The 131,829-nt window shown below is 41.1% G+C and overlaps 1 protein-coding gene across 3 annotated transcripts; it reads left to right on the forward strand.

Moving 5' to 3' along the window:
• The first annotated feature begins 17,953 nt into the window (after nt 1-17,953).
• Nucleotides 17,954-118,942, forward strand: ZNF516 (zinc finger protein 516). Of its 3 annotated transcripts, XM_053993547.1 has the most exons (7): nt 17,954-18,009; nt 60,249-62,270; nt 102,799-104,268; nt 109,142-109,246; nt 110,154-110,221; nt 115,088-115,145; nt 116,710-118,942. In XM_053993547.1, exons 2-7 carry the CDS (start codon nt 60,374-60,376, stop codon nt 116,955-116,957), a joined length of 3,846 nt encoding a protein of 1,281 aa, XP_053849522.1. In that variant the 5' UTR covers nt 17,954-18,009; nt 60,249-60,373; the 3' UTR covers nt 116,958-118,942. The 3 variants fall into 3 exon arrangements, with proteins under 3 accessions (XP_053849522.1, XP_053849501.1, XP_053849512.1); XM_053993526.1 differs by lacking the exon at nt 115,088-115,145 and having other exon boundaries at nt 116,710-116,857; XM_053993537.1 differs by lacking the exons at nt 17,954-18,009; nt 115,088-115,145 and adding an exon at nt 30,159-30,234 and having other exon boundaries at nt 116,710-116,857.
• The last annotated feature ends 12,887 nt before the right edge of the window (nt 118,943-131,829 follow it).

Below are 131,829 nucleotides of genomic sequence, written 5' to 3' on the forward strand. Positions count from 1 at the left end.
CCTCCTCCCGCGTCAGAGTGCTCTGGTGTGAGTGCGGGAGATTGCTTTGGTTTATGACTGTGAGCAGAGGCTGTGGGCGCCGTGCCGGGTCCCGCACCTCCCCTGTCCAGCAGAACCCACCCCGGGGGACGCTGCCAGCCCCGGGAGGTGCCGCTCACCCGCACGGGGGTTGTGGTTGGTTTCGGCTGTGGCAATTTATTCTGCCCACAGATTTCCCACCTCAGAGGCCCCCTCCGGGGGTTTGTGTCATCATAAGATAGGGCTGACTGCGATTGAATCTGACCCCCTATTTACAGCAGTAAAGCTGCGGACAAACATAAATAACACATGCTTGCACCTCCTCTGCTGTGTTGTGATTCCAGAAATGCTGAAACTGGTGTCTGAGCACTTCGAACCCTGCTTTTAGAGAATCTGAAATGCATCCATTAAATTGCAGCTTTTGCTGAACCTGTCAAGAAGCGTTTCTGCCCCAAATGGAAACTGTCCAAAAAATTATGCATGGCCATTTTAAAGTTATGCAAGGTTAGAAAATACAAACAAACCAAGCCAAAACAAAAGAGGGGCAACTGAATGGCTGCAGGACAAAATTGTGAGCTAGGAGAGTCCATCCCCTTCAATTATGCCCACTTAGGCACGTGAAATCAGGGCAGTGGTGAGTTGCATGAGGATGAGGTGGGGGTCATCCCCTTAACCACAGAAATTTGGATTCTAGTTTTCTAAGTGTTTTGAATCCTGACATCATTTTAGGCTAATAGCTGGGGTTGAAATAAAATGCTTCATTGAACTAGGTAGGTGTGTGAAATGGTTCTTTCTTTATCTGCTGCTCTGGGGAAAAACAGGAGGACAGGCTGGGATCAGTGCTCATATTCTGCTGCCTGTGCTAGCAGACAGGTGTCCCAATATCAAGGGCCCATCCCTATTGCTCTCCAAACACGAGCCACAACAATTGTGTTGAGAACGAAGAGAAATATTAAGTGTCCTCTGATTAATAGGTGGTTTCTTTGAGCTTCATGCACTGATGAATTCTGGGGGTGCCTGGGAGACAGTTGTGCTTCCTAGCTTTGCTGAATCTGTTTTCTGGGATATTTCAAATGAATAAATCTCCAGAGCCATCAGCAGCTCTTCATTCCCTGGAGCCCTCTTTTCCCCACTTCCCCCACGATCTGGCCCTCTGACATACATTGCAGCTTCTGGTTTTTAGTGTTTTTCCCCTTCATTAGCTGAATTCTAAGCTCAGTTAATCTCTGCTTGCTGGATTAGTAAAAACTTTTTTGTCTTCTTGTGAGCTGCGCTTTTTCTGATCTCTGACTTTAAGTGCCCAACGAGCAAGTCCAAAAAGAAATATAAAGGTTTCCTGACTATGACTGTGAAATCAAATCAACCATGAGTGACAAATCGGTTTTATCGGTGAAACTTGTTAAATGCAATGACTAATTTTTAATTTAATTTTATTTTCATTTAAGTTCATTCATTTAAGCATTCTGAAAGGGTTTTGCAGAAAGTCTAAAAAAACCTCCCATCTCTCTATATAAAAACGTGTCTCCAGAGAAAATTCTCTCAAAATACAGAAAACAGCCATATAATTTAGAACCTGTGGGTTTGACTTCGACAAGGCATGACAACCATTTTGCAAGCTTGAAGGCGTTTTGGAACCATTGTAAACCAAAAACACGATATTGAAAATTAAGGCTCCAAGCCCAAGTACAAACTACCTCCCTGTGCCCCTGCTGCAGCACACACAACACCTTGTGTTGGGGAAACATCACTCCCTTTCTGTCCAGGGAAGACTGGAACACATAGCTGCAGCAAGGCATGAAAAAGCTGGAGTTTGACTGCAGCCTCTTACAGAAAGGAGATTCCTGGTTAGGAATTAGAATACTCTGGTTTGTCCTGGTGTAATTTGATTAACAACTTCTCAAGAAGGCTTCCAGCAACCTCCTTTTCCCTGTCCCCTGCCATTACTTCATCTTGGTCTTGGCCCTTACTGATTTGTCCTGCCTTACAGTGAAATGGGTGAGAGAGCTGGATCCCTGGGAAAAAAAAAAAAAAATTCTTGTATTTTCTTTTTGTTTGTCTATTTTATCTTTCCTGGGTGTTTTTTGTTTCCAGGGAATCAGGTCCACCATCCAGCCTCCTACACAACTGGGAAAATACTGCAGGATGGACACGGGAGGCAGAAGTTGCTGGCAGGGGTCAGAAATTGCATAAGGTAGATAAAGCATCCTCCAGCTCATTGAGATCTAGGTAACAACACATTTAGTCCATCTGGTGACCACAGCCTGCTATGGTTATTATACCTATATATTTACCTGAATGTCTGCAACCACTTATTTTCTGCTGAATTGTCCCTAACTCACACCAAAGCAATGTGAGTGCAGCCTGTCTGCAGAACACTGCTGCCTGACTGCTGTTTTGACTTGCTTTGCACAGCTGTAAATACAAGGTAGAAGGCAGCGAAAAATTATGAGCAGTGTAGTTGAGGACATTATAAACAATGCCTGTGAGCTTCATTTAAATTTAGCTTATGTTTCTCAAGAGTCATTAATGATAGATTGCTTTGCATTCTTAGAAATGGGGGGTGGGGGTGCAGGGGGATAATATCCATGTAAATTGACACTGTCATCAAAACAACAAAAGAAATCCCTGGAGGCCATTTAGATGCTGTTGAAACCAGATTTCCAAAATAACATTAATGTTATTCTTCCCTGTTAGAGTGTTAAAGCATGTATGCAAAGGTAACAGCAATAATAACAGAAGACATAAAAGTTGCATGCAAGTGATGTGCTGCGTGTTCTTCTTGCTCTTCTCCCCCTTCCTTTGCTTCTCAAGGTACTTATATATGTGTGCTGCTCTGATGTGACTCATTTCAAAGGAATAATTGCAGACAACAGACTTCACTCTGCTTTATTGGCAGCTTAAGGCATCCAAGCACTGCAAGGATTAAGTCTTATATCTTGAGGGACACCTTTCTGTTTCATGTGCTTGGGAAAGCTAGTGGCTATCAGAGATGTATGGGCAGGTGTGTGACTGCCTTAAATATGAAAGATTTTTTGGAATGACTCAGTGTTTATTTTATCTTTTTATGTTCTGCCTTTCACTTAAGTTACCCTGAGAACCTTTTTCCTCCCCAGGTACTCTTAGGTGCAAGGTTCTTTAGGTGTCACCTTAACCCAACATCTCCTCCCCGTGCTCCGCTCCTTGGACGCAGTGCTGCCTATCACTGCAGAACATAATGGACAAATGCTTCTTATTCTTATTATGCTTAAAATGCATTTTCCAATTACATGAGTATATAACATTTTCTAAACAAATAGTCTAATTTTGTATAGATAGGCAGCTTTTTAATAGGATGCCCCAATTGACAATTACCATACAATTCCTAAGGCCGAGAATCACAAACATGTCATTAATCTCCTAATGAAAATATCTGATCTCCTCCATGCTTCACTGTAGAAATCCCTGTCTTTTTTTCTTTTTTCTTTTTTACTAAATGCAGGTAGCTGATTGTTTTGGACTATTGGAATCAATTAAATCAAAGTCCATGGGGCTTTCTACAGCTGTACTTAATAGAGAAAGGCAGAGTTCTTCCTGCTGGTTAAATTGGTTGCTGCAATGCACAGCTATTTTTATTTTTGTGTGAAAGGGAGGTTTTGAAACCTCAAAAATAAATTATGGACTTGGCAGAAGAAAAATACTTGCTTATAAATCAGCACAAATGCAGTGTCCTGTATTTACTTTGTGGTATGTATCTAAATTTCTATTTTGATTCAGGGACTTACCCTGATAGATTAATCTATGTTTAGTGAGAGAAAAAATTCATGCTACCTGTTTCAACAGTGAATTTGCATTAAATAGGATGGGTAAGAGGAAAGCTGAATACCCCATTTGCACATTAAAAGCTGATCATTAATCCTATATTTTAACTCTACAACTGTCAGGAGCTATTATTTCCCAAAGAGCCTGACAGTTCAAGGGATAAACTGGAGTGGGTCCCATTATAAAGGTCTATGAATAGATGTCAGAATAGTTTGCGCATCAAACCCCAAAGGCTATTAGATGTGATACTTTAAGAATCAATTTGTAGCTAAATTAAAATGAAGGGATGTGAATCCTCGGACAGATTTTAATAAAGCAGAAAATTTAAGATATAGAGAGGCATTTAAAAAAAAATAGGCAGATGTAAAGAATTTTAAAAAAAATGTATTATAAGCATACAATAACCCCCAACATTAATTTCAGCCTAGTGCTTGAAAAACTGTGCCACAGCAATGAGATCAAACAAAGAGAGGTGCTGAAATGCTGCTTTCAAAATTATGTTTTCAAGTGACTCTAGAGTAGATCAATAAGAGAGCTCTGATAGCTTACGAGCTTCTGAGACAAGTCAACAAATGCAAGGCAAGAAAAGAGGACCAAAGAGCTGTCTTCGTACAAAAAAATTAGTTTCCAACAGGACATCCTGCTGAGTTTTATCTGAGTTCATTAGGCTTGAAGACTGAGAACTGCTAATTCCACATGAAAAGTTCCAGACATTTTCAAAACCAAATCAAATGTGATGCTGTACTTAAGCTTGTTAAGAAGTTGAAGTTAACACTAAAACCTGCTTAAATAGGCTCTCAGGAAATAACTCTGCACAAGCTCTACCGTACTCACCCTTTCAGAAAACCAAAAGAAATCATGTAAGCTCTGTGCAGTTCATGTGAAGCTTTTAAGCGCTACACTAGACTGGCCCTCCAAAAAACAAATGTTGGGAGAAGAACACAATCCCACAGTATGTTACTTTAGTTTTCTCCCAAGTGGTCTCAAATGAAGTCAGGTAATCAGGCCCAACACATACAATTACAAGGGCAGGAGTACAGAAAGACTGACAGCCTCACTGTACTGGGAACAACTTTGTCATTTATTTCTACAATTTCTTGCTCTTAGGTAGTTTATATCCTAAAGTCCTTGAAACAGGATGTGCCTTAAAAATTATATATCTTCTGTACTCTGAAAGTTAATTGTTGTTTATTATTCAAAGTAGGCTACTGAAATTAGATCTCATAAAAATGAAATGGTTCATTTCCATAGCTGAAAATGGAGCTCCTTGCATACTGAAGCTGGAAGAGGTGAAGACAAAGAGAAGTTTATTGTAGACAGTTCCCCCTGGTTGTTCTGTTAAAAGCCTGCTGAGACATGGATGGAAAGTCCAAAAAGCCCCTTACTCTGTACTTCACTGATATCAGAGATTTTAATATCCCAGGGAGGATAGCTGAAAGCTCTATGTTGTGGGTTGTCCACAATGTCTAGTAAATCATTGTCTCCGATAATTTCAGATAAGCTATTCCTGCCTTTTTTATATTGTTAAGTGCAATTAACTATTAACCCCTTGTCCACCATTATTTTATTATTTTGAACAGGAGGCAAGCTACTTCTAGACATGTGGATGTGTGAATGTATAAATTAAAGGAACTAGACTCTTTACTGTGTTCTTAAGTCATGTAGACAAACTAATGCAGAAAGTTCCAATAGTGAGGATTCCAATTCTCACTCTCACTTGACCCCTTATATGTGTGCTTTATGGTATCATCTTTAATTGCACAGCCACATAATAAATTTATTCAAATACTTTTCTCAAAAAGAAATAATTAAATTCCTCATGAGCTTTTCTGTGTTGACCAGTTCTGCAGTATTTGAACACTTCATGAACATAAATTAATTTATCTCCCTCTTGGCAGTTGCTGTTGGAACTCATCCCAGCATTACTGCTCTGAGTTTGTAGTATAGTGAAATTTTGGCTTTGCCCATGTAATCTACCCTAGAATAATATATTCGAGCATGCAACAGTGGGACACTGTAGTCTATAACTGAGGATGTGGCATATGTGGTTCACTAGGCGCTACCAGCTGTGAGAAACCTGAGCATCCTCAGTTAGAGCAGAATCTTAGAATTCAGCGACTCCAACTGAAGAGGTAGTGATGGAGCATGTGCAAACTGTGATTTTTTCGCAGACTTATAACACAGCCAAATGTGTAACAAGAATAGCAAAAGGCAAAGCCCTAGTATAGGGAGACTTCAGATTTTTCAGACTCTGGCTTCAAATTGTGAAGGTGCTAGAACAATTCCCAGAGAAAATCCAAACTGTTTATTGATAAGCAAAACAACCTGCTTTCTGTTTCAGAAACAGCTAAACAGTTTTGGCTGAAATTGTCATTAGCATTTGGGCCTAAATTAGATGCTGCACAAAATGACAGCAGAAATGGCTAAACTGGTAAAATTTAGCTGTCTGTGAAGACAGGCTTATGAAGGTAGAGTGTCAGGCAATTTTTCCTTTCCACAGTGCACCTACACAAATGTGTAATAATCTCATTACACATAATGCCGTGTGTTTGATATAAATGTGTGAGTGTATTTGCACGCAGTTGGAAATGTGCTTGTGCAAATATACACGGAGAGATCAAATGTTTTGCCATGTTCAAGATTAGCACCTATAGACAGTCACCATGTGTAATTTGGGATCAGTTATGCAAGCACACAAGCCTACTTCTCGTGAGCCACTCAGCAACAACACTACCTCCGACTGCAGTCAGAACAGGACAGTCAGGATCATAATCTTATTAAAGGAGAATAGATTCAGAAATCATGTCCTACTTTTGTTAAATGCAGCACTGCTAGGTTACATGGCTTGCACACGGTTTGAAATGCTTGTGTGTCTGGCTTGCAAAAATGATTTGATTCATTTGCGAAATTCTAAATTTTACCAGTAACAGAATTTTCTCCCTTAGGCCTATAAATCCAGGTATATATTAAAGAAGAAGGCTTGTGTTTATAATCTATAAGAAGTTCTTGTCGTCTTTATTGCAGAGAGCCAAGTGTAATCACCACAAGAGGAAACAATCCAGTTCAGCAGCAGCCTCAGCAGGAAAGCTGACTGCCAGGTGCATGAAGTGTAAGGATATCTGTGCTGGCTATGTACGCACCAAGGGTTTGATTTGCATTAAAACAGTGCTGAGTTGGAGTGAAAAGAATGGAAGAGAGGACAGGTAGGCACCTACCCCACCACTGCCTCTCTGTCTGCTAAAAAGGTTTGGGTTTCATGGCAGAAACACAAATACAGAGTGAAGATAAATAATTAAAGCCTGGCATAAAGGGCCAAAGTAATTTCTTGTTATCAGGAGAATTTTTTTTTTTTTGTGTGTGTGTGTGTATAACAGATGAAGCTCATTTTGAAAAATTTAAATGTGTGAAAGCATTCTAGCATTTCTTTCAGTATTGGCAGAACTTGTATTACCTTGGGGAAAAAAAAAAATAACCAACACCACTGAGCACATGGGCTTATCTGCAACCTAATACTGTTATTGTAAGGGTTTGTATAGCTCACTTCCTGCCTTTAGGCTTACACAACAGGATATTTAAATTACAAAGACTGAAGAAATGAGGCAAAATGTTCTTGATATTAAATTTTTTCTAGTTGTTCTAATGCTCCATTAAGTGAGTTGCAGAATTAATCAGTAAATACAAGGTCGTTCCTGGAAAAAAACTACAGGCAAACTAAAGGCAGCAAGGCAGGTTCAGGGTGAACCTCTACGCTGTGAAAAGCAGGTAACTTATGAGTATAATGGCAGCTACCACCCTTTACTACTGTTAACTGTCTGTCACTGTTTCCATTGTTAACTTGGTCTTCAGGGTTTAATATCTCACCTGTATCAAATTGTGTCAGGTCAAAACTTGGTTCATAGGTGTGTCTGAAAGGTACTTTAAAAAAAAAAAACAAAAAAACCTAAATTTTATCAACCAGAGCTGGGATGAGGACTATTTTTTAAAAAATTATATTATTTTATTGATATTGATATTTTTTTCCTGTTCACTTCCCAAATCTGAACACAAACAAACATTTAACTTTTCACTCCCTTGAATCATTTTGTTAATATTCAGTTTGTGTTGACAGAGATATTTTTATCTTGGAGGTCTTTATCTGAATGGGTTCTTCCTTCTTATGCTTTCCTGATCTACCACCTTGGAGCACTGCAAGAAAACCTCCACTGTGCAGCAGACACATTGGTTTTTTTCTCTGGTGCAGCCAACACGAAGAAGGTGCAAAACTGCTTTCGGCAGAGATTGCTGAATGGATATAACCCTTGCTATGTGAGGTACGAATGCCAAAACACAATTCCAAGCACAGGTACCAAGCATGACTGTGCCACGGTTTGCTCTGCCAGGGTCAGCAAAGGTCTCAGGGTATTTCATTACAGCAGTAGTGAGCACAGCTCTCTGAAAGTACTGACCCATTTTGCAGCTACAAGCAAATGAGGCTCAGAGAGAAGAAAACCTGGCATACGCAGTGAGGGGAGAGTCCTCCTCTAACCCAGTATATATGGCTGCAATGGGGATCAGATCCAGCAAGGTGCTTTGGGAACAGGGCACAGATGTGTTATTCCTGCATCCCTTGCTGTGGCAGCTTCAGAGATACCCAGGGAGAAGGGACCATGGCACACATCACCCTGCTGATGGGGAGGTGCAGATGCAGCCACAGGCAGCCAGTAATTGCCTGGGATTGTGAGCAGCCACATCAGCTCTGCTCAGTGGTGCAGTCCTTCCCCTCTCCTCACTTACCTGCCCTGCATGGGGTGAAGAGAGAACGAGTCCTACAAACGCGTGGTAAGGACTAAGTATCCACCCGTGAGCGGTTTGAGTGAAATTCAACTTGAATTAATAACTGGAGTTCTTAACCTGTTTTGCATTAGTGATGAAAAAAAGGCATTAGTACATGGATGAACGTAACTTATTCATGGGTTTATGGGCCCTAAGGTCAGGGAGTGAAGAACTCCACAATAGCTTTGATGGTTACATTCTTCCATTCAGATCTCTGATTAAGTTTAAGTGTAAAACTCATGGAATTTCCCATTAACTGTACATCTGAGGAAGCTGCTGAATGCACTTATGCAAGTCCAGATAAGAAATTTAAGTTATACAAACTAGTCACACATCTCCTTGCTTTTGATAAAGAAGAAGGACAGAAGGATTGTGCACTAAATAAATGACATTAGATGAAGTAATGTTTTTTTTGGACATTTTCCACTTCGCATTTGGAAGTCAGGAGCATCTGGAAAACCACATTTTTTTTTAAATATGGTGGGAAATGATTAAATAAGAATGTTCCTGTCAGTCTCTTGCATGCAAATCTTGCAGGGTCTGGAAATTACCAGTGAACTTTGGAGAGAATTTTACCCTTAATATGGACTAAACACATTTGGTAGTCAAGGAGAAAACACTTGGCTACCAACCAAACAAATGCTTCCTTTAAAAAATGTTCTAGTGAGCAAGTGAAAAATGAGGTCATTCATGCAAATATCCCAGTCACCAGCACCTTTTTAATAACCAGATTATGGATACTATGCCTGCCCTACAGCAGAATAGCATGAACTTAGTAGAAACCTCTTGAACATAATATTCCTTGCAGAAGCACTTGTGAATTAAGTAAGGAGTGTGCAGAGGCAATGTTAATGCTCTGGCAAATAGCTTTCTCCAAAAAAGCAAAGGTGGGAACACAGAAGGCTCCAGAAGCAGGTGTAGAGCCAGGCAGTGGGTAGCCAAAACTACTGGCTTTGGCCCAGGTCTCCCAGCAGAGCTCCTGGCTGTGACTTCTACAGCCACCCCTCTTTGGTTCCTGCAGCTTAGGGCAGCAGTTCATGTTCAGCTGTTCACACCAGCTTCCAGTTGCTGGCCTCTCACAGACTTGGCACTGGATCCACCATAACATTCATTGGGATCACAAGGCAGGAGGAGAGCACTTCCAGAGCTCTCTTCACAGCCCATTGACCCCTTCTTTCCCCTTATGCCTCATGGTGTCTCTCCTGTGGACTACAGATGTAGATGCTTGTGTTGTGTCAGTTCTACCTGGTGGAGCCTTCAGGGAGTTAAGCACTAAATGGTGAACCCAACTCTCTTAAATTCTGTAACACAAGTAAACAAACAAACCAACACACACATTAGCCTTAGTATCACCAAATGGAGTTTACAGCATACACTCACATGGATCCTTCTTCTCTAGAGAAAACATTGGCTTGGACATTACTAACAGCATCATTCTGCAAGCATTTTTGGCAGTGCTGTTACCACAGCTATTTTGCAGCCTATTATTTTTATTACCCCAACTTCCATCAAAATAAATAGGGACCTGGACTCCTTAGATGATAAAGGGATTTGGCATGAATTGTTCTTAGGGAATAATATCTTAGGGAAAAATATGTGGAGTATTACACTGCAACATTCTTCATAGCAATGAAAGTATGACTGGTGGTATATCTTGCATTGCAAGAACATTGTCATACTAGTGATGTGAAATGCAGATCTATTGCATTTGACTTTATAAAGCATAACCTTTTTATAAAGCCCTAGGAGCAAAAAGGATGTTTGCACCACTGATATTAATGGGATCCTTTGCAATAAAAACAGTTCTTGGGAATTTTTTGAACAGCAGAAGGAATCTAAGAGTTGCTGGCATATGTGATAACTGCTTTATTGAGTGAGTACATCTCTGCTTTTGTCAGAGAAGCAAATGAAAATGTAAATAGAAGGGAAAAAAAAAAACAGATAAGGTATTGCACCACAAGAACATTCAAAACAAAGAAGTATCTTCCAAATAGCCTGTTCTTTTCAGGAAGCTAGATAAGTGTTTTAGAATAAAAGTGCTGCTTATTCCTGAATGAGGCACCCACATAGGGAGCTGCTTTAATTTGGTTATTCTGCAAACAATTCCGATAGCAAAAGCTCTGCCAGCCGGCTTCCTTGGAGAGGAGGGGGGAGGAGGTCTTCACTACATTAGACGCCTTTTGTTGGTCTGATATGGCTATATTCCCCATCACACTGGTGTTCAGCAGGGTTTCCAGGATAAAACAGAAATCCAAATAGAAATCCAAATACCCCTTTCTGTCTACTTGAAAGTTTGTTCTGATTTGAACAGAATTTGTGTACTTACCAGACAATTGAATAGCGTAGTTTAACACTCAGCCTTTTCTGTGCTCGTTTTAAAACACAGAGGGGGGAAAGTAAGGGGGGATTATACTGTAGGAAACAGAGAAGCAAAAGTGCACTGCATATAACTAAAATATCTTCAAATCCTTGCTACAGAAGTTTCTCAAAACCTAGCCATCTCTAAGTAAGGTCTTTGTTGACATGAGTGCCTTGCTTGTTACTGAATGCTCCGGGTTTATTAGCTTTAGAGTTTAACGAGGGAAAAAAAGGCAAATGCCTCACAAAATCTGTAGTGGACCAACTTCCCTAACTCATGTCTGTCTTTCAAATCCTATGAAAGCAACAAATGAGACACCGCCCGCAACTTGTTGTTATAAGTCAGAATAATTTTATGCTGATAATTTTATGCAAATGATCCGGAGTGTTTGTTTCAGCCTCTTTGTCTCACTAGAACAAATTCTGTTGGCTGATTTGTGGATCCAAATGTGAAAAAAGGAATCATGAATTTTGTGTGATTTATGGGGAAATTAGAAAAGTAGCCAATCTGGCATAAAATTGTGCAGGGAAGAAAAATGGTCTATCAGCAATGAAAGAAATAGTGGAGAGTTTTTGGAAGAGTTCCTGTTCTCAAAATAATTTTCCCCAAAATTCTGCATATTTATTATGACTTATACTGTTGCAAACTACTGCAGCTTCAGATGTAATCACTGTACTTTTACTAATTTTTCATTTATGCCAGTTCAGAAATACAGGCTGGCACACACAGTTTCAGGAGTAGCAGACACACAGCAACATCTTAGCTACCCACCCCAATCTAGTATTTCCTGATTTTACTTTAGGATGTGAGCAGTAGTATGATAAAACTAGGCTAATGACACACATTTCTTATTTGAATGAGATCCAGAAGGTAGAAAAAAGGTTTGGGAGCTTCTGAATGCTGAGTTTTTGTCTGGCTCACTGAAAGGTTAGAAGGCTCTGGCAAACTTTTACTCCAGCCTGTGTGGATGAACCTCGGTGTAAGTTGCAGCATCTCTGCAGTGAGGCAATAAACTCTGGGATTTAAACTCTAAAGCATCTCTATTTCTCATCTGCAAGTTCCTGTGTGCTTTCAGCCAAGTAAATATCTGATGCTGGTTAACTTTTACTGTTCCTTCTGCTGCTCATCATTGCTGATCCACATCCGAGTGCTTATGGCGTATTATGTTACAGCCAACCAACTAACTTCCTCTCAAACATGTTACTTCTACTCTGTTGCTTGTGATATTGATGGCTGTTTTGACCTTTGCAGTTCTCTAATTACTGAAGCCTTAAAATAGTACACATCAGGTAAAATATTCTCTTTTTGAAGTTCCTTTTTCCTCGCATGCCTGAGCTGAAAGACCATATAAACTAAGATTATTCACCCACTTTAGACTACTGCACAGAATGTCAAGGGAAATTTTGTTAGCGAGGACAAGTGACTGTTTTGTTCCACTTTTACTTTTGAGGTATTTTTCACTCAGCAGAAGATAATACAATGATGTATTTGCCATGCTGTTCCATAAATCAATTAAATTCTTCTCCTTGCTAAACTCCAGAAATTAACATTTGTGAAACTATTTTTTTTTTCTGTAGTCCTTTATTTAAAGTTTGTGTAACAGCCCCAGACAACACATTGCTTAGAGCTGGTAAACAATTTCCCCAGTTTTACCAAGTGGCGCGTTCGCTGTACCATCACAGGTCATTTTTAGCTATTGTACGTCTTTGTCTGGTCCAGTCAGAAAAGCGCACAAGCACTCCAGTACTATCAGTTATGCTTGGAGGAACATAAGAAGGGCGAGGGGGAGGGGAGAGGAGACGACACAAACTCAGAAATACCCCGTTTTTCTGCTTTGGGAGAGCACAGCCCGCTAACAGCCAGGTCCAGCCTGCCAGAAAATCAGTGTACTGCAGTATTACTATCAGTAGACAGAATGGAAAAACTCAAGCCACAGAAATATACCCTCGCAATGATCTTTGTCTCAAAGGAAAAAAAAAATCTTAAAAGTCACATCCTTATTGAATTTGTCTTCCTTGAAATTAATTCTACTTTGTGGCCTAGTTCTTTTTTATTTCTGAACCTATTATGGGCCACATCTGTGGAAGTCTGATCAACTATTCTGAAACCAGCTGCTGCTGAGACTCTTTTAGTTAAACTGAAATTAAGAACAGGTTTGTGGGCTTCCTACCTGCTGCGAAGCCCTGATGTAGTTTATAAAATTACGTATGGGTGAGAAAATCTGACTGCCAGGGCTGAAAAAGTTGGTACATTTAGCATGAACCTAAAATACCCATGTACGCTGAAACTGTACTTATTTGCGATATTAACTTTTTCTGCTCTCTTCCTCAGTGTCATTGTAAAAGCAATATTGGATAATTTGGTTTAAAAAAAATGTCAGTTTGAGAGGATCAAAGCCCAAAAAATCAAAATCAGGCTATATCCTAGCAACTGTGTTGGCGGTAGGGGCAAATATGTAAGACATTAGAGTTAAAAATGTTGATTCTTCAAGAAAGGTCTCCAGACTATTTCTGCCATAAGGAAAAGCTCATTTCCATACATGATTGCCATACATTGCCATACATGAGATGATGGAAACAAACACCAGTCATCTTTTATCATTGATGCAATTACACTGATAGCAAGGGGACAACTTGTATGAGTAGAAGGTAAAGAGGTTATGACCACATCCTGACACCTGATACAATTTGTCAACAGATATAACCAGGTTGCTTATTGCTGTTACACATTAATAGACATGTCAGATCGTGAAATATGCGCACCTCTCCAAATGGAAAAATATTTTCAAATCCTTTCACTAGATTTATATCTGACTAAATTAACAGGGTGCAACAGCTTGACCACAATCCATGCAAACCCGGGGTACACTGTTGTGCAAAACTTTGGTGGGTGGGGGTGTGTTTTCATAGTACAAACTCTGGAAGCAGCCTGACACTGCATAGCTACTGAGGCACGGTTTGAGAGGAGAGAAAGATTGTTGTGGTGTGTGGGAATCCAGGGCATCCCTGTGGCTGCCCTGGCAGGTCTGGGATCCTGGCAGGGGGTCAGGAACCCCCCTGTACAGAGCCCCGAGAGACACTGTCTCTGATCTCTGTCCATGGAAAGAGTTTTCAATCTTACAGGATGAATTACAAGCTCTGAGTGTTTGATATAAGTAGTAATTAGTGTGGCACGGGTGCAAAAGTAGAATTTTAGGATTCTAGATAAGGGGTTCAAAGGGGGCAAGATGGAGGAAAATTGGGCGTGCCTTGTCCTTTTTCTTCTTCTTCATGCCCTCCATGTTTCACTGTGGTGTTGGCATTTTTCTATTGGTTTAGGCTGGGGACACACTGTTCAACATGGGTGATAGATATTGGCACATTATTGTCCATATAGCACAAATCCTGACAGTGGTGCACATCAGAAGTCAATGTATTTAATCCAAGTTTATAAGCTTGTTATTAATTGAAACCATTTTGTTTCAGAGTGGAATTTGTGCCACCCACAGAAACTCTGGAAGCACACCAGTGTTAGAATGGTCCATTTTCACTGGAATCAGAAATGTGAGTTTCTTTTTTAAAAGCATTACTGGGAATGCTTCTGTGTGGTGATCTGCAGACATAGATGGGTATTAGAGCTGCCTGTGCCTTCCAGTTTGTAACTTGTGCACGTGTGTTTTGTATTTCCAGATACACCAAGAAAAAGTCTGGTTTAGAATGTAAAGAGTAATACAAGATGATTTGTCATCAATTTGTGTGCTCCTTTTTCTGACCAATCACAGTTTGAGAGCAAAATCTCTATCTTACATTTAAATAGAATTTCAGACAGATTTGTAATAACTGAAAATATTAATTGGCACAAAACCTGAGTAACTCTGAGCAAGCACACAGAAAAAGAGACTGACTTCCCTAGATTACATTTCACAGACTGTATTTGTGTATGTGACATGTACACACACACATATGCACACACATATATATGAAATGTAATCCAAACTTGGCTTGTTTGCCTGTCTTGAAGTATTTATCTATGCTTTCAGCCTTGCTTTTACAGAGATGGCCTTTTTTCCTCAGTACTCTACCACAGTGTTTCTCGGGAACCTTTTCTTATCTAAACTTCCACCAATCACTCCTAAGGCTAAGTTATGCAGACAAGTCATCGCACAGAATTTCATCAAACTGCCATTTTCCCTAACTTTCGAGAAAGCCTGGTCCCAAACGCTGAACAAATAATTTATTAGACCATAGCAAAAGTAAATAAATGCTTTCCTGCTCCAAATATTTCATTAGCCAGAATTATTATACATGCAAGTCTATAAATAGTAAAACATGTATTGAGCCATTAATATCACTGACATTCTCATACAAAATACTGTAATTTAAAGAATTTGAAACTGGAGGACATCTGGAAGATTTCTGGCAAAGATAAAATGAGTAAACTGTCTGCAAACAAATTAGTCACCCATGGAAATGGTATGCTAGTAACGAATTGAAAATTAAGAACATAATCTCTACCTGAAATTTCTAATGACATTGATGATATTATGCAAATATATCCTGCATATCTTTTGAGTCTAAAAATTCTTACACTGTTTCAATTTTGCTTTTAAAACACAGAAGTGCTGGTCTCAGCAGAAGAAATGTGAGAAAATCTCCTATTTAAAATTACATGGATAGAGGAACTCTGCTGGTGACTTTCCGTGAAATTAATATACCACTTGATTGTTTTTAAGGTCTCTGCATCTTCTGAATTTTTAATTGCCTTTCCATTAAAGTGGAATACCCCTCGTGTACTAAGCTTGAGATTGGTTCTCCAGTCTTTTCACTCCTGTAGCCTCCTATTTTCTTACGGGAACAAGGAGTGTAAGACTGGGCCCTGTGGAAGTAAATATGGAAAATATTAAGTATTTTAAGCATTACTCTGTCAAGTAATAGAGCAAGCCCTGTGTTCTGTATTCTCATGTTTTACTGTCTAAGGAAAAGAATCTGTACAGACTCCGAGAGAAAAGGAGTAGGTCATAAAAATCACATTTTTAGTTAGAGGAGTTGAGAAGTCTCATGCACCTTTCATTGCTCTGACTTGTCAATTTTCACCATATGGAAATTGTTAGCTTAATACTGTAGTTCTAAATACTGCCCAGGAATGCTGATTTATAATGGATTTCTTATTCTTTGTGTAAAGAAATGCTAAAGTACTATATAAACTGTGATTAGAGAATCTACACGCTTGTGTGATAGGCGTGTGCCTGGGGTGGATTCTTCAGGCTCAGAGAGGTGACATCTGCCCTGGTCCATTCACAGGTAAATATGGCACCAGTGAACTCAGAATTCCCACAAAATTATGCATTTCTGGAGTAAGTGGGAACCAAATTTGGCCAGCAATTGAAAAAGTGTGCAGGAAAGATGCTGATGTATAAGGGACAAAATCCAGACATTCCAGATGCATTATTTACTATTGAGGCACTTAAAGACACCATATTAATGTAATGAAGCTGCTTTTGAAGAATAGGCAACGTGCATTTTTTAAAGTGCGTCCTCTCTATATTTTGACCAGCTGCTATGCACGTCTAGTTATTTTTTTTTTCCTGTAAATTAGAATTATATTTGATTGTCCCAAATACATCCCACTCAGCCATTCATGCTGAAAGCAGCAACAATTGTCAATGACCTTTAACACGCCTGCTATACAAATTAGTGCAGATCATTAATCACACATAGCTTACATTTTATGATTCGTGTATCCTTCATTACCAACTTTCCCCTCTCGCTCACTGCCCCCTACCCCCACCCCGTCCCTTTATTCCGAGGGTTCTTGTAATAAGCACTGGAAAGGGCAGGATTTAAAGCCTCCCCCCGCCCCAATTTTGTTTTCTTCTCATTGCCGGAGCAGTTCGCGTCCCAAGTGCAAGACGGAGGGAGGGCGGAGCGGGGCCGGTGCACCCAGGAAGGGCCGGGGATGGGGGGCGCGACTCCGGCGGGGAGCTCAGAGCCGGGGTGCCCGGGGGCGATGGGTTTCTGCCGGCCCGGGGCGTCAAGATAACACCGTCCCTCCGTCAAAAGAAGCGCTCCGTGTCAATTGTACGTCACTGCACATTATGAGACAAAGAAAGGAAAAAAAAAAAAAAAAAAAAAAGAAGGCTCCATCCACACCCTAGATGTCTAGTACCGAGCGTTAAATTAGGCTTCCCAGCCATAGACTAAACACACTCCCCTCGCCTGTGGCACACACAGATTTGGCGTGATTAAACCGGGCTTCGCAAACAGGCAGGAAAATAAGAATTGAACTTTTCAGCCATGGGGGGGGGGGGGGGGGGGGGGGGGGGGGCAGGAGGCATTTTTGGTTGCTTTTTTTTTTCTTCCTTTCTAAAGCCATATGGCAGATTGATTTGTTCGGAGGTCTTTCAACTTCCCCAGCGTGGCTGTTGAACAGTATTCCTCTTTGATCTTGATTGAGGACTTTAATGTTGTTGTTTCTGCGCATTTCAATAGATCCATAAATATTTTACCAGTGGAATTCGCCCAAAACAACAACAACAACAAAAAAGAATAAAAAGAAAAAAATAAAAGTTTCTCATAGAAATGCATCTGGGGCAACTCCAGCACGCACCTTTCGCAGCGGAGGAGGTACGTGGGAACCGGGCGGCGGTGGGCAGAAGCGCCACTCCGCGCCCGCACAACGCGGCGCCGCCTTCCTCCCCCCCGCTCTCCCGCAGCGCCGGGCGCGGCGGCACCCGCGCCCCAACTTTGCCCCGCGCAGACAATGGTCCCCGGCGTGTAGGTGCGGGCTCGGCACCGGCCGCAGCAGCGCGGCCGCCGGGGGACGCGCGGCGGCGGCGGCGGGGCGGGCGGGGCGCGGGCGCGGCGGGGGCGGTGCGCGGGCGCGGGGCGCGGCGGGGGCCGGCGGGGCCGCCCCCGCCCGCGCCAGTGGAGCCGCTCGGCGGATCATGTGCAGCGCGGCGCCGCTCGCATGCGGCGCGTGGTTTCACCTTCAGAGCGGCTCGGCGCGCCCTTCCCCGAACGCTGCCGCCGCCGGCCGCGCAGGAGGTGAGGGGCGGCGGGGCGGGGGAATGGCCCGGGGGGCGGGGGGGTCCTCGGGCTGTGCCCCTTGGGGGGGGAAAAAAAAAAAAAACCCCTCAACTTCGCGCCTCCCCCCGGGTACGGGGACTGTCCCCCCGGTCATCGGAGCAGCTCCAAAATGGTAACTTTGCGCTGTTCCGCGAGGAGGTCGGGTTTGCTGCAGTGGTGGTGCCGGGGGGTGGGGGAGCCCTGCGGGCTCCGGCAGCCTTTTGGCTTTGTACGCTCCGTCAGGGGCGTTGAGGGGAGGCGGACTGCGATATTAATCCATTAAGAGACAAAGAACAAATTGCCGCACTTTAAAGTAAAAAGCTTCGGCTGAAGAAGGTGGGTGATGGGTCGTCGAGCCCCGAGTAGCCACTTCAATTATTAACAGTGGTTTGTTTCCCCCCTTTCTCCCCCCACCCCCGCTGATATTGATCCAGCTTGTGCGTGAAATGCCCGATGTGGGGCTGTGTCCGTGTGTGTCCCCCCCCTTGTTTGCGAGTCGCTCTCGGTTCCGTGGCGAGTCGGTCGCTGCGTGATCCCCGTTAGAGAAGTACACAGTTTATCAAAGGAAGTTGGGGGTGGGCGGGCAGAGAAAACAATTATTCACATATAGACAGCGAGGAGGACTCGGAGGACAATGTCTCCGTAGCGATTATTTCCAGAAGAGGAAAAATAGCCCGTTTGATGCGGGTGGGGTGGGGGGAGGGAGGCAGGGAGTTTAATGTACATGTTAAAAAAAAATAGAGGGGGGGGGGGGTCGAGAGGAGGGAAGGAAGGGGAGAGAGATAGGGAGGGAGGGAGAGAAAAGAAGAATAGAAATAATGCAGTTCCAGACATTTTGTGCTATAAAAGCTTTCCTCCTCCTCGTCCCTCTCTCCCTCCCCCCATTACTATCTTCGGTGATCATTAGCATAGCGCCGAGTCGCGATCCTAATGCGAATTAAGCACTTGGGCAAGTTGAGGAAAGTTTGGATGGGTAAACTTTGCTATGAGGGAAAGAAGGTGGGGTGCTAAAACTGGCACTACGTGTGGGGAGGCGTGTGGAGCATGACAGCCGGCCGTTGTTTTTCCCCTCAAACCAGCTAACCTCTGCAATTAGCTGCTGGAGACAAACCCTGTGTTTTAAGCCGAAAAGTGTCGGTTTGGAGTCAGCACCATTTATTAGGAGCGTTAATAAGCTCCCATCAGCAGACAGGGATCTTCTGGGGAATGCACATTGTGTGTGCCCACAGCTTATCCTTTACATTACCCCTATATAGATACGGAGGCGCTCGGTTACTGGACGTGCAAATATAATTTTGCTCGGACTATTTTCGAAACATTAATTCTGTTCTTTATTTAATCCAGATGCAGGGTTCCCCTCCCCCCCCCCCCCCGCATTTGCTGCCTTATTGTTGGGTGTACATTTTCTGAAAAGGCGACTGGTGTAACCTGTGGAATTTGAAATGCAAATAAAAGCCTGTGGGAGTTGAGGCAGAACAAATCAGCATTTATAAAGTGAAAAAGATTTAATGTCTTTGAAACCACTGCGAGATTTATTTTTTTTTTCTAAAAATAAGAACTGAATCGTGACGTCAAGTCGTTTGGGCAAGATTTTAAAATTTCTTTTTTAATGTCTGAAACGCGGGTATGCGAAGTGCTTACAGGAAAAACAGATTACAAGATTAACATCTGTTAACATGATCGTTTATCTCCAGCCAAAAATAGGTCAGTCCTTTCTTAAGGAAACACGATTGCTGGGCGCATGATTAAATAATGAAATTAGGCTGATGAGTTCATAAATTAGACGCTGTGTCGACGTGCGTTAGGATCCGACCTGTGACAAAAATATGTAATTCGCGGTCCGCCGGAGAGCGGTGCGGGCTCAAAGTCCCTTTTTGGGGAGAGGCGCAACTCTCTCGCCGCCTCCTCCTCTTCCTCCTCCCCTCGCTCCCCATCGCTGGGCGCTCGTCGCTGCTCCCCCGCTCGCACCCAGCGTCTTCTCCGGCTGGGGAGCCGAAATCTCCCAGCGCTCAGAGAAGTTTCCTCGGCGGGGAGGGACGCGGGGGGTGCCGCGGTGAGGGGGGGGTGGGGGAATGGGGCCGGACGGACGCCGAGCCGAGCCCCCGCCCGCCGTCGGCCACGCCTTGCCGGGGCGGCCCTAGCCCGCGGGCCCGCCCCCCGCCGCCGCCCGGCCCGGCCCCGCTCGGCCCCGGGGTGTCGGGGCGCGGTGAGGTGGGACGGGGCGTCGTCGTGCTGCCGCCTTCCTGCTGCCCTGCCCTGCCCTGCCCTGCCCTGCCCTAAGCGCACCCCCGGCCCGGCCTCGTTTCTGCAGTCCCCTCGCCGTTCCCCCCGCAGCCCTGGGATCCGGCTTTTTTTCGGAAGTGGGTGCAAAAGTACCTTTGTGGAAAAGCTCGTCGGGCCTGGCGGGGCCATCGGTATTTTGATTTTTGTGGGGTTTATTTTGACATTTTTATTATTTTGAGGCGGATTCGCCGGTTTCTGGAGAGTCTCTCCCCAGAACTGGTGGCTGGGCGCCGTGCTCAGGGCCGGCTCCTCGGCGGCCGGGGAGAGGTCCCAGAAGCCCGCCCGGCGAAGGGCCGCTGCGCTTTGGCCCCATGCCACGGACTTTATTTCATGCTTGCTGCACTAAATGAGTTAACAGCCAAAGGGTTTTTCATTAACTCGACTTGGCAACCGTGTATTCGTTGGCTTCTCCCCCCACCAACCCCCCCCCCCCCAAAAAAAAAAAAAAAAGTGTAATTTTAAGCAAAAGCTGAGTGGCATAATATGGGTTGATTTCGATTTGGGAGGGGGAATCTTTTTCAAAATCTTCATCAGATTTCCCTTGTGCCTCCATCCCCGGGCATGGTGTGTGGGTGGGATGATAGCCGAGAGTTTTATTTTGTGAGATGTGCTGTGTGTCCTGATTTTCGACCATTGCTTTCCAGCGGTGTTTTAAGGCCTTGTGTGTCCTGGACCAAGCAGGAGGATGCTGACCCTGTGGCGGGGCAGTGACCTTAAGCTGCCCCCTGTCAGCCCTGCGAGGGATGTGTGGATGGGGCTGGCGGGAGTGTGTACGCGTACATGCTGGGGAGCTGGGTGCTGCATGCCGGGCAGGTGCATGCAGGGCCAGGAGGGTGCTGCGGCAGGTGGATAGGAGTGTGTGTGCACAGATGCAGGGCAGGGATGGGGTATGTTGCATTGCTGCATGGGAGCCAGATGTGTGTGCCTGTAGGTCCTACTGGGGATGTGTATGCATGGCAGAATGAAGCTCACATGGCTGCGGGGTGGGGGAATGCTTCATCACATGCTTCAGGTGTGTGTGTGTGTGTGCTCCTGCCCTCGTGTTTGTGGCTGTGTCCCGTGGGCAAGTGTGGGAAGTAGTGCATGTTGGGCTTCTCTAAGTGAGGCCTGCATGTGCTTACCCCCCAGGCTGGCTGCTGCCAGCGGGCCAAAAATAACAGCATTGTAAGAGATGTTGGCTGTTTTAGGGGGGAGCAGTGCTAGGGAGGGGTGTTGGTGATGAGAGCAAAAGTTTCATCTCGGTGGGGAGTATGTTGGTAGTTTTGTTCCAGTAGTTTGTCCGTGGCAGCTGGCTGGAGGAGTTGTCTGTCAGTGAATGTTGTTGCTTTGTTTCTCTGCCAAAGTGTCCTTCACTTCTGTCACAGCAAACCCGCCATCATCAGCCTGGTCATCTGCTACTCTGTGCACCCCAGCTTTGTCCCACCAGGGTGGATACAGTGGTCTTTGGAGCTTTCCCCTGTTGAAACGGGAAGCTGAAGATGCATAGGAGCACCTGTGGTGTAGTTAGTATCAAGGTGTGGATATTCCAGGAGACATCTTCAGTTTCACAAGAGCAGCTGCCGTAGCCATCTTGAGTGAACTCTGTATAATAAAGTCATTTGCGTGGGGCTCTGTGTTACTGGCACAAGCACACCTTTACGAGCTCCTGGTGTAAAGTGATTTTTAGCTATCTCTAGAAATTCTTGCCTGGGGTTTGTTTTCAAGTCTTTAGTTCCTATAAAACTGAGTGGTGGTGAAGTGACACGTAGTTAGTGATAAGTATTGTGGAGTCTGTGTGAACAATAGGGCATTATAGCCGTTCCTCTAAACTCTTAGATTAATATGCAAAGATAGTGCTTACAGAAAGGAGAGAAAAAATAAAGCATCGGTGAGAATGACATTGTCCTAAGGGATGATCTAAAACATGTTTAAAGAGAGGAGTTGTCTTTGTTAGCACAGCACCTATCTAAGCTTAGCACGACTTTCTAAACTCCTGTACCAGACAAACTATGTTTTAGTCCCTCCATGAATGTGAACGACTATTTCTCTGTGCATAATAGAAAAGAGTTTACACCACTAGGATGAAATCTACCTACTGTTACTTGCAGGTGTCCTCAATAACTCTATCTGCCTAGAATGGAGCAACATTTTGTAGATTAAAGTTTTCCTGTGGCAATGACTAATGTATTTACTTTAAAAAAATAGGTTCATTGTATGATTTTATAATTGGTCATAGTATCATGCTGTCACCAAGATTTAATAATAGCAATTATCAGTACAGATGCGTTCATTGAAGGGGTTGGAAACGATTGTGCCATTGTTCTGAATCTCTGCCTGTTGAATTGATTGTCATTTTAGCAAAGAAGGATGTTTCTGTCTTAACATCTTACAGATCACCTTCAGAAGCTGGGCTGTTGGCTTCAGTTGACTGAAAAAAGCATAACCTTTAAAATGCACCCTGCTGTGGGTGCTTACACCAGAGGGGGCAGCCTAGAAGAGTATCCTCATAGAAATGGTGAACTCACCAACTTCTGAGAACTTTGGGCAGTCTGTTTATTGGGATTTTTTTTGCTAAGGTCTTTGTGTGCTGGTGACTTCAACAGTTACCTTTAGTTACTTATAACTATTGTCTTATATAGTTATATATATATATATAATTATAATTACCAATAAGTATTACCTGTCTATAGTTACCTATATTTACAGTTATCTATAGTCACCTATCTATAGTTCTCTGTGATTAAGATCTGATGACTTCTGTGCTGAGGTCCCATCTAATGAAGGGTACCTATATTTAATAAGATCCAAAACCTGTCAGCTTTGAAAGGCCTAACTTCTGCAAAGGCTTCAGTTCGTGCCAAGAACTTCCAGGACTTCTCTGGGATTACATGCAGTATGCAGAATGATCCAGTGCATAAGCTTTCGAAGAGACCAGTGATGACATCTCTATATGTGCTTAAACTGGAAATCTGGGTTTGACTATGCTGTTTCTTGAAGTCATCAAAATAGAAAGCTGAAATGCAAAGTGATTGCATTTTGCAGGAAGCAACTTGTCCAAGCTTGCAAATTTCAAGAAAAGTGCCTGTTTAAGTTTTTGAGTTGCAAGTATGAATTTGTACATCCATACCTTTTAAGACTGAATGGGCATTGGATTTCTGCACAGAAAGGAGAAATGGACTTACTGCTGTTTTTTACAACCATGTGATGTTCTTTAGTTGGGTAAGAGCATGTACAACCATCCTAAAAATTGACTTGTTGCTTGTGAATCCACTGCTGACCCATAATGAACATCTTTCCACTCCCATTGACTATTGGGAGTTGCATGAGGGTGATTCTGGGTGTAACTACAGTTTATATGCGTATCTAAAATCCTTAATTATATTGGCAGTTAATCAACTAAAACTTATTTTGGTCATTTTTTTCCCTCTAGCAATAAGCTTAATCCTGATACCTAATCAGAGTGGTAAAAAAAAAAAAAAAACACAAAAAAACCCAGGAAAAAACAGTCACATTTATTTGATTAGATATCTACAAAATAAATATTTGAAACTTGGAGCAATGTTGCTTTTTCAAAGCAGACATCTCACATGCTGCAAATATTTATACACTTCAGTGCTAGGATAAAGCTGTTCTGACTCAGACACTGAAGGCAAAATTCTGTTTTTCAGTTACCCACTGTAACTGCACAGAAATTCTGTACAGTACTCAGGAGTTAGGACGATTTAACAGATAGCAGTATTTCTTGGTTGTCACTTCTATGTTAAAAGTAAGTGGGACTTCCTCGCCTTTTCCAGCAGGAATGATTCTAGTAAATATTATGTTAGTGAGCCCACATTAAAACTTGCAAGTGGATTATGGTCCAGGTAGTTAACGCTGCCACTTAGGCTTTCATTAGGATGATGACTTCATTACAAATGTTTACTTTCATTACCTAACTGTTAGTCAGCAAATGTTTAGTCTCTTGATCTGCTGAACCTGCTTTGCTATTTGAAGCCAGCGAGCTCTCTTTTTTTGGTGTGATGATTACTCAAAGCTGGTTGTTCATTTTTTGATGTTGTTTACATCTTGATTACTTGGAGAGGCCCATCAGCATTGTTACACACTTGGTGTTAGCAGTTTCTCCTTGCATTCCTGAAACTGCATTATGGCAACAGTGCTTGTGCAAAGGAACATGGAGCATTAAGCGTGTGTTCCGAGATTAAATTCGCGCGTGGATGGACAGAACTTGCATCTCTCAAGTTGCTACCAAACTATTTATTGCCTAGTAAGTTCTAGCAGGTCTCATAGCAATAGCACACATCTGCTGTACGATAAGTTGTTTATTTACCACTCTCAAGTTGTGAGCTAACACTGCTCATGGTGTCCATGGCAGGGACACTGCGACAGGGGCTGCTGAAGACTGGTCTATAAACTGTTTCAAGTCATGGAAGAACAGAGGTTCTTTCTGTGGATTCAAGACTGCCTGCATTCTGAGGACTACTTAAAATTCATTTTTGCTAACCTTTCATTTAAGCGAGTGCTTATGGAAAAGAATTAAATTTTTATCAGCAGGATATTGTGTTGCTTAACGCTTGTTCAACAAAATCCACATTTCATTATGGGCTGTTGCAGAAGCTGTAGGCCTGGCATTACTGTTGTACTGTTGTGGTAAACCCAAGGTAACTTTAGTAGGGTGGCACTGAATTTACAGCACTGGATGTGGGGATGAATTTAGCACACAGCACTTAGCACCTAATTAAAGCTTATAGTATTACATCCGTAATCAGGACACTCTTAGAATCTCTAAGAAATTAGTTTTTTCTTTGTCTACTCTTCTCCTTTTTCTTTCTTGCCATATTACTGTGTGGTGTTGGGAGCTTGTTTCTCCATGTTGGGGCTGTTGTATTTATGTCCCAAAGGAAATGCTTTCCAGCAGTGTACTTCAAATTGAAAAGTAGAAGAATTTTGTGGCTCCCTAAATCTTTAAGGCTGGTTTCTAAAATGATCTAGCTTTTAATCTTCTTTTCAAAGTAAAATAAAAACTACAAAGCGTATGTAATTACAATTTGTAGCTATTTTTAGACTCCTGACATGTTTCATTTATAGTATAATGATAAAAACAAATAGCACAGCGGCTAGACAGACAATTTTCAAACCAACAGCATCCACTTCAGCTACCCTGTGTGTATTTTATATGTGTTTCCTTTGGTTCTTTTTTTTTTTTTTTTTTTTTTTTTTTTTTTTTTTTGTTCTTGTTCTTTTTTGGCTGGGAGTGTACTGAAACTGTATGTCTCAGTACATGCTGGGGGGTGCAGAGAAAGCGAGAGCTGTGTCTGTCGGGCAGGTCCTGTTGTGAGTGTTTGCTGAAAACCGGATCATGTGTCAGTGAGTTTTAATGTACTGCACACACACACACAGACACACACACGCATGCTTTGCTTTTCCGGCAGGTATAATAAAGGAAGAACGGTGAGTTGGCTTGTCACTATTTTTACACTGCATAGAAATGCTTGTGTTGGCTTGTTATGGGGATAAAGCTGACTGAATAGTAATTTTTCCTTGTCTTTTTTAAAAAGATGGTGAGCAGGAAAGTGGTGTTAGTTTTCAGTAAAGAAAGAGGAAGAGAAGCTGGTGGAAATTGAGGTGTTCTAGTCACAATTGTAGCCTAATTTTAAAATGGTCACGTTTACTTATATAAAAATAGATTTGGGAATTAAATTAGCCATGTTCTTTGTTTTTAAAAGGGTAACGTGTGCGCACTCACCATATGGTAGCATTTAACCCTTATTGTATTAGCTGACAACAAGTCACATTTATTCTCTGATTTATTTCAGTGTTTCAGAATGTTCTTTTTCTGAAATCTAGTACAATAAAAGATGCATTTAGGATTGTGCAATGTAATTATCTGTAGCAGTTTTGCCTCACTGTTAAAATGATACCAGGTTCATGAGTAAGCAATATTTTTCCTTTAAGAAATAATTTCCTTAAGAAATAGTCATTCTCTGAATGTTGAAATGGTTTGCGGGAAGAGTTATGAACAATAGCCAGTGACACGGCGTGTTGTAAAGGATTGCAGGGCGAGGTGTTACAGTCTCTGCTGGCTGAAACTAGAGCTCCTCTTTTGATGGTTGAGTATGTGCTTGCAAAGTCTTTGTCTCCCCCCCTTCGTCCACCAGTCTTTACACAGAGGTTGCTTAGTTGCCTATTTTAATGGATGCATTCTGGCTTCCTTTGTGGTAGACTGTGAGGCACCTGCATTGGTGAGCTGGTAGCAGTATTGGCAGCCACAAGTATGATAAAACTATGAATCAGGCAACTTAAGGACTGACTTAAACTATGCATTTAGGGAAATAAGATACCTTATTTTCCCTTTGGATTTGGATTTCCCTGGGAGTTGTATTTTTAGGCTTTCTTTCCCCTCTGCCATCCTATCTATGCACGTCTTCAGGGATTCAGGAGCTGAGACAAAGTCCCAAAGTGTGCAGTAAATATGAGTTAGCCCCATACGGTGCATTGCGTGAGAACTTTCAAAAGTCGGTGGCACTCCTCACTGAGGTACCAGTTGCTCACCATCTGTCTCTTAAAGTAATTTCTTTTAACCTTGGGACTCGAAAATATTTCAACAAGGTTATTCATGTGTTTGTGTGAAGAGTCTGTAAGTGTACCGAAAAACTGCTAAGCTTCTAATTTCAATGTGGTGTTTGAATACTAATGTATACCAATTAGGAATAGCTGATGTTATAATTTATAGAAGTTGAAAGGAGCATTAAACACCACCCTTCCAACACTAAATATAGCTTTTCCTCCTGTGTGTAGCTGCTTACGTGAAACCAAGGGTCTGTCTTCCAGATTGTTGTACTAGCATGTTGATACATCCTTGGATAAACTACCAGGCTCGTGTATTATCACAGCAGTCCCTTTGCAACATCCTGTGTATAACTGTACCTTTAGCTGATTAACACAATGCTTTCTTGGTGCTGTTTTTGATGGCTCTGTGAATCCTTATTTTAAGACCTTTTCTAAAGAAATGTTTTCATCACTAAAGAGAAAAGCTGTATGAAATCTATAAATACGTACTTTAATTAGATTTGCTCTGTTTGTCTCTTTTTTTCTTTCCCTCCAGATAAATTTTACCTCAATAATGAATGCTGTGATCTTCAATGCATAATTATATTGACATTAATAATGATAGTTGGAGAATATTTTAATGCCAGTTAGAGAAAACATGACAATTTATGTTGATAACCTTGGTCCCATTAAATTAGAACAGATTTTAGTAGAGAGCTGTGACTATCAGTGGTATGATGAAATAACCCACTTCTTTTCATTGTGGCAAGCATATTGGAGAGTTCATCTTATCATGAGTGGTACATACCAGGTGTCAAGTGACATGCCAGACACACAGCTTTGCTTCTGAATGACTCTTTCCAATTAGAAAGTAATGGCTTTAACGGGATCAACCAAGTAATCGGAGTCTGTCAGTTCTCCCGTGCCAGGAGGTGTATATTTGCAAATGTTATTTATTTATTTATCTGCTTTTTAATGAGTTGCAAAATTGTTGGTAACCTTGAGTAAATTTGGGGGGTGGTGGAAATACTATGTTGAAATTGTGGGATTAATGGTTTAGCAGTTGGGATTAAAAATAGTCTCAGCAAATTACCCTGTTGATACTGAAGCCAGAATCTGTTAATGGGGTTACAAGCAGATTGGTTTATCAGTCATTTATTTTCTAGGTTGATTAGGGATTATAGGTTACCATCACAAAAGTAAGCAGTGCAAAAGGCGAGGATTGCTAATATTTTGATTCAGAGTTTCATGCACTTAGAAGGAGGGTGTCTGGAGCTCAAAAGTGGTTTCTAGATTGTGGGCAGCCTTTCCCCTCAGATTTTTATATTCTGAAGTAGATGTCTAAGGAGCCTGGGTATTGTAAAGGAGTAGTTTGGCTTGTTAAAAGTCTGCAAAATGATACAAAACAGTAATCTGTGAAATTCATGCGGGCCACTAACAAAATTTCAAATGCCTGCTGCTGAATTGCCTGCTGTTGTGTCTTCTGTTTCAGTGCAGAACGCAGGGCTCTTCTTACTCACAACAATGTTTATGACGTGCAGTCTGTGCAACAGACTGATGGCTTTTGTGTGTCCTGTTCTAACTTGCAAACAAACTGTGTGTACCTCTGCATAGCAAAATCCTTTAACTGCCACTTGTTTATTGCAGATCATACATAGGTCTCTGAGCTAGGGATAGAGTTGCAAACCAGGGCATCCCCTCTGGGGGATAAAAAGCTGGGCACCCTTTAGATCTTACTCTTACCTTCTGCTATGTAGTTCAGGAGATGCTGTGACTTTAATGCTCTTTGCTACCTTGTCCTGATGTACAGCTTGAGATAACATAGTGACATTTATTTGGCTTTTCAATACTTGCTAAGTCAAATGCAGTGAAATAGCAGGTGAACATTTCTGCAGCTTTTTAGCTAGATGTGGAGCTCTGCACAAGATTGGTGGAGAGACTTGTAATTGTTTTTGTGTCCTTGGCTCTGACACAAGATAAGGGAGAGAACAAGAAGTTCAAGAAGAGAAATGCTGACTTGGTTTGTTAGAGGAGTGGATGATACAAGCTTAAAAAGAATCCTCTGGGGACTGGCTGATCTGGCAGACCAGCAAAAGGGAAGGAAATGGGGACCTTGAGATGTAAGAGATCAAGCTAATTCCTTACCTAAAACTAGGTTTTCTTCTGTCCTTGCAGAAAGCTTGTCCAAGCTTCCTGCAGGTTCTAAGACTGAAATCCAAGGATCAAGACTTCTATCACCACACTGGAGAGGAAGACAGATAGTTACCTGCTTAATGTGGCTCTCCTGTGAGTTTTGTGCTCCTGGAGGATGGGAGAGAGAGCATAATAGACTTGAAGAAGGATGAGCAGCCCAAGAGCAGTGACAAGGTCAAGAAATTTGTCTGAATTTTGGCTTAAGTATTTTCTCCTGCAGTTCAGTTTGCACACTGGCGCAGGTTACTCTGGAATGTGTAGGGAGCCTAAAGCTGTTCTGTTGGCTCAGTGGGATAGGGAATGCTGCCCTCTGAGTTGGTACTTCCTCTGAACAGGAAAAAAACCTCATCACTTGGTACAGTCTGTCATCTGTGATCCCTATGGAAGAAGAACACTATCTCTTAAACTAAACTCTCTTCAACATGTAAGAAAAAGGACAAGATGATGAGAGTTGAGAGTCTGTCAGCTAAGAAGATGCTAGACATGAGACAGATTTTTGTTTTCTTAAACACACAGTTTATTCTGCTTTATTCATTGTATTTTACACTTTGAAGAAGATAACAGCATTTGAAGGGTTCAGTTTCTCATTCTAATATGCAAAATGAAGTTTTGAACTTGAATCTTATTTTAAAAAGAAAATACCTATGTAGGTATAGCAGTATGCGAATGTAGGAAAATAATTTTGCAGACGCATAATAAAAATGCTCTTCACACAGTCCTCCCTGCTTTCCTCCCATGCTGTTAAGGTCTAATGGATTTTGCCTAGCATAACTCAATTCTTGCGGAATCTTACAGCAGCTCTGTGAAGTTTATTGAAGACCAGGTAACCAGAATTACTCCTTGTGTAATTCCACCCACAAGTGAGGTAATTACACCTTGCGTTGGGCATTAGCGGAGCTATGCCAATATGAGCTGGTTCACTTGTAAAGATCTCTCAGCCGTTTCACGTCTGGCATCAGTGTCAATCTCTTTGCTCAGAAGTGATGAAGAGCTGGTGCAAGCAGCAGGCACAGCAAAAGCTGGAGGAGAAGAAAATAGGGTGTGTTGAGCTGAACACAGCCGTAAAGGAAAAAAGACTGTAACAAGATCATACAGAAATAAGAAGGAGGAAATACGTGTTTGGAGGAGCTGTGGGTGTCCAGGAAGACTGTTAAAGGTGGAGAACTACTTTCTCCTGTACCTAGGAACACTGAGTTTCTGAAGGTGGGTGTCTGTCTTTCATCAGAAATCACCATGGCAGGAATCTGTAGTTATCTGCGTTATGGTAGTAAAAGAATCATTGCCCTTTGGTGATGCTTTTCTTCATGAGTGGTGAGGCTGAGGTGGTGGCCGGAGCTTCCCATGTCATCATGCCCCTGTACAGTGTTGCTGGATGTCGCTGTCTGGGATGCGTTAATGGGGTCTGACTGAGATTTGATTTATTTCCCATGGCACTGGTCTGCTGGGTGGTCTCTGCCACCCTGCAGCAGCGCCAGAATGAGATGGAGTGTGTGCAGAGCTGTGTAAGAGCAGGATATGGGAGATGCCTGGTGTTCTGTGTAGGGCTTAGCTCGTGTAGCCTTGCTTCATCACAAGGAGCCCTGGGAGAAATTAGAGTGGTGGTGGTTTTAGAGAGGAGATGTTAAAGAGAAGAAGAGGAGGTTTGGCTGAGCACGTATGTTTGCATGTGTGTGAGGTAACTGAATTTTTCTTCTGTGTAGTTTCTTGAAGGGACTTAAGACTTGGTTCTACTGCACAGATCTCTGATTATTGTAGACTCCTTTCCTGTCTCTTGTCCCCCAGGTGTACTTCGCTCTGCAGTCCCTTTTTCCTGGCTGTTGCACACTTCTGAGCTTGAGCGGGTGTCAGCACTCAAAACTTCAAGGTGGCAGAGACTTGGGATGAGTGGGTGGATGTGGCATGCTGAGCATGAGAGTTTTTGGAGGAGGAATATGAAGTGGAGCAGGTTTGTGTTCAGAATGAAAACAGGAGTGATCCAGGTGTTGCAAGGGACCCGTGAGAAGGACTGAGCTATGCTGAGAAACCAGGCTGTTGGCACAGAAGGGTTGGGAGGATGTCAGGCACAATGCAAACAGCCACCTAAGACTGATTAATTTTTAGCACTGATAGCAAACTTCCTTAAATAAATTGCTGTTAATGAATAGAATTTGTTAGGACTAGCTGGGTTTGTGAAAGATGCATGTCAGCAAAAACAGCCATGCAGAGAAACCGCACTTGGGAAATCTGTTGTTCATCCTCTGTCTTTTCTGTGAATACTGTCATGAATCTGTCCTGAAAGCAAATTTTCTAGACGTGACTTTTACTGCTACAGCCTTAACTCTGATGACTTTTGCAAAGAATGTACTGCATATAATGTTTCTGCTCTCTTAAAAAAAAAAAAGTAGTAACTTTATGTTTTTAGCATTATAAAGGAGATAAAATAAGGACTTGCAACAGTTCCCTTTTCCAGGCTTCTGTAGCTGTGATTAATTCCTTATGGTAACAATCATCCTCTACATCAAACCACAATATGATGGTCAGGTAAAGGTGCGTGGGAACACAGCAGGCATCTGTTTCTATCTGACACAAAGTCAGCGGTTTAGGCTTATAGAAGATTATGATTTATCAAGAGGGTATAATTATAAGCTGTTGTCATATGGTGGCACCCAGTAGCAATGATGATCTGTTGCTGCTCCTCTGGGATGTGTACAAACACACAGTAAGAATAAGTTCCAGGACTTGATTGTATCTCCTCTGTGTACATGTGGTTGTATGGATCCATTTAAAGGGTCATTAAAGTTCTCCAAAGCTTATCTGCTGTCAAATTAAATGCTAATAAATGTCTGTTAATTATCACAGTCCTCTTCACAATAATAAGTTATTAGAATTGAATTTACTGTGCATTTTACTACAGTGGGAGGAAGCCAACTTTGGTGCTTGGTCCTCATCTGGCATTTGAATGTGTATGTAGAATGCAAGGCAAAAATTTGGCCACAGTCTTCCTGGTACTGAAGGCTGCCTGTGTGGTGATGGGGTAGAAATGTTCTCTGCTCTCCTCCAGACTCAGCTGGTTTCTGTGCAGAAACTGGTCCTGCTGCAGGCTTGCAGGAGAACTGCACCATGGGGCTCTAGTTCTGTATCACACCATGGGTGCCTAGAAATGTGGTCAATGTCAGCATCCCTGGGTCATTCCAGAAATTAACCTGTCAGCTACCTGAAAAATATTAGGATGGTTCATTAGCCCTCTCTCTTTGTGTCCATTACAGTGGGGTAGTAAGGAAAAGTCACATAAGAGATCTGTGACCAAGGAGGAAAAGATTTAGCATGCCATATATAGCATAGGTATAATCATGTGAGTACAGCTCTCTTCCCTGAAGAAGAGTATTGCGTATGGAATTCTCTTTCATTGCAAAGACACTTTCCTTTTGCAAGCAGCAGCAGCATCTTTCTGGTTTTGGTAATTCAGCCTATTAGTAAGAGCTGTATGGCATAGTAAATATGCAAGATACGAAGCTTACTTTTATGTATTTCCTGAGCAGTGCAACTGGAAGTGAAGTGGTGCCACATCCTCTGCACATGTAAATGGCATTGTAATTTCTTCTAGGCAGTGGTCAGAAAATGATACATATTCCATCACTTTAGGACATAGCATCAACTTGACCCCAGAGGCTAAACCTTGCTCAGTTACTGTGCATTTTAGTGGTGTTTCTCCAGTTACTTTGGTCATACTAGTTCAAATTTATATCAGCATACGTTAGACTACAGCTTGGTATTAGGTGTGCTGATTATGCGCTGTGGCATAGAAAGTGGAGCAGGATGACAGGGAACTGGGCTGGCAAAAGGAGATGTGCTTATGGCATCTGTTTTGTGTCTCTTGAATACTTTATTTCAGCCCTGTATTCCCTGAGTCATGTTAATCCTGGTATCGGTAGGTACCGCCTACACCCAGTTTATTTCTACCTTGAGGTCATGGCATAGGGTCATTATCTCACTTTCTGACTGTAAGCCATACTACCTTGTAGGTTGATGATGAATTCATGGCTTTTAGGGAGTCATGTCTGCTCCTGTGCATGTGTGCACACACACACACCCCACTACAAAATAGCAACTTCAAAGCCCTCGCTGGGTAATCTTCACTGACATCAGTGAGCACTTGTTACTCATCGGAGGAGCCTCGCTGACTTGAGAGGCACTTTCTTGTGAGTAGGAGTTTGCCAGTGTTAGCAATGGTGGCCCAGCCTGGCCCCAGAGGGTGATTCAGTTACCCTAAGTTTGGCATTGCCTGGGCATGGGCATATACACGCAAATGCACAAAGAAAAAAAAAAAAAAAAAAAAGGTGTTGGTGTTACATGTCCAGGATTTGAAGAAAAATAAATTGTTTAGTGTCTGTTGTTGACGGTGTTTAAAGTCAGGCGAACATAATACCTGCATCCCTGTAGATAACAAGTGCCTCCTTGGCTGCACATAATGATGTGGAACATTTTGTGTTCATGGCAGTGACACTGTGGGCTGGATTCTCCTCAACTCTTTGCCATCTCCACCCACTGACATGGAGAGTTCAGGGGTGTAGGCTGGGCCGATTTGGTTCTCTGTTTATATAGGACATAGACCTGCATGCTCTGAATGTATTTGTTTAAACAAGAGGTCAGCTGTTAACAGAAAATGGTACATGCCTTGCTGGTTAATGGGAAAATGAAGGCAGTATTGTCATGATGATGGCTTTAGAAACAGAGATTGTTTCAAGTATGACAGAGGACACCCAGCTAAGTATTGTTAAAAAAGGTGCTTGCTAGAATAATAGTAAGTGTATGATGAACTTAATGCCAAAGATAATGCAGTTCAGTAGAGTGACTTCAGAATCCTGTTGTCATTCAGTATTTCTGCTTGTTTTGTGTTGGTAAAGAGCTGATTTTTTTTTTTCCTTCTCCTACTTCCAATTTTGAAGAAGTAGGTTATCTGTAGTTGGCTATAGTTTTGAGGTTAAATATTAGCAAGCATTATATTATTAACCCTTGCAAGTCAGCATTTATTTTTTGTAGTATAAACATAGTATATGCCTATACATGTGGAAACAAAAGAGATTTATTTTAAAGCTTTAAAGGTGGATATGTGGTATTGGCAAGAAGCAGAGTGTACCCTAAGGCATTCTTATATTGCCAGTTGGGATTTAAGCTTTTATACTAGTAAATTTTATTGTCTAGGTTAAAAGCCAAATTCATTCAATTAAATTAATCTCTGATTCTTTTCCAGTGTGGCAGAGTTTAACCAAGGATGAGTGTAGCTGTTTTGTTAAACATTAAAAGATGCTGTTGATTTGATATTTTTTTAACTAATATTAGAGTGAGCTCAAAATGAAAAGAGGTTTTGAAGTTTTTGCATGGGGCTGCCATGCTGCCATTAATGAAATTGATCTTTATTTATTTACTTATTTAATCAACATGCTTGCCATGATTACAAAGCTTGTAATTTAACACTCCTCCTTGGTCTGGCAAACTGATCCCTGTAGGTGGATGCTGGTGGCCACTTGGAAGTCTATTGAACTGACTGCAAAGATTTGATCATGTGGGTCAGTCTGTACAATGTGGGGTTTAGTTTCAGAGACAATGATTCACTGTTGCCTAATTTTGGAACTCAAATAATTGCTTTGCTATCAGTGCTGCTTTTTGAAGTGTTCCTAACTAGGGTATAAAAGCAGGTAGTTTATGTTAAATGGCAGGAGAAACAGTTTGTCTACTGCATGAAACCACTGTGTTTATGTATCAGTGTAATGCGTGTAATCCATCCACAAGTTTATGCATTCAGTGTCCTCCTGGAAGTGTCAGAGATCCACAGTGCCCCTGAGCACCAGATTTAGCATTTGATGCTCAGATGTAGCTTTCAGATCTATAAAGTGTCTTCATCCTTACAGCTCCCCACTGGCTGTGTTTTTCAAGACATTGAAGAGCTTAGTACTCTTCCCAAGTCAGCTGTGATTTATGCTCAGTCGGAGAGGACTGAGGCAGCCCATTGAAGTTACCCTAAGGGAAGCTGTCATCATCAGGATGATTAAAAAGCCTCGTTGGGCATATGATGCAATATCAGTGTGCAGGATACCCTTGCTGCAGGTCGAGGGCTCCAGCCCCAGCTGATGCTTCTGCTCAGGTACCTGAAGGATGGCAGAGCCACAGGTGCAAACTCAGAAACAGAAGGAGCAGGCAGGAAGGGTTGTTCCTGTAGATTTTTCTCTAAGCAGTGAGGAGAATGTGAAAGAAGGTTTAGGAAGGCTAAAATACCAACTTACATAAATGGAAAATGGCTTAATAAATGCAGTGCTGACATAGTATAGGTAAGATCCTGTTGCCTAGTTGCTCCACGTGCCCTGTTGTGACAGCTGGGGTGGTTGAACAGGGTAGCACATATCCGCTCCCCTCTGCAAGTTTTCATGTTGCAACTCCTATATGGATGTCTTCTGGCCAAAAACTTCTCTCAGGCGTCACTTTAGGAAGCATGTTTTGACACTGCCTGCTTGCATATGTGCTTAGAGGGAGTAACTGCAGGTGTCAGTGCAAAGACAACTCTTCTCTTGTGTGTGGTTGAAAGGTTGCAAAGTGAAAAAGTCAGTGAGAATTACTTAATTTTCTTTGAAAAAAACCAAACCCTAACTCTTCCTCATTAAAATTGTATGAATCTAACAAAAATGTATATTAACATTTGATATATTTGGGAGGAGATGATTATTTTTGATATGAAACATTGAGTTTAGAACAATCCAGATCGATGACATGGTATTTCAAGTATAAAAGGTTTTGGGTAAACCAAGAAATTTTTTTTTTCTTAATTATTTTAACCACATCAGTATATGCACCTGGGGACAGAGATGACCCTTCATTGTTACTGTTTGTGGAGAGGTGACGTTAACAAGAGATACTGGCCTGAGTGGGTTCCTCAGCCTGCTGTACCCCTTACCCCTTCCTTCACAGGAAAGGTTTGATATGGAGTGGCTGATTCAATATTGAGAGGTGTGGTTCTTTGGGTTTCTCTTTGGATTTCATCCATGTGCCTTTTCTTTTTTTTTGTTTGTTTGTTTTGGTGGTTGTGACACTGACATAGGTGAAAACCAGGTCTGCTGAGAAACATCATTAAAACACTAGATGTTGTATGTAACTTTGTCAGGGTGAGGAGGAAGGGATTTGGTTGGGATGTAGCAATTGGCAAATGTCCTGAAGTGTGGTAAGACCAACTGGATGCAGTCACCGGGGTGCAGTCAGATTTGATTGTCCTGTACTTAGTTACTCTTCCTGTAGTTACTGACAGGTGAGGCATCCTGCAGTGTAGCAGGCATCTGCATGTTTGAGCTAGATCATACAGTACCTGATCTTACAGATGTAATAATCTGGACTGGTTGCACAGCAAAAAGAGTTTGCATCCTACTTCAGATTAATGAGATCTGTCTCTTAAAGCAGGGGGTTTAAGATGAAATTACTCTGTATTTATACAACAATCACTTGTTGTGGTGTGAGGTAGCTTATATAAACTTTTCTTTAGGATTGTTTTTGTTACTGTGCATGAAAAGTTGGTTTATTTTTCTTTTAAATAAAATTTGAAGGTAAGATCAAGCTATTTTTCCCCCCTGCACATAGGATGTAACCACTGCAGTGGTGCAAATTGCAACAAAGGTGTTGTTGCTTTATGTGGATCAAGCAATGTGGAAGTTCTGCCTTGTGCTGTGTGGGTCTCTTCTTCTTTCAAGACCAATGGGCTGGACTTCTTGAGCAGATGAATCCCATGAGAAAGAGCTCCTGTCTCTTGTGTCATGGTGTCTATCTTTGTGATAGTGGCTGTGCAGTGGAGGACAGAGCCCTGGTGGAGGGGTAGGGATGGAAGAGGTGGAGACAGGAGGGCAGGGATATAGCCTGGAGGTGTTGGCTCACCTCCATGAAATCGTTGAGACATTTTTGATCGAGTTGAGGAGTGCTTTGAAGTCCTCTAGTGGAAAGCCTGCCTCCTTGCCCCTGTCTTCGCTTTCAGGTGGGTAGGTTTTCTACCTACACTTCACCAGAAGTGTAGGTTTAGCTGTCTGTGCTTTACAAGAACAAAACGTTTCCTGTGGCAAACAGAAACTGCATGCAGAAACCCAGGTTTGATTTCTCAATTCTGAGTCTCTCTGTTCTTACAAAAGAATGGTTTTGCCGCATTTTTTTGTTCAACTTGTTAAGTTTTAAAGGAAAATATTCAAATTGTGCTTTTCAAGACCAGTTAAAATATTTAAGTCATCGTCTTGGCCAGCAGAGAAGACCTTGGGGAGCTGGGAGGTAGAAAGGCGGAGGAAACAAAAGTACCTGTTCAATTAGATGTGCCAGTGCAGATTAAGGAACGCGTAGCATTTTTCTGCCAAAACTCAAACAGCAGTTTCAGTTCAACTGTTGACTGACACAATCATTGTCCCTGTTGCAGCATCTGAGTAACTGTGAGGAAATACCTGAGTATCTCCTGGTTGCTGGTGGTGTCTTGGTGACCTCATGCAGTGATGTGTATTTTCTCCCACTGGTGCCTGAATGCACGTTGCTGCCAGGGGTTTCTTCCATCCACGGTGCACAGGAGTGAGCACTGGGCTTCGTCTCTGTGCTGCTGCCTATCCGTGATTGAAACTCTTGATGCCTCCTCTTGGTGCATGGAAGCACATTCCTGAATGTTGAATGGTGGCATCTTACTCTTCAGTTAGGAGTGAAGGCAGCCCTGTTGACCTTGGGCTTGAGAAAGTCGCTATCCTAGTGGGTTTTATGGGGTTTCCTTCTACTTGTTTGTTTTTCAGTAGTTGAAACTTGCTGTTGTTTGAATTTTGAGTGAAATTCTAATCGCTGAATAACTTTAGTTATTTGTATAAATAATGAGGGAATCAGTTAACAGCTTTGTGTTTCTTACTGTTCTGGTTATGCCTACTAGGAAACTTTAAGGAAATACATGAACCTGTCAAGGCTGCAAAAGCAAGAGAGTCTCGTTGTTGAAGAGAAGAGACTTGGATAGCTCATAAAATTGCAGCCTTTTGGTGCTGTGGAGAAGTAAATTGAAGTCATTATGACATTATGGCAGAGAGCGTCTGATCTGCCAAACTGTCAGCGTTTGATGGACGTGGTATCTACTGACACGACGTTGCACGAGTGCCAGCCAGTTTCTCTTTCTGTCAGCACAGTGTTGATACTGCCAAGTGCCTGTTACTCCCTCAAACTACTGCACGTGTAGAAAAAGCTGCTGATCAATACTATAAAGGAGCAGTTTATGTTTTTATGTTTGGTGATTATCAGATGTGTATTGATCTGTCTTTTGGTTATGGGTGTGTAATGTTAGGAAATCAGTGATTGAGACGGCTGAAGTATTGGTAACAGATAATTTCTCTAAATTACAACATCAACATTTGCAACACTTAATAACTTGCCAGATAAATACAGTTTCCTGACAGCTTTCCAGCATCAGTTTCATTTGGGAGCTGAGTCACTAATGCCCTAAAGTTTAGGAGGAAAAAAAAAAATCAATGAAAGTATCAGGAAGTGAGTTTTTTTTTTTAGTATGTTTGGTGTACTTTTGTTTGTTTGTTTGTTTAACATAGCACGAAGTGAGCGTCCCAAAGACATGATCTCACCACCCTGCTATGACTAGTGCCTCCAAAATGAGTCTGGAAGCAAGTTCTGAAAGTGGAGATGCAGCAGAAACAAAGGTGAAAGAGCAAATGCTGATGTTATGCAAGACAGCAGATGAGAAATGATTCAATAATGGTTACAAGCATTCATACAAGGGAAGGAAAACCCACCCAGATTCCCAGTTAACAATATTGATTCCATACTCAAAAAATGAACTGTAGTTTATTGCATCCAAGTTGTAGGAAATGTTCTCTGCGGATCCAGGGAGAGGTACGATGGGAGGGTTTTTTGCTATGTGCTTAGACAACAAAGTAATATGGGAAGGATTAAAGGACTTCTCAGGTGAAGTCATCCTCTATTTAATGCTTATGAGAAAGCAGTGGCATCTTGTAGTCTTGGCTGAATATATTTTGGAGGATTAAGGATATTTCTGCCATTGTTATGAGTGACTGTTGAAAATAAGATCAAAGCTCCACTCTTTTATTGGCGTTCTCTCATAGCAAGGGTGTGTGCTTTCTATTTTACTGTGTCATAATTTCTAGGGGTATGGTTTTGTTTGTGTTTTTTTTTTTTTTTTTTTTTTTTTCCCTTGTTTTTGTGTGTGTGATAGTTTGTCATCCCTAGTACAGTGCACAAATCAGTTATTCAGGTAAAAACTGTAAAATCTGGATGACCTAATTATAGATTTCTTAATTTGCACTCCTGTGGCCTGTTATTAAGTATTCCCTTACTCAGAAGAACTCAGTACTTGGAAATCCCATTGCAGTCAATGGGAAATGCAATAATAAGCACTTGGGAAAGCAAGCTTTCCTTGTCAAGCACTTAAACATAATGGTTTGTAGAGATACCTGAGACATGAAAATTCTTTACCTAAATTAGTAACCTAGTTAGTATCTCCAGAGCCAGTGAAGTGTTTGAAAAATGTTTGCACATCATTTGTGAAATTTCAGGTTTAATTTTAAATAATTCTGAATCTTGTAGGTATTTTTGATGGGAGTAGATGAGTAGAATTTGATTATATATTTTAAGTACCATTTCTTTTGGAAGAAATTTTCAAGTTTCACAGTGAAATCTCTGATTTTGTTTTTTGGTAAATGTACTGTGTCATGATTCTACTCACATTCAAAAGGTATGAGTGGTTTTGAAAATAATAGTAGCCTCACTGGACTTAAGCAGATTATTTATGTGTGTGAAGTTACTCAGTTGCATAAGTGTTTGCAGACTGGGGGATCTGTAAACTTTCAGTTAATGGCTTAACTTTTTCTTCCATTCTTAATACCTTTATTTTTAAGATGTCTGAAATTCCTGTATTTACAGCACAGCTCACTCTCTGCATTTGGTTTCAGAAAGGAAAAACATTTTAGGTCAACTTCTGATCATGTAGAAGGAAAAAAAAATTGATGTGGAAATAGAACGGATTTTGGCTTTATGCATGTTTCATCAGTGATACAATGGATTCATTCATAAACCTTTAGTAAGATGTATTTTGATATTTTTCCTTTCATTGTAAAACATAGGTGCAAGTTTTCCTGGAGAATTAACAACACAAAAGCCTTAATTTAGAGTTATAATTGCAAAATGATGACTTTACCATTTGGAGCAGTTTAATGGTTTTATGTGGAATGAGTAGATGGATGAGGCTTTCTCAAATGCAGGCCTTTTTAGGACACTGAATAATGTGCAACAGATAATTTTTTCTAGTAATATACAGTAAAGCATGGAAATGAGAAGACTGCATATTTTAGGAAAGTGTATTCATGAATGAGCAGTTCTAAATATGTCCTGAAATAGTTACATACAGTATGGACATGCTGTGAAGCTCAGGACATCCTAGATTTCCTCAGACAATATAAAATGCTTCTTGTTATTAAATTTTAAGCAGGATTCAGTGTGTCATTTTATGTAGTTGTTCTGGGCAATACCTGGAAGTTTAATGCTTTCAGACACCTTTTAGTTTGCTCTGCAGACGAATTGGGGCATTTTCAAAGTAGCAGTTAAAGTCTGCTGAAGTCCCATGCACTAAAGGGTAGACCAAAAAGTACTTCCCTCAAAAACACACACTATAACCTCCCTCCCTCTGTTTTTTCCCCATTTCCTTCTATATGCTAGAGACTTTTTTTCCTTTCTAGCATTCTTGAGTACTTATCATTAAGTTATCTGATTAATTCTTGCATAAAAAAGCCAGTGAGGAAACTTACAAAAAGCATAGCCGAAGTTTTCAAAGGAACCTCCATAACACCATTTCTAAGACTCTCCAGCTGGTTTGAAAATTTCAGTTTATACCTCTTCTGTTGTCTGCCTGTATTGTGCATCTGTGCACGTGCAAGTATAGAAAATGTACTGTATGGTAAAACTGGCTGAAATATCTGTTTCAAATTAAATGTAGTCATTGAGGAAAGATTGCTTTAGGCTCAGGTTATTTCACCAATATTCTACATTGAACTTCTATTCAAACCCAGTATTGCCTGTTCAGAGACTGTGGAGTTGGAGAGAGGCTTGAGTGAAAAGAAACTTCATCATGTGGTTGGGTGCCAGAATGAGCTGACCTCTCAAAGACATATGACCTTCAATTCACTATACCAAGATATTATCAGAGTAAAACATTACAGCTCAGGCTAACTAATGGAGAGGTTATGACATATGACTTTTGGCATAAGAGGGCTACTCAAAGCATGAGGTCAAGAAGGCACATTTTCAAACAAGGATGCTCTTGCCTACTTCTAAATCACTTTATGCCCTCTGAAGTTGGGATACTGGTCTCATCTCTTACTGCTTTTCTGAAGATGAAGGATGGGTCTGGTTTTAGAAAAAGTATTTTTTTTTCATCTGAATCACTGCTATAGTGGCTCAGATTTTAAGGAAATGTCCTCATGATTATGCATGCTCTGTTATTTTGATACCAAATATGAACTGTTTCTGTCAGAAAGGGGAATTTAGTATTATAAAAATGATTTTAAAAAATCCCAACCAACATTGTGGCAGTTAAGCTCGAAGTCAGCCATAGTAAAGCCACAGAGTGCTTGCAATGTCTCTGAAATGGCACTAAATTGTATAACAAAGAATGATGACATGGCAGCACTTGATTATCCTTAGAAGTTTCATACAAGAGGTTCCAATTAATGTTAGAAACCAACACTGTAGTATTAGGAAAGCTACACACTACTGTGGTCTGCAATTTACATATCATGTGCTTCACTGAAGATGAGCTTTATTAAATCAGCCACTGCTTGCAGATCTGCTTCAGCAAGACCACATGTGAGGCTTTAATTTTTTTTTTTCTTTCTCTCATTGATGAAACAAGCAGAAACAGACAGGCTTGCTGCATGTTGCTTCTCCATTCATGGAAAAGATGAATTCAGAACTATTAAGCCAGTTTCCTGTTTAAATTGCTGGATTTTTTTGTTGCCCAGAACTGGAATTCAAATTCAGCTATTTCTCTCTGACCTTGACACATGTTTCCTTTTCTTGGCCAGCTGGAAAAATGTTAGAATAAACTTCATGGCAAGACACGAAAAAAATAATTAAAACCTTACATGTAGTTTTTCAGCTATTGGTTGTGTTTCTTTAGAGAATTTATTCAAATAATTATAGATAAAAGTAAGTGTAACACTAGCAGAAAATCTGCCTGTGGATGTTGGAATTGAAGGCTGAAAAACTGTGATTTTTTGCACATTTTATGATTGATTATTGATGATTGTGGCAACTCTGGAAAGCCTTTATTGTGCTGAATGAATGTGACCAACTTTTGACTTCAGCCTTTGTTCTGTAAGGTACTTTAAATGAGGAGCACCTTTGGTGCTCAGCAGCTGCATTTCTTCCTTTAGTGCTTTCATCAGTGCAGAACAAGAACGATAATGTGGAGATAACTTAATTATAAAATGCGTAGATGTTGTTTCACTTACTTGGTCAATAGGCCAGAGACTTGGGAATATGAACCAGTGAAGCAATAAGCATTCTTCTAATAAGGATGCATTTACAAATGAAATAGCTTTTAAATTTGATGTTTCTGTTCTACGCTAAAGATATGTTGTGTTTTTATGCCTTGGAGTTTAGTATGTTCCTGTCAGGGGGTTATCAGAATAGTTTAAATATTTTGGGTTGCAGATCCCTTATAAGGAAATGCAATGTGATTCAAGAGGTATTGGTTCAGCTGTGCTTTTGGTTTATTTGATGTATACAGAAACATAGTTCTCCTCAGTTTTGTGAAAAATACCATTCTAATAATAACAGTACAAAATGTGGGTCTTTTCCCCAAGCCCCATACTGTGCAGTTAAACCTAAGCTGGGCTAGAAATTGCTCTTTTTTTGCAACACAAGCATGAGTTCCATATTGGCATAGCTCACCCTTGTAATTAGCTGCTGCTGCACAGGCGTGGTGGCCCCGGGTACAAACTATTGCAAGCACATCTCTGGATCTGCATGTGTTGTTTTCATTTACAATGTTAATGTAGATGACAAACATTATTAATACAGGGTAATTAAAGTCTGCATCTATAGCTTTCTGACATCTCTGCAGTTTGTTTTATTTCAGGCTGCAGAAAGCATTATGAACTCTGAAAAAGCTGTAAAGAGAGATTAATGGAAGTTGCTCAAAAGAATTTTAGATTTAAATGTGAAAGTCTGTAAAATTACTGCTCTTTCTCTTATTTATTTAATGATTTCTAAACTGCTTTGGTCAAGGGCTTATGTAGATTCTGGATTAGGAGAAATACTTTAAAATAAATGTTGGGATGAAGTTTGATAATAGATGAGTCCAACTCTTTTTAATGTTTTAAAGTTGTTCTTCAGTTAAGTTAGACCTTGTTGCACTGGTACACATCTGGTCATTTACTCTCTTTTGGCTGGATTTCCTTAACAGTTTGCCTTTATTAACAGCTACCAATTGACTCTTAGAAAATAATAAAAATTTTATTTGATGGTGTTTGTAATATGATGGCCATATTGTTGCTGGAAAATGAAATCAAATGCTTTTTAGCTGCAAAATTTCTACAGGTGAGCTTCACTGTTTCAAACAGAGAGACGACTGGTTTTGCAGTGAGAGCTGTGAAGTTTGGTGTGTGTGCAAATACACTGATAATGTCCTCTCTTCATAGTAGCATGTCCTTTATTCAAAAGATCTGTGTACTGAATGCCCTTTAAATCTTACTGACATCTTTTTTATTTGTCATTGTTTAAGATTTAAAAAATCCCTGTCATTAGTTACCAAAGTTTATTAACTTGATTTTTGTTCCTTCCCTTTGGCTGCAAGATAATTGCTGTGAGTTGGTCACTCAGGTTCATTTGATGGAGGCACAAGGAGGATGTCTCTGAAGCCTCTTGTAGGCAGCCATGGCAGTGTCTGGTTTGCAGTAAAGGAGGTGTCTGTGTTCCTGACAGCCTGTGAGGATGGAAGTAGTGACACACAAACAGAGCAGGTAGCAGAGTGGGAGATGTGTGTGTTTTGAGAGCTTGGTGGTTTTTTTGGGTTTTTTTTTTTCTTTTTTTCTTTTGTTCCAGGGAATCAGCACTATTTGCCTTCCCCGTTTGAAAGTTGTGTTGTCAGCTCTTTTGCATGCTGTTGACCTCTCGCATATGTTCATAAAAAGGCAGGGAAGGGAGTCCTCTTTACCTTGCCAAGGAGTATTCCTGCTGCTGTGCCAGAGATGGTGGCTGTGCTCTGGGTGGCTGCAGCGCCAGCTGTTTTGCAGCTTGCTGTGAAAGATAAGCCTTGCCCTGAAATTCTGTAGCCACTTAAAAGTGATTCCCCACCCTTTGACTGGAGGTGGCTGGGCTGTAAGATCTGAATGTGGGGAGGCCTTCGCCCTTTTCTCATACAGCAGCAGATGGCTTTGGATTTGTTACTAATAATCATGGGAACATAAGAGGGTCTGAACTGGGTCAGGCTGAAGATTCATGTGCTCTATCCCCTCTTTCCTCTGACAGTGCTTGGAGCATCAGAAGTCTCTTGGGGTACTCTCCCAGTTTGACCAGTTTGCAGTTCAGTGACTAAGCTGGAGGTTATAGCTGAGTATTTTTGGTTTCTTAGCCTGGATGGGCTTTTCTTTCTGGAGTTTGTCCATTTGCAAATATTAAGCCTTATATGAACTGATTAGATAGTGGTGAGGTGTGCTAGGCAAACTGGGAACTTAAATTTTGGGTGTCTTGGTTTCCAGCTGATGTGCACCTCGTAGGCTCAGGCAGGGTTTAAAAATAATTCCAGTGCAAAAAGGAGTAATTCTAAATGTATAAGGAAGGTAAATGTCAGCCTTGGCCTTCTAAACAAAAACTGAAAGGCTGGTGTCTTCCTTCTTGTATGGGTGTAAGTCTCCAGTGAGTGCTGAAGTCATTGCAGTAAGTCAGGAGGGACACTTGTCTGACTCGGGTTAGAATTTGACCCTCAGTTTGTAAGCAAAGCCTTGAGTGGGTGTAAACCTCTTGTATGCTGGCAGTTTTTCTGCAAGCCCTGAGATGAGAGAAACTTTTGATTAAATGAGCTGTACCCCACTGCCATAATGACTGAGTTCCCAAAGAGCAGTTGCCTTGAGAAGAGGTATCGTGTTGACCAGACAGGGCCTGTTGATGGCCAAACACCACTTCAGAGGGTGGAACAGCTTCTCTTGGTCCAGTCATCTAGGTAACAGCATGAGACAACCCTTTGCACCTTTGGTTTGTAATCTGAAGCACATGAAGGAATGTTGTTTTCACAAGTTACAAGTTGATAATACACTGGAGAATAAGTGATGAAACAGAGGCTATTCTGGACTTCATTTTCCAGCATTATTGCTGTGTCTCAGAGGGTTGGTCTGTTGACTTCTTTATGGGATACCTAACAATTTGGGCTGAAACAACCTCTTACTGGTTTTGGTGTTAGCAGATGCTGTAACTGCCTTTAGCTGTACCCAAGACAGACACAGTTTTTCAAATGACAAACTCAGTGAGACACAGTGGGGTTTGTCAACTCCTTCAGAGCTGTCTTGTCTTACAATGGTGTTGTCACCATCTATTCTGCTTATATTCAGGGTTATACTAAAAGCATTCTGGCAGAAGATCTTTCTTTGCCTAATTTTTTGATTACCTCTAAATCCCATGGAGTAAGTGGAGACTATGCATGCTCTGTGCATTTGACCATCCATCCACTGAGTGCAGATAGGATTGTTCTGGCCCCTGTATTAGATGTTTGTAGGTAAGCTATTGTAACTTTCTGAGGAGTATTTTATGATTGAAGCAGCAGAGCAAAAGAATACCACAATTGTTGCTTTAGTTGCGGTTTTCCCGCTTACAGTTTTGTCAGTGGAGAAGGTAGCCCAAAGCCCCTTTTTCTGCAGTCCAGTGGTTCCAAAAGAGAAGATGTAAGCCTGTAAGAACAGAAAGTTCCTTGACTTTGTGGTTATTGGAAGAAGCTTGAGATATGACTGAGTGTACTATAAAAGCTCAAAAGACAAATAGGAGAATTCGCAGACAAGTTTTGGTCAAAAACCTCACCTAAGCTGATGGATATACCATGATATTTGAGTGCTTGACCCATGAGATTTAGTGCTCTGAGTTGGCAGTACTATAACACCCATTTTTATTGTGCTTTCTCTGCAAGTTTTATCCATGCCTGGTTTTGGATATTGTATTTAACACCTTGATTTTAAATATTAGTTGAATGAATCATGCTTGAATTAATCAAGTTCAGGAGATACTTGAAAGCCTGTGAAAAAAGAAGTGTGTCAGAAGGAAGGACAATACTTTTAATTGTAAACCTTTATTTTTCGAGTTGTGATCTTGAAAGGAGTTGTCATGTTTGAATACAAACCTGATACAAGGGTTAAGGAAAAAATGTCTTTATTTTTACAAAATACTTGCTTATAGATAAGGTGGTGTACTTCTGACCCCATTCACAGTAGTAATAACGTGTGCTTTTTTCTTTCAAGATTGTGTTTTTTTACTGTTGGTCAAATTGAGGCTGGTTTTTTCTTACATATATGGCAAATTTTTACTTGTGAGAAAATCATCTCTTCAGATTATAAACAGTAGCTTTGGTAAATGTACCCATTACTTAAGGAAGTGAATACAGGTGGGCTTATCTGAAAAAAAATCTTATCTGTTAAAAAAATAAAATCCCAAATCCTCTAAAGTATTAGCAAATATTGTAGCTGACTCTTGTAAACCTGCCAAAATTGGATTACACCTGCCTAAAAATGTCCTTTTAGTCAGGCATTTTCTACAACTTACGCTTGCTATTTCTACTGAAATATAAACCTCCCTGGCATAGATTACTTAGTTTTTATTTGTGTGCTCTTTGTTTAGTGCTGCAAGTGGAGTAGCCATGGAGTACAGAAGATAATATATAGTTATAGAAATGGTTTGTTTTGGTAGTAAGAAGTGTCAGGTAAGTGTATTGTAGCAGTTATTTATATATAGAGCAAATATAATACTGTGCTGTTACATCATGACTATTTAAGACTGTCTGCAGTGTAGAAATATATTAAATAGGGAGTAAATTAGTAATAAATGGACAAGATGCAAAGAAGTGAAAGCGATGGTAAAGATGGATAACCTAAAATAGGAGAACGGTCTTTATGTATGTGGCCAAGACAAATGGCGTTTGTGTGTTAGGAATAGCATCACAAAACATCCCATAATGAACCAGCCACGCTGTAATCCATGCTTATTTGTTGTGTAACAGGTTTAAGGATTTAGCAGTGTGGCTCAAATTCTGCTCTTGGAGTTAAAGAGTCACAGTGATGTTGTGCTTCTCTGGTGGAAAATCTACTTGCTGCAGCATTGCCCTGAGGGGTGAAGGAGTATATTACTATTTGCAGAATGGGAAAATGTGTGATATAAAGCAGCATGCTCATGCTGGAGGAAAGTGAGTTTGAAAAGCTTTCAAATCATACTTACAGTCCCAGCTGTAGAAAGTGACTAACTCCTGTGAGAAGAATACATCACTGAAGTGAGCATCACCTCTAAGGATCTTACCCTTTAATTTGATAGCCTACATTTTTTTCCAGTTGCTTGTGAAGAAATAGAGAGAGAAGTGCAGCACTTGAATTCTATTTGTCATTATGCTTCTTGTTATTAAATGTAAATACATAACATTGGCTGGAAGTGTATATTTCAAATAGGCAGACAGGCTAGAGGTCAGTGACATGTGATTTATGCCTTGTTAGCTTCTTTACTAGCTTACCTTTACCATTTATTTGATGGTCCTTTTGGTTAACTTAAGGGATGAACTCTGGGTAGGCAAAAGAAGGGGTTAGTTTACTTTTGGAGCTTATGGGAAAGAAGCTATTTCTCAACTTCTGTCTGTACCTCTGATGAAAAGAGGGACTTTGACTCTTTGAAAAGGTGAATCTTGACTTTATAATGATAATTTGCTCTTAGAAATTATTTGAAGTTGGAACATTTGGCACTGTTTAAAAGTACATAAAAGAGTACATACAAAATATCTCAAGTTCCTGCCTTGAGGAATATACATATCAATTAGAACATAGCAACATGTAGTACACGTATTATGCATGCATTAGGGGAAAAAACTATACAAAACTGAGTGATGGATTTAATTTTAGAAAATAATTTTGAGTCATTTGTGGAAAATATAATTTAAGAATGAATGAAAATATAATGAAAAATGAGTTCTAAATGCAGTGTCAGAACACAAGGTCGTAAGTGGGAAACTGATATAAAAGCTGTATTAGGGAGGGTGAGTCACTGCCCACACAAAAGAGAGTAGGGTGGAACTGTATAGGTCCTTGAAGAAGAATGGCACTGGAGCCTCACACGCAAGGCATTTGGCATGGGTGTTGCCATCCTTTGATTTTTGGGACAGCAGCAGTTGCTGAACAGACAGAGGGGGGGGACAAGTTACCAGCTTGGAGGCTGGACATGGTTCTGTTGTAACTGAGGATATAAAAGCCTGAAGAGTGGGCATCTTCTGGGGAAGAGGACAGAAGGGGCAAGGAGGAGGCATGTGAGTGTGTGCTGTAATGTCCTGGCAAACAACAAGCCAGTGAGCAGGGACTGAGGCTGTACTAATGAGGGAGAGCCCAAATGGAAGAATTAGTCATGAAGGGCCCAAACAGGTTTGGGAGACACAAGGAAGTGAAAGTGCTCCTGGAAGAAGCAGAAGTGTTGGGGACAACTGAGAAAGGCTGGAGGGCAGGCGGACAGACAGGGAAGAGTGGGGAAAAGACGTGGCCTTTAAAGTACATCTGTGGGATGGCAGTGGCCGGGAAGGGAGTGTGAGCCTGGCAACTGGCCTCAGGTTGTCCAGGAAGAATCTGAGAGGCAGGCAGCATGTATGGATAGCTGGGGCTAGGAGGCATGGTGGTGACAGCGGTGGGATGGAGCCAGGTCACAGGGTAGCAGTGCTGCAGAAGTGATGTGGGATGGGCAGGGACGTGGGCTGTGGTGGAAAGTGCAGTGACACATATGGCCATGGTGGTGTGTTGAGGTCTCTGTTGTGAAGAGTGGTGAGAGGAGAAGGTGCTGGTCTGTGCATGTGGTACAAACACTCATTTTTTGAAAGCAGTAATAAAATCTAACTAATATTTTGTGATGCAAACAGATTGATGTTCTTGGTGTATGTAATTAATGTTTTTCTTACCAGTCAATAGATTTGTCTTGCAAGTTATAGTTGTGCTATATGGAAAAATAAATTAACTGGCAACAGCCTGTGCCACTAGACCTTTCTTCCTTGCAGGCTTGCTTGCTTGCTATCCTGTGAGTGATAATTTTAGAGGTTTTGGTTTATTTTGAAGTAGTTGCTCAGTTTGAGTGTTGAGGCTGTTACCAGAGTATCTAAGCAGGGGTGGGGTTTCTTTACTTTTTTCTATGCTCTTAACGCTGCCTTCCTGTACTAAAGGCGAGCAGTGAGCTCAGGAATGATTTTGGAGATGTCCACCCAGGCCCTTCTTTTTCACACATTTTCTGCATTTGGCTAAATTTCTGTCTATCTTTGGAGTTCTGGGAAAGTGCCTTGTATGCTCTAGGTGAAAGACTGGCCCAAAGGTTCCAAGTCTTTGATTAAATTGCAAGAAGAGGAGAAATACATATACTAAGTAGTTCTGAATAGAGTTAACGGGGTTCATCTTGTGATTCCACAATGTCCTGACCTGCCAAATTCTGAAGCATGCTTTTCATTGTGCTGTTATGAGAGCAAAGTTGACAGGGCTGGTAAAATATGCTTTGAAATTGTATTTATAAGGAGTGGATGGGATGTTTGTCTCTTTTAGGTGATACACTGCAGCGATGTTCCACAGAGATAGTTCAGCACTTCATACCAAAATAAGCCAGACCAACAGCCAGCTGAAAGATTTGATTTCAGGTTTAGTTTCTTTTCTCCTGACTGGAAGGTTTGAAATCCAGAAAAAGTGATCTTGTGCTTTGTATTCATTTGACATATCAGACTATTATTTTCTTCTCTTTGTGTTTAAAAAAGTAAATGAATGAAAAGAGGAGAAAAGTAGTTACTTCAATGTGCAAATTAAATAATGTTTTATGGTTATGCCATTTTTATTGTCCTGGCTAGGTGTGTTTGGTTTTCTGTGCTGGCAGGGACAGACCAGTACAAGATTCAGTGTATTTTGAAGTTGGATTTATCACATGTGTAATGGAAATGGCTTTTAATGATGATAACTGCAGAAAATTCTAAAATTAACTGTTGGAGTAATGAAGCAACAGCTGACATTTCATCTTTAGAATACTGGTGAACTTAGGAACTTTTGATCCTTCTTTTAAACTGCTAGCAGGCATCTGTCTTACTGCTATGTGTAAGATAAACTCATCATCACAAATTACACTTGTGGATGGACTGACCTTCAGGGGTATTGTGTACTTCAGTGTAAAGAAGGTATTTCTAAGACACTGGCTATCCACAGATTGTCCCTCAGCACTGTCCTCTGCCAGTTTGGGACTGGGGGTGTCATGGAGCCAAAGGCATGTGTGATTTAAGCAGCATAGTAGGTCCTGAGTCTCAGCTGGTATAGAGCAACCTTCAGCTTGGGTGGTGAGGGATCTCTGAAGTGCAGTGTCTTCGTCTGGGCCTGAGCATAGTCTGCATGCTTGACATTCAGAAATGTTGCAGAGAATGGAAAAACTGTGATTGAAAGTCTTAATGAATTACCTGCTTAAGTTCTTAAGAAGTTTAAAAAAGCTTCCTAAAATAGAGCTTGTCCATGCTGTTTGTGCTTTACAAGAGCTTACGGTGAAATACTTTATATACACACACACATACACATCTCTACACACCCAGATTAAAAAAAGTAGCCCAACATCTGCAAATGAGATCTTGTCAGCTGTCTGTTTTATGAATTTTGTGTTGCTTCTCAGTGCTATCTCAGAAGGTAATGTTTAACAGAATACTTTTATGGTTTATTAAATATGATTATTTGTTCTTGTTTTTCAGGGCACAGTTCCTCTCCCTTTCCCCTCTGCCCTTTCTGTCCCACTCCTTCTCCCCTGCCCCCAATTTTTTGTTTTGTTGTTTTTTCAATGCACTCTTTTTGCTTTTGTTTAACTGCTTTTTAATTACCTTATAATGGGGTAGAGGGGGAAAAAGTAAGCAAACAAATTGGTGGTGTTACTTCAGAAATAATTTTTGTTACAGTAAGACATTAGTAGTTAATCAAAGCACAGTGCTGCAATTTTCAGTCTGTTAAGAGGCTAACGTTTGGCAACGCTTCTATTATAAGGTAATGATTTTACTGTTGCAGTTTGAGCAGTAGGATATATTGTGTATAAGTGAAATTAATTTATTACCTTGAATTTCTTAATTCTTCACACAGCTTATCTTGCAGCAATGGCCCATAGAAATAATATTTACCTTCCATTGACCTGGTGATCACATGTCTGTAGCTAGTAAACGTGTTTGGTATTAAACATACAGCTTTTCACATTTGAGGTCTGCTGTGGACAAGTTACAGCGCTGCGTGAGTCTGCTAAATCACTGAAGTTTGTTCTTTACTGGTGAAATTGTTAGTTGTGACAGAATGGAATTTGGGTGGGCACTTAGGGCAAGGTTGCTTCGTGTAACTTTTGCTGGGGTAGGAAATCAGCAATTCAAAGCGTTTACCTTCAATTATGCTCACGTTTTTCTTGCATTCAGGTCTTGATGTACACAGCACAAAGGCATTCCAGTTTTAGTTGGCGGTGCAGCTTCTGAATTGATACAAATTGATTTCCTGGCACTGTGTGCTCTTAGGACAGCTGAAGATGTGGTTTGTGTGTAGCTTGCGTTGATGGGGCAAACGAAAGAGGCAGCAAGAAGGGGTGGGTACGTGTCTGTGTGTGCCATGTACTGCATTCCTGCGCTTTCTGCCAGCTGATGATCCAGTCCCTGTGATGATCCAGTCCCTGTTCTTCTATACAGATAATGTAAAAATTGAAAAAAACATAAGTATGTCCTTGTCATGACACTGCAAATAAAAAATAGGTACTTCTAAATTTTTTTTCTGTTGTAAGATAGAAACTGAGCTTGGAACAGAGTATATTTAACAGAAAAATACCCCGCCCATACAGTTTGAGATCAGCCCCTACACTGAAGATTAAAATGGCCATGTTACAACTCCGTGTAAATTCATCTGCAGTGGAAACCCTAAAAAGATCATTAAATATAAAAGCACTATTGGATGCTGGGAAAATACTGTGCTGCCCATATATATATGCATCTCCATAGACATGCATGAATAGACAGCATCAATGCCATCGATTTGAATAAGGAGGTGGTACACAGGATTGAGGTGACTTTGCTTATAACTGACTTACTTTTTTGTTTGACACTATCAGAACTGTTAATGTTTCTTCAACTTTTAAATCTTGGGTTTCGGGAATAATAAGCCATTAAAATAACTCCCTTGGTGGGTTTGGCCAAATAGGAAAACATTACTGTTACACTGAAGTAAAATGGAGGTTTTTTTGTTGTTGTCATTGGGGTTTTTGAAGTTTTTTTTTTTCCCCTTTTTTTTTTTTCTGGAACTGAAGTTGATGCTTATTTTCAGAATTAATGATACTGTTACAGTATGTCAAAATAAGAGCTTTTGACTTGCCAATATATATCAGTAATGACCCTAGGAAAAAAAAAAAAATCACATCTGCACTGGTGCAGTTCTTGGCTTTTCTAGGGCTGATCAATAATCACATTGTGCATTCATTCCCGCTAGTCCCCCACCCTGCAGGGTCAACTTTAACTACTAAGTCTTTACATTTCAGAAAAAGGACATAGGCTGCCTTTTGCATTACTAGTATCAGTGTCAGCGTTTCCGTTGGGTCTAATTTATTGTTACCCATCAAAAAAATCAGTAACTTTTTGGTTTTTTTTAAATTTATTTATCTGTAATTTTTCAGGAGAGCTTTTCTCTTCTGCCTTCTGGTGCTGTGCTGGGAGGTCTGGGTAGAAACTGGACTCAGGATGCTGAGGTTTGCTATGGTTGTGCTATTCAAATGGATCCTCTCTTGATTGTATTGTAGCATCTGACAATGACAATGGGAGAACAACAGTTTCAGGGCCTCATGTCTGGATGGTAACGCAGCTGCTGCAATAAAGTCTTGTTATGGTTGACCAGTCACATTTGGACAGTTATTTCTAATTAGAAGTTCTTATTTGTGTTGCATTAGAAAATAGTTTGAAGCAAGCTGGTAGATGTTTGGGTGAAGTTAGTTCATTTTCTCCTCTTTGCCTTGAAAGATTAATGTTGCTTTTTGTTTTGTCCTGCAGCCAGAATAAGTAGCCTTGAAAAAATCTTACTGTTAAAATAAGCTTTTTTTTTCCTTTTTTTTTTTAATATAATGTAATGGTCTCCAGCAACTGCTGTAAAATAAAGGATTATTGTGGGTAGTTCTGTCAGTGTTAGACATCACCAGTAGTTTTAAGTCTTGTGATGGCATTTTGTGATTTCTGCATTGTAGGGTTTTTTTTCCATGAAAGTACTAGTGTTAGTGGTTCCCTTTTATTCATTTCTTCATATTAGGGGGAAATGTAGTTTGTTCATAATGGATTATTGATTGGTCTGCGAACAGCAGAAGCCCCAAGGCCTTGTCATCAATGGTACTTACTCTCCCAATAGTGAATGCATCACTTCATGCAGCCATTCGCAACCTCAGTCTGTAGAATATAAGCCCGTAATTGTTACTCTTGTGCAGCACAGTTTTTAGGGAGAGGAACTCTTCATTGTCATTATGGGATTTTCCCCCTCAATTTGTTCAAAGAATGGTCCCTTTGTTTTGGTAGCAAGATAAAGCTTGTCCTGGATGTTAATGATACATTTCAATTAATTGCTTGGAATACTACAGTGTAACTAGTAAAGTACATTTCTTTGTCTCTCAGAAGACAAACACGCACAGTACACTAAAACACAAAGTATGTACTGAGTGGGTGACAGCTCTGTGTTTCTCAACATACCCTGTAGCAGTGTGAAAACAAACTCCCCCCTGCCCCCCCCCGCTTTGCTCCTGAACTGATTCCTGAGGACCCACAAAAAAATCTGGGTTACAGAGGTTTTGTTGACTTCATTTTGAGAGCAATCACCTCGTTGCAAACTTGTGCCTCCAGCTTTTTCAGCATTAGTGTTTTTACCTTTATTTCATGTATTCCTTCCTCTGCTAAGGGTGCGGTATCAGTTGGGAAAAGCCTGACTCTGCTTTCCTGGCTGCTGCTCGGAAGCCTGCTGCAAAATGTCATTAGCTCATGGAGGGAGAAAGACACAAAAACACATGATGTATTTGGAGAAGCTCAAAATAATATCTCAGGGTTCAGACAGCAAACTTTGCAAAGGGGAAGAGCTTCACCAGCTGCAGGGGAAGGCTGGTTGAAAATAATTAAACAAAAGACGTTTTGCAAAATGCTGCCCAAGGATTTTAAAAGCCTGAGTGGAAATAGATTAATAGAAATTTCTTGTTTGTTTTTCCAGAAGCTTTTTATTTTTCTTTTTCAGTCCTGTGTCAATTTTGGCAGGCTTCAACAGACTTCAGGAGGTCTGTTGTCCAGATTGCTACTTCTGATAACTGAATACATTTAGAAAATTTGCCAGTATTCTGCAACTGGCTTGGGATTTTTGGATAGGTTTTTACTGGGTTAGTTTGGTTTAATCTCAAAAAATCCATTTAGAACTATGCTGCCTTTACCCCTTGCAGGCTGCAGAATGCCAGAATTTCCTGCAAATTCAGGTACAGGCTTCCTGTTTAAAGATAAGCTCGTTCTTCTGTGTTCTGGTGTAGTCTGTGGTCCATAGTCTGGTGATACGGTCTATAAGAGGCATTGGGTAGGACTTGTGTGGGCAGGATTGAGCCTTTAGTCAGGGTGATGGACTGATGAGCCCCATGGGATGTGGCTGTTCAGAAGAAGCCAAGTCCCCTCACAAAGTGAGGAGGAGGACGTGCAGGTAGAGTAAGGCTGGTGTGTGTGGAGGACAGAGCCTGTAGCCTAGGGTGAAGACACAGATGGGGAGAAAGGTCTCTGTGGTTCAGTGAGCTCGAGGGCTGTAAAATGTTCTGTCTTTTGTCACCTCTCTTCCTGCACTTCACTCTTGTCTGGCGTCTTTGCCCTGAATGGCAAAGCCTGTTTGGCTCCGAGGTGATCTGAGCAGTCTCAAATCAGCAGAGCACCTCTCTCCAGGCTGCTGTTCTTCAAAAACACAACTTCCTCAAATTCACCTAGATATTTACATGCTATGTCCTATCATTTCATCATCTAGAAGGAATTTCAGTAAGATATTTTTCATCATGATCATGCCTCCCATAGGTGTTTTTTTTGTTTGTTTGTTTGTTTATTTATTTTTTGTTCAAAATCCTCATTGCTTTTGGTAGAGGAATATGGTGGAGTGATTGCAGTGCATGTTCAAACATCTTGGACATTAGAAGAGCGATTATTTCTCCAGATGGGACTTGAGATACACCCAGACTGAAAGCAGTTTGTTTTAAAAGACGCACTGTGCTATTTGAATAGGTCTGTGTAGCTTCCCAAATTGTATTTTCTTCTTTATTACTTACTGAAGAGTTTTCCCTTCTTGCCATTATAGATCATGGAATATGATTTTAAAAAATAATGTTTAATTGAGGAGAAATTTAAAGGAAATACATAGTTTGCTTGTTCTGTGTTGGAACAGGAATAATTTTGTATGTTTTTCTGCACTGCACAGAATATTTGTATGTGAGAAATGAATTTGCAATTACTTTTCCAGTGTGGTATCTTTTGAATTCTTTTTGTCTTAATTTATTCTTCCCCCCTCCCCCCCCCCCCCCCAGTTTTCCTGTGTTGTTTATTTTAAATTTCTCTTTTTATTAATTGTTTTCCAAGAGGCACAAAAGGTCCTTAGGAGGCTGTGTCTTTCCTTTGAGGACCTGTGGGCAGTCCTCAATACCTCGTCCTCTTCCAGAGTAGGAAGGTGGGATGAAGAGAAGAGTAATATATATTTCAGAGTGCTCTTATGTTACACAAAGTGCACTTTCCCTGTACTTCTGGGCATGCTTCATTGCAAGGCTAAATGAGGGACTTGCAGAAGTTGTGAGGGTGATGCAGCCATGCACCAGTGTACCTGGTGAGCTGCCAGCAGGGACAGGCTACTGCAGCCTAAGGGAAAGCCATGGATGGTGATGGAAAAGATGCTGGGGCTCTGTGGTGAGAGCAAGTCACTTTGGTCAAATGTGCTTTCTCTGAAAGGAAACAACTCTGTCCAAGTTAGTTTTAAAAACTAAAGGAATTTTAATGTGTAAAAGTTTGAAATAGAGTAAATTCTGACAAGTAACTGCTTTAAGCATGTAGGAAAGCTTGTTTTCCCTTTGGAGGCACCAGGGGAATAAAACAAAGTTTGTTTTTATTTGTTCCCATGTGGGTCAAGGCAAAGAATCTAGTGAGGCAGTGGTGCAGGAAGAAACCTTATAACTAAAATATTTGGCTGTGCAACGGCATTTATTTCTCAGCACACCACCTGTCCTGGTCTTTGTTCATTTTTCTCTTCCATCTTGCTTTATATACCAAACTCATGTGTAAGCAGTGATGATAAGTGTATTTTAAAAGGGGCTGAAAATGCCTTATGGATAGTGGCCAGCTGCTTCTTACATGAACTGCTGATTCCTAGTTCAACAAAATAAACTGAATCTAGTTTCTATGCCCCTTAGAGTATGGCAGCTCCCCCAAGTAGGTGGATGGCATTTGGCATAGACTGCAGTGCCATTGAGACACACAAAATATTTTTAAAGACTATATATTAATTTATGGTTTACATTCATTTGTGTTTTCTTATGACTTGCCTCTCTGCTGGTGGGGATTTCTGTGCTGTGACAGTCTGGGAGGAATCTGTGGGCTCGGTGTGACTCTATGGATTCTGTGTGATGAGCCAGTGCTATGGAACCGCAGAGTGAGCTTGGACCAAAACAGTGAAGGGCTGCTGGTTATCACCTGAAACACTTTCAGTAGCCTGATGGTAGCTGGAGGTGGCTGCATTCCAGGTGTGCTGATAGAGAATTATTTCAGAATACTTTAAAATTTTGAATTGTTTCAAAATACAACTTTTTAAATTATCACAGCCAGAAAGAAACAAAGATAAATGTGGCAAAATTTTACTCCTAATGAAAGAGTGACTGGTGTTTGATTTACCAGTTGTCTTCCATCCATTGTGCGATTTTTGATGTTTAGTATTTAATCCCAAGATAAAAATTATTAAGGCAGAATGTTATTTTCTATTGTGAGGATTCTTGACCAGTGTTTTTTCCCTTACTTTCTAAGTTCAGTTTTCTAAATTAAAGTTTTTTTTTTTCAAAGTTGTAATTTTATTTACTACTGTCCAATGAACCAGCTTTGCTGTTCTGCAGAGAGACTTCTCTGGAAGAATTACTTCTAAGTAGCCACTCAAATGATATGAGGAGGGAGAAGTGAGTTGTTTATACATTTTACCAAAGACAAAGACTGACCTCCACATACTGTGTAAAGCAAGCTCAGGTTGGATGAACACCCTTCATCCCCCTAGAATTTTGTCTCTGGAATATCAGACTTGAAATTTTGTGAGTCTTACATGTGCATGAATTCAAATAATTCAATTGTAGGAATACTTTATTCCAACTTTTAAGTCACAGATTGCAGTGTATTGGGCAAGATAAAGTAATAAAGATGAAAAAAAATTCTCAGAATATTTTTGTGAAGATGATAACACTTACATTAAGTATTTTATACTAATAAAATTATTCAGTAGTTTTCAAGTCTGACATTTTTCCCCCTCAGGCCTAATTTAATACAGGACTAGGAGGCTCTCCTGTGAGTGGCTAATACCCTTCTTATAAGTAATGCTTTCTTCATAGCCTCATTTTCATAACTAAGTTTCATTAATGAAAATGCTATAAATAATTAAAGTGAAATATGTCAAGAGTAAGCCCAGGGAATCTGTGGCCAAGTAAACAAAGGGACTCTGATGCTTTGGATCCACATGTGCTTAGACTGCTGCATACAGCATTCTTGTCTAAGCTTGGCTCTTAAAGCTCTTTTGAACTTTCAGACAGGGAACACTGCAGAAAGCTGAGTTAAAATGGGCCCTACATTTTAAAAGAATAATTAAAAAAAAAATGTTAGTCTAAAAATCAGCCTGCCAATAGAAGTAATATGCTCACTGATGTGAGCTGTAGAAAATTAAGAATGTAGAAAACATTGTATAAAATAATACATGAAAAAATTTGTTCCCAAAGCTTTATTTTTTTTTTTCTGAAATGGTGTAGAACATTTCAGAAGAAGCAGTTGCTTGCATTTAGCATAGTGTACTTGAACCTGGTGTTTCTTTTTTATGATTTAATGACATTTAGGTTAAATCTTTGATTACAAGACAATACGGGTTGTTACTTGGCAGTTTTATGTTGTGGGTCAGATAAATAAGATGTTATTCTATGTTGTTTCATCCACTGTTGGGCAGTATAAACTTGTATTTTCTGTCTGGTGTGTTTGTACCTTCTGGTACAGCCACAATTTCAGTGGCTGACATCCTTTATCCTAAACCCAGGAAGTTTCTTCTGAGACTGTCCCTCAGTTTGATTTTAAATTACTGATTTCAAAGATTAGTTTAGATTCTGTAGTTTGTAAATTTCCTGCTCACATGGACTTCTGAATTTGAGATATCTATTTTTTTTGATTAATAAAAAAATGCTTCATTCAAGAAATGAAATTGCTTTTGTAACTCATCCCTTAAATGCTATTGTCAGGTCTCTAAGGAAAAGGTAGTTTGGGTTTGATGCTGTTTGAGAACTCCCTAACATGCTAAATGGATACTAGATATGCAGAAAATCCAGCCCAGAAATGAATGTCTTGTAGCAAATAAGAGGGCTAGATTAAATTAAATGTAATGAAATTCTTCTGTAGCCTGTGAGTGAGATGAGCATTGCGACAGTCTTCCTTTTTGTTAGCTCCTGCTGGTAATATGGTCAGACCGCTTATTTATGTATTGAAGAGACTCAGAGGTAAATACAGTGAGAAATCTTAAAATTTGCAGCTGTAGATCTGTAGCTCTTTGTTGAGTCATAGATGTCGATGGATGTGGGAATATGTGGTCTCATTAGTGCTCTGCATATTTTTAGCTACATTTTAAGAAGCTGATGTTTTCTTAATGTGGCAATAGATCAGTTCTCTTCATTAGAAAATGCTGTGTTCTTTGATCTTAGTCATGGGGTGTTTGTAGTTCTTAATGAGGATAGGAGGGGGGAAAGATTTTGTTTTACAGCGTAGTAATTTGAAAAGAAATAGCCTATGCGGAATTTGATAGTTGTTTTTTTGCTGTATTCAAGGTGCTGATCTGTTTAATCTTGCACTAAGATACTGACCCTTGCATGAGGAGATACAAAAATATTTAAACTTTTATTAATCTGCTCTGTTAATCAGAGTTTTTTCTTGTTTTGTTTGTTTACAGTTAAAATTCTGGTTCATTGAGGTGGGTGGTGGTGTCATTTCCTGTATGTCATGTTGACATAAATCACTCACATTTGAGGTACTTTGATAGCTACATTATCACTTTGCTTTGTTAGTTTGAGACTAAAATTTATACTTGGAGGGTCTTTTTAGTTCACTGTCCAGCGGGAAATAACTTTTAGTTTTCATGAGTGCTTTGTCAGGCTCTGCATTCTTGTTTGCTCTGTAATCAAAGTACTGAGCGTCCTCAGCCTTTGCGCCTTTCTGTGCCTGCCACTTAAAGCACAGCCGAGCTGTCTGAGACACAAAGTAATGCAGTTGCCAGCAGGAATATGATACTTACTAAAGTCTCTAGGAAAGCCTTTTATCTTTGGCAAGTAAGTCTTTTTACATGAAATTACACATGATGGTAAAGCCACAGATTTAAAGTGTAATAACCCCCACAAGAAATGTTTTCCTCATTTAAGGTGTATTTTTAGCCACTTCTGCCTGGTTTTGAAACAAAAAATATTTTTAAAGTTTGTATTTCATTCAAGACACTGATGTCAGTGTATGGAAATGAGTATTTGCTCTTTTATGGATTTTACTTATTTAGTAATTGTGCTTGTCACTGAAGTCTAGAAAAAAGACAAAAAGATAAACTACTGCCTTTTGGTGCAATAGATGGTCATATGGTGCACTTCTGAGTGCAGAGTGAGTGCTGGAAGCCGTTGAATTCAAAACATGAATAGGTTTGACTATATTTAAGAATCTGTACATTTGTATGATTTTGTTCTTGTTTCAGGTAATCTATGCCATCTGCTTACAAAGCACACAGAAATAAATCGGTGCTGTGAACTCTGTGGAGCAGCTGAAAGGAGAAACGTTACCCTGAGAATGAAGCAATAAAACACCTCTCTGCAGAACCGTATGATTGAGAACGCGGTCCAGCCCTCCTCTGCTGCCAGACATGCTTTTGTCCTCCTGCCCCGCTTACCCCCTGTTGCAGTAATACAGATGGATCGGAGCAGAGAGGTAGAAATGGAGTTACGGAGATCCTTCAGCCCTGGCAAACTAAGCAAGAACGACATGGATGCTGACAAGACCATGTGCCACAGCTGTTGCATCTGCGGTAAAAGTTTCCCTTTTCAGAGCTCCCTGTCTCAGCACATGAGGAAGCACACAGGTGAGAAGCCCTACAAATGCCCTTACTGTGACCACAGAGCTTCCCAAAAGGGCAACCTGAAGATTCACATCCGCAGTCACAGGACAGGCACTTTAAGTCAGGGGCACGAGGCAGAGGTGGGGGAGGCACAGCTGGGAGAGATGGGCGTTTCAGAGGGCCTTGGCGGGTGCACCAGCCCCACTAAAAGTACGTCTGCCTGCAACAAGATCTTGAACGGTACCGTTCAGGTTGATAGCAGCAAGATCTTGTTGAGAAGCAGCAAGAAGGACGTCACAGAGATGGCACCAGCTGAGGAGGATGACAAGCTGACCTCTTACCAGTGCACCTTCTGCAAAAACAAATTCGAAAGGAAGAAGGACCTGGAGCAGCACCTGCACGAGGTCCACAAACCGTTCAAGTGCAGGTTGTGCAGCTACATGACCTTGAGGGAGGAGACGCTGTTAAACCACATAGAGAAAGACCATATAACAGCTCAGGTCCCCAATGGGGAGACCTACACTGAGAACTGCAAGAGCGAGCTGAATGTGGGCGAGTTCCCGTGCGAAGTCTGTGGTCAGACCTTTAGTCAAACCTGGTTCCTGAAAGCTCACATGAAAAAGCACAGGGGGTCATTTGATCACGGGTGCCATATTTGTGGCAGGAGATTCAAAGAGCCCTGGTTTCTCAAAAACCACATGAAGTCACATGGCCCCAGGTCTGGGAGCAAAAACAAACCAAAAAATGATTTGGAGCTGATTGCCACTATCAATGACGTGATACAAGAGGAGACAATTGTGACCGGCCTATCTCTGTATGAAGTTTGCACCAAGTGCGGAAATCTGTTTACAAATATGGAAAGCCTGAAAGTGCATAATGCTGTTCACTACCGTGTGCAGCCAGGCGGCACTGGGAATAAAGCTGAGGGCTTGACTGATAGGAGCCTGAGCTCCTCGGTAACCAAGCAGTTTTTCTTGCAGTGTCTCAATCTACAGCCATCTGTAGGGCTGGATAGAGTTACGAGAGGACAGCCTGGGAAAAGAGTAGCTGAGCTGGATCCGGTCAGTAGCTACCAAGCTTGGCAGCTGGCCACCAAAGGAAAAGTAGTAGAGCCCTCAGAGTATGTGAAGTATGTGGGATGGGATGAGGCCCTGGCAGATGCAGACGTGACTTACGACAAGGATAAGAGGGAGTATATCCTTGTCAACCAGGAGAAGCGCAAGCGAGACCAGGACTCACCCAGCAACCCTAAGAAGAAGAGCTGCACCAGTGGGCGCCTGGAGAAAACTGGCAGTGTCCCAGCGGGGGAGAGCTGCCCGCTTGCCCCAGGGGATCTGGATTATCGCCCTGCCTCGCGGCAGAGCCGGCGGGCCACCCAGAACAAGTCCACTGAGTGCTTTGAGTGCGGGAAGATCTTCCGCACCTACCACCAAATGGTGCTGCACTCACGGGTGCACCGCAAGGAGCGGAGGAGCTGCAGCGAGGGTGGGACAGCCGCCCAGCCGGACCGCTACGGCTCCAGCAGTGAGGAAGGGGACTCGGGGTCCGTCAGCGGGCCCAGCACCCCTGGCTCTGCATCCGCCCCAGAGGACTCAGCCACCTCTGGCTTGGGAGAGGAGGGGACTGAGGAGAGCTCGGAGGAGGGAGCAACCAATCCCTTGCTAGGTAAGATCGCTCCCAGCTTTGCCCTAGTAATTGTTGCTGGTCCCTTTTGGCACCTGGTCTGGGACACAGCGATGACCAGAGAGAGAAATACGTGAAAGCATGTGCGAGGTCTTAGTGCAGTGGAAGCATGTCCACTGCTTGTCTCAGTGTGGCAGCTCCTTTCTGGTGCAGGTAATACAAGCGAGATGACGTTTTTGTAATGCGCTGGTGAACTTGTATTTTGAGGAAGGATACCTGAGAAGTATTTTAGTTGCCTATAGCAACACTGTAGGATATTCAGGATAGCCCCCTGGATGTCTTGGGGGCTGTTTTTGCACAGTTCATGGGTGTTCTGTGCAGTGTTCTGTCTGCGGTGTACAGGTGTAGCCTGTGTAGCATAGCCCCAAAGCACATAAAAACTTGTTAAAACGCCAGCGTGAGAGGAGTCTCTCTCCTCTTCTCCGCTTCACTTCCCAAATTGTGTTTATAACTCCAAAGGCTATAATTAATCTCTCTGGATTAAAGCGGTCCTTTGAGCCCAATGCTACTAAATGGAACAAATTATTCTCCAAATAGCAGCAAAGTAAATATTTAAAAGAACACCATTAAGCACTTTCGTGTCTTTTTTTTTAATCCTTTATTTTTGTTGTTCATCATGCTTTGTTTATAATACCCTTTTAGAAATGTGAGATTAACCATTCTTTCCTTACTTGCCCTTCTGCTGGTTTTTGTTTGTTTTCTGTTTGGTGAACAAAAACGGTTTCCTCTCATTTTCATTCCTTTTGTTCTGAAGAACATAGTTATCTATAGAGTTAAACTCATTTTCAAGACCATCGTGGATGAAGTAATCTGCACCATTGTGGAAGAGAGTGGGTTTATTCAATTACCTTGCTCTTTCAGGATATTATATAATGTTGCCCTTTCTCCTGGCTTCAGACTCCACAGCAACAAAGCGACATTTTCCAGAATTGTGAATTGTTACGTGTTTTTCATAAATTTTTGAAGCAATGGTGGATATATTCAAATTAATCCAAGAACAGCAGGGGTTTTTTATGCTTTTTCACCTTTCCGTAAAAAAAACAACTCCAGAAAGTCTAGTGACAAGCTAGATTTGTACAGATTCTTAAATATTTACAGTATGATTACTTGCATGTTTAAAAGACTCCGAATTTGGCTTTCCCATATGCTGTTGAATTCTTGAACACTTAAATTTCCTTTTGGGTACATGCCTACTCTGTTTGTATCACCGAGATACTTCTGACACAAGGTGTGGTGATAAAATTGCAGCTTTGTCTAGAGTTAAATGGGGCTGCCATGTTTCACCAGTGTAATGTACAATGCTGCAATCAGAACTGCTGTGATGGAAAACCATCTCTCTGCAGTTGGGCTGGAAACACCGCAACACTTCCTCGTATGGCATTCAAATAGGAAAACTGTTCTTATATGCTCTCCATATTTTATTTCTAACCGGAGGAGTTGTCTCATTCTTTTGCTTGTTCTGCTTCTTGACTCAACTCTGGCTTTGAGCCCTTGCTGCAGGACTGAGAAAGTCCTGAAAGGGGAGAGTTAGTCACACAGCACTATGTTCTCATAGGAATTAAAGTTCCTGGCTTAACTGATGCCAGCGACTGGAAATTCACTTCTTTGGGTACCAAATTGATCCTTGTTTGCTTTAACTGTAAAGATGCAGCAAACTGATGGGCTCGAATAAAGGCACATTTTGGAAAAGGGATATATTTGCAGTGATGGGTTGGGATGGTGGCTGCTGCATTTTATATTTGCTAACATCACAGCTGAGGAGCTAATCAAGTATTTAATTGGCTAATGAGAAACATTTCAGTACAAGAGAAGTGTTGTCTATTACTAGAGTTTATTTAGTGTCTCAGTGAAGGGAACATTTTTTACAAATGGCAGGGTTTTTTTTAACTTGAAAGAAAGTTTAAAGTTTTTTGCTTATTTGTTTTGCTATGTTTACAAGGAGTTTTCATAGGTAAATGTTCAGGACTAAAGTTTCCTAATTATCTCATTTTGGTATGGAGGTTTATTGGCACTGCCCTGGTATTCTAAGGAACTGGAGTCCTTCTGTCCAGCAAGCTCTAAGATTCTTCTGCAGATTCTGCTGTAACTCAAAAGGGTTTTTTTTTCCCTCCCCTATGAGCAGTAACTTAAAGTATATGGAATACAGGCCAGATTCTGCCCTCATGTATGTGCCTGCAAAAATGAGGTGTTCTGGTATGGCCTTGAAGCACATTTTGTCCTAGAACTGCTGTAGTTTGCTATCCTTTGCTGCAGCTTTTTTTAGTTACTCTTCCAGGTGAAGATTTTCCATCAAGAATAGAGCTCCAGCCCCATGGACAGGCTTCCTCCCCAGTGGAGGCAGACAAGCAGGGCTCTCAGTTCCTGTTCCTGACATTATTGCTACAGCATTATTTTTACTCAGGCCATAATCAAGAAAATCTTGTGCTACTCAAAAGTTTATACAATATCTGTTTTTGTTTTTTTTTTTTTTTACTTTCCTATCTTTACTCTTTGTTTCCCCCTTTCATGCATTACTGTGTTACCCTGTGTCAGAAAAGGGCCTTGAGACAGCCAAGTATTGAATGCTGTGGCCTTGACTCAGCTGAAAGTATTTCTTTGTGCATTTAATTCTTAATAATCTGAGGAGCACTGTTGACACACAGGGTCTTAGCAGGGCACCTCTATGGTCACTTAGGGCCAGCAGGTGTTGGAGCTGAGGGTGGCAGGAGCAGGGAAGTATTGACAAGGCACACTGGGAGAAGAGCAAGAATTGGGGTTGAGAGCCTCCAGGGCAGGCACTCCTTTTAACACGTCTGGAATTTGCCTCTGCTGCCTTTGTCGAGTAGCATCATGATTTCTCAGGCACTGGGGTGTAGTGTTGCAAACCCAGTTTATCAGCTGTTGGGCTGACTACCAAGTGTGCTTCATCTGGTTGGAGGGAGGGTAAATAGGAGTTTTCTAGAGTTACACATAGTGTACTGTGTGATACCTGTCATGCAGAGATCTTGCATGGAGTATTTGTGCTTTGTGTGACAGCTATGTGGGAAGAGGTGGCTCAGAGCACGTTTGCTTACTTAAGACCAGACTTTGGATGATTTTGAGGTATTCCTGCCCCAGATGATTCTTCATTTTTATTTATCATTCAAGCCACTTGCAAAACTGTACCTGAATGTTCACTGAGTTGTGTCCAAAGCTGTGTGAACCATCTGTAGATTGTTGCTCACCTCTTCCCCAAATTGAGGTTTTTTGTTGGGCTTTTAAAATGATTTTCATTTTTCCTTGAAAAGAGCCCCAGAGATATGACTGAGGGAGTAGTGAGGGATTATATATGTGTTGATAAAAGTGAAAGGAAAACACTATTTTTATAATCTTTCAGCTTCTCACCTAAAATGTAGTTTTAGATATATGAAAGTAATTTGGTGGTTAGTATTTTTAAGGCATGAGCCCCTTCATTGCCATGGTGGTTTTAGCAGCGAAGGTGTTTGGGTTTGTTACATTAGGCTATATGTCAGTCCTGAAATGAAGAAGAAAGAATAATTTTTGAGGCTGTGACTGCTGTTGGCAGGTGGAAAGATCAGGAAAAGAAGTGAAAAGAATTTAAATACCTCTTAGTTCTTGGCAAGCATGGAGTAAAAGCACAGACCTGAGATAGCCCAGCCAGTGAGGAAATGCCATAAAGGTGGTACTACTTCTTGCATGTAAGTGTCAGTCTGGGCTGGAAGTAAATGTTAAAATTAATCTAGGAGGGGAAAACAAAGAAAATAAAAGAAAAAAAAGAAAAGGAGTGTTATACAGAAATAAAGGAGAGGAATGCTGCTTCTAGCATGGCCATGTCCAGGAAAGACATCAAGGAAAGGAGAGGATCTATCACCTTGCAATGCTGCTTCCAGTGAAAACCATCTTGTGTATTCTATTTCCTTTGTCTCCTGCCTCTGCTCTCCCTTCTCTTTGCCTTTTTTTCCCTTCTGTTGGACTCTGATTTTTCAAAATGCTTTAAGGAGAGACTGATTCACCTGTATTTCACGCGCATTGTTTTACTGCACTGCCCAGTGCAGGAAGGGGCTGACTGCGAGTGAGGACTGTTGTGCTGGGCCCTGTACCAATACTGCTTTCAGCCCAAGAAGCTTGTGACCTGGCTGAGGTGGACACAAGACTGTGCAGAATATAAAAAAAAACTCAATCAGTGAATACAAAACAGTGGTGTGTGGCTGTGATTGGTTTATGTCAGGAATCACTGGTGGCATGGTGGGACCTGCTTAGAATATGAGCACCATGAAGGAGTGAGATGGGAGTAAGGTGCAGTGTGGAGAGAAAGGAGAATGGGGGAAGGCAGGGAGAAGCAGGACCTTGGTGAAGGGAGCTGAGCCACGTGATGAGGTTTCAGGGGGGATGGGGAGCTGAAGAGAGGTGTGCAGTGGCATTGGAGTTCAGACCCTCCAAAGCAGCGCCAGCATGCTGGTGGCTTGCACTGAATCTGTAAAGGCTCATGATGTGCTCTTCTCAGGTGGGTCACTCCAACAAGATTTCCATGTGAAAACCAGAAGGTCTGGACCACTTTCTTTGTGTTTGTTACATTTCAAAAACTCCTAGAAGAGCATGGCCAGAGACTGGTTTAGTATCTTTTCTAGTAAACTGAAGAAGAGACAACTGCCTATGAATTGCTTACAGGTTATACAGTCTTGGGGATGTAACATATACCATTTATCCCAGGCCTGTTACATGAAAATCCTATATATAAACTGGAATGCTTGAATAGGAACATAACATTAGCAAGTTCTGAGGAAAAAGAGTAGGGGAGATTTATGAAGCATAAATTTGGACTTTGTTTTGCTCAGATATGAATTATAACAAGTCCAGGAGCTGGAACTTCATTGAAAATTGCATCTTTTTAGAAGTCTTTTGATGCAAAATAATTCAAAAGTAAAATTTGTTTAGAGTTGCTTTAATATTTTAGTGAAGCAGCAAGGCTGTAATTTTGGTGAGGAAAGGAACAGTAAGAATAAAATATCTAAGCAAATGAAATTAGAAAAATAAAAATGTATAGTAATTGCAGAGAACAGAGCTAGTTCTAGTAAATGTTTTCTGTTGCTAGCATGACTGTATGGAACACCCGCCAGTATTCAGTATCAGGACATCATTGTTCTTACATGAAAAAGTGTTTCTCTGTGTGCAAGGGGAGGTCTCCCCACTGTGTAAAAATCAAACATTTTTATTACATATCTTGATTAATTACACTTCAGATGCTTCTCATGCCATACTCTCACTTACTGTAAATCCCATAGTATTGTGCTGCTAAGGGCAGTGCTCTTGGGGCATTTTACACCAAATAAATCTTGTTCTATATGTACACTCTTAAGTATGTTTCAGTTATTTAGCATATTTAGTTTGCTGAAGGAGCATATAACAAACTGGAGAATGTTTCAGTCCTGGACAATTGGTAATTCTTGCTCGAGGCTTCCATGAAATAAGGCCATTTCAAGAAGGAAGTGTCTCAGAACTGTGAAGATAAGAGTGTTATGCTGTGATTACATGTTCACCAGTTAATTTGGGCATTGCTAAGGGGTGCTTATTGGGATGTAAAACCATTTCAGCTTTACAACTCAAACTAGTTGTTTGAATTCTTAACTCCAGTGAGATCAGTGAAACTTTGGGACTTGGAATTACAAGCAAATTGATGCTTCAAATCATAGGAGAAGTCGGGCAGAGGCAAAGACCTTCTGCTAGCAGTAAGGGATCCATTAGATGTTGGTTGGGACTTAGCAGAGTTCAGCTGTTCCTTAAAGCAAATTAGGACTCCACCTGTTACCTAGTTTGTTACCTAGTTTGACCACATCTAACAATACCATTTAGAAATTTCTCTTTCCTATCTGCCTTGCTATAATGCAAGTCCAATGTAAAGGACTGCAATGATAGTCCAATCCTGATGCATGTTAGCAAAGCCATGTGCAGTGTGGTACTTTCTCATGATCTGAGGTTTCTCTGCAAAACACCGCAGGTTGGACCATCATTTTTGACCAGTACAAGCCTGTGTATATCTCCACAGCAGCACTTGTAACTTTTTCCTCCCCTTGTACTCTCCTCAGGACTGCAGTGGTATCTCCTATGTGAGTATATACATTCCTGTGGTGTTGCCCTCAGCAGTATTTTTTGATTCTATTTGTCATTAACTGTGGGTTGATCTTAATGGGAATACCTACTGAGGAAACAGAACAAAATAGAAATTATGCTGATTGTCCCAAGAAAATGGATAGCAAGAAAAATTCTGGCAGCCAGGATGAGTGCAGTGTGTACTGAGAGGAGAGGAAGAGAGAAAAGCCATGGGACAGCTAAAAAGTGGTTAAAACCTCCCTTGCCAGGTGCACCTCACACACATGAAGTTGCTTGCCCCTTCTGTATTTTAGGCTGATGGTGGGAGCTATACTTCAGCAAATCCATGCAGGAAATGTTTGATTGGAACAGGACAGCAATGCTTTGGCATAAGGCAGTCTGTACCCTTTAATGCTATCCATTAACCTGACGTCATACTGACTGAGGAACATGCAACAATTGCCCTGTAGGAATCTTAGGTAAATTCCACTCTGTTACTGATTACCAACTTTGCTCTGCATTACCAGGGCCTGTCTTACTCAGTCCCATGTAATGTGGGTGGCCAGTAAGAGTGTTAAACAGCAATTCAAGTTCCTCTTGAAATGGGGCATGGTGATGAGGAACAGATAACACACAGTCAGCTCAAGTCAGAACTAAGGATTGCTGGCTGAACTTGGGATACTTCAGTAGATTAATGGCTTGTCATGAGAGAGATACCCTTTATTGTTGCTCAGAGACAATTTCTTATGCAGTGTTTTGAAGTTATTAGACTAGCTGTAGCACTACTTTTATTCCTTGTAAGCATTACAGTGAGGGTGTTAAGTGCCGAAGAACTTTGTGCATGTCAAAGATACTTCTGCTGTATTTAGCTTTAATGGTTAGTGTTCCTTTTTTGCAGGTTACCATATGCAATAACAAGTGACACAGTGAGATAGAAGTATTATTTAGGCAGTTTACTGTAGCTGTACTTCTGTGATATAAGCAACCAAAACATAGCTCAGCTTGGAAGAAAAATTGTACAAGATGCTAAGAGAGAAATAGGTTTACCCAACCTTTATTTTATCTCTTAGGAAGCAAGGAAGTGTGGTTGCTTAAAGGTAGGTCATAGCAGGATAAGCTTTGCCCTGAAGCTTATAGAAAATGCCCAAGATTATTTATTCATACTACTACTTCCACATTTTTTGGAAATGTTGTCCCAAGAGCTGCTTCAAAGGATTGCTTGTGTCTTTGTTTATTTCTTCCTCAGCTGTCAGTCACCATTCCACACTTACCATACACTAGCATTTAAAAAAAATGTATTTCCAAGGGTGTGGAAATGTATTGGTTTCAGTTTGTGCATTCAGAAATACCCCTTCATGTTTAAGTCAGTTGCACAGGGATTCCAGTGTTCATACTAGAGCTAAAAAGTTCTTGTTCAGTAAATAGGATAAATGTCTGCATAAAGGGGTGTGCACTTGGAAATCCAGCTGCATAGAACCTCAGTTTTAACAAATCCCTCACTTCTTGACACCTGCCTTGACCTTGCTGCCTTGTAAAAGTCAGTTTAGCATCTCTGGTAATTCTTTGTACTGGATGTTTCTATTACATCAAACTCTAGCGTGTGAAATACTGCTTTGTGACATTTATAGTTAAAAGATCACATTGTGTAGTGCTTTCATTTTCAAGCAGTTTCTGATCAGTGAGGAATGCCTCCCCCCAGATAGTAAAACAGGATTCAGGCAATGGAAATTATGATGGTAGTGTTTTAATCTGATTTCCAAATACTTCAGTAGCTCCATGACTGTGCTTAGTGGGATTCTGCTCATCTGTAAATGACTGCTAACGAGGGGCTTGTATAAATGTCTTTAATGCTAAATCTTTTTGCAGTTCTTAACATTATGGTTCACAGTTTCCCCTGGACCAAGAGTCAGATTTTCTTTTTTAGTGCATTAGGTTTGGCAGTAGGTACTCTCAGTGGATGGGATGGGCTGAATTCTGCGGGAGCTGAAATGTGGGGGAGTCCCAGGGCTGCACAGGATATAAAAGTAATGTGTGGTTGGGCCTAGCTTTGGTAGATAATATGTTTTCTGCAGGTGTGTTTTACAAATACAAGTTTTATTAGGTCTCACTTGACTTCACTTTTTTATGTTTTAACCCACTAGTCTCATTCAGGCACTGGATTACTTTACTGTAAAAAAGGGCCTGAATATGGTACCAGTCGTACCAGTAAAAGTCAAGAGCAACTTTGCTGCAGTTAAGGGAACTCTTTGTGATAGGAGCTTCGATAGCTTTTCTTATTCTCAGTTTTCTTTTGATTGTCTACAAGATTTATCATCAGCAAGCCTGTATTTTTAGGGATGTGAAAAGCATATAGTGAATTTTATTGAAAATTTGGAGGAAGACTTTGCATTTTGCATTATAATTTTCAGTGCCTTAGGCCTTGAATGAGACATTTGGATCCTTGTACTTGGTGTGTGATTGCTACTGTCCCATATTTTGTAACTGACCGATAGACATTATTTTCAATGCCCTGAATGGATTTGTAAATGTGTAGGGAACTTACTTTCATGGTGAATTTGTTTTTTTTGTTTATAGACAGCATGGATTTGGACTGGAAAATTGCAGAATACTTTGGCCTTGATACAGCAATAGTTACAACAGCTGGCTTGATATTAAGCATATGAGCAGTAAGATTAGAATAATTGTTAACTTCTTTGTTGAACCACTTGGCACCTAATGGCCTGAGATTAGAGAAGAATAGGGAAATCTTTCTTTTCTCTAATCAATGCCAGTGTAAATTGCATATCCTGAAATGTACTGTAGCATGTAAACTTTACAGGGGATAAGACTAAGGGAGGAGCAAGTCTCAGAATTGTCTTTTGTGGGTACTCTGTTGATGGCTTCAGTTACGCTTTAGCAATGCTGAGGGCAAAAATCCAACCCTTCATCCTTTTAAAGTGCAGAATCTCTAATGAGAAGGTGTCCATGTGAAAGGTAAAAGTACTCGCTCAATTGACGACTATTGTAACTTTGATACGGGTGCTTACTTAACATGGATTTAGGGCATGAGATACTCATCCTTGTACAGGACCCATGGAGAAAGATTTGCCCTCCTGCTTTCAGAACTTTGTTTTCAAGGTGGGTAATCTCAAACCTCAGTTATTACTTCATTATCTCTGTTACTTCAAAAAACAGAAAAACAAATAGCCATTAAAATGATTGTTTTTGTCATATCACAGGTATAGAGCTAAGAGGTTCAGTTTTATTTGTGATCCAGAAGTTAGGATTTACACCAAGTCAGATCTCTTTTTATTACAGGATGCAAAATCACAGATTTTTATATATTTAAAGACTAAATTTAGAGTTAGTTTGTAATATAAGGCATTCCCAAACCTTGTGTTTCTTTGAGATAACAAATTCATCAGGCAGCTGAAGGCATCAGCTACACCTAACAGCACTTCAGAGGTGTGTGTTATCTTAGGATAGCATATGTCCTGTGATGTCTTACTGCTTAAATAGCATTTGAGGCAAGCTGTTGTCAGCAAAACCTAAATATTTGGTGGGGAGAAAAAAGCATAACCACAAGGGAAATATATGGGTTCTTTGGGAAATGTGAACCTCAGGTCTAAAGGGTGGTTTTTTTTTTTTTTTTTCCTCTAACCTCTCTCCTTCTGTGAAACATTTTCTAGGTGTTTTGACAGTAGAGGTCTTTCACCAGTGTCATGATGGTGAAGGACTGAATGCAATGACTCAGGATGATAATGGGATATAAAAGACTTCATCTCTTTCTATGCCTGCTGTACCCCAAGGTAGTGGAGCAGATGCTGTGTTTCCTTGTTGCCTTTTGCATGTTTTGGTAGGTTCATACCCTTACTGAACCAAGGGTATGATCAGTTTTTTGTGATTTAGCCTTTATTCAGTAGGTAGTAAAGCCTTTTTTTTGGTAGATAATGAAGCAAACAGATCTGTCTCTTCCTTGGAAGAGAATTCAGGAAGTACAGCTTACACTGCACATGGAACATATTAATCCTAAACCCCTTATAATACTTTGCAGAAGTTTCTTGTCCTTGCACATATCTGTATCCACATGCACAGCAATTTCCCAGAAATGTCTTAACCTTAAGTACTGTTGAAGCCTGGAGAAGCCTTAAAAAATAGCCAAACACAGAATGACAAATAAAGTTGTAACAGGAAAAAATTAATCTTTACTTGGATTGTTCTGGGACAACAAAATGGGTGCACATAAGTGAGGATCACTTACTTGGTTCTGTAATGCTAAATATATTTGACAAGGAAGCCTCAATGCTGTTATTTTTGTGGAAGTAGGGAGTGTTGTGCTTCTTTTAGTTTAATACACACAGATAGGACACATCAGTTATAATTTAAATATAATAATATAATTTTGCAAGTTTTTAGGATTTTTTTATCTTGGGTGTTATCAGCATGCAAATGTTTAATACTAAGGCTCATAATGGAAATTAAGTGCTATTAATTCATAATTAAGTTTTTATGTGCCAAGTAAGATTTTCTGCTATTCTGACATTTCTTGGTCAATTATATTAGAGCAAGATTGTGTTTAAAAAAAAATGTATCTTAGCATATATTCAGTAAGTTGAAATACTGACTTCACTCAACCAAGGCATCATGGAAAGTACTCTTCATAGAGTATTTACTCAAATTCCAGTTTTGCAACTTTCTTTGTGGCCTTTAGAAGCCAAAAGGAAAGAAACCTGATACCTAGGGAAGAAAGGAAGGTTGGAAAGGGCCAAAACCATAATGTAATTAAAAAGTCCATCAAGCAGAAAAAGGTTTGAGAAAGACAAAAATTCAGAAGGTGTTTGAGTTTCTGTAGAAGTATAGATAAATAGATCTACATGGTAAAGGGATGATGTGTTACTATTAGAGGTGCATCCAGATGATGTAAACAGCTTCTTCTGGAAGCTCACTGATAGTTCCAAGCAGGTCTCTGTTGCGGACAGCTCTCCTGAGATCCCTGTTGTAGTGGGGAGTGAGAGCCATGCTAAAGCACAAGCCAGAAATGTGGTTTTCTGCAGTAACTGCCCTATCTGTGAATTTGCTTTCTGACATGCACATGTTTGATCTGATGCATGATATCAAGGTTATCTCACAGCATATACACTGTAGGATTACCAATCCATGTTTCTTCTGTTGAGGGTCCCAACTGGGAGTGAGCCAAAGTGCCATTTTATGATGTATCCCGGTGTTACTGTGGGCAAACCAGGCACTCAGGCTGGTGCTGCTGAGAGCTGGGTGATGGATGGGACCTGGCTGGGGGTATTTTTCTTTGATGCAACCATTGTGTTTGTGAGTCGAAGGAAGTCATGGAAGAGTTTTGTCTTGAAGGGTCTGGATTTCAGGCTCTTGTCAGCTGCAAACCATAGGTGGTTTATGTAGGTGTGGGGAGCCTTAGGAGCAGCCTTGGAAAAGAGCTGAATCAACAGCACAAGGAAGTAAGCTGGAGGTAAAAGCATGCTGTGTTTGCATAAATGGTGTCACAATGTTGGCTTACTAATGGGAGGAGATCCGTAAGGATAGCCAAGGCCTGGAGCAGCACGTGCCAGGGAGTTTGGCACGCTGTGGGAACTCATCCTGTGTGGGCACAGCTGGCGTTTGGGAACAGAGTATTGTTTAAAGGAAGGAAATGAGTGACCACGGAGAAAAAGTGGAGCACCAAAGAAGAAGGTGCTGTAACTCAGTGTCATCCTGCTCATGTCAGGAGGTGGGAGTGAACTGGGGAAGGAGGACAGACAGTGCCCCTGCTACAACCCTGCATGAGCAGTCCCAGCATCTGAAGCTGTGCACAGCAGCAGAGAAGGTGAAAGAAAAGCATGTGAAAGTTTCTTTCAGGTCCTGAGTACAGTGGAAATGGAAAAGGGAAGGAGAAGTGATAGGGAAACATACTAATGAGGGATTCTGTTTTGATATGTTGCATCTTAGTGTTTTACCTGGTAAATCACAAGGATAATGATGTTCCTTTGTACCTTTTCATCTGAGTGCTTGAATGGCAAGAGATAATTGTTGTATTTGGAGAAATACTTCGAAAGAAAACATTTGTACCTCTGTATCTGTTTCACTTTCCTGCTGTGTGGGGAAGAGGATTAAATGTGTCTTTATCAAAAGTGTTATTGAATGAAAGATTCAAAATGATGAAGTGCTGGACTATGAAAACATGATTACTTAAAACTGGTGTGACTGGACCTCTTAGTTTAAATGTAGCATGTCATTTCAAAGGCACTAAAGCCAGATGGATGGATAACTTGCCCCAGATGTTTAGATTCAGTGGAGCAATCGCACGTGGTGTTTTGAACAAAGTTGCCTATACCCTAATAATGGTATTTTGTGAATAATACTGTAATTTCAGACACCTTTATTTGTCTGTATTTTATACACAAATAAATTGGTACCCATGGCAAGCACAGTGTTTGTCAAACTAGCTTCAAAATCTTAATGTGTTGCTTTCTTGTTACAGTGACTTGAAATACTTGCTTTGTTTCTTTAATGAAATTAACAGCTTGTTGAGAGCTAAGGTTGCATGTTGGATTCATAATCAGTTTTGTTTATACAGAATATTTTATTTTCTGTCTTTCTTTCATTTTGGGGGGCATTTATATATTAACAGAACTCCCGCTGTTTATTCTTTACCCTTAAGCTACAGCCCTTTGTTGTAGCATCACAGTGTTGACCCTGGAACCAATTACAGTGCATAACATCCAGAGGATGATGAGACTTACTCTGCATCTATTGTTTTCCAGTAGTCCTGGAGTACATAATTCTTGCAGTGCGGTAGGATAACTCTGTTTAAGATTTTTGTGACACTACCTGGCCAAAACCAATAGTAAAAGCAATAAAAAATAGGCTCCTTTGCCAGTCTCTTGTTTAATAGTCCCAAGAGCACAGCTGGGAAAGCTGCAAAGTTCTTCCTGCATTTGGAGAGTCGGGATGTTCTCCATTAGTTTTGATGTCTGTCGCTTCCCTGGAAGTGAGCGCATGTGTAAATGTGATACAGATGTTGTATGAAAGCTTAATTGTGCCTTTATTTACTTTAAGCTTTGGCGCTGTTCTGTTTTGACGCCCACCCTCCCACCCCAAAAGGCTTTTCCTGAGAAGAGAAGGGAAACTGTTTTCCCATTCCTCTCTTACTCAAGAGTTAATTATATTCTGCACTGTGACTATACCTCAGCAAAAGCTGAATGGAGAAGCAAGACTCCTGACAAAAAGGCAGAAATTTTTAGGTGAGCTTAGGTTTTCCATTCTTTCTTAGGACTTAGAAGTCCTTACTGATTTCAGCCAAAGGAAGAAATCCCACCCTGAGGTTACATTTCATCCATGTGCTTTGTTTCTGAGAGAGCTTAAATCTTCACGTTTGGTTGCAGGTCATTGACAGCCAACTTGGTTAAGTTGTCACAGGTGCAACTGCAAGCAGCCAGCAGGAACTGAAGAAACACGGGTAATCCCACTTAGGAAATCCCCTACTAGCTTGGTGCTCCTTTGAAGCAGAACACCAGAAATACAGTTAGTGGCAGTTAGGGGAAAAAAAGGAAGAAAAGAAATCCTCACTCATGAATCAAAATTAAAGCAATATACACTTCTCTAATTTCTGGGGTTACCATGTTATCACTGCTCTTCTTACAGTGTTCTTCTCTCTGGACTCCTGAAAACAAAGAAGAAATTGGTTGCTCATTTTCTTTAACTAATACTGTACTCTGGTTCTGGGATGCCAGATATGCAGATTTGCAAATATGCAAAGTCAGACTGGATAAGCACATTTAATTTTATTCTTATATATAAGAATATAAGCTGTATTTATTTGTGCTGTATTTATTTTTGTGTGTGCCTTTTTGCCCATTGAGTTTTCATGCTTTCACAATTACCAGTGTAATCTCTTCCCTTTTTATTTGCACCTCCCCAATACAACAAAATGAAACAAGCCATTTTCTCAAGAAGTCTGAGACCCAACTTGTTTAGATTTTCAGATAAGCAATAACAAGAGTAGTCTCATAATTTTGATGAAAACTGTAGGTTTGTTTTTTTGTTGTAGTTTGTTTTTTTTTTTTTTGTGTGGTTTTTTTTTTTTGTTTTTTTTTTTTATTTTTTTTTTTTTTTTAAGTTACCTGAATCGTGAGGGATTGAGATTATCAAAGTCTGGTTCTGAACTAACATGGCTTGTATCGTGTGTTTGTGGAAGAAAATTAATTGAGCAGATCCGAGACAATTTTGGTGTTTGTTGTTTTTAGGGGTTTTTTTCCCAGAAGAGGAGCTTCCTGTCTCTTTCTAGAAAAATGGTCAGCTTTTCTAGGGAGGAAGAAGTATGTGAAATGCATTATTTCATATGTCATTTAAAAGAAAAACACTGAGCAACCTCATCTTGTCCATCAGCTTCTGCTGGTCAAAAATATGTTTTAAAAAAATGTTATTTTTCCTTGTATCTGTTAAGGACACGGCTTCCATTTTCATAGAATTATATATATGATTTTTTTTCTATTAGAAAGAGGCAGAGTCACAATGTCGCAGAATCATTTTCAAGTGGAAAGCTTAGCAAAGTCCCCAAGGGAAAAGTAAAAGGGAACTTTAAACAGGGATCAAAACAGAGAATTAAGGAGTAGATAATGGTATATATGAGAACTGTGAAAGTGTTAATGACCAGAATCTTCCAGAAGGATTTCCCACTGCGTAATAGCATTTTCAAACATACAGCTGTGTCTAATTACCTAAAACTGATGTACAGTGCAATTAATGCTGCATCTGAAGAGCCAGGTAACAGGGCAGCTGACCACCCATGTGAACAAATAACCCAATATCTGTGCAATCTGGCCAAATAAATGCACGAGGAGCATATTCAGATGTTCACAGACTTTGGCAGGCCCAGCTTCTGAGCCAATGCCATTCCCTGCCCTCAGACTGGACACAGATACATGGAAGTCAAGTGAAAAAAGAGCAGAGAGAAAGCCAGTCAGTCAGGAGCATAGTGTCTAAAGTTTAGGGAAAATATTTCTAGATTCTGTTTCAAGCCACAAATAAAAATAATCCAGCAAATAGTTACTGCAAAAATAGAAGCAATCTGACTTTTAGAAATTTCTGAACAGCTGATATCATGACCCTGTATTCTTTGTTATTTATGGAAATCTGTTACTTGCCAGACTGTGAAAATGGCTGCCTGCTTGTATATATATTACTTTTGAATTGCTTATAAGCCAGCAGCCACATTTTCACTAAAAGCTTAATAAAATATGAAAGATGGAAAAGACAACGTCTCCTTATTAATACCTAGATATAAAACTATTTCAATACTTTAAACATTCAAATCATTTGTGTGAAACAAAAAGGATGAAAAAGCTTTCCCAAATAAATGACTGTCATCAAAGTTTCTTTCCATATAAGGCTCATATTTCATCTCCAGGCCTAGCTAAAAAGAACAGAAATACATGATCATCACGTAATTAATAAATTATTCCCTTCTGATGGTGTAGTGATTTTACTGGGCTTTCTTTAAAGTGCAGTTAGTTATTTTCCTACATTATGAAGTTTGTTTGAGCTTAATATCTTGTATTTTGCTCAGCTGTTGTAAGGCAAAACTAATCTTAATAACCGATTTACTAAATGCTGCTGTTTCTATTTGCCTGTCCATGTCAAGTATTGCATGGGCATTTTAACTAGCTGAGAAATTATGTGGAAGCAACAGAGTTAAATGAGTGATGAATTACTTGTTTGCTCTCAAATCTGTTTCCCTCTGTCTTGTTTTCACCTCACCCTGCCACTGTACCAACCACTCATCCAATTCAGCTGTAAATTTCTTAGTGGAAACTATGCAGTCTCTTCAACTGCCCTGTCTCCAAACGAGTGTTTCAAACCAAATTCCAGACTTGCCTGGAAGTCTGTATTCATAAGCCTTGGGAGTGGAATAGCTGAGAGTCTGACCCATCAAAAGCAACCACTGACTGTAAATGTGAAAGGTGTCTACAGCCTGACCACTACACACAAGCTGTTGAACAAGAGCTTGGTGTGAGAAAGATATTTTGAAGTGAAGATGGGAGCGGAATAGGGTTTTGCTGTTTACAGGAAGCATGGGAGAAGAGGCTTTCCTGGTGTGTTCAGGCAAGGATGTTAATTAGTTTCTCGTTGAAATGTGGCTCCACTGAGTTGGTGGAAAGGATGAGTGGCAGGTTGAAAAAAGTCCAATATAAAACCAGTATTACTGATCTTGAAGCCTGCAAGTCTGAAGTAGGCAGCCTCCAAGAGTCAGTCAAAATAAACAAAATTTATCTCTGGGTAAGAAAAGGCAGAGGTTTGTCTTCTTCAGGTTGGTTTCCTAACAGGCTGAGCTGGGGAGAGGATGGCTTTTGGCAAGGAAAGCTTGAATTTGTCACAAATACTGTAGCATCTTTTTGCTTTTGTCAGACAGAAGCCTAAGAACTGTGCTGTCTACAGAATATGTACTGCTACTTTGCCAAAGCCCAAACAGGTTTTTTGACAATCCTTATGCTTCCAGTATAGCCTGACCTGCCTTATATGCAAAGAGAGTGCCTTAAGGCTGGTGTCTAGACAGAGCCTTGTATTTCAGCAAAGGGAATTAAAAGTAGGCTCTATTATCTGTAAATTTGCAGAGAAAACTGTACTTTGGCTACCTGCCTCTGAATTTATTGGAAAAAATATTAAATTTTTTGTTGATTCCTAGGATGTGCAAAGCTAGGGAAGGCATTTCAGGTGTTGCTTGTCAGGATGTAACTATATCATGGCTGTTTCAAATGCCACTGCTGAACTGCTGTTGTAAAGAATAAAAAGTGGGGCTGCTGTTTGTAGACAATCCTATTCCATGTCTCAGGTGTCATTGTTGTAAAGGATTATTCTGCCCTTACAAACCATACAAAGGCAGCTCAGTGAGCTTGACCTTAAAGCTAAAATGAAATTATGATCTGTTCTGCACCCTGCAGGATGGACTGAGAGAGTCAGGATGGTGATTCTTCAGTTCATTCATGGTGAATTGTAAGTAAACAAACAAGGCACTAGTTAGTAGGACTGTTTGTAGTTAGTAGATGCTTATTGGGTGTATTATCCTTGATCCAAATTTCCAAGGTGTGTTGCCATTTGCTACCATTAGAATTAATATGGTCATGGAGTAAGTTACTTGGGTAATGTCTGTGTCAGGGTTAATACAGTGTAGGTCATGTTGCAAGTCTTAGTTCCTCAAACACCCAGTGTATTCAGAAATACAGCTATTCATGGTTTATTATTTACCCATTTTAAAAGTAATATCAAAACTTTGGTCTATTACACAAAGTTTTTTTCTTATTCTTTGATTTTAGTTCAAAGTCACTTTGTCAGGATGAGACATAGTGGATGCTCAGTGCAAAATATCTAAGGGAGTGTGAGGCAAATGCACTTGCCAGCCATCAGCTCAAACACTCTTAAAACTTCCTCAACCTTTTAAGAGATTTAAGACTGAAACCTCGAGTTAAGATTTGCCTTATGGATTTTATTCTTGGCAGTAAATTGTACAAAACAGGTATACATGAAATGCTGTTTTGCTGATTCACAAAGAGTAGTGTCTTAGGTCTCAGAAAAATTCAGCTTTTGTTTTCAGATCATCTGCATTCCCTTATAACTGCTTGCATCATTGAAAATAGTTCCTCTAAGTGCCCCTCTGTCCTTCATCTGTAGTGCTCTACTGTTGGTGAACAGCAGGTTTCGAGTTTTGACTAATAGGCTGGGACTCAGATGGATGACCTCTTTCAATTATTCATGATAGATCTGAGTAGCCAGTGTATAACACTGACAACATTCATACCTTTCTACTGTAATATGAACTGTAAACGATACAGTGATTGATAGACTACAGATGACCCTTGGTCATTTTTATTCATTCCTGTTGCTGAGTTCTGTAACCTGTTTTTCATTGCTTAAGCTATGGAGCTACTGTGTTTCTAAAAACTCCCAACTGTCCAGAGCTAGGAGAGGCTCTGAATTTACTGGTTTTTATATTTATGTTCTTTGGACTAGTTCTCTCTCTTTTGAGGTTACTAGTTGTAGCACTGAGGATTTCAGTGGGATCACAGCAGACTTTTTATACCTATTTAGAATAGTATTAGATAAATGAAATAAAACATGGTTGGGGGATTCTGTGCTGTGCCTGATGGTGAGTAGAAGTGAGTAGAGCTATGGGAAGGGGAATTCTCAACAAAAGCAGAGAAAGAAGTGTTGCTTGCCCGTTGCTCATGGACTGCTTCTGTTTGCCTTGTAGGTTAATGCAAAAAGAAGGTCGAAACAATATAAGGGTTGAGGTGTTTTGCTTCTTAACTGCTGCATAAGGGAGTTCCTTTGTATAATCCTACATTACACATACTGTGCTATCAAGAGCCTCGGATGCAAATTTAGCGTTGAGAATAAGCTGAAGTTTTAAGAGCATTTAAATCACTTTACTCAGGGTCTTACTGGAGAAGTGTTTTCCGGAGTCCAGAATAAGAAAAGGCTTCTGAATTTGTGATTTCTTTTGTTTATGGAGTACATTGCATATAAGCACAGTAATTTGTGTTTTTGCAAATTTGTTTGAGAAGGTAAAGGTAAAAAAAATTCAAAAAAAAATTGCTTGTAGGTAAAGATCTATAAAAAGAGTTCTGCATTTAAACATGCTGCTTACCAGGAGTTCAGAGAAAAGGCCTGATTAGAAGGTAAGAATATAGTTGAGTGAGACTTGGGAGAAATCAACACTGGCTCCTGTGCTGGAAGACAGAAGGGGATGGAGGGGAGTCCAAGTTTGTGACAACATCCGAAAGTAACCCAGAACTGGAAGATAAGGAAGAAACACCTGTTTCACAGGAGACTTAGATGCACTCTGCGTTGCAGGTTCTGCCAGCAGAGTTGTCTGTGTTAGATGTGTTAGGCTTAGAGCAGCATTACCCAGTGAGCCCTGTAGGTCTGGTGAAAGGGGAGTCCAGATGCAGATGGAACAATGCCAACCAACCAAGTGACACTTCCAGCTATCTTTTGTGTAGAGGAACGGCTATAACAACACAAATAGCAGTCTTGCCACGGTGTCTCCATCCATGCTGACAGTCCTGTGGATGTCTGGTTTTGGTTCCTGGCACAGATTTAACCTTGGTACTCTTGGTGTGAGGATTCATGCATTGACACCCCCTAAGATTTGTGACCCAGGGCTTCTTAATGAGGGATGATGGCAATGGTGGTGACTTGCTCTGTAATGGCAGCTACACCACGATTCACTTGCAGGTAAGGATGCTCTTGTACTTGGGGTTTGAGCAAGTGGGGAACAAGAAGTGCTTGGAAACCCTGTCACCTGTGCTCACAAGTTTGCTTCAGTCACAGGCATTAAACCAGGAACTCTCTTCCCTTCAGCTTCATTCCAGGGAAAGACCTGTGGCAGGCTGTTGCTTTATGTATTGCAGGCATTCGAGAGACTGTACCTGGTGTATTAGGTTACTAAGCAGACCTGCTGGCACACCTGAATCCTTATCTGTCTGGCTTCCCCCAGCAGCCCTAGAGTGTCAGGCACCTTTCCTCAGGGAGCACCAATACTAGTGCTCTGCTCCCTTGCATTTGCTGTGGGTCTTCAGTGTAGCTGAAAGCAGGACTGTTCTCCACTCACCAGTCCACCTTAACAGAGCATTACTAGCCAACATATTTTGTTGATCAGTGTGATTCCAACTCTGCAGCAATATGTAGACTAACCAGATGGAGGCTTGTACCTCTTGTGATTGTAAAATTAACCAGAATCATTGATAGTTACGAGAGTGATGACGGAGACCCAGGCGCTGTCAGAACAATGTGCTTTGAGGCATGCTTAAATCTGTTAGGACAATATTTCATGTTGCTGCGTGCTCAGTACACAATTCTACAGCACAGCAAGGCGCTTACGCCTCCCTCAGCTCTGAGGGTGGATAAAGGATGAAGATTATTCACTACTGAATTTGACTCAGCAAAGAAGGTGCAGGTTTCACTCCATTCAGAGGCATAGCCAAGAAATTTTAGTCAAAGGTCTGTGTGACAGGATTTTTGGGTTTTGTTAATTTCTTAATAGTCCTAAGATTTTCTTTCTGAATAAAACAAAGTTTTTTAATTGGAACTGAGTGTGAGAACTTCCAGGGAATCAGTGAGAAATTTGTAAGAAACAGCTGGAAATAACAGTGGAGAAGGCAGTGCCATCTCTATTCTCTTCCTGCCACACAGCCCACAGGCATACTGTAGTTCCCTGTTCATTTACATCAGTGACTAAAGGACCTATTTAAATGAATGAAGTTAATGAATTAATAAATGCAGAACGGGGGAGAAACCTGCATTACAAAAGGTACTTTGTTCTTAGATGCTGAGAGTAAGAGTTGGGTTGGTATTTCACAACATAGCTCTGACTGCAGTTTGCTGTATTTCCTAATACATCCCTGGTAACATGAGATTGCACCATAGATTCCTCCTATTAAATGGTTATTCAGATGTGTTGCGCTACTGGCAGCTTTTTGCTTGCATATCAATTATTAGTTGTTTGAATTAGCAAAACATTGATTAGTAGAGTCTTTTGCTTTGCTAGTGGTACTGCAGACTCTTTAGCCATTTGGTTGTCAGATACAGTCGTTCTGTGCTTGAGCTTCTCAAAATAATGCTTGCTAGTGCCTCTGTAATTAAACATCTGTCAGGGTTTTAGAAATGCCCTATGGGTTTTCTTTTTTAGGGGGAGGGAAAGACAAACCCCTGTTTTTAGGGGGAAGAATGCTGTGTGTAGCAGCAAAATATATTTTGTTTCAGCACAAGGGTGAACTTAGGAGATTAGCAGTTTTCTTCTCCATTTTGGCTGATGTAAATAAGCAGTAAATTTATTGAGACATCCGGCATGAAACTGGTGTGAGAACAGAACTTTGGGCCTCGTGTGGCAGCTTGAGCAGATGGGTGCTTCTTACTATTTCTTAAAAACTGAAATGACAGGGAGATTAGGGTTTAAAAATCACAGCTTCTGTCGCATGCATTAATTAAAGGCTTTTAGTATAATAATTCTATCTTATTGTTCTAGAGCATACGCTCAGCTACTTTCAATTTTTAAAAGTACTCTGCCTTTCTCTGGGAGCCACGGCTGTTTGTTCAGTTAAATTCCTTCTGATTAAAGCTCCCTGAATAGTCATTGCCTTCATATACCAAGACCAGCCCTGTTTTCTCTATGCTACACTGATAATGGGGTCACTGGGAGATCTCTGAATTACAAGTTCTAACTGAAGTTTTATAGCGCTTCAGGGATGCTTCAGTGCTCAGCACAGTCTGATGAGCCTCAAAGTACCATTGGAGCACTTGGGGCAGTGGCTCATACATTTCTATTCCTGACTTGTTTGGCTCACAGGGGAAGCACTGAAGAAATTTTGGTGATTTCCTGTCAGGTTCAAAATAATCATCATACTTTCCAATACAGAAAGATGTTTGAACCCAGTTACTGTGATGATGCAGCAGTATGAGCATTTTTCTCTTTTTTCTTAGATATGCCTGCACTAGCCTCTTCTTTACTACTTCTTCCCTGCAAAATACAAACCTGCAGATTTTTCAAATCTGAAAATGACGTGTATCAAGAGTAACGATGTCTCAGTGATGTAGGTGGTTCTCCTCTGGAGTCCCAAACTGATGAGTTGTGACAAGGTTGCTTAAAGAAAAAGGCTCTTAAAGTAACTGCCATGCAAGTTTTATTTAAAAATGTCAGCCCTATGAATACTGTGGATCTGTTACTGGTTTTGTTTCTTCCAGCAAAGCTTGACATTCCCTGGAAGAGCAGATGTTAGTGGAATGAACTCCTTCTGGGGAATTAACTAATTAAGAAGGTCGAGCTTCTGCGTTCTTCCAAACCGTGTATCCCGAGGCTGCAGTGTAGTGTCAGGGCTCTTTCTTGGCACTACTTGATAGAACACGTAGGTTGAGAATGGGTGAAGACCTGTAACTGTCTGCCAGGCTGCTAATCTGGTGTTGGAGTTCAGCAAAGGAAAAGGAAAAGAGCTGCCAGTCCAACAGCTTTCCTCTTTTCCCTTTAAACTGACCATCAAATGTGGTGGAGGTGGCATCCATTTCCTGCAGTTTGCTGGAGAGCCTGTCCTGATACCAGTTCAGTGAGTGAGTAGGCAGACTTGATTTATGCTGTCTCTGGCCAGCATCACCTGACAGACACAGGCTTTGCATCTGGGAGATGAAGATAGTGTCATCAGCTCTGAGATTTACTTAGTGATGAGTAGTAAAATGATGATTTTTCTCTTTCTTGCTTTCTGTCTGTTTGGGTTTTTTTTGTTTGTTTGTTTTGGTTTGGTTTTGTTTTGTAGTTTTAATTTTTTTTGTCCAAGTTGGCAAATGCCACTCCCAGCAGTTGGGAGCAGAACCTCGAAGGAGCGGAGTCTGTTGTTCTTTGCTTCATTAAGTGCTACAGCTGCCTGTAACGAGCTATTAAGCAGTTAGAGCAAGCTGATCTATCTTTAGACTGTACTGACCCATTATCACCCCGAGTCTTCATGTCTTAGAGGACAGGCCACATCAAGTGAGGGATTTTTTAGATCCTCTTAGATTCAGGAAGGAGCTTGGTTAGAAGGGGTAGAATAGCACCCACCTGCAACAAGACAACCATGGTAAAAAAGGGGCTGTTGTTTGTCTGTTTCCAGCTTTGGGGAAATGGAAAACCTCCTCAGAGAGTTTCAAAGAAAAGGTGAAACTTGTTCAGTGGTGATTCTCCATTTTGAGACTGCAGCCATCTCTTGCACAGAGAGAGTGTGGAAGGGAAAAGATTAAATTGGCAAGGATTTGAGTTTGATAAGACTGGCAGAGGGATAGAGAAACCCCTCACTACCCCTCCTTGTGCCTTTCAACTTGGATTATAGAACCTGTCAGCCCAGAATTTGGAGGCAACTTTAACTGAGCTCATTCATTAAATTTCTCATACCTTAAGTGACGGTTAGAAAAAATTCAAGAAAGCTACCTACAATGAATCTGAGATCTAAATATGCTTATTTTGAAAGTATTGTTTGTAGCAGTGTGATACTATTAATTCAAAAAACCCTGCTTTCCACAGAAAATAATTAATTTCTTGTGATTCAGTAATGTTAGACAAGGTATTGCTTTGTTTTTCTGTTTTTTTTTTTTCAGCTTAGTAACAAGATGACTCAGATAGTAACCTGGATAATTAGGTTACATAGAAACAATTTCTATTAAAAATATAGGTTTATGTTCTTAACATTGCAGCTTAAATTTACTATCAGTAGCAGCAGATAAATTTTGAACGAAAATAGGATATGCATAAAAAATTTAGCTCCATTTTAAAGGCACTTCTCACTGTAAATGCAGGAGTATGACACTACAATAACATTTTTTAGGTAAACCAAATGAAGAGATTTTTAGATGAGCTGCTGTGGCACTTACACTTCTGATTTGTTTGAAAATGAGGATTGTACTTTACTACAAAACTGAAAGTACTCCACTGTCTTAAAAGTTTTATGTTTTGTCTGTTGAGAGGATTTCCAGGGTAAAACTGTACTTCACTTTGAAGTCCAACACTAAGCAGCCAGAAAACATTTAGCACAGTGCAAGTGCCAGCAATATTCAGCTGTATGAAATTCACAGTAGTTTAATTGAAGTCTGAATTTTATGTTTAGGTTAAGGGTGCATGAATTTCTTGGGCAAGAGTTTCTGCCTAAAGGAAGTTTTTCGACTTTGCCTGAGTGCAAATACAGTGCACTGAAAGTATAAAGAAAACTGAGAAGAACAAAAGAGTGGGGATCAGAGATGTTGGGACAATGAAAAAGGCAAGGAGAATGTAAAGAGCTGTTTGGTTTTTTTTAAATATACTTTTTTTTCATCATGACTCTGACTTTTCTTGCCTTACATGGTTATTTTGATCTTCACTGCAACTAATTAACTAGATTCAAAAGAAGGAATAACCAAAAGAAGGAGTAAGAGTTTACAAACTGATGTAAATGCTCAATTGTAGTAAATGATGAGGACTAGATGTAGTGAGGAGTTAAGATCAGCAAGGCTGTTTCCAGTGCATTACATCTTCAAAACTGGAAGTGTACCAGCTTATTAAGTTCCCTGTCCTTGCCAGGGCAGGTGATGAAGGAACAACAACTGAAATTAACACAGAGACTTCTGTGTGCAAAGCTGAGTCGAGTAGAGGAGAAATCTTCTCAGTTAGCTGGAGCTAAGAGGCACTGTCACTTCTGAGCAACAGTGCTCCTCCTCCAGAGGATAGAGAACTGTAATCTCAGAGGGATTGAACAACTTTCTCATGGTTGTTTATGGGACTAAAGTATGTAATAAACCCAAAAACTGTAGTTTGGAATGTCATTCGTTGTCTTTAACTACAAAACCATCCACCCTCTAAGTTTTTGGTTTTTTTTTTTTTTTTTTTTTTTTTTTTTTTTTTTTTTTTTTTTGTGAAGCAGAGAATGGAACAAGACAAAAGGACAGAGAGATAGTATAAATGACTAGAAAGAAGGATGTGTCCAGAATATGCTGGTAGGGTGTGAGGAAAAGAGGTCCAGAAGACCTCTTTATAGTGGTGGTAAAGGTAAAAGGCATTACACCTAAGCAATGAGCTTTTCTAGAGGTTAAAAAATACAGCCATGAAGATTCAGGCAGGAAGGGCAAAGGAGAAAACTCTTGGGGTAAAGTCCTTTAGTAGAGGAGATTGAAAAGTTGACTCAGCTTCATAGTTGGCATAAAGTGCTTGCTGCTGAGCTCTGCATGCTGCTGAAAAGGGTGGCTTTCACATCTGTGACCCTAAATACATACCTGGCTTAGCTAGAAACTATGCCAAGGATTCCCTTCTCATGGGAAGCCTTCTTGCACAGCCCAAAGAAGATGAAAGGAAGTACCTCATAGTGCAAAATTTCTTAATTATAGACAAAAGAAAACTTTAAAGGCTCTTTAAGAAGCAAAAACAAAAGACAAAGGAAAGGAGGAATTGTCAGCAATGAGCTTGGGAAAGCCAGTATTTCATCAACAAATACACAAAATTATAGCAGAGCCTTGGAAAGTCCCTGGTAAACTCAGTACTCATTTATCTTCTTATATTTTTCAGGGAACTTTCATTCTGAAATAACGAAGGAATTATGTGAATTAACCCTAAATATTTAAACCAAGTCATTTTTTTTTGAGAATATTCTTTGGAAGTGCTGCTTTTTATGAAACCTTGCAAAACATCCTTAAGCTTCGTGTTCTGACTTGGCTACTGTTGCTTTCCGTTCCCAGATAGTCAAAAAGAAAAGTGAGGCATCAGGGAAGAGTCAGTGGTTTGCTAAGTGTTTCATAAGCTGGAAACAAATGCCAGATAACCAAGTGCATTTGGGTGCTCAGAGGCAAAGAGTGTTCACATTCTGCAGATCATGATGAAACGTGCTTGTCTTCTGGAAGCTATGCCTTGTGAATGAAAGCATATGAAGTATGTTTTAATGTCATAAAATAGGAGTACCCAAAATCTTTCATTGCTTCAAAACACTAAGCCTTCATTTCAGGACTCCTTCCTCTAAAGAATTGATTTTTCTTAATTTTTTTTTTTCCCTGAGAATAGAGTTGGCTCCATTTATCCTTCTCCTGGTCTTTGTCTTAAGTTGAATTCAGAACACAATATTGTACTTCTTAGTCTTCCTTGCTACATTTGGCAAAATCTGAAGTTTTTGTTCACGTGCACTCTCCAAACATTTTGAATTTAATAATGTGTTGTTGCAACATCTTAATTTGCCTTCCTGTAACCACAAGCCATCAGTCTGGAGTAGCTTAGAACTGACCTGGTTGCAAATGTTGTCTGGCATCTCCAGAGATACCTGTTTTCTTGAAGTTATTGCTTATTAGTTTACTTTCCTGTTAGAAGTGAAGCTTCTCCCACTAGCAAAGCACTTTTTTAATTGGCAAGAATGTTCTCTCAATTAGCACTTGGCAGGCAGAGGTTTTTGCATTTGTGAGGTCTTTGTATTCTCTTCTCCCATGTTTCTGTATTTTCCCCAGTGGCTTTGCTAGGAAAGTTCAAGCCATCCTTTCCTGTGGAAAGGAACATGTGGGCTAACTGATTACCATGCATCAAGGAGGACACTCTGTAAAGAAGGATAGATGTTGGCATTACCTCATCCTACTACTGACCACCCAAACTTCGGCCTGTTTTGACAGGGATTTTTTTTACATAGTAGGGGCAGTGAACAAAAGTCAGAACATCTCTGCTAGAGGTTTTGTCTCCCTTAAAATGCCTTTCCACCATCTGCAAACATGGTACTTCCTTGTAAATTAATCTATATTAACCTATTAGGAACTATTTAAATAAAGACAATTTTGGTTTAAAAAATATATACAATACAGTTCATTATATAGAAAACCCTTGGTCTTTCTGTAATTACCCTCCAAGTTACTGGACTATTTTCTTGATGGTGGCAGACACTTTGACTTAGGATGAGTTGGGTGTCATCATCAACCGCATCAGCACACCTCAGTCCTGCAGGGACTGAGCATTTGCCACTTGATGCAGCGTCACTTTGCCCCATAGCTCTGACAGGAGCCCTGCACTAGGTCACCAAAGGACTTGTGTCCCCAGTACACAGAGGAGGAATGACATGTATGAATTTGGTTATGGACGGCAGGGGATTTTTAGTGGGGATTTTTGTTGTTTCTTTTTTTTTTTTTTTTTTTTTTTTTTTTTTTGTCTTCCTGTTCTTGTTTGTTTGCTTTTTATTTGTGTGGGGGCTGCTGGGCTGTGGGTAGGGTTTGGAGCGGGACCTCGGCAGCATCCGGACCCGGTCCCGGCTGGAGACACCGGAGGCGGCGGCGCTGCCTTTGGGAAGCGGCGCTGGCATCATCCGCTGGGCGGCGGCGCCACCTGGCGGCCACGGCCGGCACCAACATCTCCCTTCGCTTCCTCTCCCTCCTCCTCCTCCTTTTCGTGCCCGGCCTGCTCTCTGCTCATCAGCCCGCAGCTGCCCGGTGCCTGCTTGCTGCCGAGCCAGGGACTGACATCGGCATGCGGGAAAAGTCACTGCGCCTTTAGTGACAGTGAAAATACCAGAGCTGTCTTGCACGGCGATGTCCTGTGCAAATGGATGTCCCTGGGCTCTTTGGGGAGCTGCGGTGGGGGCGTTGGTGGCCGGAGAAGGCTGAAGGTGCTGTACATGGCAGTAAGTCCCTGGGTTGGGATTTCAGCTGAGCGCGTTACCTGTGCTCAGGTGAAGGTGCCAGTGTGAGCTCCATAGTGCCGAGAGCGCGTGGCTGAGCTCTGGGGATGGGTGCTGTGTTTGCTATGGAACCTCTCTCACAATGGCCTCAAGTCCCTTCAGAGGCTGTGTGTTCCTTTTGGTTAAGGAACTAAAGCTGAAATTGGCTCGATGTGATCGATGTCTGTACGTAAGGACTAGTTATCACTTGGATCTTGTGTGTAGTCAGGTGTGCAGGTGGATTAAGTTCCAGATTAAATGCCTCTTAGTGAATAGATTTAAAATTACTCTGACTTTGAGAAGAATTTTCAAAACATTTTTATTTTTGTGACGTCGGCTTAATCTGTATCTCTGTCAGAGTAGTTGTGGTATTTAGTACTTCTTTATATGGTGATGCTGGGAAGACACACACACACACACACACACACACTCTCTCAGTAAATATCTGGGCAAACATCTGTTTTTCAGTCTGATTTTCTACTATTTAAGAATCTGAATTACCCAGGTTAATTTCTTATGCCCATTCTTCTGTAGACAAGTTTTATTTCTGTCTAGTAGCAGTCTTAAGGGGCCAACTGTGATTGGGATGAGTGGTGTCCTGCCATTTGTAACAGAAGGGTGTGGGTAAATTATAAGGAAGTGATGTTACAGAGCCGAGGAACTCTTTCTTTATTAGTAACTTAATTTTTTTTTTTTCCCCGTGGAACGTTATGTGCATAAAAACAGACTTTGCAGTTGATACATGTCTGGAGAGTGGGGTGGTTTGGTTACCTTAGTTCCCCTCATCCTTCCCCAGTGCATCCACTCCCCAGTAGAGTTGTTCTCACCTATTGTGTGCTGCTGGGAAAGCAGATGGCCTTCCTGAGCTTCCAAAAAATCAGGTCCCTGTAAGTCCTTAACACCGGGGAATAATTAACACTTAAACTCCTCAAGAGGAGAGGTGTCAGTACTGCTTCCTGCAAAAATACACCAAGCCCTTGCCCAAGAGCTGGTGCAGCTTTTTCCTTGTTCCCAGTGAGATGATCTTCCATCCTGCCAGGTCTGCATGTCTGAGCAGACAAGCTTTGCACTGAAACGTCAGACATCTTTTTGTTTAAGGACACCTCATAAATAACTGATCATCGACATTTTAAAATCTTCTTCTGTTAATCTCATGGCAGGCCCAGGGATCTTTCCTGGGGCTTGCTCTCAGTATGGAGGTGAGAGATGCCAGCGAGGTTAATGGAGCGTCTCGCCCAAAGTGGTGCTGCAGAATGCTGCAGGTACATGTGTAGAAATTCTTTTTTATCAAACCAAGTGTTTAAGTTGCCCTTAAATACACTTACTTGCTCACTTGTAAGAAATGTAATAAAATGAGTGCTGGGGGAAGGAAATAAATGTGAAGTACTTTCCTGCCATTCTGGATGTGTATATTTGGTTCTTCAGTTTTCTCTTTTTAATCCTTTTGAAAAGGAGAAATTCCAATTTAAGCCAGCCCGTGGCAGTGTTTTTCAGCATTTCTTTTGCTTCTGCTGCTTTTAACGCTTAAGTCTTGGTGCTAATTGGAAAGTGGAGAAGCTTCCTATGTGCTACATGCAGTAGTTAGTTTCAGATTTAGTAATATTTTAGCATTTTCACACAGCTGTTATTAAAATGAGGCGGTGATATAAATAATCATGGCTCACAGGTGCAGAATTACTGTTTCATTGTCTCTGAAGCTTAAGTGATGTGTTTCTATTGCCACTTTTCAAATGGATTTGCTTTGTCTTCCCCATTGTCTTTTAGCATAACAAAGTTTATATTATTTGAAACATTCATTAAAACAAGTTTACAGCTGGTTCTTCTTTTTTTCAAGACATCTTTGAGACCCTTGTCTCCTGACCTTTCTGAGTTACATGATCCACCCTGGGATGATTCTCATCTGACTTCTTTCCCAAACAGAGGACTTCCTCTGTCTCTTCCACCAGAGTTAAATAGGTGTTGGTATTTATTTGTTTTGTCTTTTAAATGACATCCTGAAAGTGATTTTTTTCCCTTTAATAATTTTTTCAGAATAGTAAGACTTTAAAAGGAAGAATGTAAGTGAACCCAGAGCTCTGGTGTTCTTGTGAGCTCTCAGATTTACCCCTCAGTATAAAAGGAATGGTGTCAGAAAAAATGCTAAAGCTCCAGATCCCTTCTAGAGCGCATTTTGCCTGCAGACAGCTGCCCTTTCTGCTGCTGTGCTGGTGGCGCTAGGTTCCAGCCTGCTTTGTCTGTCAGCTCTTCAAGGGGATTATGGAAGTCTCCAGTAAGTGGCTGATGTCTTCAGTGATCTGCATAAGGCTGTCACTGAGTTGTTTCAAGCTAGGTCTAAAAGAACATTTACTTTCCTGGAAGTGCTTTCCATTGTCACTGCTACCCCAGGGGAGGGTAGCGGAAGGAAGGGGAAAGGGAAGGTACTTTTGTAGCAATTAACTGACCAGCAAATACCCCTGTCCTGTGCAGTCAAAAGGGGCAAACACTGCCAATGCCGAGCCAGAGGTGGCTACAGGTGAGCTGGGTCTGGCACCTCCAGCCTCTTCTCTTGAGGCCTTTGGCTCTGGGCTGCAGGTTTTGTCACATGTACAATGCCTTTCGTGCAATTCAGCTGCAGTGGGTACTGAGTCAGTGGCTTTAGCTGAGTAGCCAAAGGCTGCCCTTGCGCCTACAGTCACGTCCTCCTCAGGAGCCTTGGTTCCCTTTGGTCCAGAGCAGAGCTTTTCAAATGAACTTTTGATCTTTCAGTAGCATAGGTCCTTCTTCTTCCTTGAGGAAACTCGGCAGGGCTTCGTCCCTCATCTCTCCTGCCACGTGCTTGCAGCACCACATAATGGTGCTCATTATGATTCAGCAATGTCACACGTCACCAAGGGCATCCCGTTTCCATCCGGTTTCCAGTGGTCAAAGAATCATAGTTCTGTCCAGCCTATGTCTTGGGTTTTGTTAGTATGTACTTCTTTCCCTATTCCAAACCTATTTTCTTCCATTCTCTTTTCAAAGTCCTCTTTCCTCTGAAAGCCGGAAAAACAATCAGCCCAAGAAAGTATATTTTCTTTCCAAGCACTCTATAACTACCAAGTCTTTAAATCTGTGTAATACTTACAATCTAGGTTTCCCTTTCTGTCATGTGCTCCTGTGTTTTATATGTGATGGACATGCACAGTAGAGATTCTCGACTGCCTTAAGTCTGTCAGCAGAGTCACTAGCTATGGTAGCGTGGCCTTCAGCAGGGAGAAACAAGGTAAATTAGGTCATGCAGAGCTCCTTATTTCTGTGACTGCTTCCTCTGTTACCATGCTGGGCTTGCCGGCTGTAGCTGAGGCATTTCTGCAGAATGCTGGCTGACAGCACAGCTGTACCCTCTGTTTTTAGATTGAGTAGCTGTAGCAAAGGGCTTTATGATGTATGGCAGTACGCTACCCATGCTTAACAAATGATGGGAGAAATGAAATACTGGATGAGGAATGTTAAGCTGTATGGGACGACTGCCAGTCCACACTCCTGGCCTGGAAAGCTTTCCTCCTTAATGCACTTGAAGGAAGATGAACAGGTGGTGGTCAAGAAGATGCTGTGGAGCAGGCATTGTGGCAAATCTGACTGTTGGAATGAAAGGAAAAATCTCCAGGAAGATTTACAACTGTTTGGATCTATGTTTGGAGGGATTGTACAGGCAAGCTGCCACTTGCTTAAAAAAATCTGAGTCATGATTTTCCATCTCCTCTGCAAGTATTTTTGATGCATCAAAGCCAATTGCGCTTCTCTTCCTATGCCTTAAACTAAAAGAAAAGAACCACTACCCACAAAACCCACAACAGCCCTTGCCCAAATCCAACTCTCAAATTTAATTGTGTATCCTGCTGTGTTAATGGTCTTAGACCCTTTCTTTTATCCCCATCTACCTGAACCAAACTTCACAGGCAGGGCCACACACAGAGAAATGTGCAGTAGCTACAGAGCATACAGAGGTATGCTGCCTAGGTTTTGGACCAGTTCTACTGTATTGCTGTTAACTCTGAAATTACAAGAGAGCTGTGTTAAGAGTCAAATTGGTATCATCTGGCCTAATCACTTCCTAATTTTGCAAAGCATTCCAGGGGTTTTATATCCCATAATTTTTCTTTAAGTGTATTACGAGCAGCAACATTTAAGGCAATGCCAAACTGTACAGTTTCATTTTGGCAAACAATCCCTTGAAATGTGTTTGTATTGGTTTTGTGTATGTATTCTTCTAGCCCTTTATTTTACCCACAATTTTTTAGGTAAGTACTTACCATTCCTTCACCTTTTTCCAGAATCCAGACTGTAGCTAAAACAGCTCTCTGTGAGATAAGAAGACATCAGGATGCTTTTGAAGCTCAGAGGGCAAAGAGGGGCTGTAGGCCATGAGCGGGAAGTCTTTTCCGAAGTCCCAGAAGGGGCTGCACTGGGGATGAGAGCAGGATGGGGATCAGATGCATTAGCTCCAGCCTTGCTTTTTAGAACTGGTCAGACCAGTGTCACCTGCCCTCAGCTCTACAGAAAAGACAAACTTCATTTTCAAATAGTGAAAGCCCCAGTGAAGTCTTCACTACCCTTGGGTTGATATAAAACTGGGTGGAGGGTGAAAAAGACACTTAGAAAGGCTGTGATAACAGGAGCACCTGCAGATAAGTACATGTTGTTTTGTGGGGCTTTTTGCCTGCTGCTGGGCAGAGAATACGCTCACAGACGTCTGTGAGAAATACATGGGTGAAAGGACTTGTAAGTCACGACTAGCTCTGCCACTGGAATTCCTATGTACCATGTATAGAATGACTTACCACAAAAATGTCACGGAGGAGGTACAGAGAAATGTGATGAACAGTGAAAATGTCGTGTCTGTGGCACACTGCCAGCAGCAGCCATTTTACCCACATTTGCACTTTCACTTCATTAAGTGCCCTGCTGTGGATGCTTTCCTTCCATAAGCTCCATGTCTGTGTTGTGACTGGAAGGGCTGATATCTGGGAGACAGATCCCAAAGCATCTGCCCTAGAAGAGGGTTTGTGTTTGGGGTTCGCTACAAAGCTTTTTGCACCTGATGGGCACTGGTGTGAAGCTGACGGTGATGAAAAGGTACTGTGCAATAGGATATTGGAATAATTTGCACATAGAGCTGCTGGTTCAAGCAGTTGATGTTCATGAGCCTTGTATCATCAGTACTGTAGATAACAACAAAACCAAATAGTCTTAAAGAAAACATTGTAGCTGGAGAGAAAAAGTTCACTGTGAACTTTCAGGCTTGTTTTTCCAGTACCTAACAATGTGCACTTCAGTCTGAGAGATTTTGGACCTGATACCCTTTACAGCCTAGTTTCTTAGTTACTTTGTTGGTGCCTATTCTCTTGATTATGCTTGAAATTCCAATAACCTTGCTGGCATTTGCATCTGTAGCTGTCTGGATGTTTTCAGACCTCCCTTTTCTTTTGGGGGAAAAAAAAAAGTGATCTTGAAGTGTGACATAACTCTAAAGCATTTCTGCTGTGCGGAGGAATTTGTAATTTTACTGAGCTAGGGAATACCTTGTAGAGAGTGGTCTTTTGTGTGTTGTACTGTTACTGTTCTCAGACTCAGATTTCACTCATCTTAAAAGGTTAAGTTTCAAATGTAATCAACTAAAAATGTTGTGCTTTTTTTCCACTCACTTTGGTGACATTACTGATTCTTTCTGAAATGCAAAACCAATGCAGTATCTCTGATGTTAATAACACTAATAATCTAAAATAATTGTGAAATATCAACATGTGCAGTCCAGAACTGAACAAACTTTTTTATGTCTGATGGTCAAGTGTTCATGTTTTTTGCTGTCTGGATTGTAAGAGCTCTGTGGTTTTTGTTTTCATAAGCAGCAGGTGTCCTGCTGGACAGTGCTGGAGAGATTAGTCAAATGGAGACTGGGAAGCATTGGAAGTGGTGGGCTCGACTGGCCTGTCCTGCTTTTGTCCCCTGCAGTGTCCCCCAGTTCTGCAGGGGAAAGGAGATGAACAATGCAACGGGGCTCTTCAGCTGTTTGCGTTCTCTGGGTTTGGAAGGATGATGCATTTGACAGCGAGGGTAAAAAGTAACTTGCAGCTAGAGTGAGAAATTGCAGAGGATAAAGTTAGTGAAATGAAGGAAAAAGGACTTTGAAATAAATCAATACATTGTTATTGCAAGAATACAAGGAAGCCTTAAAAAAAAAAAAAGGAGGAAAATTAGCTAAAAAGAGCATGATCATAAAAAAAATGAATTAAAGTCACCAACCATTAGTCATATAATCATTGTGACAACAGCAGTAGTACTATTTGGGAAATAAATGGTGTAAAAAAAAGTTAAATTTTGTTACTCTAGGGTGCCTGTTATGCTTTAGGAATATTACTCTTCAATTTGGAACTCCCACTAACATCATCCTGCTGCTGATCACTTCCTCTTCTCCCTCATTTTGGAAGCACAAAAAGCAAAAAATCACAGATTGAAATGAGCAATTTACTGGAAACAGAAATGAGATAAAAAAACAAACAGAAACAATAATAAGAGATACAAGACAAAAAAAAAAAAAAAAACAAAAAACCAAACAACCAACCAAACAAACAAAAACTAGCAACAAACAAATACAGCACATGTCTGGTCTCCAGGTTTCTCCCTTCTCCTAAGCAGTGAGAGAGTGTCCCTTTCCCCTCCACCCAGCAATGACCTGAGGTGGTATTGAATAATGAATAACATTAGAGTCCTGGCCATGCCCCCTCCCAATTTTTGCAAAAAATTAATGCTGTCCCAGCCAAAACCAGGACAGTGCCTAAAAAAAGTTTAATTTTTTTCATCAGATAATTATTTTTCCACTCCTAATCTACTTGTAAGATCACAGGTTTTCATAGTCATCATCTTTCCCCAATAAATACTTCATAGAAAGTAAAGAGTTCCCATCAGGATGATTTGCTTGAAATTACTGGCTTTGAGTTTAAAAAGTCAGTGGGAAGTCATTTTAGGAACTATTAAACTTTAGATGTAGAAAAGGAGAATGGGGAGACAGTGCAAACTGTACCAAAGGGCTGCTGCTTCTGGTTGGTAAGCCCTTGGCCTGGGTTTATTTGCTAAGGATGTATAGGGTTGCTAAAAATGTATAGGTGATTTCGTGGAACTGTAAATCTAACTCCCCAACAACTAGCCACAACAAAAATAAGAGGTAAAAATACTATAATAGAAAAAAGCAGTGCAGTGCAAACCAGAAGCATCTTGCTCATGGCCAGATTGAAGGCAGGACTCCTCAGGGCACCTGGGACTTGCTTTCTATGTGCTCCTGGGCTGTGGTGTGGGACAGCATTACTCTCTCCCCCCTTGTGTAGCTGAAGGGAAACCTTTGTGGGACAGGGTGTGCTGTCTGACTGAAAAACCATCTGTATCAGCCAGCATCAAGAGCTATGCTGGGTTTCTGCCCTGTTAAAAACCTCAAACCTCAGCCAAAACCACTCACCGTCAATTCTAAGATTTGTTGGAGAGAAAGCAGGGATATTAGTTGATTGTGTGCTTTCTACCCTCAATATCGCCTTCTTGGCTGCTAACCTACCCCATCCTGTGGTGCTGAGTGCTCCAGTCTAGTACTTGGATCTTTCTCTGAACTGTTGGGGAGCTCGTGTAGGAGCCCCTCAAAACATCTAACAACATGTAAAGCAAGAGGAGCTTTGCAGATGAGAAGCTGTATTTCCAGTCAAAACAGCATAACTTTATCTTCCCAGTATCTCATTTTGCCACGCGGCCTTGTGCTGTAAGAAAGCCTAAGCGGGTTTGTAGGAGTTGTCTCTCTCCTCATGCCCACGTTGCCACCATGTGTGGCACTCAGTCCTCTGAGTGGCAAAACTGAATCAGAAGACAGGGAAAGTGGTGGGCAGCGTGTGAAGTATAAAAACTTAACCCGTAGGATGCTAGAACAGGAGACATGGCTCTGCTAAGACAAATCCTCCTCTGGAGAACAGATACTGGGTCTCTTTGAACAGCTAAACTAGGCTCAGAGGATAAACCTGCTGCTAAGGAGTGTCATGGGCTCACTGTTGAATGCTCCAAGAGTTCTTTCTTAAGCTGTGTCTGGAATTAATATGAAAGGAAGGCTAGTTTTTTGGCATATGTCTGTGAAGCAGTTACAATGTGTGAATACTGGCTAATGCGGGGTTTTGCTTTGCTGTGCTGATAGAGCGAAGGGGAGGAGTAACTCATGCTTTTCTGTCTCCCCATGAAAAAGATATGTGTTGATAGTCCATGTTTTTGTCCATGCAGGTTTTACAGTCCACGTGGTGTTTCATCTCTTCCCTTAACATTTATTCCTCAAGCTGCAAATATTTATTATCTTTTTATTATTATTATTATTATTTCTGTTAACCATGTGGTTTTTTTGCATGCAAGTGTATCTGATTGTTGTGGATAGACTCCAGTGCTCAGGATGACATAATTCTTCTGGAGCTTGAACTCCTGGGGAGGCTGCAGACGTTGGCTTGTCACCCTTCTGTCTTCCTCAGCCATGTGGGGAAACTCTTTGTCTTTATTTTCTTGGAGGGGTTACTTTTCTGTGGCAGTTCTCTGAACTACTTCTGACTTACCTGTATTTGCAGATCTGCACAGATATTCGAGGGGCATGGACTGTTTTTGTTGAACCTTCCTTTCACAGAATAAAAGATCTGAATTTTCTGTGGCAAAACTGCTTTTTGCCTTTTTTCCCCTGCTGGGTGCCATTCTATTATGCTTACTGTGGGCTTTTGCATAGTGCCCATTATTATGGTGTGTATATATATTTATATAGATTTTTTTAATATATATATTTCATATATTTTGTATATTCAAAACCCAGTGTGACTAGCATAGCCGTTGTGTCTTCTTCAGAGGGATAGTTTTTTTTTGGTTTTATAATGTGTGTTTTTATCTCTGAAACCTAAGCTGAAGAACTTAATCTAGTACACTCATATTTAGTTTGCTGTCTGTTGTAACATCAGTTATTTTCAACATTGCTTTTTCCCAGATTTTGCCTTCCCACTGCATGGATTTTTTTTTTTTTTTTTTGGGATCATTTCCCTTCACTTGTCTTACTTAGCCTGCTTTTCTTCCCCAGAATGAATCTCATTTGATTATTTTCAGACTGCATTTCTATTCTCTCTGAGTCCCTGTGCATTATTTCCTTGTCCCCATTATTTTTGTAGCTCCTCCAAATGTGATATTTCCTGGAGATTTAAGTTAGCATGCTGTCTAGAATCTTTTCTGGAACATTAAAGAAAATACCAAGTGAAATAGGACCTAATACAGGTCTTTGCAATATTGCACCTTCTTCCCTTGTTATCCTTTGCTTTTATCATGATTTATTTGCAGTCCGTTTTCAAATCAAGCCACAGTATTCATCTCAAAGTGCAAATCACTATCAAATGTTTACTGAAAATCAAACAGACCACATCTGCTCCTTTTCCTTAGACTCCTAGAGCTGTAACACTAGCCAGAAAAGGGGCCAATTTCTAGCCAGTTCTGCTCTTCTGAATAGAAATCACGATTTCATTGTCCTCAGCCTTGTAGCCTGGTTTACTTTATAGGAAGTCTCATGAATTAAAACAGCTGTGCAGCCCATTCTGAAATTCTGTTTTGTGGAGAAACAGTGCTGGAAGAAAACAAGTGGAGTTTATGCATATGAGGGGGAGAAAGAGAGAAGAGGGATGTATGTGTGTGGGGAGAAGGGACGTTGCTTTTATCTGTGTGTTTGAGTAACTGGGTGATGGCATTAGGTGTATTTCTGAGGAACTGCACAAATCCCTGAATATTGTTGTGTTTCTAGACCATGGTTTTCATATAGTTAAGTGTTTAGCACTCTCCTGCTCTGCTTTCCCTGTGGCCTGTGATGCTGTTGGTACTTGAAGCTGCAGTGAAACTGGTGGTGGCCTCTTAGCTAGGCGCCTTGGAAAACTCCTCTGCTTTAGCTGTTGCCCAGGTATCTGTGATACAGAAAAACTGTAGCACTTCTCCTGTAGTAAAAGGACCTTTCTCACTCTGAAGTGCAACAGATAAAAACAGCTGTTTGGGGTAAGAAACAAAGGAATTGAGACAAAATATAAGGAGATGATGGAGACTGTAGGATAAAAGCAAGAGCATGCTTAGCCAAGAACACTTTCAATGGGGAGTATGAATTATAGTCCCTGGAGATCAAGCAGAAGGCATCTCATTCATGGCTTTTTGCTTTGACCTGGCCATAATAAAATTTCAAAAGTTTCTGGTGACAGTAATGCCTGCACTGGGCTGGTTAGAACAATATTTTATACCAGTGATTTAAAAGGATTATTAGTACCCCTTTTCAGCTGGGGTAGGTAGCTGGGAGCAGGCAGAAATAAATTTAATCTATTTTTCTAAAAAGACTTTACCTATATTTTTGAGTGTACTTACCATCTTCTCCTGCTCTTGCCTGCATCCCCTCTTCCACCTGGCTTTTGTTACCTGCTCAGTGCCCAGCCTGGACCACCTGCCATGATGGGAAGGATGGCATGAAGCAGTCTGGGTGTTGAGATCTGTAGACAAGATGGGACTAGGGAAGAGCGTTGGCTGTGCTTTGTACTGAGAAGGAGGTCTGAGTTGGCCTGCAGATGGAAATTTTTTTCTGTCCAAATCTTGGGAAGTAGGGTATGGATGTGGGTTTTTTTTTTGTTAGTTTGGTTTTTTGTTTGTTCATTTGTTGTTGTTGTTGTTTTGTCTTTTTTTTTTTTTTAAGTACAGCTTAAAAAAAAACCAGCACAAATACTGCTATTGAGCCTCCTGATCGAAGCTTTAAATTTATTCCTAGTATGTTCATTACTGTTCTTGTGAGGCATCAGAGAAATTTAATCTAGCAAGACACTATGAAGAGGTGTTAGAAGCTTATGGTTGTGTTTTGTAATACCCTTACAAATTTTCATCTAATGCACTGACAGCTTTGGGGCAACTGCGGGCCTATAGACCTCAGAAATGTCTTCATCATTTTCCTGCTGTGTTACATTTTCCACCTGAAAAAATCCCTTTTTCATAGATGGATGCACTAGGAAATAGGGCAAAAAGGTCTGCATCCACCTCAAAATTGGCAGTCCCAGGCTTTATGGGTGGCACATGGGACTGTGGGCTGTCTCTCTGCTTTCTCCTCCTCCTCCCTTCCCCAGGTACAGACCTAAACTGAACAGTCCAGACCTAAAGACCAAGCCCACATCTGAGATGTGCCACCTCTCAAAGTCTGACCTTGTCCTCCTTGCTGAAACAGCTTGGTACATAGATTTTGACCAAGAAAGTATGCAGGAATGTCTGCGGTACTCAGAGCGACCTGGGAGTTGCAGATACCATTCTGCTGATGCCCCCCTTCATCACAGCTGCAGAGGTGGACCAAGAGCCTCCCAGCTGGGTAGTCCCTGCAATGGGGCTGGCAGTGGTCTCCCACCTCCCTCCTCTGCCCAGTACAGCCAGCAGGTCGGTTCTCTCTCCACTGAGTACTGCTGCAACCAAAGTATTTGTTTTTGCTTTGCTTTATTACTTACTACAATGATCAAAGCAGCCACTCCTTGTGATCATAAAGAGAAGCCTTAAAATCTTATTTAAGAGCACAAGTATTTTGGGCTTTGACAGATACGCTTTGAAAACAACACAGATGTGCAGTGTCAGATTTCACTGCTGCATGCAGTGTCTTTGTTTCAAACTGTAAATTTGGCTAGTAGTGCTGGGCATGTGCTTTCCCAAAATCTTGTTGTCTGCAACACGGGAAAAACAAGTTTCTGGGTTGTGGGGATTTTTTTCCCCCTGAATATACCCCCTTGGAGGGTCTGAAAGGAAAATGATCTTAGCAAAGTGAGCATTCAGCCCTGCGAAGCTGCAAGCCTATGGGTTATTTTTAACCTAATTACCTCGAATTAAACAAAAGCTTAAGAATGTTTTTGCTTGAATTGAAGGTGAGGCTAAGTAGACTTCATGTGCAGAGCAGCTCCAGCCAACAGTGTGGCTCTTCCATTGCAGAATAATGCCCGTGGCAGTGCCCTGTGCTAACGAACGGCGCTGGCTTTTCTGAAGGGCTGGCTTTTCTGAGCTGATGTGAGAGGATATGCAGCTCTAGAGCAGTTCACTCCTTTCCCCTTCTCACCCCTCCTATGGATGCGGTGATCACTTCAGACTTGGTGACGTTTTAGATGGAGCACGGTCTCCTTACACTTGCCTGGCAGTGGCTCATTAACTGCGTGTTAATTGAAACTGAAAGTTTGTCAGTTGATTCAATTCAGTTACATGCTAAATGAATTTAGTGCAGTAAGCATTACTGCTGTGATGAAAATCTCTGTGGAATTGATCTGTGAACTGATTTAAAGGGATTCATTGGCTTCATCAGTGGCTCTCAGGGGTCAGTATCGGGAGAGCAGGCAGATGTAGCCACACTCCCAGCAAAACAATTCCTGCTCTTCTCTTTCACCCTAAACAGTTCTAATTACTGGCCAGTATGCTCCCTTTCCAGGACATATGTTAGGTGGATAAATTTACTCTGGAGAGCTGAGAAGTGAAAAAGAAAATGAGGAAAATTAAAAGTCTGGTTTGAATTCTGTAATATAAATGGCTGAGATGTTGGATTCTTATCTTCCTATGGATTGACCAGTCACAAAGTTTTCCTAAAGTTTGATTCAAACATAAACATATGTTATAAAGAAAAAAAAAAACTAAAGAAATCAGAAAAAAAATATCTGCTTTAAACTAAAGGACAGAAAATTCAAAATTTACACCCTCTATAACTCATCTTTTATACTTGGCCACTGCAAAAGTCTCCCTTAAGTGGGCAATTTATTCTGTATGCTATACCTGCTTATATGGTTGGTTTCTGTGTGGAGCCAATTTTTATTGCTAAGTTATAAACCCTTTGAAAATAGGGGCTTGTAATGGAAGTGCTGACAGACCTTTAACTAGGTCAGTTTTATCTGGCTCCATTATCTTTGCTTTTGTTAAAACATTAAATGGTTGCAGATTTGTTTATTTTTCTCGCAGTCCCAGAATTTTAACATGGGTATGTTATTGAATTGTTTTTTCTTCAAAATGTCAGGAACACGCAGTACTAGAGAGTTTATCCAGACTACGCAGTCATCTTTAAAAGTAAATTGAACTGTTGCGTCTTATTTCAAGATTTGCTTGCTCATACAGTACATTTGGTCTGTAGCACATCATTACCATAGTAATACCAAAGTTTCCTTTTTCTCCTGCTGTCCTCTTCTAATCTTGAATTCTTCTTTGTCTTTTGGGCTCCTTTCTGTGTAAAATGACACTGATGTTTTTTTGTTTCTTCCATTCAGATGGAAAGCCATACCACTGCAACTTCCCTGAAAAGGAAACCCCAGTGATAACATCTCAGTTGGATGAACTCCCAAAGCTGGGAGGCTGCAACACCAGAGAGAATGAGGCCAGGGAATCTAAACCAGAGATTCCTGCTCTGGTGTCAGCACTGGAGAGTGTCATCAAGGAACCCTTTTCAAAATACCAAGGTTCTGCGGACATAAAGATGCCAGTATTTCATCACAGCCAAGGGCTTCCTTGCTCCAGTCACATTGCTAGCTTTGCTTCGGGTATGGGCCAGACATCTTTAGACATGGTCATGGACTTGAAAACGTCACTTGAAGTGCAGGCTAGTCGTGCTAGAGAAAATTTGCTAGACTTGCACAGGGAGCATCCTCTGATAGAAAAAGGTGCTGAAGTTCTAGAGGTAGCTCCACTTGATTTGAGTGAAAAATCAACAAGGGATAATTCATGCAATAAATATCTGAATACATCCTTGCAGGCTGCTTTAATTGTCTACCCATGTCCTTTCTGCAGTCACAAAACCTATTACCCTGAAGTCCTATGGATGCACAAAAGAATTTTGCACAAAATCAGCTGTAACTCAATGGTACCCCCGTGGGTTCAACAAAATGGATTCAAGAGTATTAAAACCAACCTGGTCTTTCTGGCGAGGAGCGGGCGCACTGGCCCTCCTCCTGTTCTCGGTGGTAAGGAATGCCAGCCTTTGCCCATTGCCAGATTTACACGTACTCAAGTGCCAAGCACGTTGCCAGGTTCCAAACCCAGCTCCCTTTCTGTTGGGATGGCTGCAAAGTCCGGGAGTACGCATCCGTCAAAGGACAGTCACGTGCTCGGCCACTGTGGTTCACGCGTGTCAAGTCTGGATGGGTACAGACAGCCCAAGTTAAACCATTCCCAGGAGCAATACAGCATAGCAGCACAACAAAAAAGCAAATACGAAGCAAATTCCAAACTTCCGCAAATGGGAACCTATGGCAGAAGCGTCACACCTACTCAAACTGTCATATCCAGGCCTAGCACGCAGCCCACCAACAGTAAGCAAGTGGAAAAGTATGTGGTTCCCCAAGGAAGTACTGGTTTTGCCTCTCCAGGTAAGCACTGTGCATCCGACTCCATGAAGGCCAAATACAACCCCCCGCTGCAGTACCATCCTCTGTGTAAGAGTGAGCAGTACCCTAAACATGAAGAGCCATCGGTGCCTCAGAGGGAGCCTCATGTGAAGGCTGGAAATGAGATGAGGACATTGGCAAACTGCACAGCAGTAGCACGAGCCAGTCCAGTGCTGCAGCCTCAGCCTGGTGCCGTGGGAATTCCTCCGGCTTTACACTCCAGCAAACAGGATCTGGGATCAGATGGGCATGAGAAACATTTGGACATTTTAAATATCTTTAAAACATACATTCCAAAGGACCTTGCTTCACTGTACCAAACCTGTGGTGCCAACAGCCCCGTCCTAGATCACACAGGTAAGATTTTAACAAGCCCTTCCATTGCTGAGGACGTTGCTTGTTTGTTCCTTTTTTGTTCAGAACCATGATGTGCTGTTTCCCAGTTTTTTCCTTCTCTGCCTTTAACAGTTAGGATTACAAGTTCACTGTTTTTATCATTGCTGGATAGGCTTGAATAGGTTTGTTTACTGCTCTCTTAACATTGCAGCATCCCCCCTTGTGCACTGTGTGACATTTCTGTCGCAGGTTAAATGTATCTGGTTCCACCTGGAGTACTGCAGTTCCTTTGTCCTCTTGCTTCAAGCAGGCTAGAGTTACACAGATGTGCTGTCACAGGAAGATCCCCCTGATATGCTGGTGCTGGCACACATCATCATCTTTTTGCTTCAGGCAAAATAAACATCCTCTGAGGCTTATCTGTGATGTTACTTTGGAGGTTTTGTTCAATTTTGTCTGCAAACAAGTCTTCCAACAACACAGAGGGATAATCGCTTGTCAGTGTCCTTTGTCTTTCGTGACAAAAGTCTTAAGATCTTCCTTGTCCATATCAAAGGCTACTAGGTATTTTTCAAATGAGTCTTTTGATCTGTTTGTATGCTTATAATTAAAAAGAGGCAGAACTGAACATGTGCCTGCTAATTCACATAAGCAGAAAAATCAGTTGTGCAAATAGCCAGTTTAAAAGTTTGGGGACTAAAAAAGTTCAATAGTCATATAAATAAAAATACACCTACATATTTGCATTTGAAACCATACTCTTCTGACGATCTGCCAGAATTAGTTTGTTGCAGTGGAAACTGAAAATCACACTGATTGTTTACACACAAGATGTATGTTTGTCTGTAGGGGAGGAGAATTGGAGCCATACCATACACCTCTTACCACTTGTAAACCATGCTGGTTTTTATACCCTTCCTCTCTTTGTAGAAGTCGTGCAAATCAACTCCTCATGAAAAGAACACACATTCCGGGCCAGTGTTCCAGTGTCCCTGCTTGACATAATATGCTCTGTTTTGTCAAAGGCATGTGTGAAATGGAGTTTTTGCAAGTGGTACAAAATCCAAGACACTTGGAAGCTGGTAGTCTTAAGGACAGCTGCGGTCTAGTCCCCAGAAGGTGTGTGCAAGTTGAGGCAAGGAAGGAGCCCAGAGTGTTGAGTCAGATCTTGGTGGAAGGGTCTTTTGGAGGAGACAGGAAGGCAGAATCTCTCTGACATAGTCCATGAGTGAGTTGCACCTTTCAGCCACCTCCATTGTCAGTTCTGCTCAGTCACTTCAAAGGTGGTACTGAATAGGAGCCTGTTACTTATTGAGCAGATCATTTCGCAGGAGCTTAGGGCCTGCTGGATGATTGCAACCAACATCAGGCTCCTGGGTTTTGTTAAGGAAGCAGAGGAAGACATGCTTAGTTTCTGAAACTACAGTTTCACTGTTCCTTAGGGTTTTTTGGTCCAGTCGGCTTTGCTTTTGCCATCCCAGTGAATTGTTGTTCAAAGTTTCTCCCTGCCCACTTCCTGCTCTAAGTACCAGTTAATTGTTTCACCCCCAACTTGGGGTACCTTCGCGTGGGTGCCCTCCTTGATGTTATTTAATAGTACATTGTGTCAGCCTGCTCAGAGAAATCTTAATGATCCAGTGAGCTCCCAGCCACATTAGGAGGGATAAGAGAAAAACAGTAAAAGCTAGGAAATAGAAGATGACTAAGTGAAGGCAAGGACCAGAAAATTCATGATGACTTTGGGAACAAACTAAAATAGGGGCAGGGTTTCTAAAGAGGTCTTTATTTACCTGCTTTTTAAAAGAGGGATTTTATTGCCAAAATGTTTTTGCTGGGCAGTGATTTCTAGAGACACTTTAACTGGAAGTTATTTAGTGCCCATCTCTGCTTTTAAACCTCTTCTTTCATTCCAAGTGTTTTACAGCAGTCAAGTTTTCAGAATTTGAAACCTCTTTTTTTTTAATGTAGCTTGTCTTCATTTTATATACAACTTCCAGGTTGCTGATGTTTCTCCAAACCAATTGGCATGACGGCTGTTTTTCATAGCACTCAAATAAAAAGCTGCTTCAGGCAAAAGAAATGAGATCCTACCAACTGCAAACAGAGGAGTGTAATTGAACTTCATCTGAAATAACATATGGCTCTAGATAGGCTGAGTCCTCTGAGTCAGTATGCATCATCCCATTTAGCTTTAATACCGTAATGTGAATATGACAATTATGACATAAAGGACATCCAAAAATCTGGATTATGTATAGTATTTGTCATGTTTTTTACCCTCAGTTGAATATTCCCAATAGACTTTCCTTGGGGTTTTTTGGTATATGATGTCATCTTGGATCACACTAGATTATTTTAGTGTGTGGTAGTACAGTGTTCAACTTCCTTTTGAGTGGCTGCATTTGTTTTTGGGATCCTTTCTTTGGCGTTTGTGTTTGTTCCAGTGTGTCCTTGGAAGAGAGTTCTTTTGTGATGCAGCTTCAAACATGAAGCTTCCTGTGCTAGGCTAGGTTTGTTTCACACTTCCCAGTCTTCCGAAATGCCTGTAAGAGAGAATCTTACTGTTATATTTAATAGAGGTTATTTATTTTATTCATGCCATTTATATATTGGAAAAGGGTGGGTTATGGCAGCAGATGCACTCTTTCTTTGGGGCTCCTTTGAGACCAGCTTTGAGCATGGATTTCACAGGAAATCCCCATTCACACAGTGGTGTTCCTTTACCTGAATTATAGAACACCTGTAGTCATCTACCCGCTTTGGTTCACCTAGAGGATAACCTGAGTGATGACTCACAGGGGTATTGCCTTGTGGCAGCTGTGCCCATGCTCAAAGCTCTGAACTATCAAAAGCCTTCTGGTGGTACCTGGGAAATGCAACAATGGCAGATACATCTGGAAGCAATCCATTTTTTCCACCTGCTTTTTGAGTAACTTCCTTAAAGTGGGTGCTAGGGAGGGGTTAGGTGGAAGTCTTAACCCAGTCATCCTTGGTGTTTGTACAGGGGTTTACAAACAGCATCCTCAGCCTTCCTCATGGGTGGGAGAGGTGCTTCCATGAAGGCTGGTGGATCGGATTAGTGATGGCTGCTGAGATAATTGTATTCCCCTTCAACAGAAGGAAACGTAGGTTACAGAGGGATTAAATGTCTTTCTAGAGGTGTCAGAACCATGACCTGAGGAACCCAGTTCTCCTGGGCCTCACAAAGCTACTCTGCCAGTCCCTGCCTGTCCAGTAGTCAGCGTGGCACTCCTGCAAAGGCCCGAGCTGGTTCCTCCACACACTTCCCTCAGCTTTGCTTTCCAGCTTGCAGCTACAGTTCTGGGCAGTGAGGGCACAAATGCTCGTAACAGCTCAGAAATCCTGCTTTAATCTTGACTGCCTTACAAGGCAAACCCATCCTGTTACAGTTCAGTAAGGTTCTCATTGGTATTTAGAACATGTGATATTTTAAATTTTATTTTGTTAGGGTTTTTTTTTTCCTAGGGTTTTTTTATTTGTTTGTTTGTTTGGGTTTTTTTTTTTTTGTGTGTGTACCTGGTCTGAATATTTCCCCAAATCATGATCTTGTATTTAACGGTCAGTATTATTTTGTGAGTATTCAGGTGCATTATGCAGACTGTGCTGCCATCTGCAGGAGGTGCTATTATAAAGGAAGAAAACAATCTGTGAGAGGGCTGTTTGTTTGGAGTTTTTTTTTGCAGCAAGACATTTCTTTGCAGTGTATGGTCTGGTGAAAACCATCCTAGGATGCTTGGCTTCATACCAGCAGAGTAAATGGCAGCTGTCTTCTTCTCCATTCATTTTCAGATGCAGCATCCATATTTTGGATTAATTTTGTGGCATCCTGCAGTTGATTTTTCAGTTGTGTGGAGGTTTTTTGTTGCCACTTTTTTGGTCACAGTTTTATTCTTTTTAAATGCTGTAACTGGGGGGAGGGGGGGAATATGAAAGAAAAGCTGAAACTTCACTTCTGTTGACTTCCCTCTCAGAATTTCTTTAAAAGCCAAAGTATTCCAGTGGCAAATGGAAACATCAACTCTTTTCTTCCAAAGAGGGTGTTTTACCAAAATAGAAAAGATGATGTTCAGACATTTTTTTTTAAATAATAAAAAAGCCCAATAAAAGTCAAATGTGTCTTTTTTGATCAGCAGCAGAAAGACAAAGACCAGCCCTTTAAGTCAGATGCTGTAAACTGACCTTTGGAGAAAAAGGAGAGGTTTGAGCGGTTTTCCACAAATGCTAATGGCCTAGAAAACATGTTTACCCAGGGCTGGGGGAAGGCTGCTGTGCTGCTACCAGCTCAAAATGTCCGGAATGACACTTTCATTCACAGATGTCTTTCGTCTGTGCCTCAGAGGTCCGGGGTCAGAGCAGCACCGGCAGGCAGGTAGGCAGGGGCGAAAGGTTTGATCAGTCTGCGATGGCTCCGCTCGCTCTGCATTTGTCTCTGAGGTATTGCAGCCTGGGGGGGACAGTCGGGCTCTGGTCCTACTCACTTCCTATTATCCATGTGACTTGTCTCCGCCACGCTGGAGTCACTTTGATTTGCCTGATGTACTGCTTGACAAAGCTGGGTGATGGCTGAGAAGTGGATCCAGCTGCTCTGAAAAGCGCACACCTGACATGCCAGTCCTGGTGCGGGCACATCATGGGGAGCATTTTTTAATTCAATGTAATTTATGCATTCTTGCAGTCCTGTGTGTGCCTGGCCTGTCAGCCAGTGCCTAGATGAAGGCTGACAGTTGTCATCCAGGGCCTGAAGGTAGCCTCACATAATGACACATTAGACATACTAATGATGTTTTCTTCTGGCATAATGTTTTCTTCTCAACTTTCCTCTCTCCTCTCCTCCACCACGCACCCCCCTTCCCTCCTTCTCTCCTGACTACAGGGATGCTCAGGACACAAACACGCCAAGGAGACTGTGTCTGCAGAGAATGTGGAAAATGCTTTACCCAACCCAGCCACCTCAGAACTCATCAGAGGTCCCATGCAGGTATCTTTTCACACTCACTCGTACTTTCTCCCTTTCCCACTTGACTGTTTCAGATTCAGCTAACAAAATGCCAAGAATTACATTTCACGTACCGTGTTAACCTAAGTAATTCCAGAACCTAAATCTAATAGACAGGTTTTTTATTTTTATGACTATTGCTCTTGTTCTCCAAATACTGCTTACCTGATCCCTGCCCGAACTCCATAAAATTGCAATGCATTTAAGATAAGTCTGTTTGCAAATGTTTTATTTTAATTAGAGAGTAGGGTACTCAGAAATGAATATGCTAATGAATTCTGTTGCCACCAGCACAAATTGAAATCAAAGTACCCCTTTCAGCACAACATAAGGCTTTGTTTTGCCTCATCGTTGCTGTTGACAGGAACATTTTTGTGGGAAACGAGATTTTCCCTCAGACTGGTCAGCCCTAAAATGGGAAATCCCTACCAGCCTTTTTTAACCTGACAGGGTCTGTGGTTGAAGCTGGAGGACACTGAAGCCACCAGTGTTGGTGAGCCCTCCTGAGCATTGCATGAGACAGGGAGAGTAGCAGGTTCCTCCTCAAAAGTGTGAATGATGCATACATAAGCCAGTCTGATGCAAAATGACAGAAGCCAAATGGTAAGTAATGCAAGAAGAGGGTCCCTTTACACATACACTGATAATTAATGTTGTCAGTGATTGCTTTCTTCAGCGCTGAAGTCTGAATTAAAAAGGGCAGTGGCCCTAGGCTGCCATTAGCACACTCTCTTACAGTAAGTGTTACGGTAAATTGGTATTTTCCGGCCACAGGCTAGTAGCTGGTGTCTTTTTTTGAACGTGGTTAATCTGTAATGGTCTCAAATGATGTACACACACTAACGAAGCTTGAATGTTCATCTGTTAACAAGCCCCCTTGTTCCCACAGTGGTATTTGAGTCTAATGGACTCCGAGGTACTGAAGTTCACACCACCTCCGCAGATGCCCCAAAACAAGTATGTTTTACAATTAATTGGGTGTTTGGTTTTTAATGTGGTAGCTGGGAAAGAATGGCACAGTGATACTCATCACTAAAGCACTGACTGTTTTATAATGTGTATAAATAATAATGGTATTGCTTAATTTTTAGCTCTTAAATTTTTAAAGCATTTTATCAGAATCTGATATATAGAGAGTCAGTTAATTGTAAAGCAGGTAGTTAGTGTTTAAATAAACATGATACTGGCTTACTGGGGACTAGGTGGGATGGGTAACTCTGTAATATGCTCTGACGTGTAATAGTGAGATAGTACATAAAGAATTCCTGGAAATCTGTTTTTACAATTAACACATTTTCTGCTGCCACAAGACAACTAACGTTTAGTCTGTATTTTTCTGAAGAGTATTTGCACCCTGATACCCAGTATCTGACTTAGAAAAGTTCTCATCCACCAGTTTCCATGGACTCTGTTAGTGCGCTTTCCTGTTTCTTGTATACAGTTTCCTGTCTTAACAAACACTTCTCAGAGCTCTGAATTATACATGACAAAGCTGTTACACAGAAAATCATTAAACTGAATTTGTTTCATGTATCTTACGTCGTTGGAGAATAGTGTCACAGCCTGGACCTTCCCATTCCATTTGCAGCTTGGCAGGTTTGTTTCAGAGCACACCTTCTCATGGGTACTTCTCTTCCATTGTGAAACTGCCTCCAGCATCACTCACTTTTCCTTTCATCCTCATTCTTAGTTTAATTTTCACTATAGCAGCCTCTGTCCTCCTGTCTCTTACTAAACTATTGCAGATGTTTTTAACCATGCTTAGAGAATGCATCTTCATGCTACTCCCAACATGGTGAGTTTTAGGAATTGGTTTGTACTTGCTCAGTAAACATTCTCACTGGGCACCACTATGCTGCCTAGTTCATATGCTGCACCCTTCATGAAGTCTCTTGGCACCTTCTCTGTGCCCTTTCATCTTTCTGGCCCAAAGGCTGCATGAAGAGCCCAGCCTCTGTTACAGGAGCGTGTGACTTGACACCAAGCCATAAGAGGGTCCAACAATTCTCATAAAGTTTCCAAGATGGAATAGCACTTTGGTTGTTGTTGTGAGCAATGTTTGCTGTGCTTTTGTGGGACAGTAGCTGCAAAGTTATGTTGCAGTGTCCCCCTTATGATGCTTATCTGATAAAATTGTACAAGGACACATCTGTGAGTAACAGAGACCGATATCAATGTAACAGAGTGAAACACTGCAGCTCTGCCAACTTGCTCAGCTAGTCTTCGATTCTCATCAGTTTAGTAACACAGATTAATAAACCTGAGCATCTTTTAAAAAGCTCTTTCATCTTTTCATGCTCATGGTTTTCTCTTGTGTAGTTGAGTTCACATTCTGAAGGCATCTGGGCTTTCTTCTAGAAGGCAATATAAGGTCAAAGTTGGAAATACATTTCCAAAAAATTCTGAAATGGCCATATATATCCAAAAAGAAATATGGCAGCTCAGACCATATCTGGATTCCTTTTGTAATTTGGGTTATATTACTGCACAATAAATTGACTCACAATCTTGTCTTTGTAAACTATTGTCATGCCAAAATTCATTGACTAGCTTCTTCCATGGCGAAAGTAGCTTGCTCTCTCTATCTGCCAGTCTGCCTTCGAAGCATTTGATTAAATTACAGCATCTCCCAGTACAGCAGAACACTGAATGGGGGTTTGCTTCTTGAATGGCTTCATCTTGTGCCAGTCAGTATTCCTTCCACAGAAGATGCGGTGTGATCACTCCTGCAGGAGATCATTCCCTTTCTTTTGTCTTGTTTGCTCCTCAGTACCAACCTTTGTCTCAATTTGTCAGCATCTGTGTCAGGGGGATTATTCAGTTGTCTGCTGTTTCGCTGGCTCTCGTTGCAGGCAGGCATTGTGCTGCCCCAGAAGACTCCACCTGCACAGTCCCTGGGCATTACAGAGGGAATACTCTCATTTCCACAGCTGTAGGGGCCTTTAGAAGCACAGAAATGAGCTCTCAGTGAGAACGGTGCCTGCAGCATTCTGTTAACATTACCATTTCCCACTTCAGATGTTGTCACTCCATGTCTTCATTTCATTTCTTAATTGGGGACAGATCTTTTCATAAGAGTTTAGGGTGTAAAGTCAGTTCAAGTTACAGAAGTGCCATGCACATGCTCCGAGCAAGAAACAATAGTTACCTATATGGTAGTTTGAGAAGGGAAGAGGGTTTTTTTTTGATGTCAAGTGGAAATGATTCACTTTACATAATGTTTTCACCTCACAGGTAAAATAGCTTCCCCTGAGTAGTCTGCTAAAGAGTAAAAATATTAGCATTAGTATTTCAAGGTTCCGCCATTCCCTTCTCCCAGTCAGCCAGATCATCTCTAAAGGTTTAGGAAACAGTGTTAGGTAGGGCTTTTAAAATTCCCCAGCATGGTAGCTTACAGCAGTGCTACATTGAATAGCAGTTTTATCACAGAATAATTCTAATTCTGCATGTTAAAAATAGGGTCTACAGCCAGGCTTTTTCAAAAATGAACTAGCTAAATCTATATTTAGGTGTCTAAATAAGAGCCCTATTTTAGGGTAGTGAACCACCAATAGGAGGTGCAGGTGCTCAGCATCTGTGAAAAGGAGGTTACCTATAGGAGTGTGTAAAAAAGATCAAACACACACAGTTTTGTTGCTATTAGCACTGGGCTGTGTTTCATGCTTTGTTATCAGCACCAATGAAATACAAATAAAATGTAGGAAATAAGATGTTCATTCATAACATTATTTATTGTGGTTTCTTATTTCTACCTGAATGCTTTTAAAAAAACCCCAACAAAATGACATTTATACTTAAAATTAATTTCCCATGAACTTTGGAATATTTCCTACTCTTCTTTATCTAAAGGACAAAAAATGCTCATTACATACCCGAAGTCAATACAATCTGTGCTAAGTCATGTAGATTCTCTTGAAAAGCTGCCATATTAAACATATTGAATATTCTGAATATTTTTATAAATGCTAAATATCCCAGTATATACATAATTAAACTTGCTTATCCACAATGAATATGTATCTTAATTTGGAATACTCTTAAGCAACATCCAGAGACATGATTTAGAAGGCATGAATTCGGGGAGTACACTCCAATTGCACATACATGGCAAGACAAAAGCTGGCTCCCCTTCAGAAGGGGCCCTGCAACCACGTGTGTGTGTCTCAAAGGAAGGCTCTCCTAAAGCATGGAGTCATTTCAGAGGCACTGCCTGATGCTGCAGCCAGAAGCCCAATTCCCAGTGGTACACGAGTCAGTCTGGAGCCTGCTTTTTCACCGTGTGACAGCAGTGGTGGCAGTTTTTACCACGTACGCCGTGCATTTTGACTCCTTCAGCGTTTTTAAAACCATATGAAAACCTGGCCTGCTTTAGGAATGTAGTTTGTGCTCTATCAGTAGTGTCATCCAATACACTCTAAAAATTTTAAGGGACATGAAATCGGGTTTTCAAAAGGCGTGATTTCCTGGTTAGCAAAAAGGGAGAGTTCTCTCTAATTGAGTGTATATGCATGTGAACCATATTTGCAGCACTGGAGCCAGAGACACCAAGTTCTTCATCTTCTGTGTGAATGAAACAAGTAAAATCTCCAAAACTCCAACCTTTGTCCTCTCAGGGAAAACAATCTTTTATTTACAGAAAATCAATTAGAAGCTGCAGCCCAGGTTAAAAACCCAAACTGTTGGTATCCTGAATTCTCTGGCTGAAGCTTACCCCATGCCAGAAGGCAGTAATATTGGCCTGTTTTGTGAAAAAGCTCTGGACACCACAGTTTTTGGGCCCCATTCACTGAAAAGACAGGTGTGCAGTAGGTCCTGTATCTACTGTGTGACAAGGGTACTGTGTGACCCTTTATTAAGGGGTCCATAAACCTTTATTTTCTCCACTATAAGTATTTTTAAATATTTCTTGCAGCATTCAATACTTGAAATTACATAAATGTGAATAGCCTAAACTTGGGGGATAGAAAGATTGGAAAGAGCCATCAAGAAAACATTATATACATGTCTGTATGTGTGTTGTAAAGGAGCTTGGGGGAAAAGCTGGGGACATCTGTTACCTGTAATGTTTTTATAGTCCAGCAACACTATGGCTCTACTTGTCCTAAAGCAACTTTAAAGAGAAGGGGAGGAGGCAAAAAAACATAACCCAGATGAAAAAGCTATTTAAACTTGGTTTCTGAGTTTGGCTGGTTTGGGTTTTCTTGCACTCAAAATTCTAGTACTGTCTGTTAGAAGTCCTGTTTATGACATTTGTTCATATGAAATGTCTTGCCCCAGTTCCTTGCAGAGTTTGTTCCAAAGATCATGATTAATAGTTCAGTCCTCATTATTGCAAATGTTATTTTTAAATAGTTATTCTGAGAACAAGAATTCCATTAATCAAAATAATAGATAATGAACAAATAAATGGCAACCTAATTTGTCTCGTTCATACATATGGAGATTATAATGCAAACAATCAAGGAACCATGGAGGCTGCTGTACTGGCATCTGAGTAATATGCATGTACTCTATGTCTGTTACTTTATGAGCAGTAGAGACAGGATTAGGAGCTGTAGTTCTTGTCCCAGCACTTGTCCCTTACTAGCAAACCGCAGTGGTATCTGTGCTCCTTGCAGTTTACTTCAATGTCATGCAATGACCTGTCTCCATTTTACTAACATACACAAACTGGGTTTTTCCTGTTAACTGGGGAAAAGCCATGGAAGTTGCTATGAGAGCAGCCTTTGGCATAGAAGCTGTAGGTTTCACGTAAAGATTTGCTGCTTTTCACTGAAAGTGAGGAAAGCCTAATTTTTAAAAGGGAAAACATTTTTATTTCAGGAAGAATTCAATCCAACTCTGTATCAGCTGGTTCAAATTGTGACCATACCTTGGGACGGTGTGAGTACAGCAGGGTGAGCCCCTGGGTGGGTTTTGGCACACGTGAAGCTCAGGTTTTGTTTGCCAGTGAAACTGGGAGCACAGCTGTGCCTGAGAGGGGCCCAGCCACCCAGCACCTCCACCCCCCTGCGCTGTCCTTGCAGGTGTGGGGAGGATGGATTTTTCTTCTCCTGGATCCCTTGTGCTATGTGCTATGTGGTCCATGACATGCAGAGCATGCCTTCACCACCTCGCAGACCGTCCATCCCAAAAGAGCGCCCCTAATTACACCCCTTTTTTCAGTTTCTGCCCAGGGAAAGTGGGGCAAGGTGCCTGCCATCCCCTCCCTTCCCCTTCCCTACCTCCTCCCCAGCCCCATGAAGCTCTGCCACGCTCCCCTGTGTACATGGAGCCGGTTCGATACAAGGCATTCCAGTGATGAATGCCTCCTCCTGGAATTGTGGCTGTGTCTCTCAGGCATGATGCAGGCGCGCAAAAATGTAAAGCATCTTTCTTAGTTTACTGCGGGAAATTCAGCATCCAACTAAGGAAGTTTTATCACATCTCTCATTCAGTTACTGTTTCCTACATTTCAAATATACTGCAGTCTGTACAGCAGCTTTTTTTTTCTTTAATTTTGTTGCAAATCTTTCCGACTTAAAACGAAACTTTGACTGGTAAATGTCATGAATCTCGGGCCAGGTTTAATTAGGAATTTTCTAAATCTATTAACAAAAGAGATGCACTTAATACATTATGTCAACCAGAGCTGGGCTTTCTTTAGCTATTTCGAGGGCTGCCATAGGCACAGCTTGAAACTTGCTTGGATTTTACATGGGTGCTGTATTTTATGTTGCATTAATTTAAAATGGTCTGCTTCACTTCATCAAGACTTTAGCTTAAGGATAATGCATTTATGTAAGATTAATCTTGCCATGTTGTTTTAGGATCAGGATTGTAAACTGCATTGTTCCGACAGTGATGTTCTAAATGTCATTTTAAAGCTTTTCTTAAGAGCTGCAGGCTCCCGCTTATTCATGATGTTATCTTTAATTTCACTTGATTTTAGAATATTCTTGCTTTTTTTTTTTTTTTCAATGTGGTAATTATTCATGAAAATTGTCTAAGAAAATAAAAGGAAGATGACAAGGGGGGGAAAAAGCCGCCTTAGCATTTGACAGACCTGCACAAGAATTCCATTTTTCTTCATTTAGCTGCCTCTGTGACCTCAAACTTCAGCCTTTTTAGAACACTGATCTAGTTGTGAATCCCTTTTGGCTAGGACATACTTTCCACTTTTTGGAGGCCTCTTCTTTCCCTTCGTGTTCTCAGCCTTCTCTGAGCTGCTCCACCAAATCCTATTATTCTAGTTCTAGTCCATCACGGACTTTCTATGGGCCTGACATGCTTTGCTCTTGGTGGAGATGCTTAAAAAAACAACCCCAAAGTGTTCTCACGTGGTGGGTCAGGATGAATGTACATGATGCTAATAAAGGGTAACGAATGCCGGCAGAACTTGCTGGAGGGTCATGCCTGGGAGCAGGGGCGAGAATGAGCTTTTCCCTGTGTTGTCCTTCTTGCAGGGGAGGGACCACGGCAGCGCAGAGGTCACCCACATGCTGCATCTCCGGAAGGGAACCTAGATCCCGGGTGGAGGAGCCCCGGCAGCCCCCTGCGCTCCAGAGCATCCCCCTGCCAGCCATCGCCGCACCCGGAGCTGCTGCGCGAGGCTGGGAGCAGCGCTCTGCCAGGAGGGGGGTGCCTCCGCGCTGTTAATCATCTTAAAATAAATGAAGATGCTACACAAGATATATATAAATTGACGTACTAATCAGTCCCATGGTTCCTTATTTCCTTTATAATAAACAGTGGAGTTGGCAAGCACTGTGGCGGCACAAGGCATCTGTATTAATCAAGAGAAGTTTGAGACACTGGAAAAATTAAACTTTATGTGATTTGGACAGCATGAAGAAGTTAAGCACTGTAACAAAAACCTCCCTGATGCTCACAATGACTACTTGATACATTTGAAAAACAGCAGTGGATTCGAGGGCTGGAGAAGTATTAATTAATGAAACTGCCACTGCCTGTCATGCTGAAAAGCAAATTAAAAAAAAAAAAAACAACAACAAAGAAAGAAAGAATGGGGGGTGCAGGGAAAAGGTGGCATTCGATGCTGAGAAAGCAATGCTTGATGAAGGATTAAAGGGACTAAAGAGAAAGACCGTCATTCTGCAATGGTTTGTTTCATTACAGTTTGGGGACCACTTGCATTTCTAGTGCTCTTGCTCTTGACTGCGCACCATTAATAGTATGTGAATATGGAAATTGAAACACTTCCCGAGAAAAGCTTCTATTCTGCTTTGGAAAAGAAAAGCTAGTTGAACACTAAGAAAAAAAACAGGCTTCTGTGTTTTACTCTCAGGACCTTTTTTTTTTGTAACAGGGCTACTTTCTTCAACCTGGTCACAAAGGAAGTCTTCACTTACAGAAAATTAAAAAGAAAAAAGAAACATTCAGCTGTCTAACACCGCTGATCTGTCTGTTTAGAAGAGAAAAGGTGTCACTGAACGGATTCAGGCAGCCCTGGGGCCAGAAGGTGCACTCTGCTTCTGGTTTGGTTCAGCAGACCAGCTGCTGCTCCGCCTTGGCCCCGCTGACGTTCTGGAAAGACGAGGAGCTTCTTTTGTGGTGGCAGGTTAATGTTCATATAAATGTGTCATGTCTTGTACTTGGTGATCACTGGTGGTGTTAGAAAAAAAAAAAGAAAAAAAAAGCTTTATATACCTCTTCTACAGTAACTCTTTAACTGCAAGTTTTCAAGGTGGGGTTGTGGCACATAACAGGTTGTTAAACCATGCAGTGTAAGCAATTAAAAATGTATTCCACAGATATAAATATTTTCTTTTCTTATTGCTGTGACACTATGTGTGATGGTAATATTTCTGAAAGTTTCAGATTTTGCACATATAATTTTATGCATTATCAAAAGTTACTGCTGCCTTGAAAGAAAATGTTCTGTGAAAATTTTTGCAAAAGCTTTACTAGTTTGTTTGTTTTTTTTAATTGTAACATTTTGTAAAGGCAGGAAATGGAGTTAAAAAAAACAACTAGCATGCTAAATATATTTTTCAAAAAAGCAATAATTTTACATGTACAGAAATGATGCTAACCTTTAATACAGGTGAGACCACAGTTTACTTAATACAGTAATGGAAGGAATAGTGCTGTTTTTGTAGAAATGGGCTTCTGACAAAAGATTTGTTAAAAAAAAACCAGAAAAAAAACTTAAAACGTGATCTTTCTGTTCTAACAGTTCTGTTCTAACAGGTGGGCAGGGGGGGTTGCTTTTTAAAAAAATCTAGCCAGTAATTTGGGCTGGATACTACTTGTTACTTGTTTTCAATTACTTGACAGGTTTTGTTACTTTGCAACACTTGCAACAATGCAAATTAACTTCCTTACTTATTTTTTTTAAACTAGATTTTCCTTATGCTATTACACGAGATGTAAACCAGAATTCTCTGTAAGTCTCGGTGTAGTTAGGAATGTCTGTGCAAGTACTTAAAAGTGATTGTGATTAACTGTTCTGTGAAGTTATTTTGAGGGAGGTCGCATAGACACATTCCATTGTACACCAAAAAAGAAAAAAAAAAGAAAAGAAAAAATTAAATATTTTGCTGTGTTGCTTAATGATTATCATTTTGGGTTTGCACTAGCTTTCTCTTTGTTCTTGATTTTTTTGAAATTTCTTTTTTTTGGGTTTTTTTTGTTTGGGTGGGTTTTTTTTTTTTTGGTGGTTTTTTTTGTTGTTGTTTTTTTGGGTTTTTTTTGTGGTTTTTTTTTTTTTTGTTGTTGTTGCTTTTCTGAGTCATATTTTCCATGAGAGAAAGTAATGGTGACAGTTCAGGAATGCAAAAAAGCTAGTTGCTTAACCTGTTTGTTTGTGGTTTAGTTATTAAAAACTCTTCTATACCCAAAATGGCACAAAAGTGTAGTGTACATTTGTAAATTCTGTCTTTTTTTAATTGTATTTTTTTGGCAAGCTGAACTAGAAAATCTGAGTTAATATTTAGAGCCAAAATCTTCTTTCTGGAATTTTCTTCCCGAATTCTTGCCAGAGAAACTAGTGCTGTCACTGCCATTACCAGGGTACTAATCAGCAAAGTTTACAATCATAATTTAGCTTCATGAAGAACAACACTAGGGGAAATCAGTTTAAATAATTATATGCTGTGTATAGCACAGAAGTGAGATTTTCACTTAATTAAACAAGAAATAAGAGTGGGTGGGGGAAAGCCAACCTTAAGGACCATCTGTTTTTGAAAGTGAATCCCACGATTTCTGGGTTTTTTCTTTATCATTGTATTGTATTGATTTGTTATTTTAGTTAGACCGTAGTATTTAAAATGAGTTGTGTTCTTATTTATTTAGTCAAATGGGCTTTGATCAGCTCTTTTAAGCAACATGATACCTTTTTTTGGCATGACACACTCCTGTAAAGCCCTTTTATGACTGTTACAGGGACTTTCTACTACCTCTACCAATCTACTGTTTCTTCTTCTTAACAGGTTTTTATGGTGTTGCAAGTCTAATGTAACTTAGACAATAAAGGGTTTGATTATCTACACTGCAGATTCTCAGTGTATCTGCCATCTCTTTCTCTCTCTCTCTCTCTCTCCCCCCCCCCCCCCAGTTTGTGTGTGGTTTATTTTAGCTAAAATGTAGGAGATATCTTTTATAATGGCTGAAGTGAAAGACCACCAGAGTATTTTTGTATCCTGAATGTTGTACACTGACCAGAAGTCCAACTTGGAGAAACTTTCTCCACAGGGCTAATCAGCTGCATTGCCACCATGCTGCATCCTTGAAATTCCTTCTGTCACAAATGCTGTGTATAAATGGGTGCATTCTGCAAAAAGTTAAGCCAGTTGGAAAGCCAAGACAGTTTTTAGGTTTGTATTTTAAAACCTCTTAAAAGTCCTTAGGGACAAACTTTAGCATAAATTGTTGCCTCTGTCCTATCAAAGACCGAGCTTTAATGAAAACAACTGAATTATCCTTTAGGAAACAGCATCTGCTGGTAGGTGCAAAAAGTGGTTTGCTATTAACTGTAGGATACAAATTTTTCACTAGGGGGATTTCCAGGCACTGATATTCTGCAGGTTTCATGGTAATCCGTGTAACTGTGTTGCTACATTCTTGTGCTTTGGAAAACTTTGCGGTGTCTTCATTTGTCCTACTGGAGGCATCAGAACGTGCATGATGTTTGGAGCCAACAAAACAACAATATCCTATTATATATTGTCTCTCCTGTTCACTCCTCACGCCTAAAGAGTTTCTGACCAGGCCTTTGCTTGGTTTTGTTCTTCCTTGCCGTATACCTGTGCTGGGCTACCTCAGGTGTATCTCAGCAGCTCCACCAGAAGTGCTGGAATTCATTGACGTAGGTGGGGATTTGTCCTTGAAAAACCGATCTGTCACAAATCCTGGAACAAAGCAAGAGGTAACTTCTTCATTAGAGTCTTAATACATAAAATATGTTGGATTATTGGGGGAAAGGTTGCATTTTATGACAAGTCAAATTTCCCAGGCTCTGTGCAAGCCACTATTTTTAAGTCAGCAGTTCTATGCAAAGCACTGAATTGCAGAGTCTTCTCCACTTGTGCTCTCTCCTTTCTCTTTTACTGTGTTTGAGACCCCACACTTCAGGGCAGTCCAGTGTTCAGAGACAGAGCACAAGTGGATTCACTGAGAGTTCACAGGTAAGGAACACGAGTCCGCTCCCGCTGTTTAGAGGGTAACACAAATGAAATGGAGCGTGTTGATACATAAAAAAACTTCCGCTTTAGTTTTGTATTATAAATTGTGAAATCATTGTTTCTGGAACAGCAAGTGGTGTAAAGCAGTTGAAGATAATTTAAAGCATAGACAGCACAGACATGGTCCCCTGTTAGTTGCTTTCCATGGGACTCTGGGAATGTTGGCATTTTCAAGAGGGACTGTACCCATGTGATGCCATCATTAACTATCGCCAAGTATACAGGAGCTGTTACAAAGATACTTCTGCTTTTTTTTTTTTTTTTTTTTTTTTTTTCCCCCACAGGTTTATTACTACTGCATTTGGGAAGAAGAAAACCATAACCACCCCAAAACACTAGGAAAAAAATGCCCTTTCATTTGAGGCTGGTAGTCACAGAGTAAATCGTACATAGAAAAAATATTTTGGGTATAAGCAAGTATTTCCAAACTGACCACCTGTTACTGGTCAAAGTTAGGGGTGCTTTTGCTAATGAGGGAGCAAGGGGTATGTTCTGAGTGGGAAGCAGGCACAGACCAGGGGTTTGTTTGGTACCCAGCTCTGGGGCTTGGAATAATGTGGTGGATGTTGCTAACAGGGCCATAAGAAAGAGGAAGAAAGCCCACGAAAGATCAGTAAGGCCTAAGTTTTGACCCTCTGAAATTGAAGTAGATGGAAAGCAGTCTCTGAGGAAGGCTGAAGCTGAGAACAGGACCAAGGAGAGGCCAGAAGTGGAGTGAGTTCAGAGGGGAATCACTATTGAGTGAAAATACTGCCAAAATCAACAATTTGAGAGATCAAAAGAATTTGGAGATGGAGCAAAAACTCTGAAACCTAACCAGAAGAGTTGTGTGCCTGTTGCAGAGGGCTTCTCTTCAAATGAAAGAGAGGAGGAATGTGCAGACAGCTTGTGGGAAGATGGATTGGAAACTTCTGAAAATAAACACATAATTTAATCTCGGTGAATCATCTTATTCTGCAAAAATGTTCTTAGGCTGAATGATGTTCTGACAGAAAATAAGGGAATGCCTTTTTTGATCTCTGCTTTCTTGACTGATGAGTGAACCAGAGGTAGAACTATAATTATGAGTAGTTGAGGGTGGACTGAAGGGTCTCTCCAATACCTAAGGCATTCTGACAAGCATATTGCTCTTCTAGAGAAACAAGTAGACTGATTAGCCCCAAGCAGGAAGGGGGGAAAAAAAAAGCCGGCAAGAAGGCTCAGTGTTTTAAGCAGATGCTGAACTGGAGCAATCCTTTGAGGATGCTAGAGGGTACATTCAGATAGCATTCTGTAATACAGAATGTTTTAAGATGCCTTGTAGTATGTTGGATAAAAGAGCTGGAGATGCTTAAAGCTGTTAAGAAAAAATGTCCAATATTAAAATGGCTTCAGACACTTGGCTCTTTTCCTTTGTGAAATGCTTTGTATCTCAAATTTAAGTTGTTCATCTGAGATTGGTACAGATGGCTTGATTTGTTTGTTCCTGTGTCATTAGGTGAGTTACTTGTGAGGAGTTTAGAAAATGTGAGTTACCCATGTTCCTTTTCTGTAAGTGAAAAGCTGTGCATGTCATCTTTCATCATCATCAACCCAAAGTACCACAGGAACCTCAGAAGGTTTTTCTAAGCAGAGAAAAAATATTTATTTATCTTCTAAATATTCATTGTTATGACATAAAATAAAGGGATACTGACCTTTCAGTTTATCTTACTCCCAGAATTCAGCTTATTTTTCTGGGACAGGTCAGTTTTGTGCTTTGCCTGGGACAATTCATGAGCCAGTGGTGGTTTCTGAGGTCTACAATTTGTCACAGAGTGCTGGAGCAGTGCTCCAATAAACATGGTTCTTCTGTGAGGGAGTTCCCTTGGCAAAGGTAGGTCACAAACCAAACCATTTCTTGCTTGTACCATGAGTTTTCACAAGAGTCATGCTGCTGCTGCAGGGACACTGCGTCTGTTCTTCCTCATGGGAGCCAGCAGTTGGAGGCCACAGCAGTCACCTCACCCACAGAAAACCATGGACGTAAAATGGTAACCAGTTTCCTGGCTACTGCTTTCCCAAATTTTTCTTCCTTGTGTTCCTCTCCTCATTCAGAGAACATAGATGTGGGCGGTTGCTTGCACCACACAGGAGGTGACATCTCCAAAGCAGCAGTAGGGACAGGCAGCTGGGAAGAGTTTTCTGTTTTACAAGTCCACATCAGGAGCTTGCCTAGTCCTATCCCCTCTGCTGGGGTTTCCTACCTGCTTGTCCTGACAAGTGGCAAATCAGTTGTGTGTCCATGCTCCTGATAATGTGCAAAAGCCTGCTATGGATATGGGAATGATTGGCTTTTGCCAAGATTTTTTTTTTTTTTTTAAATATTGACAAGAGTAGAGAGTGTCCTTGTTAGGGAGTGCATTGTTAGAAGGGCAGGAAGAAGCTTAGCACAGGTGTGACATGAAGCACATTTTTTATCTCTAGGAATGGTACGTCTAGTGGTAGATTCTTGGGGCTCTTGACGAAGACAGATACTTGGAAATTTGCTAACAAGAAGGTGGAATTATGTGGAAATTTGCTTAGGTCCTCAGTCTCTGGTTGCTCTCCATCCCTGTACCTTGAGAGGGCAAGGTTGCCTGCTGCCACTGGCCCTGGGCTGGCACTCGGGTGGTGCAGGGGATCTGTTCTTGCTGTTTCCCCAGCAGTGACACACGTGCACGGCTCTTCCTGGGCTCCCTCCCCTGACCTGCTTGCTTCCCAGCTCACAGCCACAGATGGGGAAGCTCTGCTCTCTGCTCTGCTCTCTCACATCTCAATGAGAGCTGCAGGAACTTCCTGAGCTAGGTTGAGTGCAAGTGCTAGAATTAAATCCAGGCAGGCCCATGCAAAATTCCAGGGAGAAGGACAGGCAGTGAGCAAGTGTCAAAAATGACATGGGCCTTTTTCTTGATGCTGGTGAGGCTGCTGATTAATGTCAGAGCATCATTTCCTACACTACCCCTAAAGTACTGCTGGAATTCCCTACAAAGTTACGTAACTTATTTTCATTTTGTCTTTGATGGCATATGAAATGAGAAATCTCATGGCTTTTAAGGTGAGGCAAGTAGAAGGGGTATAGTCCAAGTAGCAGCAGTGTTACTCTCCTAAACTGCTACTTTTTCAGACCATGAAATTTAAAGTATTTGGTAACTTGAGTTAATTCTGCTTTGCATTGATTGTGTTGAATAAACAGTGACTTTAAAATGAGGCACAGCTGGAGGCACCATTAAACCCACCTGAATTTTGCTTCTCAAGCTGTGTTTTCTGAGTATTCTGCAGAAAATGAGTCTTTGAGAGTTTTTAGGGAAAAAAAAAAAAAAAAAAACAAGCTTCTAAGTTTAGAGAAATCATTTTGACTGTAGCCAGAATGCTTCAGGAAGTTGAACTTGCAAGAAACAGGTGAGTGGCTGAGGTGGCACAGAGAAAAGCACCAGAGCTGTAAACCTAGATAGATGATGTTATTACTGAGGCTGGTTTGGTAAATATGAATACAGGGAGTCCAGGTGCCTTGTAGGGCCTCCTCTGATAATTTTTCTTGCCACTTTTGGCAGAATAATCTGTAACATTACAGTTTCCTTCATTATATAAAGGGCTTCTTAGGTAGGTGTCCATCTCTGCTGGACACAGAATGGTAAGAGACATTTCCTGATGCTAAAGCTGCCATGGGCTGCCATGCAGAAGTGATGTTGCACCAGCCTCGGGGGCAAATTCCTCCTCTGACCATGGCACTTACCTGCTTGAATGCCTTTAAGCTGCCTGTGAGGCAAACGAGTTGCAGCTTGGAGAAGCGAGGTGCAGTGCACAGTGCTACCTGCTGTGGGGATGGGCCCTGGCACTCCTGGATTCAGCGGATCTGCCTGAAACTCTGCTCTTGCTGCAGCCAAGAGACAGCACAAATAATGGTGGCTGGGTGGTGGATGCTGCATGAATAGGCAGTCTGGCTGCAGACTGAGCCCAGGCTGCCTACCAGGACAAGTTAGGTGAGGTGAGAGCAGGGTTTCACAGCTCAGATAAATGCACAGGTTGGGAGGAAGGCTGCAGAGGAGCTCCGTGCACAGCACACTGTGCTGAGCCACACACAGCGGGGACTTTATGAAGGGTGTGGTGACAATCTCTTTGCTGGGAGAGCAGCTGCCCGCTGCCCTACAGCCATCTGTAAAGGAAGATGTGTCCTTTTTCTGGCTTTTAAAGAACGCTCTAATGAGAGGACATTGAACTGAGTGTGGAGACACAAGAACTGGACAGTCTTAACCCACCCAGGTAATGATGAGGAAAGGTTGATACTTGGCTGTTTCTTGGAACCTTTAATTGTTTTTAATTATTCTATCTATGGACCTCTGTCATTTCTGTACCATTGGAGGGAGGCAATCTGTTTCTCAGACCAGACTGAATACCACTGGAGTTCTCTGTATCCATCACCCACATGGAAAATGGGAAGAAAAAAAAAAAAAAGGGACTATCTTCTCCTTCCCACCTGTGTGTATTTGAAGGAACTGCATTAACATCAGTGGGATTTTTGCATAGATGCATGGCTGACTGTAAGGACAAATTTGAGCTTCACTCAGAGATGCATGGGAACATGATACTTGCCTTTTTAGAGTTACTTTACACAGGGAAGGGATTAGAACAGGTTTGCAGGATGATGGCAAAATGGTTCCACTCCGCACTTGTATCTGGGGAAACTGTGACGCTAGTCCTAAAGCAAAGCTCTAGTTAAATCAAGAGATTAGTGTGAAGCTGATGTCATGCATTAGTGCATAATATTTTAACTGAAGTTTCTTCTTTTGGCAAGAAACCCACTTCAAAAAAAAAACCTCCAATAAAACCCAACAAAAAAGTTGCAATAAAGTAGTCTCAGAAGATGGAGGTAAACAGATGTAGTTGTCCCAGTGAATCAATTGCAAATAAGCTATGAAAATGATACTTAATGTGCTTTAAAAGATTTGGCTTTAGTATGGAAATGATACCAGCTGAAGTGAAAGCAATACTATCTACGTGGGAAAGTGGCATTGAAATATTCTTCCTTTCTGCTGCCTTTTGTCAATAAGAGAGGCTTGAATTATGCATTAGCAAGCTATAGAGTTATGGAAGATAATACAGCAAGGTTATGAACCCAGAACAAAAGAAGGGGAATCTACGTTCAACTCAGTAATATATCACTTGGAACATATATAAATGATTATAATGCTTTGCACATTATAAAGAGAGTAGTCACATATTTAAATGAGAACAGAGCCATTGCTTCAAGATTTTCTTCAAATATTAATTTGGGCATTGTAATTAGTTCTTCTTGGGAAGCCTTGCAATGTTCGGTATGTTTAGAGTTTTGTGGAATATTCTAGAAAATTAGTCTAGCAGATGTACTTTAGATGTAGAATTTTTCATAAATATCAATTTGTATTCACATAAACGAAATTCTGACTCTCTGGCTGTGAACAGTCATCTTTTGAAATGAGAGTGATCTTTGGACAAAGATGGTCAAAGCAATACTAATTCTGAATATTTGGAGGAGAAACCATAAGCGGAGAATTATTCACAGCATTTTTTTTCATTATTAATATTTTTATAATGTGCTTCTCTCCCTAAACTGACAAAAAGAAAGGGAAGCAAAATCCATTGGCTGCTCTATTTGCTGTCTGCTGATAGTTCTGAAATGACTTGTTCCCTTAAAGCCTTTTTCCTGAGTGACATCCCAGGGCTGTCACCTGCAGGGTGCTGGTGCTTCTGCCAACCTTGGTGTCCACCCCAGCCCACCAGGCTGTGTCCACCCCTGCCAGTGCAGCAGGGGGAAAAGTGAGCAGCCTGCACCTAAGCCTGCCCTTAGCAGCCCCAGGTTTATTTAAATTGCTTTGTACCTGTACAGGAGGGGTTCTGTCCCCAGGTCAGTTTTGTTTGGAGCTGGAGCCCTCTCCAGTTCTCAAAGATGGAGCAGCACAGGGTGAGGAATTTATCAGCTCTTGTTGGAACGTTGAGTTTCCAGGTGATCAGTGGGATCATTCAGCTGGTCTTTCTCTGGCCCCAGGGGCACGGGATGACCCTGCGAGTTACTGCCATGTTGGCTCTGAGGTCCTTGGCCATCCCACCAGCTTTTACTTGGGCAAGTGTTGGAGCCAGGTCCACTCAGGTCCTGCTTTGTCCGCAGATTTGCTCCACAGTGGATGTGGAGCCCAGAGGCTGCACAAGCCTCTTGATGTATGGTCTCTCCCTTCTTTTCTTGGCTCTGGAGGCAGTCTGACTCCTTTGGTCCTCTGTGCTGGGCTGTGGGCACCACCAGTCCTTGCTGTGCTGCTGCCCATATGTGGCCACCTCTTGCTCCCAGAGCTTGTGTTCCCTCCTTCCGCAGTGTCAGGGGAAAGAGTCCATGTTTTTGTTGCTCTTGCAAATAATGAAGATGAGATTTAAGTTTTTCCTTTCTAAGAGGATCTTGGGCAGTGATCAAATAGAGAAAAGTAAACTACAACAGTTTAGGATTTTTTTTTTTGTTTCTGGAGCAAATTATGGACTTTAAAAACAAGGTCTTCTGATGGCTGAAGCTGTTTACTAAATCAATGAAGCACTTGAGGTGCACTTGCAGTTCCCTGAGCTGTATCATTAAACAAGTGTAAGTTAACCAACCTTCAGACCACTGTTATTTACTTCTAATCACAGCTGAGGAGCTACTTAAGAAAACTCTTGGGAAATGCAAACCGTTTCTTGAATAGAGGAATAGGGAGTCCAAAGTAAGCATTTACCAGTCGCCAAGAATCTTTCGATCCATTTAGCGTCTCATTATTTGGTGAATAAACCACCTGGCATTGCTTAGAGAAACATCAGTATAATTTCTTTCCAAGACAGACCTAATTGTATAGCAGTGTGTGGCCATTTTTTTCTTCCACTTCCCATCTGAGACTGGGAGTGCATGCCATCCAGTTTAATTGTCTTTTCATTTCAAAAACAGTGTCCTTAAAAAATGAATAACTATGGAGAAAGGGTGCTGTGTTGGGCTACGCCTGCTAACTGCCTTGCTTAAGAAAGGTGCCACCCAAACTCTTACAAAAGAAATAAAATTACACACAGTTGCTCCAGCATTATTGTGCTCTGCAGTGAATAGTTATGATGAGGGAAACAGAAAAGACTTTGGGTTTGTCCTTTGTGTGGTTACTCTTTGGGCTCAGAGATGAGGGCTCCGTTGTCTTGAACTAGCCATCAGAAGGCTCTCACTTTCTTCCTCCTCATTACAGCCATCAGAAGGCTCTCACTTTCTTCCTCCTCATTACACAGTTCCAGTCTCCCATGCACATAATTACGGAGTTTGTGGCTTTTGGCTATGAGAGGAGGGGTAATTCCTGATGTTTGGTTCTCACTACTTGTAAATTTTGAAACCTGACTCTGACAAGTGTTCAGTGGGAATGGATTGGGATGCTGCAGGGATGTATGTACAGCTCTTCTTAATTTCATTTAGCCACCCCTTAATTTGGTTTAGTCAAGGGACTGCTGCATATTGCATGAGGTGTGGAGGCTTTTAAAATTTGGGTTTCACTCCTGAGAACACGGTGCACTGCCTATGATTAAGACTGACAGTCCTGGATGCATAGATCACTTTGAGTGAGCGATTTCCACTTGGAAGAAAACACGGGCTCAGGGGAAGAGGTAAATGCAAAGTAATTACCTGTGTTGTTTAGCCAATCCTAGTGTAAAGCGTGGCAGGGCTGAGTTCTCAGGTACTGATGTCCTCCTGCAGGTGTGAAAGCCACATCTTCACCCAGCTGTTTGCTCCTGCTTGAGCTTGTCTCCTGATCATTGAGGTCTACTCCCACTATTAGCTTTTTAGTGAGTTTCTGGTTTCAGACAGGCTCTGGGAGATTTGGGAAAGTTGGACCTGTGGAGGGTTGATGGCATTTTCCTGACTTTTGTTAGCTGCTGCAGTACTCAATGGCTGGAGCTCAGAATGGATATGGAACAGAAGAAATAGACAGAAAATATACAGCCTGTGAAACCTCGGGGTGCACTGTCTTTGGTGCCAATGTCATCCAGTGCTAATTTTGTTGCTACACAACCCAAATAATTTTATGCTTTTTGTTAGATTTTTAGAATTTTTCAACTCTTGGAAATTTAACAGAAGTAATGTTTGGTTCATAAAACATAGCTTAAAAAAAAAAAAAAAAAGAGGCAGTGGGGATACAGGCAGTTTCTGGGTAGAAAGTAATTATCAGCTTGGGTGGTTTCAGGTCAGTTTTGGGTCTCATGCAAAAAAGCTGCTGCTGCTTTCCATAAAAATAAGAGCCTGTCCTTGCTCTTCATTTCCAGTACTTATTATTTTTACCACATTCATATATTTATATTTTGCTTTTGGAAGACACAGGGACAGAATGATACTCCTTTGCCCCTGATCTCACTGTGATTATCTAACATAAATCTCCCTTTATAATCTTATCACTGGGCAATTCGGTTATTCTAAATGTGAGCCTTCTTGCCCACTAATCAGTTCATCTTCAGGTTTTTAAAAGCTCTATTTCATAATTCTGCACATTCCAATTGCTTTTGAGTGTCCAGCCCAGCTCTGCCGTCACTTATCCCCTTCTCCTTCCTTTCTGACAAGGCAGGCTCTTTCTCCCGCTCACAGTCTTTGCATTGCTTCCAAGTTGATGCACATAGTCATTTGTAATCAAGGCTGTAAATTGTATTTAAAGCTGTACTGCACTATCCATGGATATTTGAATCATAAATGAGAGTATTGTCCTGCCTGTACTCTCACTTATTCTTTCAGCCGTAATAGATCCTTTCATTTGTGCTCAATTAGCTTTTCCACTCCCGCATTCAGACCCTGAAAGTTTCCACTCTTTTCTTCAGGTCTTGAATGCTGATGGTGTGGCCATGTTTGCCTCTACCCCATAATTTGTTTAGCTCTTTTGTACCACAGATTTCCCTGAATATGGTTTGTTTGTTTTGACAAGTCCAAACACCATGACTATATTGTGCCATAAAACAAAAATGTTCCCTTTAATTATGGCTGGGGCGCTGCCACTCTGGGATCAGCCTCTTGGGTGCTTCAGCTTTTGTCTCCAGGTTGAATGTTAACAGATTTTTTCTAGAAGATTTATTTTAATTTTTTTTTTAAATGTATTTTCTTTGTTTGTTTGTTGGGTTTTGTGGGGTTATTTTGGGTTTTTATTCTGATAGAGCAGTGAGCCAAATCACAGCAATCATGTGTTAGGAAGAGTCATTTTTAGAACAGCACCCAACAGCGTGCAAGCACACAGAGTGCCCTTCTTTTTGCTGCAGTGCCCTGATGCTGGGGAAGTCAATCTAGCCCAGTGCTGGCCCCAGCCCCTTCCAGTGCCAGCTCTGCCCTCCTGGCTCTGGGCACAAAACCCTTGGAGGAGCTGCCAGCCACTCCTGCTTGGGTGTCACAGTTCCCCTGGGACTTCAGCCTGGTGCAAAATGTGGCTCCTCCTATTTTTAATGACTTGTCCCACTGCCGGCACAGCTTTTTATGTTTGCTGACATCTCCAAAGGTGGAATTAGAGAGAATGAGGGTTTCCTTTTTCCTGTGCATTTTTGAACTCGCTTTTTATTTACTTATTTTTGTGTCTTTTTTGAGAAAAAAAAGAAACAAAACTCAGAGAAAATCAGCTATAGCTTCACTTCCTTTCTTTGTACTACAAAATGTGCACATACTTCTGCAGTGTGATCAGACAAGGTTTTATTTCTCTTCTTGTGCTCTTCTTGTTTTATAAATATGGGCTGTTTTTTTTTTTTTTAATTGATGTTCATTTCTGTTTTGAAAGTATTTTTAGGGGAATTTTCTTTCACTTTGAACACAGCTGGCGTGTTTAAATAAATGTTTCTCTTCTGTACTGAGCCCTAGGATAATGTTGCAGGCAGAGTTATTGATATCTGTTTGAAACTAACATCTCAGAAATTATTTTGTGATCCTCTTCCAAGAGGAAGATGATCATGACCTTTCTTTCCAGGACTGTCCATGGATGAATATAGAATCTAGTTGGATCCTGTTTTGGGTGAATGTTGTCCTTTGTGTTTTTGAAGGTTTTAGTATGCTTTCTCTTGCTATAGATAGCCATCCCTATTTTACTCTTAACAGTTTCCAATCTTATGATACCTTGTAATTAAAAAATAAAAATTGAAAATGATATATATCTCTGATGGACTAAAATGAAGATGGTTTAATGTTGTGTGTAAATGCACACAAAGAAGGAAAGAGACAAAGCCAGTGCAAGTGTTAGGGTATTCATCTGTGATGTGAATCTGAAAGCAAACCATGAAAACACAGCAGCTAACAAGACTTTGTTGACCTGTATTTTGTGGGGATGAATTGGAAAAAGAACTATGCCCCTAAATCTCGCCCTAAATCTGTCCCTAAATCGCAGTCGCAGTAAGAGATGACAAATATAAGCAATAAAGTGTTATGCTTGGGGCTCTACATCAGGGATACCTGAGCTTGTTGGACAGAACTTTCTAGAGCAGTCAACTCTGACATTAACCCATTCATGAACATCAAATGTAGCTAGATTGTCTTTTCATATTCAGTGATATCCAAAGTATTCCTTCCTCCCTTCCTCCCTTCCTCCCTTCCTCCCTTCCTCCTTCCTCCCTTCCTCCCTTCCTCCTTCCTCCCTTCTCCCTTCCTCCCTTCCTCCCTTCCTCCCTTCCTCCCTCCTCCCTCCCTCCCTCCCCTCCCTCCCTCCCTCCCTCCCCTCCCTCCCTCCTCCTCCCTCCTCCCTCCCTCCCTCCCTCCCTCCCTCCCTTCCTTCCTTCCTTCCTTCCTTCCTTCCTTCCTTCCTTCCTTCCTTCCTTCCTTCCTTCCTTCATCCTTCCTTCCTTCCTTCCTTCCTTCCTTCCTTCCTTCCTTCCTTCCTTCCTTCCTTCCTTCCTTCCTTCCTT

This window comes from Vidua macroura, chromosome 1, assembly GCF_024509145.1.
Source record: "Vidua macroura isolate BioBank_ID:100142 chromosome 1, ASM2450914v1, whole genome shotgun sequence".
Classification (NCBI taxonomy): Eukaryota; Metazoa; Chordata; class Aves; order Passeriformes; family Viduidae; genus Vidua; species Vidua macroura.

Excerpts from the sequence above, each read along its gene's own strand:
- ZNF516 (XM_053993547.1), top strand. The coding sequence starts at position 60,374 with ATGATTGAGAACGCGGTCCAGCCCTCCTCTGCTGCCAGACATGCTTTT. Across the intron at positions 62,271-102,798 it reads AGCAACCAATCCCTTGCTAG|ATGGAAAGCCATACCACTGC; the intron begins GTAAGATCGCTC and ends TCTTCCATTCAG. Across the intron at positions 109,247-110,153 it reads TCATCAGAGGTCCCATGCAG|TGGTATTTGAGTCTAATGGA; the intron begins GTATCTTTTCAC and ends TTGTTCCCACAG.